General features: G+C 31.7%; 9 protein-coding genes and 1 pseudogene across 20 annotated transcripts in view; 5 read left to right on the plus strand and 5 right to left on the minus strand.

Annotated features, from left to right (window-relative positions):
- Positions 1-2,917, minus strand: part of LOC123202649 (phosphatidylinositol transfer protein 3-like) — a 4,119-nt gene extending 1,202 nt beyond the window's left edge. Inside the window, exons 1-5 of one of the 4 annotated variants that reach the window (XM_044618637.1) lie at positions 2,670-2,917; positions 1,236-1,328; positions 932-1,108; positions 616-714; positions 1-190 (exon numbers count right to left, since the gene is read on the minus strand). The exon at positions 1-190 is cut by the window's left edge and continues 53 nt beyond it. In XM_044618637.1, the coding sequence (XP_044474572.1) occupies positions 1-190; positions 616-714; positions 932-1,108; positions 1,236-1,310 (541 nt within the window). In that variant the 5' untranslated portion in view covers positions 1,311-1,328; positions 2,670-2,917. Of the gene's footprint in view, positions 191-615; positions 715-931; positions 1,109-1,235; positions 1,417-2,669 lie in introns of all 4 variants that reach the window. The other 3 variants (XM_044618639.1, XM_044618638.1, XM_044618636.1) reach the window with 3 other exon arrangements.
- Positions 2,918-4,819: 1,902 nt separating this feature from the next.
- On the minus strand, positions 4,820-13,984 carry LOC123202790 (probable helicase MAGATAMA 3). 5 transcript variants are annotated; one of them, XM_044618920.1, is made up of 12 exons: positions 13,831-13,984; positions 10,946-12,390; positions 9,768-9,956; positions 9,265-9,360; positions 9,014-9,179; positions 8,742-8,874; positions 6,907-8,667; positions 6,005-6,769; positions 5,853-5,906; positions 5,631-5,753; positions 5,192-5,326; positions 4,820-5,094 (listed from the first exon to the last, which is right to left on the minus strand). In XM_044618920.1, the coding sequence occupies exons 2-8, from the start codon at positions 12,288-12,290 to the stop codon at positions 6,347-6,349; spliced, it is 4,113 nt and encodes a 1,370-aa protein (XP_044474855.1). In that variant the 5' UTR covers positions 12,291-12,390; positions 13,831-13,984; the 3' UTR covers positions 4,820-5,094; positions 5,192-5,326; positions 5,631-5,753; positions 5,853-5,906; positions 6,005-6,346. The 5 variants fall into 5 exon arrangements, with proteins under 5 accessions (XP_044474855.1, XP_044474851.1, XP_044474856.1 ...); XM_044618916.1 differs by having other exon boundaries at positions 5,631-5,906; XM_044618921.1 differs by having other exon boundaries at positions 5,631-5,906; positions 9,014-9,176; positions 13,831-13,983.
- A 6,978-nt stretch (positions 13,985-20,962) lies between these two features.
- Positions 20,963-25,007, minus strand: LOC123203539 (probable beta-D-xylosidase 7). The gene is made up of 6 exons (XM_044619935.1): positions 24,579-25,007; positions 24,177-24,476; positions 23,595-23,764; positions 23,418-23,515; positions 21,827-22,591; positions 20,963-21,708 (listed from the first exon to the last, which is right to left on the minus strand). Exons 1-6 carry the CDS (start codon positions 24,969-24,971, stop codon positions 21,119-21,121), a joined length of 2,316 nt encoding a protein of 771 aa, XP_044475870.1. The 5' UTR covers positions 24,972-25,007; the 3' UTR covers positions 20,963-21,118.
- Positions 25,008-38,967: 13,960 nt separating this feature from the next.
- On the plus strand, positions 38,968-43,929 carry LOC123203651 (uncharacterized WD repeat-containing protein C2A9.03-like). Of its 4 annotated transcripts, none has more exons than XM_044620095.1 (10): positions 38,968-39,197; positions 39,452-39,617; positions 39,710-39,877; positions 40,055-40,141; positions 40,852-41,699; positions 42,312-42,446; positions 42,522-42,632; positions 42,732-42,823; positions 42,914-43,019; positions 43,113-43,929. In XM_044620095.1, the coding sequence occupies exons 5-10, from the start codon at positions 41,697-41,699 to the stop codon at positions 43,611-43,613; spliced, it is 948 nt and encodes a 315-aa protein (XP_044476030.1). In that variant the 5' UTR covers positions 38,968-39,197; positions 39,452-39,617; positions 39,710-39,877; positions 40,055-40,141; positions 40,852-41,696; the 3' UTR covers positions 43,614-43,929. The 4 variants fall into 4 exon arrangements, with proteins under 4 accessions (XP_044476030.1, XP_044476031.1, XP_044476029.1 ...); XM_044620096.1 differs by having other exon boundaries at positions 41,610-41,699; XM_044620094.1 differs by having other exon boundaries at positions 40,055-41,699.
- A 4,756-nt stretch (positions 43,930-48,685) lies between these two features.
- Positions 48,686-50,618, plus strand: LOC123203652 (ethylene-responsive transcription factor RAP2-13-like). The gene has a single exon (XM_044620097.1). It carries the CDS (start codon positions 49,233-49,235, stop codon positions 50,352-50,354), a length of 1,122 nt encoding a protein of 373 aa, XP_044476032.1. The 5' UTR covers positions 48,686-49,232; the 3' UTR covers positions 50,355-50,618.
- Positions 50,619-57,750: 7,132 nt separating this feature from the next.
- Positions 57,751-64,401, minus strand: LOC123203567 (endoplasmic reticulum-Golgi intermediate compartment protein 3-like). Its single transcript, XM_044619991.1, has 13 exons — positions 64,010-64,401; positions 62,776-62,849; positions 62,344-62,427; positions 62,175-62,255; positions 61,753-61,833; positions 61,300-61,392; positions 60,900-61,079; positions 60,703-60,770; positions 60,496-60,547; positions 58,959-59,012; positions 58,771-58,863; positions 58,544-58,610; positions 57,751-58,222 (listed from the first exon to the last, which is right to left on the minus strand). The coding sequence occupies exons 1-13, from the start codon at positions 64,149-64,151 to the stop codon at positions 58,131-58,133; spliced, it is 1,161 nt and encodes a 386-aa protein (XP_044475926.1). The 5' UTR covers positions 64,152-64,401; the 3' UTR covers positions 57,751-58,130.
- Positions 64,402-74,168: 9,767 nt separating this feature from the next.
- On the plus strand, positions 74,169-76,678 carry LOC123202828 (probable trehalose-phosphate phosphatase D). Its single transcript, XM_044618976.1, has 11 exons — positions 74,169-74,562; positions 74,663-74,803; positions 74,936-75,007; positions 75,089-75,181; positions 75,276-75,332; positions 75,432-75,533; positions 75,611-75,688; positions 75,778-75,847; positions 75,933-76,003; positions 76,094-76,186; positions 76,513-76,678. The coding sequence occupies exons 1-11, from the start codon at positions 74,299-74,301 to the stop codon at positions 76,558-76,560; spliced, it is 1,089 nt and encodes a 362-aa protein (XP_044474911.1). The 5' UTR covers positions 74,169-74,298; the 3' UTR covers positions 76,561-76,678.
- Positions 76,679-91,663: 14,985 nt separating this feature from the next.
- LOC123202969 lies at positions 91,664-93,270 on the plus strand. Its single transcript, XM_044619119.1, has one exon. The coding sequence runs from the start codon at positions 91,914-91,916 to the stop codon at positions 92,970-92,972; it is 1,059 nt and encodes a 352-aa protein (XP_044475054.1). The 5' UTR covers positions 91,664-91,913; the 3' UTR covers positions 92,973-93,270.
- A 2,277-nt stretch (positions 93,271-95,547) lies between these two features.
- LOC123203034 lies at positions 95,548-99,245 on the minus strand (annotated as a pseudogene).
- Positions 99,246-111,600: 12,355 nt separating this feature from the next.
- Positions 111,601-113,562, plus strand: LOC123203025. 2 transcript variants are annotated; one of them, XM_044619182.1, is made up of 2 exons: positions 111,601-112,993; positions 113,096-113,562. In XM_044619182.1, exons 1-2 carry the CDS (start codon positions 112,276-112,278, stop codon positions 113,485-113,487), a joined length of 1,110 nt encoding a protein of 369 aa, XP_044475117.1. In that variant the 5' UTR covers positions 111,601-112,275; the 3' UTR covers positions 113,488-113,562. The 2 variants fall into 2 exon arrangements, with proteins under 2 accessions (XP_044475117.1, XP_044475116.1); XM_044619181.1 differs by having other exon boundaries at positions 111,605-113,562.
- Positions 113,563-117,400: the final 3,838 nt, after the last annotated feature.

Here is a 117,400-nt window from a genome sequence, read left to right on the forward strand (position 1 = left end):
GGCGTTCTGGATAACGGTCTTGTAAAACATGGGCTGTTTCCCGTGTTACCTTCACTGAAATATGTGACAAATTGAAACCTTGGAAATCAATTAGCCAGACCATCTGTTCCTGGTCTGGTGGTAGATTTGAGATAGCATTCTCCATGCAGTACACCAAATACCTAATTTGTCCTTTAGTTGACTTTGAATTCTGCAGTTAAAAAAAACTTTATAAATTTAATAAATGATAAACAATATAAAATGAAGTAATCTTCTATAAAAAATTTAATCTCAATGCATGACAATCATGTATTACATGATGTCCTGCAAGACCAAATATCAGTGAATATTCAAACAAACCATTACACACATATACACTCAATGCTACAAACTTAATCATTCATAAGAAGAGAATCTTGTAATATTTATGCTTTCCAAATTAACTCACTAGAGAAAAACAAAATTAATTATGCAACAAGGATCTGCTCAATGATCTAATTATCTGTGGAAGATGGAACCTGTGTTTGAATATTTAGTAATTTTAGATGAACTGGACAGATGAAATTTTCTCCAACCATTAGGAAATAACAGCTTTACAAATAATCACAGACACAAAGGGGATTATCCAGAATAAACCTGGCAAGCAGGTCTCATGACAAGAACTGTTCTCCCATATTTGTCAACATAATTTGATCTGTAGATTTTCCCAGTCTCCGCTTCATGAGCAACCTCATCCTACATCATGAGCAAAAACAAGTGAAGTTAGAAAAACAAAAAATGTGTAAAAATAACATATCTTGATCTAAGTGGATTATTAAAGTGCATAGCAGGCAATCGGAAAATATAATCAGGCTTTATTTTATTGCTGAAAATACAACCAGATAACATATTTGGTCAGAGAATTCTGCCTTAAATTTAACACAAAAACTAGTTGAGATAAATGGTAGCATACCCAGTGAATCTCTTCTGGTTTGTATTCTGCTCTCCATTTTAATGTTTCTTTTAACATTTTAGTTGCCTTCTTGATATTCCAATTCCGTGCCATTAAATATCTTGAGATTGATGCATCAGAGCAATAAATAGATGACCTATCAGACAATGGTCCCAGCAACCTCCTCACCTCATGAATCTGCAAAAATAAAAGTGGCTTATGTGGTTCATAGCTTACTCTCTACACAGTAACTTTTGTATGCCTCAATTCTGCAAATTTATAACTTGTAAAAACTTATGATACAGAGCTCATTAGACAGTGATACCTTAGCTTGCTGCTCTTCAGATGGGAAGGGCTTCTCACACCCATTTGAATGAGATTGCTCTATACTGTCGCTCATAGCTTGCAAGAAGTCTCGCTGTAGAGTCAAGAACTGGATTTAGAACTTTGGTGCTGACTACCTAGGTGACAGTTCCATCTCAGCCCCTTTATTGGCTTCATCTTTACTATTATATAGAATGTAAAAATTAACATGTTTAACCAAAAAGTGATACTATACTTCTTTAGAAAAACCTAAAAAATAAACAAATATAGGAAAGATATACATATATCTTCACAAAATATGTATACAGTTGTTGTTAATGGTGAACATTTTTAAAATGTAAGTTCATTATTTTTAGACCATTAGATTAAAGTACTTTAGATGGTTGGCATTGCATCTAGTATGTGTGTTGATCCTAGCTCATAAATTAAAATACAAAAACTTATTACACTAATGCTCTATTTGGTTTGTGACAAAATGTAAGAAAGTAACCAATACATACCAAACAAAAAAGGGTATATATTAAATAAAAGCCAGCATAGACAGACTAATAACACATGCAAAAAGGCTCTAATTTTCATAAATGAGAAATAATTCCAAAATAAGAAGAGGCATTCACCGTAAAAGTGACACACTTTCACCCCAATATCAATTAGCTGTATTTATCAAGGAAGGTAAAAGCAAACAACTCAAACATGTACTAAGAGAAAAGTCTTTACAACAACTTGCAACCTGTTTTTGACATTGAGAATGTGAATAAATACATCCCAGAACTTTGAAATCTTTCTGACTTATTATCAAATTCACATCCTCTCCTTTTACTTTCCATTGTGTTCAACACATAATGACCTGTCTATGTACATTACAAAAAAAAAAACCCATAAAAAGAAAATACTCCTATGTATACAGAGTAAACAGACTCAGCACTAACTGAACCAAAAATATAAAATTTTGGCAAGGCTTTAACTCTGCTTAAGCACTGAATTTCAGTATAATTAGTTCATACTTAGCCTGAAAAATGTATATACGGCAATGCTTACATATTTAGAAACAACTTATGCGTCTCCTCAATTACAAACAACCACCAAAACATGCATTAAGGCAATTCGATAAGATTGGAGTATGATAAATCAAGTAATTTAATTATATTCTGTTCCAAGAGTTACATTTTACAATTCCACGTCAGATAGTATTTGTAATTAAGCTGCTCATAAGCTCTTCTGATAAAGAAGCTAAATGACTAAATCCAACAAGCTAAAAATACAATTTGATAAAAAATTAAATATAATCTAAGCTTCAGCCAGATGGATCAATCTGATCAAAACGAAAGATCCTTAAGACACGGAACCTCGGCAGCCATTAGCGAGTAATAATCGATAAGAAAACATATATATAGAGAATGAATGATTAAAAAATAACAAGATTTACAGCGCCAACCTGAGTGATCGACGAACTGAATCTTGAAATGAACGATTATATTGGGAGCTCGTTAATCGGTCAAAACCATGAAACCAGAGGAGGTCAACATATCAAAAGCTCATTTAAACCAAAAAAAAAAAAATTGCGGGAAGTGTTTTTTTTCTTTTGAATTTTCTCTACTTTGACGGAGTTTTTCACTGGGATCCACTCTCTAAAGAGACCGGGAAATGGCAAATGCCTGCTGCCGCGTAGTGAAAAATTTTGGATTATTTTTTGGTTAAAATTGGACTTCGGTACCATAAATGTCCTTTTCACGAAACAAAATGTCAGAAATATCCTCATTTTAACTCCAGTTAAATGGCAGTTTTGAGAATTGAGTGGGATGGTCCATGAAATCAGCCAAAGTTTGCAGGCAAGTGATGAGAATATACGCTGGTACCCTTGTTGATTCCAAATCTAAAGAGGGATTTTTCGTTCGACAAATAGTAACAAGAATTCTCCACGTTTTTCTTGGGATAATAACTTGAAAATTATTAATAAAGAAAGACTGGTATAATCTATTATAAAATATAATAATATAATAAATATATATCATTTTAAATTTTTTTAAAATATCCATAATAATTTTTAAAATAATAAAAATATATCAATTTATTTTTTATTATTTTATTATAATTCTTAATATATAATATATAAAATTAAATTTTCAATACACACGATTTCATTATAGCCACTGTCTACCAAAACCTAATGGACCTCACCATAACTGATTTCATTCAATTTTCAACCTGTTAACCACCTTTTCACTCTGCTTTTTCAGTGTTTCGCCAAAGAGATTGAAAGTGCACCGTTGCCGACAGTCTACAAAAGTTACCTCCAGTTTTCAACAATGCTTAGTTCAGTTAAAATTCATGGTCATGATCTTTGTTTGTTAGTAAAAGGGAATAGAAAAAAAGTACGGAAAGTATACGGATACGGTATTCCGTAGGTGAAAAATGCTTTTGTAAAATACAATTATAAAATTTGGATAAAAGAAATACAAAACGTATTAAGTACAAAGTAGTCAATTGACTGATAGAACATGAATAATTTATGTTTTTTTTGTACGTATAAACGATTCTAATTACGTAAATTTGAATTTTTTACCAGAAAAATAATTTCTTTTGCTACCAAAACAAATGCATCAACACACAAAAAAAATAAAAAATAAAATAAAATACCCGGTACATTTCTTCAAACTCTTCATTAAATATGTCAATTATATCAAAAACCCTTCGGATTCTGATTTGGAATAGACTGTTTCTTCAGGGATATGATGCTTCTATTTATTGGATGATGTTGAAGAAATTAACTTAGAGAAAGAGACTACTCCAAATCAGAATCTGAAGGGTTTTGATAAAATTGAGATAATCAAGGAAGAGATTGAAGAAATATACCCCAGTGTTTTCATGTGTTGATGCATTTGTTTCAGAAGCAAAAGAAATTGTTGTTCTGGTAAAAAATTTAAATTTATGAAATTAGACTCTCTATTGCATACAGATATAAAAAATATAAAATAATATTTAATTTTATGATAATATATTATTATTATTTTATATATAAAATTATACGTATTATTTATGTATATAATTTTATAGCATCTATAGATAAATTTCATTTATGCAGTTACTCATATCAAACATGGATTGATTATAAAACAATAACAAAAATACACACAAATAAAGATTTGAGAAAAAAAAAAAAAAACTAGATTAAACAATTAAATACCCTATTACAAATTCATCAAAAATCAAAATTATTGATTCAAGTAACCCAGATCAATAATCAATGAGAAGCAAAATCAAGTGGAAAAGAAAAACTCAGTCACGTCAATGAAACAGTCATGGAAAGCGAGGTGAAGCAAAGAAGGAGCTACCATATCAGGGTGGGCCTTTTAGACATGTCAAAAAATTACTCAAATGCGAATGATAGGAACTTTGGAAGAAAATATTGGTGATTGGGTTTTATATACTTATCACATAGTAATAATTAATTTAAAATGTTAAGAAAAAATTCAGAACTTTAGACTTGATGATGATTTTGTTAAGTAGCAAATCAAATTTATGTTACTATTATTATTATTATTATTATTATTATTATTATTTTACAAAGTATATACTATAATATGGTAGAACGATCAAAAATTAAAATTTTTATTAATTATATAATACATGATTTAACTACCATCATTTTGACATTAAAAAACTAGAAAAGGACCAACTCCACAAAAATACAAGTAATTAATCCACAACTTGGCGAATTACGATCAAATCACAGTTTAAATTGATGGTATGATTAAAGCAAGCACATGCAAAATTCTTTTTCAGTTGAAGGTTGGGCATTAGGGGTGGGATTTGACCTTACTTGATTGTATCAGTTGCCGTGGGGGTTTGACGAATCAAACCTGTCAAGTAATGCGGGAAAGGGAACTGCATCAATTATTAATAGGTGAATATAAACAGAAAAGATAACTGAACAGTGCGCCTAAGCAGAAAACAAACCATCTTCGACATATTCCCTGTGCTAATGTTATGGAAGTGATCATTTTTGTTTTTGTCTGCGTACTTGATAGCTGTCGTTGTATTAAGCCGTTCAAAATATTTGTTAAAAGCTCGTGCCAAAATTCAGATTCGTATCTACAAAAGCAGGAAGAGAAAAAAAAAAAAGAATTTTTACTTGTAATTTCGTATCTACAAAATTAAGATGAAACATTTAAAAGAATTTGTATTGAATCCGCAGCCGAAGATGTGTGTACAATTCAGTTGACACCAAAAAATGCCCTATGGTATTTTTTGAATATCTTAGATAGATGCAGTACTCTACCATTTTTTTTCCAATACAGAAATTTCCAATTTCCGCACTCGTTCCCGGCATACAAATTTACTTCCCTTGATAAAAACGGAAGAGAAAATTCAGTTAACCATCTAACAGCCTGCATACCTTTTCAGAAACCGATTTCTTGTGCCTCTGCGTGTCCAGAGAATGTCCAAAACATCTTCCGCATGTTAACTCTCTAGTGAGTACCGACTGTTAAACCAAGAGTCAGCAGCATATTGAGGTAAGCTACAAATTCACACACCGTTAGTACGAGAAGCCTGCCCCAGCTCCCACATCAATCACTGCATTGGCAAAATGGCCAAATTCAAGTTTGTTTAGAGTTACCATGTCACTGGTTCAAGTCAGCAGAAATCTTCTTGATGTGAAACCAATGGATTCCTGCATTGAATACACCCACAACATAAGCAGTGACATTGAAGATCAATCACAAAGCATCAAGTAACAGAACTATATGAGTACTTGAACCCAGTTCTTACCAACTAGGCCTGTAAACTGGTTGACTAAGGGTTGATATTCAACATCACAACCAAGAAAGTCCACCTTCTATGAAATCACAGGATCATTCTCAGGTCTTCAGCATCAAACCAAGCCTTTGTGCAGAAGTTAGACCCAAGTTACCGTCTCCCCTGAAGTAGCTGATAAAGAGCTCAGAACCTTTTTGTTTCAGATTACTTTCACTCATCAGATGATGCAAGCACAAAGAATCATTTTCTTCCGACAGCCCCTCTGTCTCTAAGAGCAGGCACCACACAATCAGTAAACCACATAATACTGTGATGCTCCCTGAACTGCAGATGGATTTTGCAAGCAATAAACAGCTAGGAATCTCTCTTTGTCACAATGCCACCAGAATTTGGCCTTTTCTGTATGCCATACTGCCAAGCATCCCTATATTTATTACCTGATTTGTCAAAGTCATCCAGGGAATTTTCCAATGGTGGCTTAAAGGGGTGGTGATTTCCATTCCAAGGTATTCTATCTTCATCTTCCGATGGTGTTCCAGACCGGGACTCCATTTGTGGATCTAACAATCTATGTCTTGGTCCAGCTGATCTCAAACCTCTTGGATTGTTGGAAATCTTACCCTGTGATGAACTGTAACCTGGACCTTTAGCGGATAATGATGCCAAAAATTCTTTAGGGAGGGAATCCATGTCCACGTAACAACCCCTTGTTTTTGCATCAGCAATTAATGCAGCCCAGTCATCAGATTGTGTTAGAGCATTCGCATTTCCCATAACCTGTTAAACAACGAACTTCTGTATTTAGACAAAAACCCAAATCAAGCGATTGAGTGTTTGTGGATGAATTTGAGTGTGTAGAAAACAAACAAAAGAGGAAAACGAAAAGGGGAAAAGCAGGAAAAAGAAAGCTATACCCAAAGAGCCCGTCTTGCACGAGTAAGAGCAACATTCATACGCCGAATATCTGCAACAAAGCCAACCCCATGACTTGAGGCTCGCACACAAGACATGATAATAACATCACGTTCCTGGCCTTGGAAGGCATCTACAGTATTGATATACAAATCCTTTCCTTCTGATGATGCTAAAACATTTCGGAATTCATGCTGAAGGCATTTTAATTGCAGCTTGTATGGTGTGATAATACCAATGGAGACTTTCCCCAAACCCAAAGATTTCAAAGTTTTTTGAAGATGCTCATACAAGCAAAAACCAAATTTTGCTTCATCAATGTTTTGATAAGAAACAGATCCACCTCTATGGGACTCCTTACCATGGATGACATCATAGAAAACATAAGGCCTAAGTAAGGGGTCTTTGTAGTAGACCTCATCAGGTAAATTAGCAACACTTTCACTGTCAGTGAGGCGTCCTTGGTAGAAGTGCCTTGAAGGAAAATCCCGAATATTAGGATGCATCCTATACTGTACAGATAGCAGCATTGTTGGGCATCCTGCTTGCTGAAACCTCTCAAACAGGCTCCTGCTGTACAGCAAGGTTCCAGCTGCCTTGCTGATAACCGTTGCAGGAAGCTGCTGAGGATCCCCAACAAGAACACATCGTGCTGCACCAAGGGCAAGGGGAGGCAGAACACCAACTTCACTGGCTTGGGCTGCCTCATCAATGACTACCATATCAAAACCATGAGTAAGGCGACTGAACAACTTGCGCCCACTGCTTGAGACAGTGGTGAACACAATCTCAGCCTCATTGGCAAAACTTGCCTCAAGACTAGATCGAGCGTCTTCCAAATCAAAGTTGCTACCAAGACGAAAACTACTTTCTAAAATATGAAAGCGAGACATCTCAACAAGAACTTTATCCCTGTCTTCGACCACAGCAGCAAGGTTCTGCAGCAACGCATCTCGACTCTGGTCCCGAGCCATAAGAACATCAGGGTCAACACCCACAGATCCTTGTGAACGAACAGCAACAGCAGTTGCATTAAGTTGCCCTTGGAGAGTAGCTATCTGCTTAGACAATGTAAATTCACGTGCTTTTAAATTCTGCACCCATCCCAAAACTTCATCACGGGTCTTAAGTAAAAGTTGTTCAGTCCTACGCTCAACAGAAACTGCCTGGGCGGCACGTGTTTGTGAATCTACCCCAACTCGTGCTACATCAGGTCGATAAACCCTCATCTCACCATCAATGAAACCACGGTCAAGAACACGTGCAAGAAGCTCATCAGTTGCAGCATTCGAAGGAGCACAAACTAACATTCTGGGTTTTGGGCAAAGTTTGGGAAGGGTGCGCAAAAGATTTTGGTCCATATTCTGAAGAACTTCATCGATTGACCCCACAGCAATATTGTCAGAATTGCTCTCATTAGCATTCTTATAGCTCTCAGGTGCAAGTTTCTTTAGCAAAGAATTGTAGTAGTGCTGATACTGAACCAGATGTATGACATTCAGCATTCCCCACACTGTGTGTGTCTTACCTGTTCCTGGAGGCCCTTGAACTAGAGTAAAAGGCCATGGACTCTTAGTCATCCCGCTGCTGGTGCCAGCAGCAGTGTGCATAGCCGCCCATTGGATTGCAGCAAGCTGTGGTCCATTAAAAGACCTATGCAAATGATCAATAAAATTCTGTGTGAAGCATTCAGGCATGGTAGGGGTCTGATGCTCATATTTTGGGAAATGCTCTGGGCTCGGCTTAAGGATTGCAGTTTGCATCTACAAAAAGAGAAATATAAATTTACATTAAAACATGCATCATAAACAAAAACAAGCAAAGATCCAGCAAACACCTGTGAATTGAGACGACAGAATGCATGCAAAGCTACATACTCCCGCTGGGTGGTTGCAAGAGAACCAAGCACAGTCAGATACCATATACCCTTAGGATGAAGTTTTCTCAGGATATGATCATCATCACCCATGCTGCAAAAAGCACAATTGTAATAAGAAAAGAAACTGAATTTATTTGAGAATCTAGCTTAAAACTGGAACATCTTTGTAGATAAAAGCACAGAATACCAATCAGACCACACAACACCAGGAAAATAGTCAGGATTTTTACCCATTAGGATCATACGAGTCCCCAACATAAAAATGTATAATCGCCCCAATAGGATCACGAGTATCAGCAGGTATGTGTCGTCTAACAGTGCCAGCCACTCGGCCAGTAACCTCAAGTTCCTCCCCATCTTCGATTGACAGCATTTGGTTCCTCTTGGTTCTGACTACTTGAGATAATAAGAGTTAAAATTATAAGATAAAAAGCTGAAGATAGTAATAACTCTGTCATTAAATAAAAAACAAACATCTTACCTGATCCAGGCCTGGGAGTTGAAAGAACTGCAACATCACCCTCCTTAAACACCCACTTGCAGTCACTTGTAGGAAGGACTACCACATCATACCATCCTATGCCAGCAAATGAAATTTTTCAGCAAGTTAACGAACTAGGACAAAGACCTAAGTAAATTCCAAAATGACTTTGGAGATCCATAGTTTACATGCGCACACACAAAAAGAGGAAGAAAAACGAAAAGTTCTCTTTATTTCCAAATTTCACCTAGCTCAGAACCAATGACATAAAAAATATAAACACAAAATAATAATTCAACTAATCCTGCAGCCAAAATTGACACAGATAACCTTCAACACATTTTCTGGCCTTTTTAAAAAGAACGTATCTTCAAAAGTAATTGAAAGAAGATCAAATCATTTTTTTTTATTTTTTTTAAATAAATAGAGATCAAAATCTACCACATTTTGGTCTCAAGTTAATTATTTTCGGTTTCAAAGTTAGCTAATATATATGTAGGTACCTCTCTCACGCCTTTCAATGCTCTTTATACGAACCATTATATGTGCATCTCTTGAACCTGTTTCAGTCAACTCTTCCCACGTGCTGTATAGTTGAGCTCGGCATTCCTCAAAAAGCAATGGCTCAAATACTCTAACATACTCTTCTACTGATTCAAACCGACCCGGAACACATTGAAGTTCACTCTCCTCTGAAGCATCATACATTCAATTAGTTCCATAGAGATAATACGAGGACCATATACAAAAATAAACTTTAAAAGGTGCAGGGGATGCCAAAAACAATTCAAACAAATCTGAGTCTGAAACAACCAAAGGGACCATAGAGATAATAGGGGAACCATATACAAAAATAAAGTTTAAAAGGTGCAAGGGACCCAAAAGACAATTCAAACAAAGCTGAGCCCGAAACTACCAAAAGGGTAATATAAAAAGATCACCACCTAAATATAAGCAGGATGACAACGAGCAAAGGAAAAACTCAAGTTTAAGGATACTAATTCATGCATATATATGAAAATAAAATATATACCTGTCAACAATCATAACTATATTAAAAAAACAAACTTCCAAACACAAAAAGAAATTGTAGCATTGCCTTGATAAGGTTAGATTTTCATTTATGATTACTAATTTCCACCCAATTGATCATTTGTAGGACTCCCAGGAATGCAGCACTGAGTATACCTTTTCTAGGCATGGGTCCAAACAATATAAAAACACTCAGATTTATTTTAAGAACTTTAAAAATCCCAAGTGATCCATAATTCCAAACTAGACTTTGATAGTGTTGAAAAATTTAAATGGCACATTCCATGAGAAAATACAATTAACACATAAAAACGTTGGTGTAGCTCTTCACTCCTCTCTCCAAAACGATAAGACTATGAGAATTGTAATCTGTAACACACTAGGATCATATAAGGGTGATAAGATACAGTGAGGAGTAAATAAGTTGTACTGGAATTTAAAATCTTGCTTACAGAACATAAAATCTCATGTCCTTTGAGTGTTATGATTCTCAATAGTCAATAGTGTTATGGTTGGAGGGAAATGGAGAACTGACATGAGAAAATCATGAAAGCCATAATGCATGTGGACAAAAAAATTCAAAAAATGCAAGGGAGAACTCCACATAATCAGTCAACAGTTACCCAAACATTTATCAATGTAAAAGTACCTGGGTGATGCCAAAACTTTTCATTGGTCACCTCCCGTATAAGACGTTCAACTGACGTGTCCTGATACAAGTTACCAACAACAGTTGGCTTCTTGGCAGGAGGCTGTTTCTTGTTTCCCAGCTTTGGCTCCATGGAGCTTTGGCTCAATGGAGCTGACTTTTTGTTGAACTGAGAATTTTTCTGCTGCCATGCATCTGCGGGTTGCTTCCATGAACTGTGTCTTGGGATGGGTGGTTGAGAAACCTCTGCAGAAAAATCAGTACCACTGTTAAGTCTCCTAGGCCTGCTTACTGGTCCAGGATTCATATCACCATTAAATTCAGGTTTTGGTTCATAAAATTCCAAAGGAGTGACTCCATTACTACATGACGATCCATCATATTGTTTCAGATCCTTATTTACAGGATGACTATGCTTTTCTCCACCATATTCAATAGGCGGAGGTATCGTACGAACTTCCTTAGTAGTGCGAGTGATAATGGGTGGGTTCTGCCTCCTTGGTGTTGAAGTTTTCAAAGAGCCAGCTTGCTTAACATCTTCCAAATTAAGAAAAACAGTCTGTCTATTGCGTTTCTTCCCTAGCATTGCTTCTTTTTGTTGATCTACCTTTCTCCTGCCTGGATTATTTGCAAACTTACATGCATGACTTCCTTCAACACCTTTACCTTCTCTTTGTTTTGGAGGCAAGCCAGCATCTTCTTGACCATCCATAGATTTCTCACCTTTAGTGCTGCCTTCAGAACGTCGGATATTGTTACTTTTTTGTTCACTTGGATCTTGATCCAAAAAGGCATATCTAGTATTTTCATCCTTACTGCTTTCGTGACTTTTAACATCTACATCAGCAGCAGTATAATCCATTGCTTCAGACGTCTCTTGCCCTCCCAATGCTTTATCCTGCTCATGCAAGCTAACACTCGGATATGCATCAGCAGAACCCTCGGCATCAGACCATTCCCCTTCTTCTCTTTCAACAGCTATAGCACTTTCAGAACTTGGTTCAAGAGATGGTGATGCTTTGATCTCCTCACCACTACTGGACTTCAATAAAGATGATGCAAGCTCAGGATTTGGATCCTCAACCTTCTGTACAGGATAAATTCCTTGGCCGTGGGCAGCTTTGGCTCGAATGAAAGGCTGAAAACCTGACACAGATGATGCATGTGAGAAAGCATGATTATTGGTTATTCTTTGAGGACCTGCTGATGCTACAGACAAGTCAGAAGTGTGGGGATTCACAGAGGGAAACGCTTTCTGGGGCTGGGAGCAGAAGACTCGACCATTTTCCTCATCATCGGCAGGAGGTTCATTAAGATCAAATAACAGCCTTCCTCGTGAACCCATTTCATATGCAAATGCATATAAACTAAACTGCGTATAGAGATAAGCCCAACAGCTACCCTTTGTGTTCTCTTTTCAGCATAAAAAGAACATGTCACACCAACTGCAAAGGAATGGGAAAGTTCTTGACAGTGTCCAAAGAATTCTATAAATCCACAGACTTGGCAAATCAAACTCTACAAAACTAAATGTTTACAGAAGAAAAGTATAAGAAACAGTTACAAAAAGCATAAATTAGAGTAAGCAATTGCCATTATCCTTTGTGGCCAACTTGAAAAGAAAAAGCAATTAAACCTAAAAATTGGCATATAACTTACATTGCAGACACAATGACTTAAAAGGAAAAGCCTCTAAATATTTCAAAAAACATAATCTAAAAAATTGCCAGAGTCACCTAACCATTCTCCCATATTTACGAATAGCTTAAAGCAAACCTCTAAGGCAATTTTTCCAATAGTCGATGTCCCACCCACATTCACCAAAGCATTAGACAATTTAAAATTTATCATCTTTTTATCTAACACCAGATCAAAGATTAAAGAGCCATAATACACAGATCACAAGGGACAATAACTCCTTGAATGATTATAAAAAGCCATTTCAGTCGCAGAAGTAAAAAACGTACGATACACCTAGTACCAAAGGCCCAGCATACAATAACATCAGTTTCACAGCACATAAAGTTAAGCAAGTCGACTTTTTTCACCTTCAATGTAGACATTACATCATTCTATACAATTCAACCAGAAATAAATAACGAATAACATCACGAAAAATTGTAAGATTTGTTTTAGACATGACAATTGAGCGACACCTGTAGCACTTGAACAGGGCATAGACTGCTTAAATCTAAACAAATATAATTTTTTTAAAAAAAGAAAAAGTGCATTTATGATTACACATTCAAAACCTAAACTTCTACCATGTCACCAACCATGAGGAACCATCTAAAAACAACTACTGAAAATTCATGGAGTGGGAAGAGAAAATTCAACACCAATAAAGTAAACATAAAAATAAAACAGAAAACACATTATCAGATAAAGGCAAACGACACAGCATAAGAGTTTCTTTCACCTAATCACACAGCATGACCTATTGTTCTCTAGCAAACCAGAAGCTGACCAAGATTATGATTAGCACGCACTAACATCACTAATTAAACCCCAAATCACTCCTAATAGAATTCCTTACAGACCTACTTTTGTTTTCTAGGGTTTGAGGAAAATCAAACTCTTTGTTCACGTTTTCAAACCGTGTTTCGACTAATCTCCCCAAGAATCATCAAATCCCGTCATAATCAGGCATTATGTACATCACAAACTGTCGTTCACAGATCATACCTAATTATCATTATCATTAATTCCAAGTGAAAACAGGTTAATGTCAAAGGCAAGATTCACTCCATCTCTTTTTCTTCCTTTCTTTCCGATCTTCGATAATATTATAACAAGGATATTTCCAGAACAAATTAAATAAATAAGATTTTAAATTCAAGAAAATAATAATTGCAGTGAAGAGAGGGGTTTTCTTTAGTTTTTACCTCTGAAGAGCTGCTTTGAATCTAGAGAGAAAGAATAGTAACAGAGAGAGAGAGAGAGAGAGAGAGCGGCTCTTTAGAGGATTGCAAAGAGAGCTAAGGCTTTGATGTGAGGGAAATAATAGGCTTGGAGACGGGTTTATATAGGAAATAACATGCCCATCTCGCCGCCCGTAATTTTCTCCGTCCACCGTTAAAATCCTCCCGGCGAGTTATTAATAAACCACACTTTTTAATTTTTGTTTATCCATCCAAGGAAATTGCAATTACAAAACGAGCCCCTGAAACCTCTGTATTTACATCATCTGCCTCCTCTGATTAGCTGTTCACTAAACTCCAACCACTGATCTAATGATTCAAATTAGGCAAGTGGACGGAAATCTAGAGATAAGATAAGGGTTAACATAGGTATTTCACATCCAAGGATAAAATAATTTTAGGGGATTTATTTATGTGTATAATACTCACACGTAAAAATCTTGTGCTTATATTGTAAATGGACGTTGATCTCGTTCACTAGTGGGACCGAAAGAAATGCCACGTCGGCTTGGAGCGTTGATGAGTTTAATTGGACTCGTATTATAGGGCTTCATGATGACACGTATTAAATGACGAAAATTTTGCCATTTGTGAGATTGTTAAGGGTAAATATGTCCATTAAAATAGGTACAGCAGGGTTTGCTTGAGTCACATCCCACGTGCGCTCAAAGCGGAGGAGATCACTTTCCTATCTTAGGATAATTTTTGGCCCTCGTTTCAGTTGCTACTTTAAGGACAATTTTTCAAATATTTTTTAATCCATCTCGTTAAAAAAAATACCTATTATAAAATTACAACATACACACACACACACACACACACACACACACACACACATATATATATATATATAATATAAAGAATAAATATCAAATCTGTTGGGTGTAATATATTTATTTAATTTAAATTTATGATGTGTATTATGTGTTAATTTAATTAATTTCATTTACTAGTATTTGAAATAATTGTTTGAAAAAGTGTATTTGATTTGAATAATATTTTATTATTAATAATTAATTAAAAATTATTAGATATAAATTATTATTATTATAATTAATAAAAATTGATAATTAGTTAGAAATAATAAAAAAATATTAATATATTATTTTACTTAAATATCTTTAGTTATAATTATTATAAAACATATTTTATATTATTTGTAATATTAATTGAAAATAAAAATATTTTTATCTTTAAAATTAAGAAATAAAGATATAATAATAATAATAATAAAATAAAATTATTTTAATAATTTTTAAATATTTAAAATAAAATATCATTATTAATAATAATAAATTATTAAAAATATATATTATCAAAATAATTTTATATGACAGCGAACCAAACCATGAGTCATGAACCAAAATAATTTATATCGAAATTCATGTATTTATATTTATTTTTTTTGGTTAATTAGGAAGTTTTTAATATTTGCTGTCTATTCTAAATCATGAATCCCTTGGAAAAACTTTGCAAGGTTTGTAATGCTCATCTCATGAATCATGACCAGGGGAGGGAAAAAGGTAATTAGAATTTAACGAGGTAGTTTTTATTTATATGTAAAAAGACAAATATAGCCTCACTCACGCCGCATGCATTCATAGCCTCTGACTATATTCCATGGCGTTTGGTGCGCCACGCTCGCCTACCTTTTGCCAAAATATATTTATTTATACATGAAATTACATACATACGTACATACATACCAAAACTAAGCATGCCCACCGTAGATTCCGTATAAACGAGTTGACTCAGTCAGCCCATGCCCATTTATGAGGAAGAATGAGGGCCATCCAGTGGCCGAGTCGACGGCCTAATCCATGGGAGATTCATTGTGAATTGTACGTGGTATTTCCCATTTTGGTAATGTGGGATATAAATAGAATTCAAAAAAGTACATTCTAGATTAAATTTATATAGAAATAAATAAACATTACTATAAATTTTATTGATGGGATTTGCCTTTTTTTTTTTTTTCTCCTGACATAATATTGAAAATCAAACAAGATGTACCAAATTTATCAACTTTAAATAAATACACAAATAAAAAATGTGATGAAATATTCGTTTGTTTTTAATTTAAAATTATCTAATTATATAAGGATGTATATCAAATATATACTTATTTATATATTGAAAATAAATATATATAATTTTATTATATATCTAATTTCTTGTATGTTATAAATCTAACATGTGCCCTAACATTTGTTATGGAGAAACAAATAGTCATATACACTGCAATGGTATTTATAAATTTCATTTTTCTTTTTGTACATAAAATTAAAGTAAAACTCTTAAGGCAATCCCTGATACAAAATTTCCATTTGGTTTGATTCTCCACCTGCCACAAAATTTTTCTATGCTATTTCCCATATATAATGGATATGGTTTGGTTTCTTTTTTTTTTGGGAAATTTTGTTATGTTTCAAATATATGCTCTAACTAATAACGCCTTAAGTGCAATTGTAGTATATTTTGAATAGAAGAATATAGTTGAGAGTAACTTGGGGTTGCCGATTCTTATTGCTAGCCTTTCCCCAAAAATTATAAAAAGCTAGTGCCAATCAAACTTAATATAATTGAATATTATCTAAGTCTGAATAGCCCTAAAAGGTCAGGGTTTAGGATTTAAAATTTAGAGTAATTTGGTTGGCAGCCAAAAGAATTATTCCCACCCAATATTTAATACATTCTCAAACTCTTACTCTCAATTTTTCGAAAATTCAAATACTTACCTGTCATCCAACTTCTGTTATATTTAGTTATTAGTTGTAAGAGAAAAAATATTATTTCATTAGTAATATTAAAAAATATATGATTTTATCTCATTCCTTTTTAGGTTTTAAAAATTGACAATTTCACCTTAATTTTAACTTTTTTTCAATTTTGAAAAATGATTTTTTTCTCTCCATCCTTAAGGCTTTTTTTTCCCCCTCTCTGACCATAGTCACTGTGTCCCCAGAGACTCTCTCTTCCCACCTTAAACCTTTGTCGATGCTTCCTCTCCGTCTTAGTGTTGAGCGATGCATTCTCTCTAGCAATTTGACCTAATCTAATAAATCTTGTTTTGTCAGCTTTGTCATTTGAAGTGAATACATCTCTATCTCTTCAGCTTCATCACACCAAAGCCTTCTTTAGAGAAGGATCTTCGACTAATCTTCATAAGTTTGACATGAACATATCTTCAACAGAAGGTTTCTACACACATCTTTATCAATGGGAGATTTTAACAACTTTAGTTCATGAATTGAAGATCTGTCTTTGATGTTTTCTCTCCATCAGCGAAGGTTTAGGATGAGAAGAAAGAGTTGTTGAGGACAATGACGGTGGCTCAAGATGAAGGGGAAAAAAAAAACTTAATTTGGGGTTGGAGAAGTAATTTTTCAAAAATAGAAAATTTGATATTGAAATAAAATTGTACGTTTTTTTAATTTTAGGGGATAAAAAAAATTATACTTTTTAATATTATTAATGGAATAACTTTTTTGTCCTTACAATTAATAGTTAAATGTTACTGATATTAAATGATAAGTGAAAGTTTTCAAAAAATTAAGAGTGGAATGCATCATATGATGGGTGGGAATAAGTCCTTTAGCCTTTAACTAACGAAGTAGTGAGATCAAACTAGTTTCTATTGAATGTTTTTTCAAGTTAACTTTGTTCAAGAATGCCTTGATATTCGTTATGCTTATTCATACATGTGATGCAGAAATCTGTTCACAGTGTGAACGCTGATATACTGCTGGGATTGGGAAATGTTTCGACCAAAGGGTCAGAATTGACGAGAAGTACTTGGTTTACCAGTGCTCAATCAGTTTGATCAAATGCTTGGGCCCTTTCCTGGCCTTCCTTTTCCACTCTGCGTGCTACTTTGGGTCACAAGGATATAGGAGAAAGCAGTGGGCTTAATCTAAAGTCTGTTAATTGGATAGCTGGGAATTTGCCCGGTTTGGATTCAGCCCGGTTATGGTGCGTTCGAAAAGTAATGCTAGCTTTGTTTCGCTGAATGCTCTAGCACTGCTCTGTGGTAACAATAAATTAAGGTTTAGTGCTGAAATGGTCATAGAGAGGGAGACCATAGATCTAAGAATGGGTGAAGCAGGCACTGCCGAAGCAATTAATTATACTTGTGACACATACAAATGTCATCCTGTTCTGATCCTATCCAATTATCTATTATATGTAGTTATGAGATCGATCATTGAATCTGAGATTTTATCTATTTGTTGTAGTTCATTCAATCTTAAAAAGATGGTTTGAATCAAGTGAATTCCTTATCAACGAAATAAAAATTAATACCATTATAAACTATGATTTCCTTGTAGCAAATAACCTTGTTTTCCAACATTTAATTTACAAAAGTTGACCATTTTTTCAGGGTTGGATCATCCAGGTCAAACAGATTTATTTCATCTTTTTTATACAGATTAAACTTGCTTGCTATTGGTCGCTGCTTGATTTTGGTACATCACTCCTGTCAAATTTGTCTATATTTTAGGTGGCTCTTAGGCCCTGGGCCTTGACATTATTGCACACAGTTCCTCCCAACACTGCCGAATACATTTTCCAATCTGTCAAGCCAAGGGAGTTCTTTCTTCTAAATCTGCAATGTGCTTTTCTTCTTAGTTTTGTTGGCATTGCCTATTTCCGATCTACCGTCTCGCCACTGATAAATTTCAGATAATCTTTTCTAGGAGATGCTGGCATTGTTTGCTGCTTAGACTATGAGTTTTCCACCTCATATATTGACAGCTCAAACTAAAGGCTAATTTCAAAAATGGATTTTAATTACTGGGTGGACCTTGAAGATGTAGTCTCTGATGCCTCTCTCTATTTTGATTGTAGCCTTTTCTTCACTTTGGAAACGAATATTTTTTGCCTGTTGAAGGACCTTTTCTTGTTCCATGCCATCCGTTCCATTGTTTTTACAAAAGCAGCCTTTATTTGTTCCCTGGTTGAAAACAAAGTTAGGTTCCATCTTAACTTCCTCTATACGCTCCCTAAAAGAAAAAAAGAAGTGTGAGAACTCAGATGAAAGATGTTAATTTACCATCAAATTGATGTTGAATGTTTTGTCTGTATTTCTGGAGTGCGCGTACTCATTGCATTTAGTACCGTTCAACACTTTTTACCTTTTTTTTTTTTAACTGATGCCCATATTTATTTGACGATAACTCGGGGGCTTATTAGATTTATAATCGGCGAATTAAGTGAGTGAAAATTTTACGATAAAAACTGAAGCTCAAACCTTCATCTTAAAAATTTTAATTTTCCACCACTTTTGCGAACCCTTTTTAACTTATACAAAGTATGTTCAATAAATTTTTATTTATAGTTTTTTTCAACGAGTAATAGTATATATATATATATATATATATTTATATAATTTAGATATACAAATAATATATTATCATATGATTAAGTGTTAGTATAATTTTAATTTAAAATCATCTAATCATATAATAACAAAAATATATATATATATAATCATATTATGTTTCTACTTACAAAATGGACAATATCAAGTAATCTTAATATGATCCTGCCAGCAAAACTGGGCTAGATCCGGCCCATTGGCAATAGTAAAAGCAACATCCAAGCCTTATTAGTTATCAAAAGATTTTTTTGTAGCCAACATCAATCTCATCAAAAGATTTTTAAGCCATTTTCAGAGATGAATATGATAGTGGAGTATGACTTGTTGGTGGAGTAGCTACCGGTGAGGGTGGAGGGGAATTCATTGGCAGAGTAGAAGCCAATGTCGGAGGCAATGAAGTTGATAATGAATTAAATGAATGGTTTTGTTAACAATGGAGATGAACTTGTTGATGGATTGGAATATAGATGGAAATGATGTTGACTTAGGTGAAATGGATTATTGAAGAGGGAGGAGAGTGTATCAATTGTTGAGTTATTTTTATAATTTTGAAAAAATAATAAATTAATAATTTAAGGGTATATTCAATTTAAAAAATATTTTATTATCCAGTATAAAATATTACTATAAAAATAAATTACTTCGAAAATTATTTCATATAAATTATTACTATATTTGATAAAAATTTGATAAATATAAAAAATTATTATATTTGATAGAAATTAATAAAAAATATTAAAATATTATTTTATTTAAATATCTTTACATATAGTTATTTTAAAATATATTTATATTACTTGTTATATTAATTAAAATTATAGATATTTTAATCACAAAAAATTAATAAATAAAAATAAAATTATAATAAAATCGAAATTATTTTAATAATATTTTAATATTTAAATAAAAATAGTAATCAGATTATTATTTATAATATTTATTAAATCATTATTAAGGTGGAATAAGATATCAGAAGAATTAAATGATAAATTATCAAAAGATAATCTTTATTTGCGGAGAATCTTTCTGCCCCTGAGGGTTTTTATTGTAAATAAATAAAGTTTTAAGACTAAAAGTATGGAAGTCCGTGAATGAGCATTGAAAGATGTAAAAGGTGAATTTGATAACATAAAAGTGCTCTGTAAATATTTAAATATTATAAAAAAGACTGAAAATGTAAATGTATTCCCAACAAAAGATTCCCACCAATCTGGTGAGTGAACTTTTTTCGTTTCTGATTTTACAAGGCCACATGGCACTGGGCCCAAAAAGGAAAAGGACTCTTTTCTCCCACTGCTAAAAGTTGTTGAGAAAGAAACAATCCAGAGTAGTTGTTGCGTTATCCATCAATTTGCTGGTGTGTCTTTTTCAGGGAGAGCATCATTTTGGACTTGCATGCCAACGCCCATCCAACTATAAGCCAAATTGCCAGAATTTTTGAATTTTCAACTGTCTCTTGCATTTGTTAGAACATTTTCAGCACCGACAAAATTACCCAAATTAGTTTTAAGTATTTATTTTGCTTTTGTAGAAAGTGTTTTGTTCTCAATCTAGTTTAGGCTCTAAGCCCCGATAGTATTTAATGATCCGGTGTAAACACAAAATCTATTGCTCAAATGGACAAACCTGAAATCCAGTTAAAGGGCCTCTTTTTCTTAAATAAGCTGTTGATTTAAGTAGCAATCTGCTTGTTTGTAATGAAATATAGGAGGGATGTATTATAAATCTGCTTGTTAAAACACAAGTAGAAATTGTTTATTTAGACATCCAAAGAAATCTTTACAGGAGAGCATCTTTTATCCCTTTTCTTAAATTGATTAACAAGATCAAACTAAGAATTGGCTTCATGTTTTGAAGAAGCAGTTCTGCTCATTAAACAACAATACTAATAGGGTATTCTTCATCTCCAACAACCAAGAGATGAGTTCCTTCTTCCATCACCATTAACCCATCCTCATTTGCCATGCTAAGGTGCTCACAAGGGTTCAGCTCAAAATCAATTTCAGCTTTTTCTTTGGCATTTAGAATCACGCTTTGGAAGTCAACTAACTGTTTCAAAGGCCTCCCATTTCCATTCTTTGCCTGTTTCACGAATAGCAAGACCGGATGCTTGCCTGCCATCTCTCCACAATTTTCCACTCCAACTGTGACTGTGAACTTCTGGGTGTCACAAAATTCAGTGCCCAACTCTGAAACTGACTGGTAAGAAGCAACATCTTGATTCTCTGCCATCTTCAAAGTTGATGTCACATTTAAATAAAGTCTGTTTTGACTGGCACGATGGAACTTATATGAATACTTTGAATAGCTGAGACCATAACCGAATTCAAAAATTTTTTCGCCTTTGTAGAATCGGTATGTGCGCCCTGGATAGCCTGAAGTTGAATCAGAACGCATTCTCATGTCCGTCATTGGCACTTTGACAAAATCTTGTGGATACCAAGTCATTGGTAATCTTCCTCCTACAAAGCAATAAATATGCATCTTTTTAATCACAATTATAATAGCTTTACATGGTTATGCTCAAATCATGCCAAATTCAGTATTGCTGCTTCTTTAATGCATTCTAAATAAATTCACCTGGGTTGTGGTCACCAAAGATGATTTCAGCAAGCGCTATGCCTCCAACCTCACCAGGATATCCAGCCCACAATATGCTTCCAATATTGTGGTCAGACTTGGCAAAAGATATGTCAACTGGGCCTCCACAAAGAAGCACCAGAACAACTGGTTTCTTTGCAGCTTTTGCAACACTGGTGATGAGCTCTTTTTGCTTCCCTGGGAGCAGCAAGTCCAGACGATCATGGTCCTCGCTCTCTTGTGTTTGGTCTAATCCCATAATCAACACCACATGATCCACTCCTTTTGCGATCTCCACAGCCTTATCAATTGAAGCTGAAGAACATGCCACTGTATCACAACCGGTGTGAAAAACTGTGTTTTTGACATAGCTTTGCAATCCTTGCAACAGTGTAATTGATCTACATGGAGGACCTGCATAGTTTCCTAGAAGTGTTTGAGCTGAATTGGCATTGGGGCCTATAACAGCAAGGGAGATGGACTTTGATTTTGGCAGTGGGAGGCACTTCCCAGAGTTCTTCAAAAGGACAATACCATCTTGAGCTGCTTGAAGGGCTAGAACCTGGTGAGCAGGAGAGCAGACATTGTCTGCACCAATATTGCCAAAAAGCTGCGTCAGAGGATTACCATTAAAAAGTCCTAACCTCATTCTAACTGAGAAGAGGTTGTGAAGGGCTCTATCTATTTCAGATTCAGGTAGTTTTTTCTGCTGTACAGCTGATTTGGTGTGTTTCAGCAGGTAGTCTCCACAATTGACATCCATGCCTGAAAGAATTGTTTAAGGCAGCAAAAAATGTCAATTAGTTCTACATCAACCAGTAATGTAATTAAGAAGGTCTATTGCAAAAATGTATAAGCTTTACCACTCTAATTTAATACGAAGTCTGGTGAACTAATTATAATTAGTTCATGGGAGAATCTCAATGGACTGGCCTTAATTTTATTCTAGTATTGCTATCTTACACTACCAATTAACACATATAGTGCGATCAATATTAGTTAATTAGAAAGGTAGGATCACAAACTCATTACTTACACTACCAAAAAAAATCTCATGCAGTCTCTCGTTTCTATCAAAAGCATATGAAAATTTCCTGTTTCAATAAAAATGCAATCAGGCATAACTGTTTTACCAGGCATTTTATATTGCAAATAGCAATAGTCAGTCTCAAAGAGTGATGGGCATGGCACGCCACGAATAGTTAAAAAGAGAAGCATTTCTCATCCAACTGATGACAAAAGTCACAAACATAGGTGGTAAATGGTGACATCATTACTCATTGATGAGAAAAAGGCAACAAAGCAATAGTCCAACCATGTAAAGGGAAGGTGACTTGAACAGGCAACTGGAGATCCCATCAATAAATTATAACCCCATAGCCATGACTCTCGCTATCAATGTGAGCTGTTGTCCCAAAATGGACCCTTAATAGGAGGGCCACATAGGATTATAATTGTCCAAATCCATGAGTGAATGAGTAATGATATGCAGAGCCAACAGAGAGACAACCAACATAGACACCAAAGTCTAAGCTACATAGGACATAATCACATGCAACTTTATATAAGATGGGATAAGGTCCCACCATACCAGCTTTAAGCACATCAACAACAGCATCCTCTGGTGATTTTGCATACCCTTGATCATCATGGATAATGGAGACTGCGTCACAGTCCGATGTGATGTACCTGATCATTTTTCAATATATAAGAAAAAGTGGATTACTTTTATAATACAGATTCCATTTTCCTATGTCACTTTCTTTACCCGTGAAAGCGCCATTGCTTTCTAGCAGTTTTGGACAAGAGATTGTAGTCTGCACAGCTTGGAACTCCATTAACTCTATTATAAGCACACATTATTCCACTGGCTCTACCTTGCTCTATACAGCTTTGGAATGGAGGTTGGTATGTGTCTGCTAAATCTTGAGAAGTCACCTAAACCCACAAAAAAGATTTCCAATTCAAAACGGACACCATTGTGTACAAAAAGGAAAAAAAATCAATCAACCACATTTTCATCTTCTAAAAGCAGTCAATATCCACAGGTATCATTACTCTATACTCAAATTATATCAAAATCAAAGTCCATGAAAATAAATGTAAAGCAGATTAAAGCTTTTCACTTCTTCATTATCCAATTTAGTATAAAGTTGGTTCATTCAAAAGAAAAAACAGAAATTAAACAATGTTCAGGAATCAAAAGGTAACATGATTAAGCTATCAACCAATCTTATCTTTGAAATTATGCCAAGGAAGAATATTTTAATCAAGTCCTAAAAAGGCACAAATTCGGGTACGAAGCAACTAAAAAAGAAAAGCCCAACCAAGAAACTTGGTTTTCACTTACACGAGCATCAAAGATGTAGCGAGTGGTGCCCTTCCATCTATCCAAATCATAAGCAGTAAAATGCTTACAACAAGCTGAAGCTTGAAGATGGCCTTTGAGCTTTCCTCCCTCGAATGTATCTCCTTGTAAGCCTCTCACATATGAGACTGCATACTTCCCAGTAACCAATGGATCCTCGCCAGGTGTCTCCTGCCCTCTCCCCCATCTTGGATCCCTAAATATATTAATATTTGGTGCCCAAAATGTCATCCCAATAGCTTGCCCAGCATTGTACATTGCTCTAGCTTCAGTTCCAATCGCCTGCATATAGTGTTAAGGACTAATTTTTAGGACAAAGTCGTATACTTTAGCCAAGTTGATTTACAAATTGAAGTAGATGAACTTAAATACTTATGACTTCACCTGACCAATGCGATACCATAAACGTTTATCAAATGAAGCGGCAGTGAGGATGACTTGAGGAAAACTAGTGGCACTCTTAATGCTTCCATTGAAGAGGACGCCCGCGCCTGCCTTTGTTACGCCGTGAAGTGCCTCGGACCACCATTGATAAGCTGGAATACCGAGTCTGGGAATGGCAGGAGCTGAGTTAACGAGTTGCGAGATCTTTTCATCTAATGTCAGCCTGGAGACCAAGTCTCGGGCTCTTTGGCTGACTGGGAGTGTGGTCTGGCAAAATGGGTACGATTGGGCTGCTGAGTCGCAAGAGAATGGAGGCTGAGTTGAATTAACTCGGATCAGAAATGAAATGAAGCAAAGAAAAGATACGAGAGAGAATTTTTGGAGGGTCATCATCCTTCCAACTGTGCTAAAGAATATAGAAGTGAAGTGAAAGTTTAAAGCGAAAAGTCACATTATTAGCAGCTTTGCCAGATTTAGTTTAATGACAGAATTAACCTTCTTAAAGATAATATATTTTTATATATATTTCAAGTAGGATGATAAATATTAAATAGCTAAAACATTATTCCCACCCAAAGTTTCACCTACTAAGTTTTACAAACTCAAATATTCATTTATCATTCAACTTTTATTAAAATTCTTTGTTTTGATTAAAGACAAAATTATTATTTTATTAATAATATTAAAAAATATATAATTTTATTTTCTTTTTCTTTTTTAGGTTTTGAAAACTAATAATTATTTTTCTAACCTATTTTCCAAGTTTAAAAAATGACATTTTCCTCCAATTTTAGAGTTTCATACTTTTCAAAATCTCTCTTTTGTAGTCATCCCCTTAGATTTTGTGAAATTTGGTTTCACCCCCATACACTTTATGGTTTGTTGTCCTTCTTCAAACATCATATCTCTGTCTTTGGTCACCTCTCTACCCAATATCTAAGTGATCGTCAACCCCTCCCTCTCTAGTGGTTTCTCGGCTCAAAAACCTTGCCAAAATTGAGCGAAAGATTCAATTCGATTTCAATGGATTTAATGTCGTTGGCGACCTCTCTTTCAATGGTCAACAATGGCGCAACCATATCCTTCCTTCGATTCATCAAATGGAAGCTGGAGGAGCACCGATTCATTGATGAATCAAAACCCTAAGGACACGGGAGGGAGTCAAACCACATGAATCTCTTAGTCAAAAGCCTTTATAGGCACCAACTCAGTCTTGGATTGGACAATTGGTTGGAAACGAAGGAGAAGATCAGTTGAAGACGAAAGTTATGATGCGCTAGAGTTAGTTCTACAAAACATAAAAGATAGGGTGTGAAATTATACAATTCAAAAATATATACAAAATATAAACCTTAGGGTAGGGGCAAATTTATTATTTTCTTAAATTTAAAAAAAAGATAAAATTATATAATTTTTAATATTATCAAAAAAAAATTTAACAAATTTTTTAAAAGTTAATACACAAAAGGTTAAAGAATGGGCCATATTAAATATTTTGTTTAGTGTGTCTTTTTCTGTTGGTGGTGGGTAGTTAGCTCAATCAATCATTCATGCAATGTTGTTTTCTTCATAAAGGGTTTCAGCCATACATGGGACTTACAATGTTAAAGTGGTAGTTAAATTTTGATGATAAATATTAAATAAAGTTGGTTTCTCAACCAACAAAGAAAGTGTTCAAACACTTAACAGTGATCAACGATATCAAATTATATACAAAGGGATGTCTCGAGTGATAAAAGATAAAATTTTATTTATAAAAAATTATAAATTAAAAAAATTTTGACAATATATTAAAATCAATTTTTTAACTTATATGATTAATAACGATCTGATTTAAATGAAATTTGTCGTTATCAACCAAAAAAAAAGATACCGAATTATTACAATATTGATAATATTTATCATTATCAACTAAAATAAGTAATTTAGAGACTTGATCAAGAGAAAAGTCAATAATAATAATAATAAAGTGAGAAAATGCATAAGATTAAATGCGCAGATATTGTGGATAAAAAATAAAGGATAAGTAGAAAATTAAAATTTCAAAATTAAAGAAGAAATTTGATATCTCACCAAACCTTTGGATGGGAAATGTCCATACCGCCAGTCGGACCTTGAATGATGGACTAAAACCCCAGATGGACTCAAAGATTACACCTTCGGGCAAATTTAAGCAACCTGCTTTTTTTCTAATATTTAGCCATGTTTGTGAAGGTGTTTTCAGTCTACACCACCTGGCAACAGCCTATATATTTAGTTTTGTGTGGCTCTTGTCATCAATTCAATAAGTAGTCAAATTTGTATTGTGTATTGGGTTGGTGACTGGAGAAATAAATTGGTCGTGAAGGAACTCTCTATTTTTAAGTTGAACAGAGTTGGGTTTGTTCAAGCTTTGCCTTGGTTGATATGGATCTGGGCTGAAACGTCTTGTTTTTGTTTAGACTTGGCTCGGGAGTAGGATCGCTTGCTAAATAAAAAAGGGTCAACACACTTATTCCCACCCCAGCTTTGTGAATAAGCCAATAAAAATGAATTTGGCAGAGAATAGCCAGCTAAGTTGGATGTAATTTCTAAAATTATCTTCATAAGATAGCTCAGCCTATCACTACAAGCCACCCGTTCCCTGTTTGTTGGCAATTTCAATACTATGAACGGTCGGTCAATATTTTTATTGCAATGGAGCCTCGTCAAGACCATGAATTTGAAAGATTTGTGGCAGACAATGGGTTTGGCCCAAATTAATTCACCGACACCGACCCCTCCAACTGCGAACACTTTTATATATTTATTTATTTAAGATTTTTTGAGCAAATAGGTGGATGTACCCATGTAAGCATCATTTTCCATTAATTAGAGCAGGCCAAAGGTTTGGTGCAAAGTCTATTTTGTATCCATTAATTATAAAAAATTTTAATATTTATTTATCTCATAAATTTTATTATTTATTATTATCAAAAATAAAATATTATTTAATAAAAAATATTTGAAAAAATTATAAATTCATTATATTTTCCCTTTAACTTTAAAAACTAACAATTCTCCCCTTCTCATCTTCCCCTCGCTCAAAATTTAAAAAATTATTATTTCTTTCATAAGGTTTGTATTTTATTTTTTATCGCATTTCTAGTGATCGAAGTTGGCCAACCTCCACCCTCTCATCTCCTCGATGAGACGAATCATCGGTCAATCTATGTGACACATATATCCTTGTCAACAAATCGTCGATCAACCTCCTATCGACCGATGTGCTCATTGACGAAGCGACAAGAGAGAAAATGTAAACTTTATAGGGAAATAGTCATTTTTTAAATTTTAGGATAGAAAAAAGTAGGAGAAAATTATTAGTTTTTAAATTTAGAGAAAAAATGTGATGAATTTATAATTTTTTAAATATTTTTATTAAATAACGATTTATCTTTAATACAAACAGTAAAATTTAACAAATAGATAAATATTTAGATTTTCTATAATTAATGGGTAGGAACTGAGTTTGCACCAAATCTTGGGTGGGAAATCTGCAATTGACCATAATAATGTTTCTAATTGAACTTGGATTTGGATAAGGTTAATAATTTGATTCAAAGAAACTCTGGTTTCTCCGAAAGCAGATATTATTATTATTTTATTTACCCAAGTAAATTAAATTAACGACGATACCGTTGCCATCAACCTTATCTTCTTTGTCTGATTTTTCAGCCATTCTTAATAATTTTTCTTTTCATAAGATATAATATTTTAAAAAATAGTCCATGAATCCAATAGTATGTTTTTTCCAAATCAACAACTCTGTTTCAGCAATTAAGTTTTTTGATTCCGGCCAACACTGGGCATCGACCCAGATAGAGACACGGACATTTTATTTACTAAACATTACAAATGTATACATTAATCGACAATTATTATTTCATTAGAATAAATCATTACCCTTTAAACTTCGTCAGCACCTAAATTAATTGAAGACTAAGAATTAGTAGCTAATCTAAATGCTCTTGTATACAGTATACACGTTGCGAATTTATTGATTTGCCGGGCAATACACTGTTGATATCATTAAATAAAGAGTTTAACCTTAAAATATGTCAAAAAAAAAAATAAACTATAGTTATTCACATTCTATAATGCATGGTATATATTTTATAATACTATATGGTATAGATAAAAAATATATATATTATAAAATATATCATAATTAATATGATACAGTTGATGTATTATACAATATGATACTTATTATAAATATGAACTGATACACTTTTTAGAGAAAATGATGATGTACTAGAAATATATATGAGAAATTTTAAAATTTTAAAAGTATTTGTGATATTTTCTAAAATGATAATGTGTCAATTGTATTTTTTTATTTTTTTAAAGTTGTATCATATAATACGATATGATACTTGATACATGATACGTAAAAATAGATTATTGATACACAATTTTAACTATCATGATTTAAACTTATCTGTTAGAAATTTTCTGATATAAGCTAATATTAATCATGTTTTTAGTTTAATAAAATAAGGTAATTACATACTCTAATGTCAGTTTATAGATGAGTTTAAGTATAAATAAAGATAAGTTTAATACATTTAAAAATTATGATCTAAGTAGACAGTTTAATGTGGGTCTTTGGGTTATTGGATGTTTGATGAAAGGATTTAAATAATCTTTTTTATAAATTAATTAGAGCTTTACTCCAAAAAACTAATTGTGACCACTTTTCCCATTAAATGGACGTTTGATTTGGGTAATATTTTATTACCAAAATAGAAAAATTACCTTAAAGATATATTACTTAGAAAATTACAAGATATAAATTATTGTTATATTCAATAAAATTTGATAGATATAAATAATTATTGTGTTTGGTTTAAGGTAATAAAAAAAAAACTAGTAAATTATTTCACTTAAATGCCTTTGAATATAATTATTTTTAAATATTTTTATATTATTTTTTATACTAATTAAAAATAAATTTATTTTTTCTCAAAAAAATTAATAAATAATAATATAATTATAATAAAATTAAGATTATCTTAGTAATATTTTAATACCTAAGATAAATGTGGTAATCAGATTACTAATTATATTATCTATTATGTCAATATTAATAATAGAAAATTATCATAATTTTTTATTACTGATAAAAAAATAAAGTAATATAAATAATAAAAAAGAAAGATTAAATTTTAGATAATGCTCTCCTGTTCCTTCCTGCAAAAAAAAAAAATCTTCCTGCGAATCTCTTTCGCAAATAAATATCCTGTTTCAACTACAAGCCGTTTGGTCATTGTCCGAATGCTGAGACCGAGTTCTTATGAAACTAATACCTGTAATAATGGATTCTAAATTTTAGATGGAGGAAGTAGTGTTAGAGAGATCATAATAAAGGGCAGAAAATCTTATCATGATTAAGGCCGATAATTATTCCAAAGTAAGGTAAGGAGATATTATTCCAATCGTCACATCACTCGGGGTTCCTTTCGTTTACTGTCATTTTGTGTTACCCACTTGCTTACATTATTATTTTTATAATATTATACGTATATATTTTTTAGTATATAAATAAATATATTATATGATTTTTAATTTAAAATTATTTAATAATACATATTAAATATAAATCTGGTTATATATTTAAGATAAATATGTATAATTTTATTATTTTTTTAATATGACATTATCACTACAACTGAATTCAAAACAAGTTTATTCGAGTTTAAAACAAATTTTGTTTAAATGAGTTCGAATACAAACATAAGATAAACAAACACGAATCTAAATGTGAGCTAGAGAGTAGTAGAAAAAACAAACTTATGTCCAAACCTGAACTGAGATCGTGCTCAGCTCACATTGTTAAAAAAATTAAAAAAATCACTATCGTTTAGGGGAGCCGAGTCGAAATATCTCATGTGAATCTGAGTTAAGTTCAACCCATCCACATAAACTTGAACCGAACACAAACTCTTAAATCGTGAAACGAACCAAATACGAATTAGTGTTTTTCCGTGTTTGGTGAGCCCAAACCAAAAACAAATTGAGCCCATCTAAAAATGAGTTTCACCTTATTTAAACTTAATTTAATTCGAATATAACCCTAGTTACCCCGCATGAGCCTTCAATTATTGGATCTGATTATCTTAAAAGTTTCTCAATAAGCATTATATATATGAAGATCATTGTATTGTTGATAGTCACAACCTTCCCAGCTGTAAAGAACCTCGTAAATTTCTACATCAAGGCATTCAATCAAGAAGACACCATGTGTCATGATTAAAATTTGTCATTGTTTAGTGGATTATGTGTACCTCAAGAGGAAATTCCAAAGCATGAAAAAGAACGACCCTTTTGTGCTGGTCTTTGGCAGGTAGGCCACTTGACAATATGCATTTCGTCCTCGCTGATGATGTCTCTCCCATGTCTCTTTGTTCTTACATTCTCAACGTAAAAATATCAACGTCTTTGTTTTGCTGTTATAATTCATCATGGTCAAAATAACGCCAACACTATTGAGGAAGCTCAATTACACAATTAACAACTAAAAAAGTAATCTATGCCCAAGTTGATCTTAAATACGGATAAAAAATATTTTATCCAGAAACAAGAAGAAGATAGAGACTTACCTTCAACCATTTCCCATGATCTCTTTAACATGTTGTCACTCCAGTCTTCACTTTTCATCTTCATCTTATATCATCAAGGTATACAAAATTATCTCATGTTATTGTCATTTAGATGTTTAGATTCAATGCGATAGAATCTAAACATATCCTTTTATGTAATTAATCAATCGTCCTTCTTTGTTGTCCTATAAATTTAGGATTATTAAAATGAAATGAGATGATAATTTGTGATCACTACAATTATTTTGTCAAATTTATACTAAAATAACAATAATATAATGATAGATGTAGATTTTTGAGTAATAGGTTGAACCATGCACATGATTGAATGATGTTATTATTGGTTTGATCAATGTCATCACCGCCTTGATATTATTGGCTAACAATGTATCGAGAAGTGGTTAGCTTTGTGCAAAGATGCAATAGGTTTCATGTAACACCTTTGTCCAAAAATACGGTCCTTTCAAGAAATGTGCTACTAAACTTGACCAAATAAACATGAAATCTCTAAACATAATTGCACATAGTAAAACTTAAGCAGAAATTATAGATTTACCATTAACATTAACATCGAAAGCGTTTAAAAGATGTCTTAATATATATGTGTAGCCAAATAAACATAACACGAAATAGAGTTCAAATAAATAAACTCATGAAATAACATCATCTGAAAATGACTCATATGCCCTCATGCTGACTACTCTTGCTAACTTATCCTATTGTAATTGTCATCCTCGCATGTTACTTGCAAAACATTAAAAAAAAAAAAAGAAATGAATGACAAGTCATTTAGTGAGTAAAACAGTTTAGTCATACATTTGTATAACTTTTCTTTTTGAGTATTTATATCTTTGTTCCACTTAAACTTTATTATCTAGAGTATACCGTTGAATTTTAAACATTGATGATGTATAATTCTTTACTTAGCTTAGTCATATATAAAACACCTTCAATCTCTTAATTATCTAGAATACACATTTATATCTAAAATTGTGATAACACTACATATGCAATGCAGATAAAATTGTTGCCAAAAACATTCTTCTTTTAAAAACATTTTTGAAAGCTTTTTCTTAATGTTGTCCAGTTTGGGTTAAAACAGGAATTAAATACATTGGCTATATGAGTTACATAATTGTGTTATCCCTTTTCCCTATATGCATCAATTAGACTGTTATATTATAACTATGCCCTACTGTAAACGTGTATAGAGAGAGTCTCGTATGCATTCTTTAATAACAATCCACACGAAAATATAAATTAAAAAACAATAAAACTATGTGTATCCACTTTGAGTACACAAATATATACACATTTATATATGTCATCATATGATTGGATGATTTTGAATTAAAAATAAAACAATAATCAATCATATAATAACATATATAAGTGTATATATATTTATATACCTAAAATAAATACACATAGTATCGCTCATAAAAAAAATTGGCAAGAAAAACAACTTCTCATAAGTGTTCCACTGAAACTACATAATAGGTCCCACACATAATTTGTGGATATCCTAGATTATCATGTGCTTAATAGGATCGAATCTTATACATATTGCGAATCCTTATTATATATTCTACACATCTTTATCTCATAATTTGGTGTATCCATTATTGGCGTGATTGTTCGCATGAATGTGCGTGGAATAATTTATCTTAAAACTATTGTTGATTGATTTGGTAGACTGTCCTTTCCTTTGAGATATCCAATAGAAATTTACCGATTGACAGGCATGCTTGAGCTCTATAAAATGATGTTATATCAATATTAATATAATTTTTCCTTTGACGTCCGTCAATTCTACCCAGCCCCCACTTCAAATGTAAATCTATAAAGAGATGATGCTATCTTTTTTTAGTCTAAACTTGTTTAATGTGGAATGAAAAGAGTGATAAGAAGAATTTTGAGTTTATGTATCGAATTTTATACATTGGTTGCAGGGTTTTTTTTAATCATGAATAATAGTTTGAGAGATGGGTTTTTATAAGAATATTTATTTATTTAATTCACTTATTATTATGAATTAATTCAAAATTTAATCTATTTAATATGATTAATTCTATCTCCAACAAATAATTAAAATTGGGTGAGATTTCTCTTTAAAAAATATATATTTTTATTTATTTATCAAAGTTAAATAATGGATTTAATAAAACAATATTTTTATAGTCTTTTTTTTTTTTTTACGTAGTTGCCATTATTATCTATGCAAGGAAAATGAAGAGCTTGAAAAAGCAGTATGCGTCAATGTACACATCCCAATCCCACTTTTCAATGTTTGTCCCATTGGGGGAAGCCACGGGGCGGGAATTTGATAGCCACAAGAGAGTGGCCAAAGAGAAAAAGCGGAAATAGCCAAGAACCATAATGATACTGGAGAACAGGACAAGAGATTAGTTGTCGCCAGCTACCATGGTCTGTTTTCTTGGCAAGCTTTGTGCTTCACCTGTCTTTTATTTAGGGCATCGATAATTGCAATAATGAAATCTCCAGAAGGTAGAGTAATTACAATTACGAAAAACTCGATGCAATTGTTGCTAATTTCAGTGTCTTTGAAAGGCTGAAGAGATTATTTTTCAGGCCATAGGGTTTTTTTTACTCCTATATTTAAGGGATATCTCGAAATCATACTTACAAGGTTTAAAAATTTTGAGGGCTTATTTGTGACATAATTTTTATTAAATTTTTTTGTTAAGAGTAAAGATAAAATTATTATTTTATTAATAATATTAAAAAATTATAAAATTTATTATATTTTCTCTCGTAACTTTAAAAAATTAATAACTTTACACCTAACTAAGTTTTTTAACTTTAAAAAATCATATTTTCTTTCAAATTTTTTCTTCGCCTCTTTGATTATCATCTCTGACATTGACAACCTCTCTTCTCTATCCTAAATGATTGATTCGTGTATGTATACAAATCTAGAACGGTGAAGAAAAAATGTAACTCCAACGAGATCTGGGAGAGATTCCAAATCTCTTTGTTATCAAAGAAGAGATCTAGTCTAGGTTTTAGATCTCATCGTCCCATATCTCTTCATTGACAAAAAGATTTGGATTTCAAATCTCTTTGTTGACAAAAAGATTTTGTCATCATTTTTTCTAGATCATCGAAGAAAGTAGTTGAAGGGGAAGAAGAAAATTATAAGGTTTTAGGGAAAAAATATAATTTTTTAAAGTTAAAAAACTTTAGGAATGATGAAATGTTAGCTTTTCAAACTTAAAAAATGTAATAAATTTTATTTTTTTAATATTATTAATAAAATAACGATTTTACCTCTGTTTCTAACAGAATATTTTTAATCTCAATTGGTCAACAAGTAAGACTTTAAGTTTTTCAAATTTCATGGGTATGACTTTAAGATCATACCTAAACTTGGGTGGAAAATAGTCCCTTTGGCCTTATTTTCACTTAAATTTTAATAAAAAATAAATAAATACATATTTATGAGATTTTAATCATTTAAATATTTTTTATGATATAATTTATATTAAAAATCTTAGCTAAAATTATAAATAAAATTGTTATTTATAAAAAAAAAATTAAAAATTAAAATTTTTTTCCCAAATGTAAAAATCTCACAAATTTTCTCATACCCAAAGTTTAAAAAATAGCAATTTCTCTCATAGAGTTTTTTCTCTTTTTCTTCGATGACAATTCACCATTGATGATCCTCTCCCTCACCGACCAATATACGACAAAGAGATCTCGATCTCTTTGTTGCACAACGAAGCGATAAAGAGATTTTGATATTAAATAACAGTTTTATTTTTAATCTTAATTGATATTTTAAAAGAAATTAGGTTGTAAATAGGTGTTTGAATTTTTAAAATATTATAGGTATGTATTTGTCTTTATACTAAAACTTGAGTAGAAAATAGTCCTTTGGCCTTTTTAAAATTAGATTGGACAGTCGATTTAATTGATTAATCTGCAAACAAATTTATGATTTAGTTTGATTTTATAATTCATTCTAATCTACGTATAAATATTAATTTATTTAAAATTCAGTCAAATTCAATAAATCTATTCAATCAAAAAAACTATTTAAAACTAATAATTTATAATTGATTTTTTTACCTATTTAATAAAATATCAATTATTTAATTAAAATATTTAAAATTATATCTCATACATTTTATATTTAAAAAATAGAATAAATATTTAAAATTATACAAAAAAATATATAATAATTTAATAATAATTATATTAATTAATTTTTTAATTGAATCAATTAAATTATAAATAAGTAAAATATTTGATTTAAATTTAAAAACATTAATAAATTATGAATAAACTATTTAAATTTGAAAGTTTGATTTCAGTCCTTTCACATGTTCATTTAATTATTAATTAAATCTCATTATCATGTGGTCAACAATACAAGACAAAGTAAAAAGACACGTGGAACTATTTTAAATCTCATTGGTTGAGTGGGTAGTACCAAAGTTTATTTATTAGTTTAATATAAAGTTGGATTAAGCGCTGTTACACAGATAAAAGAAGATGGGATTTATATGATTGGATCAAATATAAACCACATTTGTAACACTAAAATAATTAATTGCTTATGTATTTGATTTGAAATTAGACAAAGCTCACAGATGAGATTTTGAAGTTATGAACCGACAATATGGTTCCTGACCCATGGATCCACATCAGGGTAGCTTCAAGTGAGATGGGTCTGACAATAATTTATGCCCCCTGTCTTCAAATAATACAAAGTGCATATAGGAAAACCGTACTTAAATAATATGTACAACTAATAATGCATCACTTTTCTGTGACAGTAAGTTTGTGTGATCTAAGTTAAAGCGTAATCTTATATGTTATTATTGTTCCTATTGTTACTGTAGAAATCTAATGCCTGTGAGCTACAAGGCAGATTTTAGGATGAAAGCCTTAAAGATTAAGGAAGCTGCCTGATTGGCCCTTCAAACAATTTTTGAAATTCCAAACGCACCATTGTCAAATGTTTTCATTTCTACCTTGTTTAAAACTAATAAGACTGCATTTTGGTTGTTCGGAGTAAGAGATTACTCTAAAGAGTTGTTTAGTTTAGATAATATTTTATTATCAAAATAGAGAAATTACCATAAAAATAGATTACTTAAAAAATTACTGTGTATAAACAATTATTATATTTGATAAAATTTAATAGGAATAAATAATTATTGCATTTGGTTAAAAGTAATAAAAAATAAATTATTTTAAATATTTTCTATATTATTTATTATATTAATTAAAAATAAATTTATTTTTGTCTCAAAAAATTAATAAATAATAATATAATCATAATAAAATCAATATTATTTTGATAATCTCTTAATACCTAAGGTAAAGATAATAATCAGATTACCACATATATTACTTGGTATGTTAGTATTGATAATAGAAAATTACTGTAATATTTTATTATTAACAAATCAAACAAAATAATGTAAATAATAAAAGATAAATTAACAAGGTGATCTTTAAATCCCTAAAACCAAATGACTCCTAATAATATATTTTTTACTATTGATATTAATTTGTTTGTTTGGTTGTTAAAAAAAATAATATTATATATATATTTTATGTATACAAAATAAAGATACAGATTATGTATCATTATATGGTTAAATATTATTTTATTTTTAATTTAAATTCATCTAATTACATAATGATATATTATTTGTATAATTAAAATATACACAAATATTTTAATTGTAATAAAAAAATTATTATTATCTTTGTTATAAAATTGACATGATAAATAATATAAAAGATAATTTAATTAACGCATTTTTATTGAACACAAATAATATTAATTTTACCCTTTCATATTAAATTTTTATAATAAAAATTTCCTCACATTCAAATTAAATTACATATAACCGTAAATCTCATCGTAATTATTTTACCCTTATTCAAATATATATTAAGAAAAAAAATGCCTTTCAATTAAATTAAAATTACCCACATTACCATTGACCACAGGCAATCACCACTTGCCGACCATGACCAATTACCACCATATATAGAAGGCTAAGACAAGTAAATCTTGTCATCATTCAAAAAAGACGGCAGAGGGTTGGAGCTTATTGTTGTGATATGTATGGCTGTCCTAGAATTTTTCATTAACCATGGATAGTTTCATCCATTTTTCTATTGATGTCCGGACAATTGTCTAAAATTTTCAAACAATAATACATGGGTTTCGATCCAACCCTTAGGTTTTAATTCACTATAATTTTCTCCTACCATTTCTTTACAACCCTTTAATTTTAATTTGTTACCGTTTTTACTATAATCACGTATTTGATTTAATTCAACATATAAAAAAATATTATTACCCCGCAAAATTTTCAGTTAGACTCGCTAACTTACGAAGGAGAACCGTCAAAATAAAAAGCAGGCAGGTTGTACGAACCAGAACCTTGTGGTTGGCTCTTCTGGGTCCCAGTTAACCGACCCAAGACCCGAGCGTGGACCAAATTGGTAGATGATAACCATCCATCAACCCAACTAATATTAATATATCATTTAACTAACTATGGTTAAATGGACGGGAGATTTTTTTACTTTGACGCCGTCGAACGCAAGTACCCCGTAGCCACGTGGTGGAACCAGTAGCTGCCATCTCCTTAACTATATCTCTGAGCTAACCACGTGGATTCACCATATCGTAGCGGGTGGACCGTATTTATTTCTTAGAGCAGATGAGCTGCCCCACGTCCACTATTTCTTAATTAACTAATATTTAATGGTAATTTAAACGCTATAAAAATTTAAATCCAAACTTCCATTTTTGTTAATATTTAGAATCTATTTTTGACAATTCTCTGTATTTATTATTCAATTACAAAAGATATATACATTTTATTTATCTCATTCAACTTCAATAAAAATTAAACAAAATATTATTATACGCATTAAAATCATTCTTATTATAATAAAATAATACCTTGTCACTTATAAGTTATAATTAAAACAAATTGTAGGAAAATTTTATTTTAAATATATTTTATATAATAAACCAGCCTTTCACTTTCTAAAGGTTGTGTAAATAATCTTATTCATTTACCAGATTTATACCTTATTTTTAGGTAAAAAAAAGAAAATCTTGAATTAAATTATTTTTATTAAAAAAATAGTTTATGTATCAAATCAAGAAACATATACGATCTTATGTAATATTTTATTACTAAAAAAAGATAATTACCTTATTAATTATAAATTATTAATATTCATATTATTATATTTATTAAAATAAATTTATATAATTAATATATTTGATTAATAATAATAAAATTAGACTAAAATATTATTTTAAGATTATGAGCATAATTTATATCTAATTTAATATTTTATTTAGTATAATTTTCCGAAATATTTAATAAATTAATTAATTTTTAAAATTATCACTTTATTATTAATGTATGTATTTATATGATTTATTATTTTATTTAAATGATATTATTATTTTAAAATATAATATAATCAAAATTATATTTGCCTAAATAATAGCATGTGGTGGTCTCCACAATCGTTCACAATACTTCCTACGTTATACTGACTGACACTAACCCGTAATGTAACTAGAACCCGGTAAAAGTGAGGCGGTTGAGTGAACATCCCAAGGGCACACGAAAATGACTATGCTTCTTTTTTTATCCTTTTTAACGGACGTTTGTGGGACCCAATGACCTTGGTGGACCCCGCCTTTCTCGCTCTTTAAGGGAAACCTTTCCACCACCATAAGAAGAAGCTTAGTGGCTGGATGCCTAGATACTTCTCCCGTCTCTTTTTCCCTTCCCATTCACAGCGGAAACGTTTGTTTCAACAAATACGAACGTCCGTTAAAGTTTTTTGTAGTGGAATAGAAAAACAATTTTCTCATTGTCTTCCGGTGTATTGCTTAGAAATCGGTTTCTCTTGGCTTTCTGTTGTGGTTCACCGCTCTCGGCTCGGTGATCTGTCACTCTACCGAAATTAGGAGGTGATATTTCTATTCCCTGTGTTTGTTTTACGTTGCTCTGTAATTTCATCCTATTATCTACATGTGTAAATCAGAATGATGCAGTTATGTTAAATATAGTCTTCACTTATTTAAATTCGTTATTCTGTGTCTGTAGCGATGTAATTGTAAGTTCATTTGTTAACTGTGCATACTTAGTTCACTTTTAACTCTTTTGTTCATATATTTTAGGCTCTGTTTTTGTTTTGAATGATAAATATTAGTTTTAATTTTAGGATAATGGAACAATTTCATTTTGACAACGACGATCTCGACTACTTTGGCGATGATTACTATGACGCTGCTGATTTTGTTCATGACAATCCTTTTAGTGACGTCGAGTCGCTTGGACACAGTAATTCCGAGTCCTTGGACTCGGACTTCGAAGATGACTTTGAAATGGTATGATTTCATTGATGTCATGCAGCTTTATCATAATTTTGTGTAACGAAATCATTGTTAATGACATATATTTGTTCGTTGGGAATAAATAGAGTATTTCAAAGACAGATACGTCTGCTTTAGAAGCAAGAAACGGAAAAGATATACAAGGAATACCTTGGGAGAGGATGAATTATTCCAGAGATAGGTACCGTGAGGCTAGATTGAAGCAGTACAAGAATTACGAGAACCTCTCCCTTTCACGTGAAGAGCTTCAGAAGGTTAGTTTGTCTCTACCTTGCTAAATTATTTTTACTTTTTTTTTTGTAATTTTACTGTTTGTATTTTGGGTTGGTTCATGTTAAAAATTAGGTTTAAAAAAGATCCGAAAACTACTGTGATACCCTCGAAAACGAATCTCTTTTCAAAATTGTATGCTAAATATGTTATGTTGACAGGAGTGCTTGGTAGTTGAGAAGGGAAAGGCCTTCTATGACTTTCAGTTCAATACAAGAATTGTCAAGACAACAATTGTGCATTTTCAGGTAGTTACTGTGGTCATTTCTCTCAGTTATTTGATCATTCAACTTTCTTTGAACACAATCATTTCAGTTTAGGACACAGCATCTCATTACTTTGATTTCAATTTTTTATTTTATTTTTCTTGAGTCGCCACTTGCAGTGAAGTATAGAAATTCATGTTACTCTTGTGTTTTTGTTTTTCCTATTTGTTACAAATCCTTTGCATTGTTTGCCGTAGTAATTTTTGGTGTTGCCTTAAATAATTGATAAATCTTATCCATTCCAAAAATTGATAAATTGCATCCACTGTATCACTGCATTCGAACTTAGTTATATTGAGGAGTTTGGGTTATGGATTTATGGATTATGAGTAGTCTTTTAAAAACTTATTTTGAACTCTGGTTAAAAGCATGTCATACTAGTCTGTATAAGTTTTGCAGGTCTTTTGAATATTTTATCATTATTTTTCGAAATTATTATCTATGATGCTAGCTTTGTTCCTCGATCATTCATTAGAAGGTATGGAGCTTGCTTTTACACTAGGTTTCAATCAAATATCTTATTTACTGAGAGATGCAACTTGCATTACCTACAGCTAATTTAAGTTGTGAAGAAATGCTTCTAACTATTCTTATCCACCATTTTCTGGACCCATATTTTTTTATGCATGCAAAATCAAAGTGCCCTTCTGAATTAAGATCAGGTTTATATTCACTGGGTCCCTTTTTTGCAGATTTTGTGAAAGGACGCTTACTTTATACATGCATATTTGGTAATGGTTCATAATTGAAATAATGTTATTTCACCAAATATTTCCTATGGCATAATTTTCAATGGACAAATGATTTGATGCCAAGTTACAGGTATCAACACATCATTGCTGTGAATGGCTTGGCATCTTGGATGATGTTCTTATGTGATTCTATGAGACAGTTTAATTGTAATACAGCTTTTTTATAAAACAACCTTTTGCAACTTTTACAGGGTTAACACACCAAGATAATTATTGAAAATACCCACACATGCGCATGCATGCACATTAAATGCAATAAATTAAAATCTGGATTAAGCTTACTAGTCGTCTCTAGTTTTGTGTAAAGATCAGTTTGAAATCATGGTAACGTAATCCATTTATATAGCTATTATAAATTTTCTGTTATCTGTAAAATTTTATTCTTCAGAGTTAGAACGCTTAAAAATGATTAGGTTGGATAGATGGACGACTGCTTGACCATAGGTCTTTTTATTTATTGTCAATCTGATAACATCAGTATAAGACCAGCTAACAGAAGTCTTCTATTAACAGTGTGCTATTTGATGATGCGCTTATTGCCATCTTTGCTGTTGGTGTTTTATCATAAAATGTGAATATTTGGTCTATTCTGTATGATGTTATTTATCTTAGCTTTATGATGATGTGTAGTTTTGAACGTATTGCTTCTAATTGTCTGTTAACTATAATTATATGGATTTAACCCTTGTGGCATTTAGGACCGCAATCTTTCTCTTATTTCAGCCTGTAAAGCATGGTGGACTTAAATCTGAGCACAGCTGGCGCCATAAGGATACATTGTTTATATGGTATGATAGGAAAATGTTTTGAGTACTTGAGAGGCCTCTGTGGCAATTCCTGTAGTTTAGCTTAGATGTGTCTTGCTCATGAGAGGCCTAATTCATATGCAATTTGCATTCCTTTTCCATGCTTGATTTTTATTTATTTGATACGGTTGGAGCTACACCATTACATTTTCTTATATCTGTGATGCATGAGTGTTAAATTAGTTCATCAATATCATGTTATACATCTACGTACCTATCTTTTGTGTATTGCATACCTTACTGATATTAACAGTCTATGAATATTATTATTCTTATTTATGTACATTCTAGGGACCATAACCTAAAATGATATATATTCATTGATTTATTCAAAAGTTGGTGATCTGTTCCACTAATGATGCATAGTCTTTCTCTGTGCTGCAACGCAATCTACTCACCCCCCTCCTCCCCCTTTAAAAAAAAAAAAAATTCTATCCCAAAAGAAAGCCTTACAGGCACGCTGAAAATATTGATAGTAAAGCTTGTGTAGTTATCTTTAAGGAGGATTATACTTCGATTAATGTATTCTTTCTAGTGAAGTTTATCGCTGTTATTGATATGTCTGTCTACAATTGTTTGCCATCCCCTGTGCAGTTGAGGAATTTGTTATGGGCAACATCAAAGCATGATGTGTATCTTATGCAGAATTATTCTGCAATGCATTGGTCTCCATTGCGCCGAAAGGGCACAGAGGTGCTGAATGTGGCAAAGCCAATTGTTCCAACTTTGGTAAGTAGCTTCCTGGTTGATCAAGGTGAGGCTTTTTATTGTTCAGAATGATTGAAACTGATTTTTATTTTGCAGAAACGCCCTGGACTGCTGGCTCAGTCTCTAAACAGAGTGCAGATAAGTACAATGGCAGTTACAGAAAATTTGTTGGTAGCTGGTGGTTTTCAGGGGGAGCTTATTTGCAAGGTAAGCACGTCTTAAGTATTGGAAGTGTGAAAAGCCAATATGAACTGAAAAAATTGCTCTGTTTATTCATCTCACATGTACCTTACTGTTCTTGTGCAGTATCTTGATCAAACTGGGATAGCATTCTGTACAAAATTAACAACAGATGAAAATGCCATCACCAATGCAGTGGATGTTTACCGTAGCCCCAAGTAAGTAACTCTGAGCTATGCTTTACCTTTTAAGAAACCTTTTTATCTATTGGGTAAGAAATGAAGTTGACTTTTATTTTTTCTATGTAGTGGCTTATTGAGGGTTATGACTGCAAACAATGATGCTCAAGTTAGAGTATTTGATACTGAAAATTTTGCTTGCCTTAATTGCTTCTCATTTGATTGGTCTGTTAATGTAAGTCCGTTCATAAATGTTAATTAATTGTATCTCCTACTGTTCCATCATTTCTTACATGATAATGAAATTTTCTTGATGGTTCACTTCCAGAATACCTCTGTTAGTCCAGATGGCAAGTTGTTTGCTGTCCTAGGGGACAGCACGGTGTGCTTATTAGCTGATACCCAGTCTGGGAAAGTCACTGGGAACCTTGAAGGACACCTGGACTATTCATTTGCTTCAGCTTGGCACCCAGATGGAAGAATTTTGGCTACTGGTAATCAAGACACTACTTGCAGGCTTTGGGACATAAGAAACCTATCCCAATCATTGGCTGTGTTGAAGGGAAATATGGGGGCCATTAGAGCTCTGAAGTATACCTCTGATGGCCGGTTTCTGGCCATGGCAGAACCAGCAGACTTTGTTCATATCTTTGACACAGGGTCTGGATATACCAAGTGCCAGGAGATTGATTTGTTTGGGGAGATTGCTGGAATAGCCTTCAGCCCTGGTGCGGAAGCTCTATTTGTCGGCATTGCTGACCGTACTTATGGTAGCTTGTTGGAGTTCAACAGAAAGCACTACAACCAATATTTGGACTCCATATTCTAGTGGAGTGTGCTTTTAAGGCAACCACTCCTATGGAGGCATGTATATTGAGCGAAGTGTTGATATTTCATTTTTGAAGTGTGTTTAATGGCATAGTTTACTGTGTGTATAATGGGATTTATGGAATTTCCTCCCTTAAGACTGAAATTGTCGTCTACTTTGGCTTAAGGAAGCTATCTCTGGGAAGGTGATTTTCTGAGCCGACAGAAATGGAAATATCAGTTTTGCTCCATTGTATAGCACTTTTATGGAGCTGCGTTGTGTATATTTTGAAACATTATTTTCAATTCATTTATGAACAATTAGTAGCTTCGTCTAAGTCCGAAGAAAGAAAAAAGATCATACTCTGGAGCACTAGTACTGTTTTTGGTCTCTAGATCAATCAATTGAAATATTACTCGGCGTTTAAATTTCTTTGCCCTCTTTAAGGGAGTCAGTTGACATGGAGGTGTGCATATTCCAAGTCCACTTAGAAAATGTTTTGGTAATTGAATCAACGTGTATCACGAGCAAGTCGGCGTTGTTAATTGTTGAATTGTGAAATTTGAGAAGCCAAAGAAGTGGTACAAACCAACGATATTTAACAAAACAGGTGTCAGGGCATGGGCGCCTGCATGTGCATGTGCATGTGCATGTGCATGTGCATTAGTAAAACAGGTCAGTTTGAATCGACCGATAAGCATAACAGGTGTCAGGGTGTGGGCCCCTGCACGTGCATGTGCATATTAACGTTATTGGTTCAAATGAATTGATATTTTTTAGGGGCGTTGAACAAAAACAGTAAGTAGTCATAAGATCCTCCTCAAGTCACCCGGCCCAAGTGGGGTTTTTCATTAAATAAAGAATTTAACAAAGGCCCAAAAAAACTTATTCCAACCAAAATTTATTGTATTCTTAAATTAATATAGGATAAATATTACAAATTTAAATATTTATTTATATATAATTAAAACTAATCGAATTAATTAAATTTTAAAAATAAAATTGTTATTTTAAATAAAAATATAATAAAAAATAATAAAATTTCTAATTATATATATGTTTACAGTGCCGTGCAAAAACTGCATTGAGATCTTTGACTATGTAAGACGAGCATCGCATGGATTTGGATTTGAGACGTTGGATATCTGTTTCTTTCAAGACCATATAACGCATGGCAGGCTTCCTATAATGTCAATTCCCCAGCCCCACATAATTAATGAAAAATACTTTTGCATAGTAGGTTTGAAAATGAAGAGAGTGGCCTTAAATACATTTTATGGGAAAGAAGGTTAGCAGATTAAGACTCTCCCGGTACGAGAAGTAATAATACAGTTGAGTCAAGGCATGTGCAAAATGTAGAAATATCTAAATTCTCACCAGTGTCGGTCATTTCTGATCATCTGTATGAGAAGAAAATTTCAGTCGTGGTCCCCTCCTTGACCGTGAATTTTCTCTTATTACTTTGCTTCAGTCATAGTCCCACGTGGACGGTAAACATTTTTGTTAATTTATGAAACATAATTGATGGAATCTTTATGTTTCCATGTTGAAAATGGCATGCATCATTGGAGTGGCAAAAGTCATACTCTTCTGTAGGGTTAGATTCGAATTGAACTAATTTGAACTTGAAAATTGGCTTGGTTTGATTCGAATTAGTTTATTTTGAATATAAATCAAGTTCAAATTAAGAAAATTAATTTATTTTAAAACTGAATTGAACTTGAGCAATAAAAAATTAAATTCAATTTGGCTCAAGAGTTGGATAGGTGACTTAATTCGGTTTGAACTTGACTCACAGTTTGATTTGAATTATGTTAAATAATTGTTAAATAATATCATTTTTCGTCAATTAATCATGAATTCAAACTAAGAATTTGAGTCACATATCTGAACTGTGAATTTAAACTATAAATTCGAATTAAATTTGAATCATACTTAATATTGGCTTGATCAATTCAAATCAAACTCAAGTAAAGAATATTTAGATCCATGTCAATTCGTACCCACCCCTGTTCTTTTGGTGTTGAATTTTTGTTTATGAGTTTGGGCCCAAAATTAAATAAGAATGTGATTTTTCATGGACTTGGGCCCGGACTTGGACACATTTCCCTCTAGCCTACGGCGGAAAAGAATTGATTTCTCTGGAAATTCTTGAAGAAAAACACATCACCAAATTACAAGGTAGAAGAAAATTTTGCCGGAAATTACGAATAAACCTTCTTTTCATTTTGAACCTTTACAAATTTTCGAATCTTTCCCGCAGTCATTTGTTTGTGTAGGTAATTAAGACAAGGTTGAGTCGACTATCACGTGAAACACACGTGGCTCCATGACAAAATTTCATAAAATTTTCAAAAACCACTTTTTAAAGGGTAAAAAGGTCGGGATGATGTCATTTTTGCACAATTTTTAAGGCTAGTGGAATCCAGAGCAGAGGCAGAGGTTAAGTGACACGTGGCGAAGTTACAGAGGTTGCTAAACGGAAAGAAAAACGGCCGCGTGAATTGAATTCAGAGTGAAACCGCGTCCCGAAAGAAAAGCGTTGGTTTTGATTTCAAGGGTCGTCTCATTAATAATATGGGCCCCACCCCAACCATTTTAAAAATTCTAGACTTCTTCACTTGCCTTCCGCTATACGCATATGTTCTCTTCTCCACCACCACAATTTCTCCGGTTATGATATATTCTCAATTTATAGTTTTATTATTTTATATTTTAATTTGAACCTAATCAAAGTAAATTAAAAAAATATAATTTAATTTTATTTAGTAGAATTAGATTCAAACTGAATCTATTTAAGCTCGAATTTAAAACAAGTCAACCCTAAGCCAATTCGAGTGAGCTCTAGCTCAAGCTTGAGCTTAATTGTTAAAATTTGTAAATTAAAATTTTTGATACAAATGACTTCATTTTAATAACAAATATTCAATTTCGAAACGAGTCGAATCAAACTTGAACCGAATCAAACTCGAGCCGAATCAAACTCGAGCCAAGTTCGAGTTCAAGTATAATGAGCTCGACGAGCTTGAGCTCGAGCTATATTATTATTAAGTTGAGTCGAGCTCGAGTTTGATTTGACTCAAATCCAACCTATTATTTAGTTTACAATTTAACCATATTAAAATTATATAATTATAAATATATATTATTTAATAAATTAATTATATTATAATTTTTTAAAATATAATATAAATATATAAAATAAATATAAAATACAGATATAATATATATGTAAAAAAAAGTAATATTATATATATATATTTTTTAGTATATAAATATATATACATAATGTATCATTATATAATTGAATATTATTTTATTATTAATTTAAAATTATTTAATTATTTGATAACATATTTTTAAATGTATATTTATTTATATATTTAAAACAAATATATAATTTTATTATTTAAAAAAAAATATAATTTATATTAATAAATTAAAAATTGTTTTAATAAAATTTAATAATTTCAATTAAACTATTTAATAAAAAATAAATCAAATAATAATTTTTAAATAATTTAATTATATTTTATAATTTAAATTAAATTATATCAAGTGTCTATTCAAAATAAATTATTTTCTAGGTCTTGGCATCATCATCTAAATTAATTACCGACTTAATGCATTTGAAACTTCATATGACAATAATTAGCACCACGTAGCCATGAAAACGTAATCCCAATTTTTTTTTTTTCCAGCTTAGTGGATTATAATCAGTGGTCATCCGGCTGCCTTTGGTGGAGGTGCTGTCTGTAAATGATGTTGATGGAATTGACTTCAGAATTATTCACTTAATTCTCTTTCAAGCTGGCAAATTAATTCAATTTTCTTACTAATTTATTCTCTCTCTCTTTTTTTTTTTAATTTCAATTTACTAAAAAGTCCGCTACCTGATTCTACGTATATGTATTTATATATTTATATGTATTATTGAGTTAATGGGCCTTGGATTCCCGCCCGCCATGCCCCAAGAATCATTCCGGATCCTATTTAGCCAAATTTTGGTCAACTAAACTTAAACCAACGTTAACGCCGAAAATCGCACTCACGCGAGTTTCTAATGCGTGATTAATACAGCCACTTGTGGGAACATTGACGCGCTTAATGCGAGGGGGTCAAATAATTGAAGAGGTGGCCACATGAAAGTTGTAAGTCTTTCTCTAGCAACTGGCGCCGCAAATGAAGAGGTTGTCCCACTCGCACTACTCCTGCACGTGACTTGCTGAAAAGTGAACTATAGTTAAGGGAAGAATATAACCATGGTTAATTTGTTAGGTGATTGACCTCACGTTTTTTATTTATATATTTTAACTAAATTAATTTAATAGATAAATTTAAGATATAATAATTAAATTTATAATCATAATATTAAATAAATTAAAATTTTATAAATATAATAAATGTGTAAATTCAGACTAAATTTTAAAAATTTAAAAATTTTATTAACGCTTAAAGTATTGATAATATATATATGTAATGAAAAATTTTATTTAAATTAATTTTTTTAAAATCAAATTAATTATATTAAATAAGATAAATTTTAAATTTAATAATTAATTAAATTAAAATTTTAATCTAATATATTATAAAAAAAATTTAATTTATATTTTTTTATAAATAAATTTTCATCTTTTATCATCATAATTATCGGGTAGGATAGTCATAATATATGTGGGTATTCATATTTTATTATTATTAATTATTTTATAACAAGAAATTTTTTTGAATAAAATCATAATTTAATACTAAAATTAAAAAAAAAAGAATCAAGTTCAATGTGAACACACACGTGAATGGTCAACAAAGTTGCTTACAAATAATTAACTATTTCTTTGATCACAGCTCCACTCCCACTCGCATCTGACGGTTACTGATCATAGTCAACAACAGGTGTCAGTTGATGAGCGCTTCCCGTACATACGTGCCCAAATGTAACTGGGTGAAGCTAATTGGTTGACGAAGTCTGACGTATTCATATAGCTGGCTGGTTGAGAGAAAGACGCGTTTATTTAATTATGAGAAAATTAATACATTAATTATTAATTATAATTAAGGAGGCGAGGTGCTATATAATGGTGGTGAGGTAGATGAAGAAACCATCCACAGAGAGATAAGCACAATCAGTAAGAAAAGAGAGAGAGAGGGTTTGAGAGCTCAAAACTGAGAGTGATTTTGGTTTTTGTTTAATTTCTTTACAATTTCCCCCTCTGTAATTCCCCGCTTCTCTGAATCCCTTTCTGTTAATCATCTGTCTTTAAGAAAAATCTGATTTTTGGGTTTGTTTTCAAAAATAAATGGTTCAAAAGCAAACTTAGAAGGATTTCTCGAAAGCCAGGTATTTTCAGAATCGAGATCCAGGTTTTTTAAGTTATATTTTCTGCAAATTCTAAAGATCTGTTTTTTTTTATTTTCTTGCTTTTTGATTTCTTTTGTTAGCTGAATCAACTTGCAGGGTTGTTTTTTTTCCCTTGAGGTTGGTTTTTAGGTACTCGAAATTGAAGGGGTTGTGTATTTTAAACCTCTAGAATTTACCTGTTCTTAATTTTAACAAGAATCAGGTTGGTTTTTATTTTTCTGTTTTTGTTAACAGATTTATTTTAGTTTTGTGATCTTATTATCAGTTCTAGTGTTGAAGAAATGGCAGCTACAATGGATTTCCACAGTGGCAGACCTCTTCAATCAGACCACTTTGGGGGTGAATTAATGGAAGCACTTGAACCTTTTATGAAGAGTGCTTCTTCTTCTTCTTCGTCAGCAACACCTTCTCCTTCTCCCTCACCTTCTCCCTCTCCTTCTACTTCTTATTCTTCTTTCCCATCTGCATCTTATAACAATTTCCTCTCTTTTTCTCCTTTCCCCACAGTCGCCACATTACCAGAGGCTAATTTGTATCCTGATGCTTGCTCTTCATCGTCAGCCCTTCTCTTTTCTAACGGGTTGTCGATTCAAGATCCTTTGTTAGGTCTCCAGCAGCAACAAGGTCCCATTGGCCTCAACAACCTGACCCAGTTTCAAATCCAACAGATCCAAGCTCAGATGAACCTCCAAAACCAGATTTGCTGGCAACAACCACAACAACTGCAACAGAACCAACATCTTCACTTTCTTTCTCCAAAGCCAGTCCCAATGAAGCAAGTGGGCTCTCCATCAAAGCCCACAAAACTCTACAGAGGAGTGAGACAGCGACATTGGGGCAAATGGGTAGCTGAGATCAGACTTCCCAAGAACAGGACCCGTCTCTGGCTTGGAACTTTCGACACTGCTGAAGAAGCCGCATTAGCTTACGACAAAGCCGCCTATAAGCTTCGTGGCGACTTCGCAAGACTCAACTTTCCTAACCTCCGACATAACGGGTCTCACATCCGTGGCGAATTCGGCGAGTACAAGCCTCTCCATTCCTCAGTTGATGCGAAATTGACAGCTATCTGTGAAAACTTAGCTGAGTCGCAGAAACAGGGGAAAAGAGAGAAGCAAAGGAACTCCGCCGAGAAGAAACGACACCGTTTGGGAACAGCCGTATCGGTGGTGGAGGAATCAGAGAAAGTATCAAGTTCCGAGAATAAAACTATGGATGATGCTGAGGTGGAATCATGTGTTAAGGTTGAAATCAGCTCGAGTGATGGGTCGGCCGGCTCTTCTCCGTTGTCGGATCTGACGTTTCAGGATGGTCCAGAACCGTTCTGCGATGTCGTTTCAGAGAATTTTATGCTGCAAAAGTACCCATCTTATGAAATTGATTGGGCGTCAATTTTATCTTAGACCTCTTTATGTAATTTTATTTTTAATATTGTAAAGTAGATTCTAGGGTTCTTAGTGGCTTCTGCAATCAAGTTTTTGGCAGTTGCGGAGCCTAAGTCTAGTCTGTGTCATTTTGGTAGTATTAACTATTCTGTTCGTGTTAATATGATTTTCATGTAAATCTCCCAAGTGGTCAGCTGGTTTTAGTCATGTTGAACCACGGAGAATTTGTGCTTGTCCTGTAATTCAAGTCTTTTATGGTATTGATGTAGTATTTTTCCTGCCTGTTCTGTGATTTTCTTGCCCTTCTGGGTAGGATTTGTATGATCGAAATTGCTTCTGTATTTTGTTTAAAACATTCTGTGGTCCTTGGACACCTCGACAGTGGGCGGTGCTGCTGCTGCCCTAATTATTGCCTTATCTACTGGCTTGGAATTTTCAGGCCGTTCTTAAAGAAACTAGAATTAACCAATCTGCTTCTTCTGGATAAAATATTTGATAATGGTGGGCGCCATTTTTATGAACCGATAAGCTAGATTTTTTCTTTTAATAATTGGCAAGCGAGACTTACAATCCAAATCTTAACATTATCCGCCCAACAAACGTCCTGTCGACGGCATAGTGCTTGGATATTTGATTAAAATATTACTAACTTTGTTTTCTCTGATGAGCATGTTCAGTGAATTTACCCAGTCGACAAATTTTCAGAAGTTTTGTCCAATAGTTTGGCTTTCCTTTTATTGAAGCAAGTTTAATCATGTTAATAAAAGGAAGCAAAGATTTAAGCCATCAAAAACAGATGAGGGTTGATAAACAGGGATAAGTATGAATAATTATTATATTTGATTATAAAATCATTACATTCAGGCAGTAAAATTATGTTAATTTCTAATATTAAAATAATTGTGTATTGTCATGGTTGATTATTGCTAAATATATACATTATTATGATATGAACGACTGTTTAATTTGTACAATTTGTGCTATTTAAAGTTGGTAAATGATTTTTAGGGTTCACAAATGCTTAAACTCTGGAAAATAACAAAGACACCAAAGAGGTCACATATTTTTTTTAACATAATCTTCTGGGGGTCCAGGAATTTTTTATGAGAGCAGAGTAGTTTGATAAAATTTTTGCTCGAATTCTAGGGGGCTACATGCAATTTTTGTGCAATTAGGGGTCCACGTACGTTTTTATTAATATAATCAAGAGGTTTCAATGTATGATCTTATGAATTTTAAAAGAAATTCTTCTTATATTTTATCTATTATCACCATAAAATTTATCAAAATGATGTGAGATAGTTGAATACGAATAATAACAGATGATAATAGATAATAACACAATGAATTGTGTTAGAGGAAAATAAAAAGTGATTAAAATTTATCTTGATATGACATAAGACAAATTGGTTGAATTGTTAAGTTATCGTTTACTTTTTCATTGAGGATGACATACAATCCAGATAGCTATGAAACATAAGAATGCAATCCGGGAGATGTATTACAACATCTAGGGTAATATTGATGTTGTGTGTTATAATGACTTTTGCCGAAACAACTCCAATTCATTCGTTATTTTATTTGCGATGGTTACTCCAAATTTCAAAAGACCAACTCTAGTTCTTGGTTTCGGATCACAAAATTTAGGAAGTAATGTAACAATCCAATACATATGACTAATGAGCTGAGTCAATCTTACAAATTTAACAATACATGGGCAAATACAAAACTTATCTAGAATGCTAGTAAAAACCCATTAAACTGGACTTAATCACAAGGGGGCTTTGTTTTCTTATTTTTGCTATTGAAAAATCACTTTTTTAGAACTCGATTATTAGATTCTACACCCGATACCCCATAGGTACTGGTTAAACAAGGGCAAGTAATCCACTCTATAGTGGTACCTCTGTATTTACCACCTTGCGTAAAAATACCGATTGTAGACAAAATATAATAATGCTAGCTTTAGAACATCTATGTCACTGACCCTTTTATCGAACAAGCTCATATACAAAGATTAGATCATCGTTCACTGGATTTTTCAAATAAGTATCTCATAGTTTATATTTACACAACCAAGCCGGCCAACAATGGTGAGGAAAGGTCAAGTAAAGCCCATCAAAGAAGGAGGAAGCAAATAATGGTCTCATTGTTTCAAAAATTAGTTCATGGTACTTTCATAATTTTAATAAAAAGATGGGTTCGTGATTGACTTTTCCGTTAAGTGTTTATATGACAACTTTGTAACCTTATTAATAAAACAAAATTGTTATTTAAAGTGAAACTAAATCTATTTTTCATTATAAGAAATGAAATACAAATAAACTTTTCAAATTTAAAAAATAAGAATCTTCGTATAATCTAAAGTTCCGATAGAAAATAGTCATTCCACCAGAATAAAAACATATAAAAGGTGGAGCACCCACCACTTATATCATTAGAGGGTGGAGAATTGATGTGATTTTTATATTTGTTCATATGTTTGTAATGACAAAAAGGGAAATGAAATATGCTTGTTTGCTTCTTATTAGCTTGTGATGTTTTATATTTAACAGCTCCGATGAATTTTTTTAGAGTAAATAACAGCTTGGTTTACAAACATTTTTCCATCCTAAAAGGTATGAATACCATTTTCTTACACATAGTGTTAAGGAATGAAATTACCATTTTGTCTATATTATTTCATTTTTCAAAATTATCATATAATATAAAATCAACAAAAATTAAAATAAACTTTTTAAATACCTGGATTATATAAGAACACCCTCACCTTCTTTTTCTTCTCTTCTTAGTTTCATGCCAATGTCGATTTCAACCTCCTCTTCTCTATTTTCCCATTCCTTTTATTCTTTTTGATCGAATCATCAACGATAGCTTGAAATTTATAAAAGAATCGATAACATGAATTTGACAATTGATAATAGTGAGATAATGGCAGTGGAAGAAGCGATGCCAATGTTAGGGATTTAAAACATTCTGGGGACCGATTTGTAAGTTTTAAAACCATGGTTAAATTATTATATTTAAAACACTAGAGTTTAATCTATCAAAGAGTTTTTTGTTATATTTTTTTTTCAAAATTTTATGGATGGTGAAATTACTATTTTATCTTTACATAGTTCATTTTTTTTTTTATATATATAGGAGTTGATTTTGGATAAGAATGTTTTTGTTATACCAGTTAAGGGTGGAAAGGTGTATCTGGGCCAAACCTTGGGTGGGAAAATGTAATTTACTCAATTTCTTAATTTTATGTTCATACACTTTTTTGGGTAAAAGTCGAAGGATGATTACTCATCTAAACTTTGCTTAGGAGATAGAATATCTACACTTCTTCTACTACTAAACATGTGTTATTAGTGACACTAGTTGAAGTTTTGGATTAGATTGTATTCATACTAAGTATAAAAAAATAAATACACATACGTACAAAGGCTTGTACATTATAATATGCTTGGATTCCCCAATCAATGATTGACATGTAAGAGTGACTAAGACATACAAGTGGAAGAAAATAAATATTTAAAAAGATTGTCAAATTAAGAATTCATTATCTCGAAACAAAATGACACTCTTTGGAAGTACACATATAAAGACTTCCAAGGCAATTTTTTTAAACCTAAAAGGGAAGTTACAAAAAGAAGTGGTATGTTAAGGTTACAACTAGGGTTATTAGTATCTTATGATATATGATACGCATTTTTTTTTGGGTTTTTTTAATTATAGTTAAACCATATTTTAATTTGGCATTGAGAAGACACTACAATAAATTTTAAAAAATGTGACAAATTTTTGTTATATAAAGTTAAAAAATCATCTTTAAAAATAAAAAACGTCTTTAAATATTAAAAACAATATTCTTAAAAATAAAATATTTCAGTCTCTAAATTAAATATTTGTTATAATGAGATAGATAATTTCCAAATAGAAATTATACTTACTGATGACAAAGGGGGTAAAACATAATTTATTTGGGATAAAATAAGATTGTATTAAATGAAAGTGTGCCTAAAGGGTAAATAATAGTTTTAGTAAAAAGGTTAATTGATATTTTACTATATGCTAATGTCTAGCAGAGATCAAATAATATTTTAAAATAAATGTGATTTACCTTTTTTGATATTTTAATAGGCAATAACACATAGGGGTTATTTTTTTTTTAAATTTTTTTAGTAATTTTTGGTTATTGATGAATTTCATTTCAATTATGGGAAAATTCTCATTGTTTCAAAGATTAATAAACTAATGGAAAAGGAAAAGCAGTCTCTTTATGCAATGTGTTTGGAGTTAGGGGTTAAGCGGTTTAACTAACTCATCACATCACTTTAGAATTCAACTTACAATTCGTGGGCATAAGGATGCATGCGATAGAAAAGATTTGTGGGAAGCTCACGAATGGGCAGAAGGAGCTATTCAACAAGACATACTTAAAAGAGTTTTTTTGGATGTTGAGGAGTAGACGTTCAATGTTGTACTTATCCATTTGTGCTCTTGGAGCAAACAAATTGAGAGGACCCAACTTCATGAGAGGCTACGCAAGGGAAATATAAGGCCATAGCTCACATCACATCCGCTGTATACAAAGGTCTCTGTATTTGGTTTAGGGTGGTGATCATTTGACGTATCATCATGTATATGCATGAATTGACAAGCACAATCCTGATTTGCTTTGTCATTCGGCCAATTATTCCTGCCATTTCATCAATTCTGTTCAGACCAAAAGGGCCAAAAAGTAGCACCGGGAATTGTCTTGCAAAAAAGTGGCATCCTGATTTGCTTTAACGTGTATATATATATATATATATATATATATAAAAGTAATAACAATAAAATTTATCTACGAATAATGATGTGTTGAGTATTATGTTATCTTTAATTTTTAATTATCTAATTAAATAATGATATATTATTATTTGTGTATAAAAATTGTATACATAAAACTTGTCAAATAATAATATATATATTTTTGCATAAAGAACATATTCTAAAAGGGTGGAGTATCAAGAGATAAGAAAAAAGAATTGTATTGGGAAGATAAATCAAGAATCTGGACGTTAACAAATATGCTTGCTACTGCAAATCACCTCTTTTGTTGTCGACTTTTCTTCCTTGTTGTAGAATTTATTCCCTTTTAGTTGTTAACAACACTTTGGCAATTAATAATAAAAAATCAAGAAAATGACTGTGTTGAACATAAACGTTTAAACTCTTTTGCCAATCGTTTTATCTTTAAATTTTAACATTTGTCTTGATAAAAACAAGAAGCATGGAATTCCCCTTGGGCTATTGTTCAGCTTCTAGATTGGCCACAAAACTTATTCCCACCCAAGGGATGAGTGCATTTCTAAATTCTTATTCGTTAAATTTTAAAAATTTAGATGTTCACTTATTTATTAAATTTGATTATTATTATAAGAAGGTAAAAATATTATTTTTTTAATCTTAGTTTAATAAAATAATAATTTATCTTCTAATTTAATTTTAAAAAATTATTTTTTTATTCTATTAGATAAAGTTTTCATATTTTAAAGTTAATACCTATTTCGTTCAAAATTAAAAAACATTATTTCAATAACCATTCTTATCTCTAATTCACTCAAACTCATCATCCATCAGACCATCAACACTCTCTCTCCCACTCCGATGATTTTTCCCTGTAAAAACCATTCAAAATTCAGCCATAATGGTTAGACTGAGAGGTTGAGAGTCGACGGATCTTTTGAACGGGAATAAGTCTTTTGACCTTCTACATTACATAAACATAATTCCTATCACACACTGTTAATACTACCACAGAAAATGCTGTGCGGCTCTATTATCTGAGTGAGATTCCATTTACAACTTGGATGTATGCCCGCCCACATCTGCAGCTGCAGCTCCTGAAACGTATGGCGACAATTCAATGAGGAAACTCAAATTTCAAGCCGACATAAGATCCAAGATGGTCAACGAATCCATAAATGCCTTTCATCAGGAATCCGATGCTGCCGCCTCTTTTGACAAACATGGTAAAATAACTTAACAGAGACGCATAAATTGTGGAAAGTAATCGGGCATGACAGACTAAACAATCTTGTTTTCCATTATTTTATTTGTATTGTTGCCATTCTTCAACTCCAAGTTCCCAGACCCCAATAGAGGGAGCAACCCAGGGTTGTTGAGGCATCTTTCTAATATTGGATGCGTAAATTCAATCGTAAATAGGCCAAATGACTATGTCCCACCCATACTTTGATGAACTGATTCAATTACCCCCTATGTTGGAAAAGTCTATTTTTACATTTATCCGTCAAAGTTAATTTTAACAATCAAACCACATTTTCGACATTTTATGCAATATATAATAGGATTAATATTAATTACACCTTTAATGATATCAACAAATTATATATTCACCCAATATATTTTATTTTTTTGCCTTTCATCTTCTTTTCTAATTTCAAATCAATTAATGGAACTAACAAAACTCATTTTGAAGGCTTAGAGAAAAAGAACTTAGTATGAAAATAGATTGGATAACAAATACTTTGTTATAATACAAGATCACAATTGGTATGAGTGGGCTTATCTTTGTGAGGGAGAAGATAGGGATCATCCACTCGGTCATCAAGGTAAAAGCCTTGAAGGCCTTGAATTTCCCAAAAGCCTTGGTGTTGTGGCTGATTTGAATCTTGTACAAGACTTGCTATTGACTAATGTTGAAGGGTTGAAGAAAGCATGTATGATGTTGCAAGGGAGTTGTTTTACTTCTAAATCAACAAGAGAAAGTTGAAATGGGAATTAGCAATAAGATTTGGAGGGCAATCCATGTATACAAGAGAGAAGTGGTAAGGGAAGTAAAACAATAGAGGATTAAGAGGTGAAGTTCATGATGAGGGATAAACTCATATGACATGGGTGGTATTGACAAAGGTGATTTGAATTAGTTAGGATATGATGGTAAAATAAGGTGATAAGAGATGAAAAACGACGATCGATGGCAACAAATGCGAATGCATCTCATCATCCCTTTTCGTTAAATCTACTTAGGGTTTTTTATTTCTACTTTTACATTTTTTACATATGATAGTGAGAATGTGTTGGTGATAATAGTGAATAAGACAATGGGTGAAAAGAAACTATAATATGATATAATTATAATTTGTAAAATTAATTAAAAATATTTTCATAGTTTTAATAAAACATAAACACAAATTAATAATTGACTTTTTAAATAAGTATTCAACTTAATTTTGTGATTTTATTTAAAGAACAAACTAATAATTTGTAATAAAAGTTTATACTAACAAAATTGATGGATAAATGAGAAAATAAACCTTTCAAACTTAAATAGTAAAAAATTGTCTTTTCATAAGGTTTGGCTGGGAAAGAGTTTGACCTTATAAATAAAACAAAGAGAAAATGTAGAATTTAATGTAGCAAAGCATATTGCACTTGGTCATTTAAAAAAAAATAAAAAAGCATACAGCACTTTTTTGTTATATTACTATACCCGATAGCAAGTTCCCCATCAAAAAAATGAAACCCCCCCAGCAAGCATCCTTCAGAAAGATGCATGAATGGCTCAGTGGCAGAGGCAATTTTTCACATAATAAAAAAAAAAAAATGAACTAAGAAATTAGTCTAATTCAGCCACCAAACACAACATTTGTTGTAACTGAAAAAAGTCAATCAACCCATCAAGGAGAGAGTCCATTCCAGGGTTTTCCTGTTTTCTTCATTTGGAATTTCTCCTTCATCGCTAGCAATGGTGGACAAAACAAATACAGTACTGCAATATGGCCAACTCAATGATCAACTGAATTTACCAATTTCCATCTTCTTCTTGATTGCCTTTTGACCATGGTATATAAATGAATCTATGATTCCCGAAACTGTGAAAACACCTGAATACATTAACCATTCAAGACAATTATCAAGAAATTACAAAAATTTACTGGTAAATAAAAGCATAAAAAAGAATTCAATCGTAGCCTGATCTAAGTGCTGAAGTCAATTTCCAGGCAAAGATAGAGAAAACTCAATAATCTACAAGCAATAGAAACAATACAAGGGAAAAGAATGCAACTTCTTATCAGATCCTAAATCGACAACGGTAAAGTGGAATATATTTAAATCGTTCTTTCCATCCTTTTTCTTCTCTTATTTATTTTTCATGAAGGAAAAAATTAGGTTCTGGGTGTGGGAATGAAATAATTGGTGATTACCTCCAACAATAGCACAAACACTAGTTAGGAAGTGTAAGAATGACACATGTTCTTCTGTGAAAGTCACCTGCAACAAGCAAACTAGACATATAAAAATGGGCCAAGAGCAGGAAAAATTAAAAAGAAAAAAAAAATTAAAGTTTTAAGTTGCTCAACATCAGCAAGACCTAAACAACCAGACATCAAGACTAAAACTTGCTATTGTCAAGTTATAAGTGAAGCCACACCTTGATTGGAGAAAGGTCATAAAAAAAGAAGACCCCCGGAAGGGTCTGAAGACGACCTATTTCTGCACTCCTGAAATGTTCAGTTACAGAGAACTGCCAAGAAAGATCCCATGAAAAAATAACATCTAATTTCAGTAAAGCACAAAACATAAAGGAGAAACTGATTACTCAAATGAGTCTAAACACACCTGATTTGACTGGATAGTGTTCCCATGTAAGTCAGTGTACACAGTAGGTACAACCTGCAAAATAAGAATATTAATTGTTGAAAACGCTCAAATGAAACTTTCCATGACTCCTGTGCCAATTGCTTGGTCAAGAGTGTAATGTGAGAACCATGGAGGCTTATGTTAAAAGTTAATACTGGTAGGTTCAATAGAAATCTATAGCAATATAAGTTATTAGTTGTATGGATAAAGTTAAACAATTCTGAAACATTGCACAGAAGCTCAAGAAAAACCAACAATGTAGTTATGACTGTTTCACTATCATCAAAAAATTTACCATGCTTAAAGACGTAATAAGCACTATTAAAAAGGTGGATGATAAAAAATTAACCAAAGTCATCACATTCAGATAAGACAGAATTCATGCTTTGAGAACAAGTCACTCTCCGGCACATTGTTCAAAATGGTAAAAAAAAGGTCGAAGAAAACCAACTTGATAAAATTTTTCCTATCTTCTTTACCCAAATTATTCTCGTTGAAATGCTCAGCATAAATCTAAAACAAACACCAGAAATCAGTTGATCAGATGGTGTATGTGGATTTTTGACTTCAAAAATTAAGCTACTGCACATTTATTGGGACAGGGGAACAGGACTAGTGACATAATATAATATTTTTCTTACATGCACAAAACCAGAAATAGTAATAGAAAATCAAAATGATTTTCTTAAACCCTAAATAACATATTACCAAGTTTGAAACTTCCGAGAATGACATCTAAAGCAACCTTGACTTTAGTGAGCATTAAATACAGATTGTAAAAAGATTGTGAAAACACAGCCAAGAAGCATCACTGTACAGAATGATTTTATAATGATCTGTGGTGATATTTCTTTTACTTCTATACTCCTAAAAGCTTAATAAATACATATTTACAATGTATCAGTATTTTCCTTCAATCTTTAACATTCACACACAAATAAACCCAAATAAATAAAAGATTAGATATGCAAGTAGCATAACTTTGAGACACAGGCTTAAATAACCCAGGAAAGTAAATGACTATGCTTTTTGTCTTTCAGAACACAGTCAAATTCAATTAGAAAGTAAAATTGCCTTTAGAATAGCAGGGGAGTTGTATAAAGAAAATAATTAGATACTAGGGAAATTATCCTGCCTTTAGTTCCCAAGGCATAAGTAGGGTTAGATCCTAACCAAGCCGGCTTGGCTCGGTGTTTGGCTTGATTTGAGCTGAATTTGAGCTGGACATTCAGCTGGGCTCGAATCCCCCTCTGGCAACACTATTTATCTCGCTAGCTACATTGTTCATCCCCCCGACCATACTATTTATCCTGTTGGTGAAACTATCTATTTCACCGACGACCCTTTGATAACATTTTTGGCTAGCTCAAATGAGCTTGAAGTCAAGCTGGCCATTATGGATTCAAGCTGAGTTTGAGCCAACCTATATTCGGGCTTGGCTCACCTTAAATCCAAACCCAGGGCATGAGGAAAATGATATGTAGTAAATACAGAAACAATTATCCTGAGAATTTACCTTGATAAAATATTGATACATCCCATTTGGTGTTTCATGTGTCCAATGCACACTGAAATTCAAAAGGAGAAAAATTGCAGGATAAGCCAACAATATAACATATTTCAATATATAGAATGCCAGAAAAACCTAGGTAGGAGAATTGAAACTCCATAAAATTGGAATGCTAAACTTAAGAGGAGTGCAAGGAATGCAAGAAGAAATTACCCATCAAGAGGATTGACAACACCAGGAAAGTACTCTCCAAACGATAATTTATTGATCTGGTGACTTATCTGTACAACATATAAGAAATTAAGCATATGGATTATCTAACAGATTATTCTGGGAAGAATGGAAAGGAATATGATATTGAACCGATGTTTATTTTACAATTACTAACCAAAAGAAAGAAGTCATCTTACATTAAAACTATCCCTTTGAAATGCCAATATGTCATGTACATGAACACCTGATTGATGAAAGCTTTTCCCAGGAGCAAAATGAAAATTCCCGGCCACCTTATTGACTTCCAAGAACCCATGTATATTACATCCTTCACCTTCTTCTTCCTTAATTCTTTGCAAAAAGCCTTCTCTTTTGCACTGGATGATAAGAAACGAAACAGTGTTATGAGTCTATTTTTCTAACCAAACTTCACAATTTACAGCAAGTATCAATTGATTCAAGTAAAATGGACAATCAAATATATAGGACATCTGCAAAAATCCCAAAAAGAATATGCTTTTTGTCACTTCAGAAAAATGGCAGTACAACAATTACAATTTCAAGTGATTCATCATCTTAGTTCAAGTTATCACAGACCTGGTCAATTAAATCTGGATTTGACAATGCCCAACCTTTCTTCCGATATGCTTCCCGAACCTCCTCACAGGAATTACAACATTCTTCATCTGACTGCAAAAATTAAAAAAAAAAGAGAAATTATTCATAAGGAATAGAAAGGAATTCTCTTGGATTCATCACACAAATGTTATCTTCAATCATATGAAGAGAAATTCAAGCAGCATTCACCAAGACCCCCTGAAAGCCATGCATTACAAAAATTGCTGCAAATCATGCGCAAGTAATTAAAAATTCAATAGTACATCCAGATAACTGAATTAAGCTCTTTTAAGTGGGCATGGACATTGCATCAAATCCACAAATAACAAATCTTTTGTGCAGTTATAGAGGAAGTATTGGATTGGCATCCACAATAATAGAGTAAATCTAAACCAAGTACTAGCTTGCACATAACATAGAGAAAATGCTTACTGTTTCAGCACCAAAACAGGAACCACAATATGTCTCATTGTGTTCAAGCCTGCCACCATGTCTCTGCAAAGGCCTGTCAATCTGTTTATGCAAAGAACAGTAATGAGAATAAAAAATTGAGGAAAGGGTAGATCTAACATTGACTTGACAACAGAATATCTTAAACATAACGGCTGTGTGTGCAGCACAAAAAGAAAGAAACATCATAGTGAGTTGCTACACTGCTGAAGTAATTTGGATAATAGCATTTGTCAACTTGTGGAAATTTAGAGATGACCAACCCAGACTTGGGCAGTCTAAAGTCTCCCCACACATTCATAATTTAACATGATCAGGTAAATTTATTCTTAAAAACAATGCAATGCAGAGATAATTTGGAAATCTTGGTCTAAAGAAAATAATTTCAAGCAATGTCTTTTAACCTTAGGAGCACCAATCCCCTCCTGTCTAGCTTCAATAACATTGCCATGATTGTCTAATCGTTTCTTGAAAATGTCATGTTTCTGCAAGTTGCATGAAAAATAAAAATTAAAAGGTCTCAAGCAAACTTCATAAACAGCATAAAACACGATGACTCCTAGCAATACGTACTACATCAAGGTGTTGCTCCCCACTGATGTCCATGGCGTCAAGACTGAGTATAGAACATGGAAGTGCAGGGAAAGTGACATCAAACTGCACTTTCAAAAATAAAATATGGAACAATATCAATTATTTTCATCGAATGAATAGCAAAAGTTTATCACACTATACTAGAGAAATGACCAAACTACTATAATTCCACTAGGAGAAAATATCATTGAAAAGATACAATGGATCCAGAAATGACATGAATATAACTAATCTTGATATATACAAAACAAAATATTAATAGTATAAAGAACCAGCGGTTTGCATAACAGAAAACTTCCATTTTATTGGCTGAGATAGTTGTAATAGAAACTTGAATAAACTTCATGCAAAGAGGTTAAAATAGGAACATGTAATCCAGAAAGACAGAATCTAGAAGACAGATGACATTACATTGATACGCAGAGTTTCTCCTCTTGAAGTATCTACAACAAGCTTAGTTTCAGTCGTGGCATGGAGATATAATCCTGCAACATGAGAGACAGAGAGAGCAAGGTAAATTAAAATTAATTTTCAGCAGACAAGGAAAAATCCAAACCAGTAATCAAAGCACACAGACTAATCCCAAATCAATGCATCTGTCATTTTGCACACAAAAGGATGTATAATTTTTTACAGCTATTCCATCAATCTAGTAGGTGAAGTTTGAAACAAACCAGAAAACAGTCCTCTCAAGGTTATGAACTAGTACTACAATCAAGAAAGACAAGGAATAATGACATTTCTAAAAATTTTATGTCTGGCTAAAGTTGATATCACAAACAAACCAACTTTAAGGCTATATAAAAGGTCTTCCTAAAAAAGTGCACCACACCTTGGGATCTCAGACAAGTAACAACAATATCAATGAATGTGGGATCGCTCCTTCCAGGTCATGCAAATTGGAACTGTGAAATTCAATGAGTCCAAATCTAGATTTGAAGCATCTAACCCACACCTATAAAAAGAAAGATGCTTCCCACCCATCCAATTTCCCTTTACAACCATTTTTATGGGATAAAATGGAGCTGCAAATCAAAATCTTAAATAAAACTACAATAACCGTAAGAAACTATCTGTTAAGAGCTAATTGTCAATACATCCTTACAATCGTAGAAGTTAAAATAATCAAGCACTTTACACGTTTGCCAACAAATTATTAGAGCAACCTAGTTTGGTTTCTCACTTTTCCATCCTTACATGATTTTACAATTTTCCTAGTTTTCCAGATAGAATAAGGTTAAAAACTTGTAACTATAGCTACTAGGATTTAGGAAACAGACTTTTGATATTGAATAGACAAAGAAATTAAGAATTTGCACCACCGCAATTCAACAATCCCTAATATATTGCTAATTAATTTGTAACTATGAAGAATTCTAAAAAGCCTTAGCTCATAGTTGAAAGCATGAAATAAGACTTCAAATTAACGTTCGAGATATCTTCTTCCGGAAGATTAGTTCGCTAAAATGTCGATTTCCACTTGCATTCTACCAACAAAAAAGTCTTAAATTCTAAGCAAATTTAATTATTCTCACAATTAAACGAAGACAAAACTTATATATAAACAGAACAAACAAAATACAGATCCATATATAAACATAAAAAAATAGAGATGCAACAAAGAAGAGAAATCGAAATGACGTACGGAGCTCGGAGAAGAAGAGCAAAAACATGATGACGGAGGAAGCGAGAGTGATAACACCACCGGAGAGCGTACGGCTATAGAAATCCTCATTGATTTTCGGGTAGGCGTCCAGATTGCGTAGCCTATTCATTATGCCGTCCATAAGCTGAGAAATTGTGGCGATTGATCTGATAATACAAATCTAATCCAATTTATAATCTAATCACCAATAGCGCTGCTTTGAGATTAAATAATTTCTAAGATATGAAACGAAATGCCCCGTTTATGAATCAGAAATTTTGATTGGTTTCAACGAGGCGTCTTAAGGTTGGAAGACCTATAACTACAGTCTACGGCGTCAATTTGTTTTCTGTGCGAAAGAGCAGACTCATGGCTTGTGCCGGAGAGTCGCGTATTTGGGATATTTATTAAGTATACAGATACGTATTTTTTTATTATTGCGTATTTGTAATTACAGTCCTTGATTGTTAAGGCATTTACAGAATAATCTTGCTCTCCTGTTTTGACTGGATAAGTTATTAGTTATAAAATCTGAATGAATATGTTCAAAGTATCAAAATGAGAAAGTATCTTCGATTTATTAATGTCCCCCATAGGCTAAAAAGCCCATTCTCTATGTTAACCCGAGTTTGAAGCCCAAAAGAGAGAAATTTTTATACCTGGCATTGGATCCAATCATCATTCATGTACATCATTTCTATTTCCTACTTTTTCTCCAACCTTTTCAATCACACGATGACATATTATTTATATATCTATTTTTTAAACTTAAAGTATGTATATATAACATTATTCTAATTTGATTTAGAGTGTGAATAATTTATATTATAACTATCCACTAAAGCTATCTACATATACATAGTATCATATTGGGTGACTTTTAAGTAAAACAAAAAATAAATAATCACATAATTCAATCATAGACCACCTCAGGTTATACACAAAAATTTATACTATTTATTTGTATATATAAATTTATTTTTTAGTATTGATTGATTTATTCTCTTGCCACTTCGGTGGCTTGTAGAAATTCTTCAATGATCATGCATATTATAATAAAGGAAATTCCTCTTTAACTTTAAGATTTTTGGAATTTTAATTGCATTAATGAGTTGTTATTGGTATATATGTTATATTTTTATACAAAGTAACATTATGTGCGCATACAATGAGCACAATCTTATTTGTATATATAATAATATATTATTATTTATGTACAAAATTATGTTTATTATTTATACTCGTAATTTTTTTGGTTATATATTCGGAGTTGGTAATTGGGTTGCAATGAAACGTCCACCATTCATCAATTTTTAAGGATGGAATAAGGAAACTTCCAAGAATAAGAAAGTTGTCAAATGGGATGTTGAAAATGAAGAAATAGGCAAAGCAAATAATAAAGAATGAAGAAGCAAATGCTATTAGGAACCTATGCTTGTCATGGGGCCTTTGTTTTTCCTTCTCTATTTTATTACTTAGCTAGAAGAATACACCAATTAATAGATTCAAATAATTTCCTTCTAATTTAATATACAATCAAACGTATGAATCGATTCAATGACTGGTTTTTAAATTTCTAGATCCAAGTATATTAAGAAAAACCAACTAATTAAACAACCACTACTTAATCAAGATTTCTATATTTTGTCTCTATTGACAAAAAGATGAGATGACTTCATCGACGAAGATGCATTTTTTATCTTTATCAACATCGTTTGTCAAAGAGGGAGATAGTCGGATCTTTGAAAAAAGTGAAAATTGTGACAAAAAAGAAAGAAAACTCTAAGAATTTGGAGAGAGAGAGAGTCATTTTTCAAAGTTGAGATTAAAGTTAAAATATATTTTTCAAAATTTAGAGAAAAAATAGATAAAATTATATATATTTTAATATAAATAATAAAATAACGATTTTATTTTCTATTATAATAGAAAATTATAATAAAATTTAATTTATAAATAAGTATTTAAATTTTTAAAACTTTACAAATAAATTTTAAAAAATAGGCTAAACCTTCTTAAGTAATAATACAACTTTTGCTCTTTTTTTTTTTTTAATTCAATCAAGTCTTGGCTACTTTTATCATTACTATAGAAGTTACATACACTTTTATAACTCATTCGCGATACGTTGAAATAAAATTTCCCAGCTGGAACCGCAAAATTCTAAAGTTGCTTTAAGACAAGGTTCTTTCCTCCATGTTTCGCAATAATTAAGCACGTGAAATTTTGTTGAATCTTAATGTTGGAAACCAAATCACATTTCGACTTCCACTCATCTGTCTCAGTCACTATACATGGTGCCTAAAGATCTACTCTAATTATTAGCAAGCTTGCCTTCAAATCAAATTATTGTAATGAGTTTGTAGAATTCTTGCCCCACCCAAGATATTTTATATCTAAAATGAATAATATTTTAATAGTAAACTGAACTATCGAATAAAAGATATTTCCTCTTGGTCTAAATCCTAGTGGACTGGACTTAGGGTGATTGTCAATTTGGTCTTGTCCAATATTCTAATAATATATTTTGATTCAATACATCCCTTTTAATTTTGACAAGGACCTAATTTGGAGATTAATCCAGATTTTCGCTCAGTTGGCCGGAAAAGGGGAAGAAAAGTCCGATTTTAATTACTTTATCAAATATATTTAATTATACATTATCCATAAGTTCAATTTATTGTTTAAAAAAAAAAAACATATTAGAAGAAAAAGAGAAAAGCACGTAAGTAGGACGAATGAGACAAACTCCACCTTCCATCACGAGAAAAGTTGCAAGTCTCCAATCCAACTTGTTAAAAAAAAACAAAGTTATCTTTATTGAGTTCTTCATATATATATATATATATATATATAATTATAATTATATGATTTTAAATTAATAATAAAATAACATTTAATTATATGATAATTTATCATTTGTATATTCAAATTATGTGAAAAAAATATATACATATTAGCACTTTTATATATAGTTCAATAAAATTATGTCTATATATATTTTATATATAATTTCAGTATATAAATAATATATTATTATATAATTTGATAATTTTAAATTAAAAATAAAATAATACGTAATTATATAATGACACGTACTCTGTCGATTGAAATTATATATAAAAAAATATATAAACACAATATTGCTTTAAATGATTCTCTTTTACCGAAATGGCGTGCTAGATATTACTGAATGTGATCAGTACAACTTTGGACAATAACATTTGGTGCCGAGGGCACTAGCAAAAATATATGATAGAAATTAAAAGAGGGCAAGGGCAACTTTAGGATCTTGTAAATAATAAATGTAATGGATTCATTGTTGTTTATTATTATTATTATTTTATTCCTAAGTCACAAAGATAATGTTAAAGAATTGGTAATAATTATGTCCTAAGGATGTTTCCAACTTCATCTAAGTACATCAACCTTGATCTTTTCAAATTATAATAATATCGAAAGACCATGCGCAGTTAGATGAACTAGATCAGGTATGTATGATTATTAAAACTGAAATTGGCTATATAAAAAATTTACCGCATTGCCAGGTAAAGGTTACCAATATTTTAGACTAGTGTTGGTTTGAGTGAATGAGTTATTAAATCTCCAAGTAATGGGACTGGGTTGAAGACCCATAGATTACTACAAAAAAATAAAATAAAATATTAGTTTTAGTAAGATAAATAATAATAAAGGGATTATATCTCATTATTATCAATATTTTTTTTTATAATTTAGTAATTAATTATTTATATTTTTGTTAAAACTAAAGAAATCTATGATTTTAATGATGAAAAAATAGTTAAAAGTTTATTTTTTGTCGTTAAAAAACTTTAATAACAAGAAAAATTCTGTCATTAACCGTTGTTATAGCTTTCGTTGTTAAAAGTATTAACAATGTGAATAGAAAAAATTTCTCCCTCGTTAAAACTATTTTTTTTTAAATAGATGTCATGTCAAATCAAACTTAAATTATCTGATGCATTGATTTATGGATGCATCTTTTCTGTCCTCCTAAACGGGTAAAGTTCCCTAATCACTTAAAAAAGATACCCATGCTCTACTTTTTTAACTTTGAATCCATCATCCTTTAATTTTAAATAAAAGAGTGAACCAAAGCAGTTGTAGAGATGCATGGTGTCAAGAAAGTGTTGCCACCTTGAATAGATTATAAAATGAGATGCTCCGAGAGCATACAATAACAACATTTCACTTTTCATATCCGCCATTGTAAGTTTAATAAACATTTAAGTGCATAAAAATCTAGAAAAGAATAAAGAAGATAGGGGTGAGGCTGCTGGTGGGGCTAGAGAGATTAGGGTTTCAGTGGAGAAGTGAGGTGGTGGGCAATCGCAATGGAAATGGTACGAATGAACAAGCCAGTGGGGTAACCACCAGAGACAAAATTTGCGGGTCCTCATGAATCATTTCCATCGCTAAATGGCTCGTCATATCAAGAAAAGGCAAGATTGAGGGGCCATCTTGTAATTCTTCAGCGTCTGGTTTTTTGTATTTTTATTGGAAGATGGCCCCATGCATGCCTTCTTAAAACCAAAACCAGAACCAAAACCTGCCCATCGGATCTTCCCCTTCTCCCGGCAGTTTTTTCAGTGATAATGCAACGTAGAAATTGGCCGGTACTGAATGAACTCATGCACTTTTTTTTCCCTTTGTAGTTGTGCAGCACCTAAATGACTAAATCCCAGCATGAGAATGATGAATGAATGCCCATAAAATTAAGGAGTTCGTCCATTAAATTACTCTTTGGCAACTTGCCATACTGTCTGATGTGATCGATGTGTAATATTACACATCCACTTTCTAAATGTCATATCAAATTTGCTACATGTGGCGCTGTCTATGATAAAAAGCTTTAGGATTGACTTGGACGTCTGCCGACTAAATCTAACTTTCATTAATTTGCTTAATTATAGCAGTAATCACTCCAGTTTCTTCTACTACGAGATATGTTGGGATTCTTGGTAATAAATCAGAAAATATTTAATTTCACAGTAAATATAAATTAAAGTAAATCCCGTTTATAATATTAATTAATTAGCACATTCAATTTGGTGCCCTTTTTGACTAATGTAGATTCGTTTTCACATTTTGAAAATTATAACTGAGGTAAATATTTTTATACTATTCTCTTGTGTTGATTTCTCAAAATAGGATTTGAATGAGTCATAGTAGGATCATTATATGCACAAAAAAGAGTAAAGGCCAAATGTGATTATGTCCCTCATTTCTTTCTCACCCTCTTCAACATTACCATTTTCTCTCTCTTTCTCCTTCATCGCCTATTTCAACTACTCAATAGGTATTCTAGAGCTAGTCTTTTTTTATGTATAGACTTTTTATGCATGATGGTTTATTAATAATGAATGATTTGTTTATCTTATTTATGTATATATTAGAGATAAATGTGGCTAGAATAATAGACTTTTGACAAGGAGATTAAATGAATCTTGATAGTGAGGATAACATATCAAGTGATCATCCTGCAAATGCTTATAATCATAGTATTATCATAACTAATGACACTGATCATATAAATAGATTATCATAGGTTATGATTTTACAAAAAGTAATGACAAAGTTCACATGGGAATATTGTTTGTTAATAGTTTGATAAAATATATGAGTGCTTATAATGTATAAGTTCACCGAATTGAGTTAAAAGTAAGTTTAGAGACTCATTTTCACGCCACAATCAACACAAACCAAAAGGAAGCCCACGACAACACAAAGAAAACCCACGAGTTTTTGTATACACTCCTCACTCAAGCACCTTTACCAATTTCATCTAAGCTATATAGCTATTGGATCATAGTTCCTTTGTCTTCTTAGCATGTAAACTGTTGTTCTATCTTTGTGCGTATAAGTAGTGACTCTTCTACACTTGAAAAGTAAGAATGTATATGACTCAGTTTGATACTGTTTAAAAATTTTTTTAAATCAAACTAAAAAAAAAAAACAATTTAGAAAATTTTTAAATCAAACTAAATTATTTTTCACTAAACCATGATATAAACATGTAAAATATATTAAAATTAATTGAATACATATATTTTTCATTTATGAATATATATTATTTAATCAAACTAATTTAATTATAATTTCCTAAAACTATATACACACACACACACACCCCACTTCTTCATCCCCCAATTCTTTCCCACTTTGATTCCCTAAAGGAAATGTGGAGCTTTTGTGTATTATCTTTGTGTTTGATTGCCAAGAAAAGTTGGGAAAGAAAAATAAAACCTTTCAGTTCAATTTTTTTTTTTTTGTTTTCCTATCAACATAAATAAAGAAAAAACAATAATAACAACAACGTCAATAATAATATAATAAAGATGAAACAAACACCACCATCATAAGCATAAAAGCGTTCATTGAAGATCATCATCGTCGAAATCAATATTATCCAAAGGAGGATAGTAGCATCGATTTCCCACAAGAAGACAACACAAGTTCTTCCATCATCAATCACCGAGGAAGATGAATAACAGTTATTATCACTGACACTATTAGATTTATCAATCTCGATTGTTGTAATGGTTATGAACCACTAAATGATGTGACAATGTTGCTCATATTATTTGTCACCGGTCTCTACAAATTTACAATTTATTGATATTGAAAATCTTGGAATTCATTTAAAGTATCATATAATCTCTAATCCAAAAGCATATCATTACTAAGGTTAAATGAAGACATGTTTGTTAAAGTAATCAAAAAGTTTGTAGAGTATGCACCACTATGTCATAGGAGTGTCTTTAACATTTTTAGAACGACGACAACAACAATGAAGATCACCTATAAAAAGAAATTAAAAAAACTGATGAAACATTAAAATTTTTAAGAAAAAGTTCTAAATTCGATTCTCTATCACGTTTATGAAACTTTCTAATTATTTACCAAAAACAATTTTGGGTTGTTATATTTTGAGAAACGTGATTTATGCATCTTAAGGGAGTGAAAAAAACGTGGGTGGGAAAAGTTAATCCTTCATCATTCATGCCACTTGATGCAAAGTGAGAGCTACTTTGGCAAAATATTCATGTGTTCAATGTTGAGCTGTTGTGGTTTTCCAACAAATGTACCACAGATGAATTATTGAATGCTGACGTGGTGCCACATAAGATGCTTATGTCACTGCATATGCCATAACAAAGATTAACAAACTAATGCTTGTAATAATCTGACAATAATGCAAGGATTTGTTATAATATGGCAATTATGCATGTGTTAATTATATTTTTATATACGTAAAAATTGATTTTCTTTGAAGGTATCAACGTTTTTCGTGGAAGAAAATATCTTATATTGTTGCATGGGGAATCTTGGAATCGAGCCCAATCAAAATTAGAATCTCCAAGTATTTTAATCAAGTCTTTAATTAGCATTATGAAGTATCAATATTGTTTTATATACGTTCATACATGCAAACTTTATAAAATAAATAACTAATGAAAATATTTAATTGCCTCCCAAAGTAGCTTGGAAGATTCGTGCGAAACAGAGGTTCCTTAACTGGAAGGTTATTCTAAAAAGTAGGGCGTCCGTGTGTTTTCCAGCATGAATAAAAGATTTTGATGCCATTAAAATCAAACTTTCCTTTTGACAATGTTCGACCGCCCCAACTTTGGAATTCAATCCTTACATATCATATGGATCCAGTTTTTGCGTGAAGAATAAAATTATGTGTATAAAACCTTTAAAAGATGGTTTGAATGACAAAAGAAGAAATTTCATATATAAAATAATATGAATTCAAGTCTTTTTTGATGATATATCAAGATTAAATTTTTGACTTACCTGATTCAGTACTTATAGGGTTGGTCACTAAATCTAAAATTTATCTTATTCGTTGTGATTGATTTAATTCCAAAGAAGTGATCCAACTCAGGGGGGTTATTTATTAAAAAAAAAAACTATGCATGTAAACAAACTATATAAATTTGCATGTACACTCAATCAAATATTATTTTCTCAGTTTGTTCAGATAAATTTATATAATTTGTTTATATATATAGTATTATTATCACTTAAACGCATCTCACGAGCCATTTCCAAGCCCTCTAAGAAATTATATCCTCCATTTTACTAATTTGCATCCTTGTACTTTGAAGATTCACGTAGAATTGTTTGTACAGTAATTAAAAAAAAAAAGGGGTAAAATTGGGATCTCATTTTCTTTTTCCTGACTGACCGTGAGAATACTAACGAGACTTCACAGCAATGATTTGGAAACTTCCACCATTTTTAATTTCTTTGCTGTCCCTTTCATATTCAACATTATTCATTTATAAAAATAAAATCATGAAAGTCGAAAGGAAAGACGAACGAAAGTAAGCTGTAAAATGTCTCTTTTAAGACAGGAAAAGGTCTCTGTCCCCAGAGGTTCCATTAATCGTAGATTAATCGACTAATTTAGTTAATAAAGAGCAATTATGTGTAGTTCAGCCGACCAACTGAAAATAAAAGACAAGCACAAATAGTCAAATACCCAAATACCCAAATTACCTAACGTAGACTCCAACGCCCACGCTTCATGTCAAAATTGCGAGACAAAACAAGCTGCTGGTTTGGAGCTGCTTGTTTCACGTTCACCAACCTTTACAAGGGGCGGTATGATCCAATTAAAAGCTAACTTCTCTCTATTTAATTTGCCCAGCAATTAAGAAATCTGGTGAGTCTTTTATGATTGGGACCCTTTTTGATTTTGTTGGACAAATTAACCCATTACACACTAATCAAACCTATAATCATCGTTTCAAGTTATTTAAAATTTTGTCTTTTGTAATATTTTATTATTCGATTCTATGTTAATCAATTTAAGTTTTTCATATAAGGGACTATGTTACTCAAAACCTAATATTCTAGAGAAAATCTTTTGTTTTATCTTTCAAACTAACTTTTACGGTCTAATTTGATCGATGTTGACGTAATTAATTAAGATATACAGTGAAAAAGATGTGACAATAATTGATGTATGTATTTCTTATATAATAAATTTCCACTGGATCATAGTTAATTTTCTTATTTACACTGCCCTAGACAGGATCACACTTTTCCGTTTCCTGTGGGTTAATCTTCATTGGTCTAGGTTTGGAGGGTGGTTGATGAATACTAAGATGCCTATTGCATGCATGATGCATACATGATGTTTAGTTAATGATTAAAAAAAAAAAAAAATCAAGTTGGAACTAATTAAGTTTTCAACCACCCGGGAATAATATTATTTGGTCAAAACTTAGAACAAGCAAAATTATTGAGAGCCATCCTTCACGGTTTTCTCAACTCTTTATGATACTGGTCGATAGAGGGGTCTTTTCCTGATTCTCCCTCTCACGCATCTCCATGCGGATATGATAGAAAGGTAAACTTTCGATTCTTTTCATGGTAAGTTTTGTAGATTTACTGAAGGTGTTTCATTTAAGTTATTAAATATTATTTTAGTAATGTATTATTATTTTATTTTATTTAATTATTAACCAAACATAAAAATAATCTATATTTATAAATTTTTAAATATTTTATCTTTACAATAATCTTTTTACTTTTTAATAAAAGATTAATCAAACTAAATGTTTTATAATTTATGTTCAATGACCATGTTGAATGACCTAATTATAAACTAGTAATAATTTGGAAGAGAAAAGAATAATATAAGTAAGTTTGAAAGTAAATAATAATAAAGAGGCAACAATTATAAGTGCATTACCTTCATTTATTGTGAGTGATTAAATGAAAAAACTCGTTTATAAAAGACTAAAGTTAGATTAATATGATTTCATTTTTATGTGATTGATTAATTTGAGATCAAATAATGAAATATTATGATAAAATGTTGAATTATCCATACAATGGTTATAAGTATAATGCCCATGTTGAACCCAGTTGGGTAGGGTTACGATAAATTAAATAAGAAAACAAAGTTGTTGGCAAATATTCAAAGGAAGTTAGAAAAATAAAAATATTAGGAAGAGTGGGATCACAAAGAGGAGTGGTCCTGAGGTTGAGTGAGTCCATTAGAAAAGTATGGTATGTGGTCGAAAAGTACAGTATAGCAGCAGCCCAGAAAGACGGGTGGTTTTTTCGTCCGTTCGTGCCGTGAGAACGAAAGTTTATAAATTGATTAGACATCTCCCCAACTTGTCACTCGTTCACTTTGTGTTTATTGCGCGTCTGATTTTCAACTTTTTCAATTCTTCATTAAGCCCCTTCTTCTCCTTTCTTCTGCACCATCTCTCTGTAATCTTCCGCAGTTCTTCAAGAATATGACTAACCATAATGTGATGGTTTCTGAAGCCAAACCAACTATTGGCCTCAAGATTACACTCACCCCGTCCAACTCTTCTCTGTTTTCACAGCCATCGCCCGCTGGCTACATCACCATTTCTCGGAAGAAAGTCCAGAAAAAACGTGATTGTGAAGGAGGAACCAAAGCCAATGCTTGGATTGACTCCATGAGAGACTCTTCTCCTACTCGTGTCAAATCCACTGCTTCTCTATCTGACACTGAACGGCAAAGTTATTGGATTGTACGTTCATATATATAACTAGCTTTGACTTATTTTATATATATTGATTGATTTCATTTCTTGCACATTGCCGACCTCTGTTGTTTGTTTGTTGAATTAGGCTCATCATCCATCAGCTTTAAGCGAGTTTGAGGAGATTGTGAATGCTTCAAAAGGGAAGAAAATTGTCATGTTTCTTGATTATGACGGTACCCTGGCACCCATTGTTGAAGACCCAGATCGAGCTTTCATGACCAGCGAGGTTTGTTCTATTTTCTCTGTTCTCTTTCATTAGCATCCAAGTATCCCTCTCCCTGTATGCTATTTTCATAGTTTCATTTGAACAGTTTTTCTATTTTGTCAATTTCAAATAGTGGCGGTGTTTGATATACAGATGCGAGAAGCTGTAAGGGACGTCGCCAGATATTTTCCCACAGCCATAGTCACCGGAAGGTGCAGAGATAAGGTACATTTTTTTTCACTATTCACAAGTACCCATTAAAATTTCAACTTCTGATTTTCGATTGTATTGCCATAAATTTTGCAGGTTTTCAGCTTTGTAAAATTAGCCGGGCTTTACTACGCAGGAAGCCATGGCATGGACATCGAAGGTCCATCCAAAAGTCGTAAATACAAGAAGGTGAGTCAATGATCAAAACAAAAGCTGTGCAGTTTATGTAAAAATCTTATATTCTGTATTTTGAATGTTGTTTTTCTTGTTTTTGAACAATCAGGATAATCAAGGAGTTCTCTTTCAGCCTGCCAGTGAATTCTTGCCCATGATTGACGAGGTTTGTTTTGTTTTACCAACTTGTTAAAAAAGGAGAGAGAGAAAAAGTATGCCTGCATGAAAGATTTATCTAATTTTGTATCTTCTTTTTCCCATTCAGGTTTACAAAACCTTGAAAGAGAAAACAAAATCAATTCCAGGGGCTAAGGTTGAAAACAACAAGTTTTGTCTCTCCGTACACTTTCGATGTGTTGATGAAAAGGTACAAATCAAACCCATTTAAATGTTATTATTTTCCATATATTTTAGAGGCTAATATTTGTGTTCTTTGTTTGACAGAGTTGGGGTGCCTTAGCAGAGGAAGTAAGATTAGTTCTTAATGGGTATCCAAAGCTGAAGCTAACTCAAGGAAGAAAAGTATGCGTTCGTTTACTGATAATGATGTTTGCTGATCTCAGAAAATTATCTGTTTATCAATCTGACTTACTGTTAACTTGTTCCAATAGGTTTTGGAAATCCGCCCAACAATAAAATGGGACAAAGGCAGAGCCCTGGAATTCTTGCTAGAGGCACTAGGTGAGCATACATTACCATCTTTAATTAATATGCAGATGGACTAATTTTCATTGTACTGTTATGTAATATTCCTAGTGTTCTTCAGGATATGCCAACTCTAAAGATGTCGTACCGGTCTATATCGGCGATGATCGAACTGACGAGGATGCGTTCAAGGTATCCGATTGTTCTTTAATACATGCATTTTTTCCCCTTTTAGTTTGAGTTTTATTCATCGAAAAGTACTGAATATTGTATGGTTTTCAGGTTTTGCGAAACAGAGGACAGGGGCTTGGAATCCTGGTTTCTAAAGCTCCCAAGGATACATATGCTTCTTATTCTCTACAAGAACCATCCGAGGTAGAATTTTTTTCCCTTTGGCATCCCATTGTCAATTCAATAATAAAACTACATTTAATTATTTTAAATACATAAATAGGTACATATATGTCAGCGAATGATTTTAAATTAAAGATAAAAAAATATTCAATCACAAATATATTATTATGTGATTAAATGATTTTAAATTAAAGATAAAATAATATTCAATCAAGTAATGACATATATAAATACATATTTAAAATATGTATACACATAATTGCGCGTACCACTTTGTCTCTAGACAGACGAAAAACAAAAAAAAGTATGAAGCAAGTTAGACTAATATTTTTCTGCTGATTTTACAGGTCAATGAATTTTTGCGGCGTTTGGTGGATTGGAAACGGAAACAGTAATATGCTTGTGAACATAGAAATTGATCCCACCTACCGAAATTGGTTAGGGTGGATTGATGTATTTTTCTTGTTCAGGAATTTTAAATGGCAAATGTGAAAAAGAAACTTTTTCCGGAAACTGGAGAAATGCTTGTTCGCTTCTTCTCTCTCTCTCTCTCTCAAGGCATTTACTTTCTTGTTCAGTTGGGGACCATAAAAGTATTTTACTGTACATATATACCCATATATTTTTATTGAATAGAATAAAGGGAAAAGAACCGTTCAAAGTTCTCATTCTGGAAACATGTTTATTGATAATTTTTCTAACCGCGTCAGGAATCCGGTGTTGAAATTAAAGTGTGAATCTTTGAACTCGGATGTGTACATACCAGAACCCACATATTTTATTTAATGGAGAACCTCATAGAGAAGCCTAGAAGTCAGAAAGCGTGGCTTGTTTATTACTACATGTACAGACAAATTGTCGATAACAGATGAAGTTAATTATGAAGTATACCCAATTGCATAATCCATGACCCACTTCAGAACACTTGCATTTGCAGCTTTTTCTCAGAGGATAGAAATTCAGATTACAGTTGAAGTAAGGTTTGTTAACAGAGTGATTAAGAGATTAGACAGGCTTAGGTGGGATGGGACAATGGTGATATGATCGTAATAGAAGCAAGATTACCACAGTTTTATAAATCTAATCTTTATTATATTAAATTAAGACAGTTAGAAGCATAAAGTTGATACCAATCTCAAGAGACTCGTACTTCAAAAGTTAAATATTAAAATTAGAGAGTTGAAGACCATATAAATTTCATATTAGAAACCTATACTTTTTAAGACAGACTGACTATATATTAACTCTCTATCAATCCTAGGCAAATACTATTGTAATGTCAATGTCACCATTTACGTCGCATGATTACAATTGAAAGACGTGGTATTAACTCTTTAACCAAATTATACGAATTTTAAAAGAACTACACCTAAAAAACTAACATTGAGATTATAGAGCATATGTCTATATAAATCTCACATTAGAAACTCATACTTTTTAAAGTGGGATCGAGTTTTATATCTTGTACTTGAGATCCTAATAAGAGTTCATTGTTATACATAAAGAAATGCATAGATAGAAGGTTTAAAGAGAGACAAGTGAAAGTAGTGTTAAAAGTTGAAAAGGATATTGACAATAAAGCCACTGCTGTACAATCAGAAATATAGACCTAAACCATTGGGCACTTGGATTTGAGAGAGCCCACCTCAAAAGATTAAAGAAATCTAAAAGATGAATTTAAATGGATGAAAAAATGGTTATTTTCAGAGAGTTAGGTGGTTAAAGGGAAACCCACTTACAGATGAAGGGACTCCCATGGTTGAAGAGGAGTTGGAATCCACTGAAAGTGCTTGATTTGAAGAAGACAGATCAATATTTTTTCTACCGGGGACACCCAACATGCTTCCAAGCCATCAAACACATCTCCTTTCGTGCGTGTAAAGAACAATAAAAATATAAATATATACTTTTGATTACATAGTTAGATACACAGATAATCATATAATAACACATTATTTATATATCAAACTTAAAAAAATATGTACCTATAAATTGCTAGTAAAGACAGATGAATCTATTGTTATCTTAACCTCTGTATAATTAACTACTGCAAAATTCTATTTACTGGTGGAAAAGGGGATCACTTCCCCGTGACAACCAACTATACCACACTAGCTTATTTTTATTATTAATTAAACAGATTTTATTCACTAATCAAATCATTCATCAAATATTAACCTTGTTGGATCTTCTATAAAGTAGGTTCTCCAAAGTAATTTACTATTAGTTTTCTGTTGAACCCTCCAGTTCCCAATATACTTAAGAATATGAAATGATCTTGCTTCACCATTATTAAATCTTTCTACTCACTGTTTACAGCTTCAACCCATCATCTGAAACACTCCTGTTGAGACCCATGCATGCTTTGTTTATTAATTAATCTAATATTAAACATGCATAGATCTAGTTTCCATACATTTTTGCTTTCTAGAGATTCTCCTTGCAGCACGTTTTTGCTGTGGAGATACCCACCAATAATGGTTTCTTGTAAACGTGTCCCTCTAAGCTTCTGGTTAAAGGTCCCGGCATAGAGGGCAGTGTTCATTTTCACAGAAATAATCATAATTTCGTACCAAAGTTTGGTAAATGTTGGGGTCTTCTGGATAATTGATTGCCATGTGATCAAGGTGGTGAACTTGTTACAGGGAGCAAATTTGTAAGCTGTTTCGTTTTTCTGTATAAAAATATGGATTTGTTGTTACTATTGGAGGATAACTCTGACACAGATGACTGCGACAACCAACTGAACCTCCATTTTCTCCCTAGCAGCCTCGCCATTAATTTAATTTATATAATATTATTAGTGTATGTTGCTGGTTTTCAGCAACCGATCCTTTTAAATATTGCTAATCAGTACTGTTGCCATGTGTAATCTGTTGGTGAAGTAAATAGAGTATGGGACTCTTGTTCAGCTTCAGCCCTTGCTGAATCCCGATGCAGAAGCTGGTATGGCTTGTGCTTATATTTTACAGATGGATTATCATTTAATAAATTTTCTAGCTTTTCAAAACAAATGTTCTGTTACTTCAAAGTTTATCTGTTTTCATTTATTTTAACTTATTACTTGCAACTTTATCTAAAACCTGGTTCCCTAGAAGTTGTTTTCCTGTAGCTAAACTTACATTTGATTGGATTTTTGTAAGGTAATGATTTAGGCTATCTATGCCTTTTTCATTATATATATGATGCCCCAAGATGACAAGTTGATCTCTATCACCTAAGAAGCATAGGTTTCTGAAACGGTCCCGTTTCTGAAACGTTTCAAAATTGGTACAAAATTTTTCGGTGGCTTTTAAAAAATATAGAACTTTTGAATTATTTATCTTTTCCTTATTTTTTAATTGATTAAAAATTAATTTAATGTTTTACTTTCATTTACAATTTTAAACCCTAATTTTAATTTCATCTCCTCTCATCCCCAGTGTATTAAAATTCATCTCCTTTCCATGTTTGGTCTTCAACTATTAATGAATACTCGAAAAACAGATTTTATCAAGTTTGATATATACTATTTATTTTATTATCGGTAGATAAACTAAATTAATTGAGTATATATTTTATCATAGTGCAAAAATTGCTAAAGAAATACATATTGTTATATTTATTAATAAAATTTAGTATTTATAAAAAAAAAATTCTTATATTTTTCGTATTTTATATTTAAAAAATATATATGTTTTTGCGATTCCACGTTTCACATTTCTGTTACTGTATTAATTACAATAAGAATAGGAAATAACATAATATTCTTATATTAATTATGTGTCCAAGTAAGATGCCACTCTGGCATGATAGAGAATCAAATACTAGTTTCTTCCATTATCGTTTTGATTTCTTGTGCAAGATCTTGATAGTTGCTTAGTCATTCATGCCTGCACGCCCGTTGAGTTAAAGATATAATGCGATCAAAATGGACTGATAGCTGTGGATGTAGGACCCAGAGAATCATTCATGAGCAAGGCCATAATTCAGAGTCTTCCCTTTTAGCGTCATCTACCAAAACACTGATGGACTCCACGTAAGCCAGGCTCTCTTAGGCTGCGGAAATGGGAAACTGAAATCAGCTTGGGCCATATATTTGCCTTTTTTTTTTTTTTTTTAAATTATTAAGGATCATAGTAGATAAATCATATGTTATATTAAGTATAAAAAATTTAATTTTTAATATTATATATTAAATATTACGTCGAATTATATAATATAATTTTTAAACATAAAATAATAAAAAAATTAAATTAATATATCATCATTTTAAAAAATATCACAAATATTTTTAAAAATTTAAAATTTTTTATATACATTTTTGTTATATCATCATTTTTTTTAAAAAGTGTATCGATCTGTATTGATAAAATATATTATATCATAGAATATGTATTTTATCATACGATATATTATTATATTGAATTAATTCAATACACTTATGATATATATTATTTTTTATTTATATCGTATTAATTATAAAATATATATCATGTATTATAAAATACTAATAATAACAATATTAAGGACACATTGGTTTCTTTGCAATCCCAGTTAAGAAATGTTTCTCATAATATATGAAACCTTTCTTTCAGTTTCAGTCTCATTTAATGAATTTAGTGGCAGAATTTATCTTTTTCTTGTATGAGTTTACTTTACAATAATTAATTCGATGATATTTAGTTAACATTAAATGATTTTCATTTTTCCTTTCCCACTTATAGATTGAATGTTTATATTAATTAGATGATGCTTTGATGCATATATAACACCAGCATAGTATTTGAATTGTCTATGGTATCATATATCAAAAATCAAATTTTTTCTATTATATATTTGTATCATATTGTATCATAGAATAAGTCTAGAAAAATATAAAATAATAAAATAATCTAATTGAAACATCATTATTTTTAAAAAATCACAAATGCCCATGAAAAATTAAAATATCTCATATATACTCTGAAGACAAATAAATGTTTTTGTCGATCGGTTTTGTTGGTTGGTGATGGGTAGAAATAGAGTAGGATTGAGAGAGCAGCCGAGAGGGAGAGAGAATGTTATTGTCGTTGGCTACCGACAATGGTGGTTGGAAAAACTCTAAGGAGAAATGTTGATTTTTTAAACTTTGGGTAAGGAAAAATTTGTTAGATTTTTTAACTTAGCAGGGGGATGTAATAAATTTTTAATTTTTTTAAATATTTTGATAAATAACAATTTTATCTCTAATAATAATAATAAAATTTAATAGATGGGTAGATATTTAAATTTTTAATAATTAGCAGATGAAAAATTTGGTTTGCATAAAAACTTGAGTGGGAAATAGACATTTGGCCTATATATGACAACAAAATAAGAGAAATGCATGCCTTCTATGAGTTTAGAACCTTGTATAAAAATGCTATACCAGCTTCGAACGATTACACAAATAATATAAAAGCGCAGCCCAATGGATCAATTTCCTCAAACGTAAATGAAAAACTCATGAATTTACAAACACCGCCTTACTAGTGCTAAATCGGCACTCTTTTATCTGCAATTTCAACTCTTTTAACTCAATTTCTTACTCTTTCTCTTTCTTTTTCTTTTTTTTAATACAAATATTAACCAGAATCCACAAAGCGCCCGCTTAAGGTTTAAGAAAGATGAAGGCAATAGCTGCCATGACCCCAGCAGTAAGAACAGCAATAGCAATGAACATAGCACAGCACATGCGGCAAGAACAACAGGAATTTGGCTTTTTTTTATCATGGAGTTCAACGATCAACGCATTTTCGGGGGGTGGTACCCGATAAACTTGATCTTTTGGAAACTGAACCACGTACGTGCCGAACTTCATGGTGAGCTCATCAGGGTTAACATTTGGAACAGTGGCCGTCGGAAGCCGCTCCGCCATTATAAGATGCGGAGCGGTGGTGGAGGGGAGAGGTTATTATCTTCGAAAATGGAGAACGGAGATTGGTTTGAAATGCATGGGAGAGAAGAAAAACTGATAAGTGACATGCGAGGCTCTGAGATGGAACAAAAGTCGGTTGATTTTCTAGTGAAAAACCAAAAAGATGAGATTTAGTTTGAAATGAATGAACTATTTTTGGAACTTGTTAACCCTAATGTGGCATTTGCATGGTGTCCAATATACCGATATTACATTATTCGTGTTTGAGATTACTAATTATATCAAATAAAATTGTACTGAATAGAGCAGTTACTGCAACTTTTTGAATGGTTATGGGGGTTTGGTTTGGTTGGCATTCAAACAACCAGAAACAAGGGAAAACAGGAGCCAACTAAAACGTCATCATCTCAACTGAGGTGTACATAGGTTGAGTAACACGCACATATACAATCCAACCTTACTAGTTTATTTATACAATCTACCAAGAACACGTGATTTTATTATTTTGATGTGAGAGAAAAAATATATATTCATATTATTAAATAATATGTTTTTACATCATATTATATAAATAAGTTAATAAAATTTATTTGTATATGTAGATTTATTAATATGGATTTAATCATACATTAGAGTTTTAAAACAAAATAATGAACAATGACAATTAATTAAAAAAGAAAACCTTATTCAAAGGAGTGTGTATGAAACTAGCCAACTCTCTGAAGACTTTTTCTAATTAAAACTTATTCTTTGGGATTCTGGCTTGCTACTATATGGGCCAAAACCCAACACAATCTATAGGTACGGTGGGTTACATCAAAGTTGGCTTGGCCGATACGGTCTATTATTGTGTCTACTTTGTGATGTCACGTCAAATATGTTATCATATCATTCTTAGCTATCATGTTATCTATCTATTATCCTTGTCTTTGACTCGTTTCTTCAAAGTCTTTATTCATCTTTTTCATCCAACCTCCTTCTTCTCTTAGATATTATTTTATCTTTTTTTTATTTTTCATATTTTAGTCTTATTTTTTTTCTACAATTAAAATGTCTTGATTCCCCATCAAGATGACTGTCTATTCTACATACTGTAAAACATTTCTTGAATTTAAATTGTGAAATCAATTCTTTGGAGTGCTGTGGAAGAGAAAAACTGGAAGACACATGTAACAAACAAATTTTGAAAAACCAACATATGTACAACTCTAACTAACAAAAACCAATGTTTTTCACCTTCTACACCACAAAAATGTAATTATTGTTTGGCCGAATAACTATTTCCCACCAAAGGTTCGATGCAAACCCAATCTCCCATCCACTAACTATCAAAAATCTAAACTTCAACTAATAAATGGTTAAAATTAATAGAAATAGTTAATTTTAGGGGTAAAATTATTATTTAACTAATAATATATTAAAAATAATAAAACATTGTCCATTTTCTTCCTAGATTTAGAAAACTAGCATTTTCCCTCAGAATTAAACTTTTAAATTTTACATTTTCCTATTGAAACCAGTGGCTTTGCTCTCTCTCTTTTTTTTTTTGGCGCACCTCCGCCGTATTCCCCCTCATAGTGACTTGTTTTCGTCACTGAACAAAGACGTTGCCTTCGTCATCAGACGAAGACAAGTCACTATTGGGGGGAATATGTCGAAAATGGGAAGGGAAAGCGAAGCTGTCAAAAAAAGGAGGGAGAAACTCTAGGGGGAAAATGTAAGATTTGAAAGTTTAATTCTAGAAAAAATTATTAGTTTTCTAAACTTAGGGAGAAATGAAAATGTTTTATTATTTTAAATATATTACTAGTTAAATAATAATTTTACCCTTGGACTTAACTATTTTTGTTAATTTTGACTGCTTATGAGTGTGAGTTTGGATTTTTAATAGCTAGCGGATGAGAGGTTAACTTTGCATCAAACCTTGGGTGGGAAATAGTCATTAAGCCTTATCTTTTTATATTAAAGCTGCTTCACATTTCTTATGCTTTACAGGTGATATAAATACATACTCGGTCTCAAATCTGTGGCAGATAATATAATACAATCTTGGGGGCATATAATCTAGAATCTTGAATAGACAAACATTGCCAAGTGATCTCTGCATCCTAGGCGGAGGAGAGATTTTCAGTATCTTCTTTCCCGGTTATCCCAGTCTGCTTTGTGATATGAGAGGAATATTCGGGTATTCCATCATGCTTGCAAGCACCGCCGTGAAATTATTTCAGATATCTATGATATGATTCCCAGAAGGATTGTTGCCTTGGAGCTGAGATATGAGATATTCTTTCAGTATCGAGCTATTTGACAACTATCCAGTTAGTTTTTATCTTAAGCCTGTGTTCATCTATTGTCTTCTTGTGACTTAGTTTTTGAGAGTCTGCATGCTCATTTTCCTTTCATGAGTTTCCTGTGGCTTTGTGTGGGATGTGCCTCTGGTATTTTGTAACTTTTTTTTTCCTATCAAATTTCTTAATTACTCAGAGAAAATATATATTGCTAAGTGGTTTGGCAAATTTTTCACAAGCCAAAATATCAACTAATTTAGACAAAATAAAAAGAGCACAGAGAGGCAATTTCAAATTGAGGTACAAACCTGTATCAGTTTGAAGCATTCTTTCAGCAAAAAAATTTCCTTCATTCGCAACATTTAAGCTAGAGTACACAACACTTCTAATAAAGTTTCAGTGGCTTAAAAAGAACTCTAGAAAGAATGTAAGACAGTTTGTTCTTTGGATTCGTACATACAACAAAAGATGGCGGCTGCAAGTGCAGACATCGAATATTAAGATTGAAACTTTCATCCTTAATTTAACACCACAGAGGACACCAAATACATAGAAAGATAAGATCCATTGGGGAAATATGGTAACTACATGTCACTCAGCCCTCAACCATCCAAAATCAAAATTTGATCTGTATTACAACTTCAAACTTTGAGGACTTTTAACCAAAATTACATTTGTTCACCAAGTTCATCAAAATAAGGAAGCACAGATCTCTTTGTGATTTCACATGTCATAAAAATGGTAGCCAAACTGGTTTCCTTCTGAATTAAATTCTGGATCATATCTTTTTAATCTGCACTCAACGCTGTATAGGAGTACAGGGTTGTCAGTGAAAGTGAAATATCCACATTCCCTCTTCGAAGCAGCAGTTTGGTAGTCTTTTCAATCCTCTTCTCATATACGGAAAATACTTGGGATGTGCTCCTGAACAATGAAAGAATTTGATCATAACTGTACCCCAATCTTTTGAAAAGATCAAACTTTTGCTCCCACTGCTCCCAACTCATTGAACTTATTACTCTAATAGCAGGAAGATACATCTTATATTTCCTATCAATTCCAGTTTCATCAACTCTTTTCACAGACTTCCTAAAGGCAGTAAGGCATATGGAGCAAAAATCTTGAATCTTACAATCTGATTCTTCAAAATTTCTATATTAGGTAGCATAGTCTTCGCCAAATCGCATTTCAGAAAACCACTCACATCTCTTTAAATCATGATTGGATCTTAAAACACTCTTCAACATCAAAATTAATGGTAGAATTATATTATCCACACTTGTCCTTAAGGCCCAGGGATTAACACTTAATAAATGAACAATGTCCGTTGATGACAAACCCAAGTCTTGCAAAATCTTGATCTTGGGCTTAATAGTACAATCAAGATTGGATGAGAGGGTCCTAGGTGCTCTTCCAACCATTGTCTCAATATGGGGTATTGGATTAATCACTTTCTTTGAGAAATGATATTGCAGAATCGGATTTTCAGGAGTGAGTTCGGAAAGATGGGGCTTTTAAAGCGGCTTCGGGAGAGAAACTGTGCTGATTGATTAGGTTATAAGGCAAGGAAATTTTAGAATTTGAGCTACATGACTTAGAAGTAGAGAAGAAATGGGGAAAAATTTAGTATGTGATCTATATAATAAAATTATATATATTTATTTTAAATATATAAATATTTATATATATTATTATATGATTGAATGATTTTAAATTAAAAATAATATAATATTTATATATATAAAAAATATTACTCTCTTATCTGTATAACAAAGAAAAAAAATATATACGTAATTTTATTATTTAAAAATTAGGGTGTTTGAACTTTCTGCTGTCATTTCTGATGGGCTCTATGGTGATATATCTGAACCCAATATGATATAGGTTTGGATCAGTCTTCAGCCCAAAGCTTAATTGAAATGAATCCAAACCAAAGCAACAAAGCCCTTTATATTTTTTAAAAATTAAAAATTAAAGGTAAAAAAAATTTCTATCAATCATCCACCACAAATTACAGCAATCTATATTCCAAGGAAAATGAAGAATTGAAAATTCCAGATGCATAACAATGGGCAGCACAAGACTTTCACCACAAAATCCTCCATTCAACAATAGAATACCATCAAGTATAATAATCCACTATTTAATTTATGGATTCAAAACACTGACTGCAACTTCCTCTCTCCTGGAAATATGAAGAGGATGATGATATTATGAGTCCCTTTATTTTTAGCTTTTTTTTTTTTAACATAAAGTTTTTATTATAATTTGTATAATTAGTTATACAATTTATAATTTAGATTTGAAATATGGAGAAAGTTTATATTAGATTTTACTTTTAATAGTACTATTATCATGTAATCAAATTCTTTCTTTAGCCAATATTTTTTTTTAAGTCGAGGTGTACAAACAATATCTATTTTAGGTTATCAATGAATTTAAAATTTGATTTTCAAAGCAATGATTAGATGTAACTGGATTTGGGTGTCAGCCCAATCTCACTGTGGCTATGAATAGAGTGGTTGTAGTCATTAATTGAATTACAGTTTGAGATAGTTTTTTCGTTTATGAAAGTGAATCCTATTTTAGTCTATTATAGTCTTAATACATTTCTCAATATAGCTAGCAATTACTATATAGATATTCTAAATAAAAAGAAGAATGTTAGACTAGTATCAAATTAAATCAATCAGTGCATACAACACTTCGATTATTTCAAGTTTAAAGAATATATATAACATCATCCATTAGAAGATTTGTTTCATTAACATTAGAGTTATCATTTATGTGAAATCATTTGACAGGTTAGTCTAATGAATATACAACCAACATGCATTCATGTGTTACACTAAATTATCACAAACAGTCTTAACACATGAGGTCCATCACTAACTTTCAATAGGATCATTTAACACAATGATCTTATCAAATTATTTATGATCTTAGTCAGGATAAAGATGAGGTTACAAATGTTTATAAATATGTGTATATAGGATCATTACAATCAAGATTCATGGTGATCCTCTTGTCATGTTTTTATATTCTAAGAACATTTATCACATACACATTTTTACACATGTAAGATATAGGTGAAAAATGATATTTATTGATTAAAAAACGAAGCAATGTTATTGATTAGCTATAGAGTACATACTTTAACACGTGTCACATGTTATTATTTGTCCTCCAATTATCATGGCAAGTTGGTTTTTAACAACTAGTTTCAGTTGTTTCATGAGAGAAATACTCTGACTATCTTCAATAACTTGACCAATTAGAGTTTTCTTTGACCTTCTTCAAGTAGAAGCCATGGGAAGAATGTTTTGAGCGAGATTGACGGTAATAAAAATGTTTGTTGGAAAAAGAAGAACTTTTCAAGGGCCCTTCCTTTAGTACCCAATTATTGATGGTAAAAATCTTACTAATAAGAAGTACCTATAATCAATGTGTAATTTTATGTAAAAATAATGAATACAAATAATATTTTAAAAACATTCAACCTACCACTCAAAAGTCTACTTCAACTGTTATATTATTAAGTTCTTTGGTGGAATTCTGGCAAAGTAATAATATGAATTGTAAAATTATTACCTCTTTGCCTTAGTACAATTCTGTATTTATAGAATAAAAGAAAAAGATAATGTTATAATTACATAAAAAAAAAAGTATGTCTAAATGCTAGTATATTAAATCTATATATCTTAATAAAAGTTACTAATTAATTTATCTCGTTGAAATACGAAATAATTGTGTTATCTCATAATGATAAGAGATAAAGATAGAATGTGATACCGCAATAATAACAGATAAAAGTGGTGCATTGAGAAGATAGTGAAAACAACCGAAATTGCAAGAATAATTTTTTCTATTGTTTTTAGGTTCAATCATTGTATACTCCTTTATAGCTAGTCAATTTCTTATATAACTCTTTGAGTATAAATAACGTATCTAATCATTGTATCTTCTCAAACAACTAGTCATTTTTTTAGTACAACTCTTTCGTATTTTACTAAAAAAAGTCTACGCGTACAATACTTGGTCAATCAAATAAGCTCTTTTCTATTATAACTTCAATAATATCAATATCTTTGGTGGAAACTTTTATCATTATTAGGACTTGGTTGAATTGATTCAATTTCAGTAGGTTTAAGTCATATCATTTTATTAGTGATTCAAATTTAATCAATTAAGCCGCATAATAACAACTACCCTGAACCTTAATTTCCAAGATTGCAATTTCTCCCAAGTTAAGAAGAGATAACAAAATACAAATGCTCCCAAGTCCCACATATGAATAACTTGGAAAAACTTGCTGCCATGCCTTTTTCTCTCAGCTCTACATGTCAAACTAATATAAAGATTCAAGAACATAACATGAAATATTTAAAACTAAGTAAATCAAAATTTTGATGTCATCCTCTGGTATATAAAATTCTATCTTTTATTATTCTAACTATTTACATACTGTATTCATTTATTGTATCTGCCTAATTTTAGGCTTGGCTTCTTCACCCTGCGTGCTTTTTGAGTTTGTTTGTCCTTAAAAAGTTCAAAAGTGAAAACAGCTCACTCCGGCTTCTGTGTAAGTGTGATTGTAAAAGCTGCCTGCCCTATCTCTGCATTTGTCCTTCTGCATCCTCTGTACCAGTCTGTTTTCTTTGACCACCGCCCTCTTAAAAGCAACATTAACTACAAACAAATGCCCACTTCTTCAGGTTAAGTCCATAACTTGCGAATATAATTTAGGCTAAATAACTATGTCCCACATAAGGTTTGATGAAAGCAACTGATTCCCATTTAAGTTTGAAAAGTTTAATTTTATCCAATATCTATTTTTTAGTAGTAATTCTTATTACATGAAAGGTTAAAAAAGTCATTTTCACATAAACTAAAAAAATAGCAATTTAAAAAAATCAATCCAAAAATTTTACTCATTTATCTTTTTCAATTTTTTCATTTTCTTGTAGTTGTTTATTCCTTTTTTTTGGCCACTTAAAGCTTTAAAAAAAAATATCAATTTTTCTATCTTTCTATTCTTTCTCCCAATCATTTTATTTTTGCTCTTCTTCTCTCATTCATTTCTTTTTAATAAATAACAATTTGTTTCTTCTTCTTTTTTTTTTCTCTAACTCATTTCTTAAAAAAAATAAAAATCAATATCTCTCTTTATTTCCTTTTTCCAACTCATTTTCCAATTATTATCCCTTACCGTTACCTCTTTTTTTCTTATTCATTTCATGGTTATTAGTATCATATAATATGATACAAATAAAAATTGATATATATTATAAGGTGTATTGAGTTAATATAACACAATGAACATATTGTATGATACAATATATATAACTGATATGAACAAATACATTTTTTTAGAAAAAATAATGATGTAGTACGAGTGTATATAAGAAATTTTAAAATTTTAAAAGTATTTATGATATTTTCAAAAATAATAACATGCAGATTATAATTTTTTATTATCTTATTACCATTTGAATATTTTGTTTTTTAAAAATTGTATCACATAATATGATACATATTTAATACATGATACAAAAAATTAAATTTTTGATACATGATTCAACTATCATAGTTTATCTTTTTCAATATCTTTCCTTTCTTTCACTTATTTTTTTTTTTCAATTCAAGTAAATATAAATATAAGGTTATTGCAGATTTTCTTGGGAAATTAAAAAATATAAGAGTAGTGGTGAAGATGATTGGAAACAAAAGATGGTCAGTAGTGAAAATGACTAAAAGAGAAGGATGACTAATGGTGTTGGTGGTGAAAATGACTTAAGGAAAAAAATTATCAATAATGGTGTTATTGGTGAAGATGATGGAAGAAAAAAGAAAATAGTTGATAGTTGGTGGTGAAAATGAAAAGAGGAGAAAAATGACAGTTGATAGTGATATTGTTTGTTAAGATGAAGGGAGGAGAAAGATGATAGGCGATGATTAATGGTAAAGATGTCGAGAGAAAAAAGAGGATAGTTAACAATGATATTGTTGACGAAGATGAAAAAATTAAGAAACGGATAATTGACCACTAATTGTGAAGAACGAAAGACAACAAGAGAAAAGAAGAAGGAAAAAAAAGCCTTTTTACAAGAATAAAAGTAATAAATTATAATTATTTAAAGATAAATACGAATAGAGAATAAATTAGGCAATTAAATTTTTATAATTTAAGAAAATCAATGACAATTGATAATTGAGATTCGTTTTAAATGATAGAGACATGTTCATCATTATATCAACAAGTGAAAAAACAATAATTTACACAGAAATTAATCAAAATTCACAGATTTTCCGAGTTTAAAAGGTAAAAATTTGTTTATCACAAACCTTGGGTGGGAAATAGTCATTTGACCGATAAATTATTTTAGTTGGGCAAGCAAATCAAATTTTTACCAGTCAAACAAATCTTAAAATTTGAGTAACCCCTTTTATTACAAGATCATTGCGCATTGTGGGTATTATAGACCCTGGAAAAGGTTGAAACCATCAACCAGTATTATTGGGGAGGGGTTCCAGGGAACCCCACAGACTAATGAGCATCTTTCATATTAGTTATATAAAAAATATAACTAGAAATCATGAAGAAGAAGAAGAAGAGGACAGGAGAGAAGAGGTTGAGTCGTGGAAGGCCCAAAATAAAAGAAAAGGAAGTCTAAACCTAACGCAAGGTGGAGGGGGGCCAGCCTTTTCCTATACAATTCTCAAGTGCATTACTACTGCCATTATGACTATCTTATTTAAAATTGAATTCATCCCAACTAAATTTCCCCCTTAAAGCTTTGGTTTGCCTTTCATCTTACTTGATTTTATAATGATATCAATGTTTAACCTATCATTAAATTCCATCTAAAGGCTAATGCTCATATCCCTTTCCACATCTAAAGCCTTCGCTTTTATTAACCCATAATATTATTCCAAGATAGTTAGGCGGGTGTGGTTTGACATATATGTCGTTGAACAATAAAATTATGTATACTCATTTTAAATATATAATGAGTATACATTTGATAACACAAGTGATTGGATGATTTTAAATTAAGAATAAAATAATATTCAATCACATGATGATACATTATATATGTACTTATTTATGTATTAAAAATGAACACATATAATATTAATAGCAGGCAAATGGCATTGGTGATAGGATGTACATTAATGAGAGTAGTTTTTGCACCTGGCATGGGCTCACAAGTTGATGGTATGATTGGATCATGAAACAGAGGCCGTGGGCTTTAACTTTCCCATTCTACTTTCGTTAATATTTAAATGTGTTTGGCGAGGAGTAGAAATAAAGTAACGGCTAAGAAAGAAGCCCCTTGTGACCCCATTTCAAAGGGCAGCAAAAAGGAGTGTTTGTGTGTTAGAAAATTGAAGAAACAGATGATAAAGAGCAACACTAGAAAAGGAGAAAAGCAAAGAAAGCTGTAAATGCCTCTCTCCTTTCTTTAAAAATACCATCAACATTCCCAGCACACACAAACCATACAGTTCATAAAGCTTCACCAAGTTTTATATAAGGGCCAAGTAGAAGAAGAAACAAGTGAAATAAGATCAAACCACCATGAGAGGAAGAGAAGCCAAAGGAGCTCCGTCAGCAGATCTTTTAGTATGTTTCCCATCTCGAGCTCATTTAACTTTAATGCCAAAGCCGATTTGCAGCCCGGCTAGACTATCAGAGCCCAACAAACGCCACAAAAACACCCACCACCGTCGTCACCACAGCCATCACAGCCACCGTCCAAAAAAATCAACCACCGGAAGTAGTGTTGGCCAAGCTAGCCCTCTGTTATGGGCCAAGAACAAGCAAATGGGTGGCCCGGAGATCACAGAACCAACCTCTCCAAAAGTAACCTGCGCCGGACAGATCAAAGTCAGGCACAAGAGAAGTTCATGCAAGAGCTGGCAATCAGTGATGCAAGAGATTGAGAAAATTCACAACAACAAGAAGCATAAGAAAAAGCCCACATGGGTTGAGTCTATAGGGTTTAAAAAAGAGATCATGCAGTTTTTAACATGTTTAAGAAGAATAAGTTTCGATTTTCGGTGTTTTGGTGCTTTCCCACATACGGAAACTGTTTCAACTGATGATGATGATGATGAAGAGGAAGAAGAATGTCAAGAAATCCCTGAGGCTGTAGAGCTAAGTGATGGCAATGAAACACCAAGAACCGTTTTTTCTAAATGGTTTATGGTGTTACAAGAAAACCAAAGCAATAGTTTTTATAAAGAGGAGAGAAATAAAGAGAAAGAGCGTTCTCTTGATGATGAATCAATTGGTGCATCTGCAGCACCTCCACCAAATGCTCTCTTGCTTATGCGCTGCAGGTCAGCTCCTGCTAAGAGCTGGTTAGAGGAGAAAGAGCAAGAAGAACACAAAAAGGAAAAAGACGATAAAGAAGAAGAAGAAGAAGAAGACAGAAAAAAAGAAGAGAAAAAAACAAAAAGTACAAAGAATTTGAAGACGTTAATGGAAGAAGAAAAGAGAAATAATAAAGAGGACATGGTAGTGATGACATATGACACTGATTTCTACAAAATTTCATCTGATATAGCAAAAGAGACATGGGTTGTTGGTGGCATGAAAGATCTATTATCAAGGAGTCGAAGTTGGAAGAGATGATTCATCATGATCATCCCGGTGACCACTACTTTTCTCCATTTCAGTTTCAATTATCCGACTTGTTAAAATTTTATCTTACCTTTTTTTCACTTCTTTTTAAATACCTTTATGTGGATTGTTTCTCAAAATATATTCCCTATATAAGTTGTTTGGGAACTGGGAAAATTAACCAGTTTCCTCATCATCCATATTTGTACAGCTTAATTGTCTTTCCTTCCAATGGAAATGATTCTTTGCTGCCATGTACATTCTGTGTTAATGTTAATATATTTGCCTTATATATTGAGAGTTGCAAAAATTATCTCAATATTGAAAGATCCATATCTCCATTATTTTTCCTGCATATTCACAGTTCAAACAGTGAATCAATTTTTTTATCAGATTGCTAATAGTTATGTTAGGGGTCCAATCAGTAAGGAAAAAGGAATATATTGGAAGATTAAGTCGGTACAACCTAATTCACATGGCATTGATGCTGCAATAGATCTAATTCTGCCAAACTCTAGTGATGGCTGCAATGTCGTGTCTTATTTAGAGGATTTCGAGACTTTTCCGCATGGTGGGTTTAACTTTTCTCGGTAAACAAAAAAAGTAAATATAAAACCGGAATGAAATGTCCGTTGTTCTAATAATGGTTCATAATTATGTCCTCTGTCACGCCGGAAGTACCCACTAGGGATCTACAAATTCCATTTAAAATTTCATTGATATCCAAGAAATCAAGAACTTGATGGACCTCCAGACTCAGTGAAGTGTTAACTGTGGAGAGTAAGGGGAGGATTGAAAAAAGAAAAATGAATCAACGAATGTTATGAGAAGCATCAATTAAAGAGTTCTGGAAACTGTATAGGATGGAAGGTACTGGCAAAAGTTGATCCGAGGACTTCATGAGATTTGAAAATTGCCCATTCGTAGAATTTAGAAATAGACTTGAGAAGGTCCTGGGCCTACTGTGGACTTTGTGGATGGGCTTTGACGGCTGCCCGTTTGGGTCAATTATATTTATAGCCCTCTATGCAATAGCTAGCCAGGGTTACCTAACAAGGCATTCATTTTGTCAAAACTCAAAAGTCCTATTATTTATATACCTATTAGTTGAAGGGAAACAATTTAAGTAGTCATATTTAAAAGGGTGATACAAATATAATTTTTATCCATAGAGTTATACTTTTTATCATCAAAATGAATTGTAGCTCAAGTCTAATTTAAATGATAAATTGTTATAACTTAAGTTTAATTCAAATTTATAATCCAGATTAATGGTTTAAAGACTTGAATTCATGAGTTAATAATAAAACGATGACATTTTATTTAATAATAGATAAAACAATTCATTTTAATTAATTACTTAATATTATATGAGATTTTACATCGACAAATGATAAAAACAAAAGAGTTTTTAATGCGATTTGATCTGATACTCGATGCTTATCTCTACGATCATATTAATGATATCTAAAAAGGTATTTCGATAGAGTATATATATTTGTTATATACAAGTAATCTTTTTAGTCCTTTGAGAGATTTGTAGTCTACCCCATACTTATATATAATTGTCTATATAAGTAATGTTACATGAACCCATGAAATATACTAAAATTTATACGGATTAATGTGTCATTCATTTATTAACTATTATTTCATAAGCCAATTAAAATAATGTTACATGAAAACTAAGTTTTTATTTAAAAATATTCAACTAATACAAATTTTTGTATGAACTATCGGTTCATACAACGTTATCTCCTCTATATTTACATGATGAGGGGGTAGAGTTATACAATATTATTTATCATATACAAATTTAAATTCAAAATTATTTGTTTCACGTAGAGACAAAATTATTATCTAATCTAAATTTAATAAAAAAATATTTTTCTAGGTAGACACAAATAAAGATGGAACGAAATCTAAAAGGTGAGGGGGGAGAAAAATCTACTCGTATGCCAAAATGTGCCAAAAATGTTGCGGAGTTTCATAGGTGTGGTTTAAGGAGAGTCTTGCTCTATTTGGAAAATTGTTAGTAAAGTCCCAAAGTCCAAGCACTTGTTTGATAATTCAGGTTGCTCAAGATCTAATGTGATGGAAATGTGTCATGTGAGGGAAGCCTAATCCAACTGATGATTGGATCGATTGATTAATTATTGGATTGATTGATTAATAATTATATTGATTAACTATTTAAAAATAATATTTAGAATAATTTTATATAATTTATAGTTAAATATATAATTTAAAATATTTTAGTATTAAAATAAACTCAATTTAATGCTAAACATATTTAAAATTGATAGATGAGGTCTTGAGTTCAATTAATAATAAATTTTTTATCAAAAATTTTTATTTATGTTGATCTAGTTAAACCGGGGTTTTTATTGTATCTAATCAGATGGTTTGAAGGGTTTAAAACAATTTAAAATGGTTCAACTCTAAAAATAATTTTCAATTAAATCAAAATCGTTTTAGTTAGAAGGTTTTGATTCAATCAATCGAATAGGCCGATTTGATCCGGATTTCAAAACTATGTACAAAACAATCAAGTCCCACAAGTCTCTTATTGGTACTAAAATCAATATTTCTAATAAAATATTCTTTGCATTTTTCACCTAATAAACAAACCAGAGAAATCACAAGAATAAAGATCCGCATAAACATTGCTTAAGCATCCAGTCAAAGTCAGTAAAAAGAAAAAATAAAATAGAATTTTTCATCACAAAAAAATTCATCTCATTTGATGAATTTACTTTGTTTTGCTCCGAAAGATTTCATCTGATCTTCAGCTTCTTTGCCAAAGCCATTAAGGCCATCAGCCCACATTCTCTTTGCCCTGCTTCCTTGTCTTCCTCCTTTCTGTTTCAGTCTTCACAAATTATCTGTTTTTTTTTTTTGCCTAATTACAAATACATGTATCCTCAACTGCTGTACAATTTAACTGATTTTTCCAACAACTCACTGTTGCTTCCTGGAATTTCTTTGACTTTTGATCCGTTCTTGTATATCTTGAAGGCTGGAATACAGCTCACATCCTCTGCTTTTGCTAAGTAAGGACGGTCTTCCACCTCCACCTAATTAAAACACTGAAGTATTTAATAAACATTAAACATACTGATAAAATCTCAAGTCTTTGCATGAGATTTGATCCAATATTAATAAATTTTTAGTGTGGGATTTGGATGATTTAAGGCTTTTAATCTTAATAATTAGTTTTTAAGATATAATTCTCCTAAAATTGATAGAGCATTAAAGGATTAGGGGGAATAGTACTTTAAACTCCCCAATCTTGATAGATAATTTTTTAACTTATATAACCCTCTGTTATAATCATTGTGGTTAAGTGGGGATTTATAAAATGATTATCCCAAAGCAAACATATTGGTAGGCCCAGGGCCAAAATCCCAAAAATTCTAAACTTTGACTTTCACCTTGAGGAAGTTGACAGAGGGGAATCTCTTGCAGACTTGTTCCATAAGCTGCAATATTTGCTTGTGATTAGCCTGGTTACAGAATAACACCACTGCCATCCCTGTTATTCACACCAGAAGGTCAATTTTCCCATTAACTATTAATGCATTACAAGTCTTGATCAAAATATTAAACAAATTATAAGTTAGAAGGCTAACCAGGCAAGGTTACAAAATGTCTAAACTGTTCATTGCTAGAGATTGAGTACAGATTTGAACCAAATTTCATGTCCTTAACATCTTCGCCGCGTTGCTTTTTAAGCTGCACTTGTGCCTCGAACAATGCACGCCCCACCTCCTCATCTCCTGGAAACTCTCTAATCAACATCTCGTAGTCTTGAATTGAAGCTTCCCATCTTTCCAGCTAATGACATCAAAGTAAACATTAACCATTGAGTACAGGGTCAGCAAAATTGTTTAAAATAGCTTTAGCTCTCAAGTAACCTTCGCATTGCAGTCTGCCCTGCGTAGCCTGGCCTTACTATATGAAGGCTGCAAAATAAGCGCCATCGTGCAATCTTCCACAGCTTTTTCGTATTGGCCAAGCTTGGATCGACAAGCAGCTCGATTGCATAGTAAGATTGAGTTGCATGGCTCATGCTCTAGTCCCTCACTGTACATATTACAGGCCTCCAAATATTTTGATGCCTTGAATAACAAGTTACCGTTCAGTCTGGCTGATGCTATTGCTTTAGCACTCTTAACTACTGTGATAGTCTCTTGGTCGTTCGGAGCAAGCTGGGCTGCATGTTGAGCTACTTTCACAGCATCTTCAAGTCTATTCATCAATAGCCATGTATACTTGCGCCTTCATCAGTAAGATATAAGCGCTACCAGCAGGGCCGAACAATTTTGTACATGATTCAATGAAATATTTTGGTGCCTTTTTGTAGGTGGCATAGGCCTCTTGATGTCTTTGGAGCCTCAACAATGCTTCAGTTTGCAGAGCATACACCTGCATTAAGGGCACAACACTATTTAGCAGAAGCATATTAAAGGAACTAATCATGTTAAAACATATAAGCTTTTCATATATGAAGTTTACTTGTGGGGCTGAATCAGCACCAATTGATATTGCAAGTTGGGTCCCCTTTAATAAATTGCTCCACTGCTTTAAATTCCGAGCTTCGTTGCATCTGTTAAGTTGTTTTTGAAGAGCCTCAGCTTTGGCAATGTCTTCGCAGTCAACAAGGGAACCTGACTGCTTGTAATGGTGTATTGCTTTCCCTGCCTCTCCTAGTCTGCAGAGTATAATCCACAAAAATGTTAACAGGGAAACCGAAAATTCCAAATTTTCAGTCTTCCATAAGAGTGCCTTAGCAATCAACTGAGCTTACATGCAATTTTAATTAGATAGATACCTGAGATATATTGTTGCCAAACGGTGCTGAGCTCTGGAATAAGAAGGGTCAATCCTAATAGCCTCTTTGCATTCTGCAAGAGCCTCCATCAGGCGGCCTAGGCCTATCAAAGCAGCACTCTTATTGCTTCTGTAAGTGGCATTATTCGAATTAAGAGCAATTGCACCATCATATAAAGATAAGGCCTCTTCAAATCTACCCTTCTGGTATGCGTCATTTCCCATAGACTTCAATACCTCAGGATCCAATTTATTCGCCAAACCTTTGACCTTATATAATTCACCACTAGGCTGCCTCACAATATTTCCCATAACACCATCGCCACCAAGTCTACTCTGGCCATATTTGTGTTTAGACTTGGAGTTCCCCTCCTGAAGATTCCTGTAAAGGTAATCAACAGTCTTAATTGTTGCATTAGGACTGTTGTTCCCCAGAAAATTCCCAGCTCCAAGCTGCTTCAAGTTCCCCAATTGGCCTAAAAGCATTATATTACTCGAAGTAGCTCGAACAAGAGCTTTGTTAACACCGGATTGTTGGTAATTAGCAACGACCACTGTGCTAAGTTCAGTGGAGGTACGAGGGGGATCTTCACTCGGCTTTCTCTTATATTTTGAGTCCTCAATTTGTTTTGCCTTCGGTTTGCCTGAACTAAAGGAAGATGAAGTTGAGCTTCTGGGAGTATCCGAAGGTCTTCTACTATGACTTTTCTGCTGAGAAGTTGAAAACCTTGGAGGCACTGAATCAAGCCTCCTACTATGTTTTTTCTCTGGTTTTTGAGAAGGTTTCACCATACTGGCGGAGTCTACAAGATTACTAGGAGGTTTCTTTGAATTTTGGGAGATGAGTAGTTTCAACTTATTGTTGCTGGTGCCATTGGAGGATATTAAAGGTACTGATTTTTTCCCTGACCAGCAGCTCCGGCGTTGAAAAATTCTTCCCATCAGACCGCAACCCAATCCGTGCTCCATTGAATACTTGGTCATTTCAGCTATGAAGAATTCTCTGGCAGGTCTCTGATGCCTCCCCTGAAGCTGGAACTTATGGAAGAGATGAAAGAATGTTATTTCTAGTACAACGAATCAATCAATGAAGAATGTGAAGAAAAAATTAAGTTTGAACAATTGAAAGAATGTGAAAATAGCTAATAAAGAGAGGAAATGATCAAGAGAAGGCTTGAATGCGAAGGATTCAATGCAAAAGGCAAAGTCATTGGTTCCCAGGTGCTTAAATTGAAGTTAAAAGGCTCCTAGAGTGGCCTTGAAGAAACCAACTTTATCTCTTTTGGACAGTGAGAGAGGAAGAGAGGAGAGTCAAGACTTAAAAGTGGAAAAATGTATAGCGGTTTATATAAATTGGGGAAGCATTCTGTAGGATGAGGATTCTAAAATAATTGTGAAAAGATTTGCTTCCCTAAAAATCCTGCATTAAGGGGAAAGGCCACATGAAACAAAACGTACAAAAAGAAACAGTTCGTAATATCTATTCATACTCAAAATTTACAACTGTGTATGATTAATAAAAAGGTGAGGGGTCTATTCCCACCCCAAGGTTTGGAGTACTTTTAAACCTCTCATCCGTAACATTTTAAAAATCTAAATATCTATTTATTATTCAAATTTTGTTAAAAATCTTTACTAGAATTAAAGGTAAAATTATAAATATTTAAAAATTTCTTTCAATAGTTGACGAAAACATGAAATCAAATTGAATCTCTTGCTCGATTTTGACTAATTTTATCATAGTTTAGCTTGTATTTTTAATATTAATGATAAAATAACGATTTTATCATTAGCGCTAACAAAGATTTTTAACAAAAATTAGATAATGAATAAGTATTTTGGTTTTTAAAATATTACAGGTGGAAGTTTAGAAATATGCCAAACCTTTGGTGGGAATAAGTGTTTTGGCCTAATAAAAAACTCAGAGCACCCACATCCCTTCTGCTAATGGTGGCCCCATGAGTAGGAAAATTGGGATTTCAGTTCATCAATTATGTTATTTCTGTTGTGACCTGAAGTCTCACATCGCTCCCGTGTAGTCTATTAAGCTTGTATATAAACAGGGCCAGAAGCCCTTTACCCTAGAGACACGTTTTAGGAATAAAACCGTGCGGGTTTGAAGCCCAAAGTGGACAATATCTGTTGGGCTGTTTATAACACGTTATCAGCACGATTTGCGATGGGGGATGTGTTGTGACCTGAAGTCCCACATCGCTCCCGTGCAGTCTACTGAGCTTGTATATAAACAGGGGCTAGAAGCCCTTTACCCAAGAGACGCGTTTTAGGAACAAAACCGCGTGGGCTTGAAGCCAAAAACGGACAATATCTGTTGGGTTGTTTATAACACGTTATCAGCACGATTCGCGATGGGGGGTGTGTTGTGACCTGAAGTCCCACATCGCTCTCGTACAGTCTACTGAGCTTGTATATAAACAGGGGCCAGAAGCCCTTTACCCAAGAGACGCGTAATAAAACCGTGAGGATCCTAAAGATCCAAAACAGACAATATCTGTTGGGCTGTTTATAACAATTTCTAATTTTGTTTGTTCAGCTTAATACTTATAAGCACACTGGCCTAATTGGTCAAAATTAGTCTCCCCCAAATAGGGTTGGACTCGAGCCGAGCCAGCTCGAGCTCGTCTCGATCGAGCTGGCTCGATAGATTTTTTTTTTCAAAACGACGTCATTTTGATCAATATATATTAAAAACGATATCGTTTTGATAATAAAAAACGAATCGAACTGAAAATGAGCCGAACTCGAGCCGTCCATAAATAAACCGAGCCGAGCCCAAGCTGGCTGCGAGCCGAGCTTGGCTCGGCTCGAATCCAGCCCTACCCAAATGCCAAATGGATTGATAAACATCGTCTGTCTAATAATTATGCAGCTGGCAAAAATAGTAGCAACTGGGCCTACTGGTTTATTTGGTGATTATGCTTCTTTGCGAGTCAAGTTTTATACACTTGGCAAAAACAGAAGTGAGAGAACCGGAGGCACATTTAAGGAGTGTTTGGCATGGCAGCTGTTTGCCGTATTTTGACCGATTGTGGGTTGGTGGTGCAGTTATTCGTTGTCGTTTTATGTGGTAGGGATGGCTCTGAAAAGCATTCAAGCAAAAGGCAAAGCTGTTTGTCTATGACCAAGTGTGCACATTTATTTTGTACAGTTCACTATTTATCAGTCGGTGCCGGCTTCATAGTTGACTCATAACACTTCCTAATTAGTAATCACGACAGCTTCGGGGCGGCACCATGAAATCCAACACCATTCAGTGTAGTGTTTTTGGCCATTCATAATCAGTTGTGTTCAAATTTAGCTTTTATGTCCATATATAAATGTGTGTGTATGTTTTTTTTTTTTTTAAAATAAGAAATTTCATCCGAATTAAGTTATCTTTTCGATTATTCAACTTTTATGTGTCTATACATAAATGTGTGCATAGCTTTTTTTTTTTTTTTGCGTGTGTGTTATAAATAAAATTATACTAAGAAGGTCGGTCAAATTACAAGCCTCTCATGTTAGATGTAACTAATTATCCATATTGAAAAACAATAATGAGAGCATTTTTAAATTTATTGAGAAAAGAGTACGAATATTTGTTGTAAATAGTCGGGTGTCCCTTATGAGTATTAAAACTAAATGTTACAAAACCCAAAGTCTCTTTTTCAATAAAGTAGATTTTTGTTTATAAAGAAGTCTTTTATGAGTATTGAAGCTGAATGTTACAAAACCCAAAGTCTCTTTTCCAATGAGGTAGATTTTTGTTTATAAGAGAGTCTCTTATGAATATTGAAGTTAAATGTTACAATACCCAAAGTTTGGACCGGTAAATCACTGTATCAGTAAGTTAAGATTTTACAAGTGTAGTGAAGACTCGTACCTATACCTTATTCTTAGAAACATTAATACTCTACTAGTTTTATTAATCCTTGAACATATTATTAGAACTCTTTTGTTTAGTGTTTAATGTTTGATTGAACTTATAAGCGTTTTTTGTTTTTTTGTTTTGTGTTAGATACATTTCATCTTATAATATATTTAGTTTTAAGTCCATTTTCTTCAACATTTCATCTTATTTATACTATATAGTTTTCATCTTACTGAAACTATATATAAATTAATACATACCTAAACATGCTTGAATCCTGTGGCTGGGGATGGTTAAACTTGTTCTGTATTAGAACCATACAAGTGTGAAGAGCCAACACATGTTTCTTCTTCTTTTAAAGAGATTGGTTGTCATCACGTATGCTTTAAATGGAGCAATATGTCCTAAAAGTGGCAGAAGAATACAAAATGTAAAAGCTTAGTCAAAGTTTACAGCTTACAGAGAAAAGGAGGATCCATATTATAAATCTCTTATTTTCTATTTGTCTTTACATATTCATAATTTAGAGAAAAAAGAGTCCAATTGATGATCATTTTGCCAGATTTAATGCATTAACAAGGTGCCATTTGGACCTCTAGTAGTGGTGCCCGAAGCATCCACTTTAACCATCTTTGCTTCCAGATTCAGAAATCCAGCATTATCTAATTGCAGACATAAGAAGGCTTCTGTCCAACGTGTATTCTTAAGTATATTATCTATTTTGCACAGATAGTTTTGAGATTTACCATTCTAAATGTGTTCTTATATTATATCTTAATATTTTAGGCGATGTAAGACGTATATACAAATCTAACATCATTCTCATGTTTTACCTATGGAAGATTCGCTCAGGTGTCTGTACATCACTCTCATATAAGCTTCCATCCTCTTGCTGTCTGTGCATTTTCATGAAGAAGACGGATGAAACTAAGCTATCTGCTGATTTAGTTAGATCTACCAGCTTATGTCAAAACCCAGTTAATATAAATTTAATTAATATGTTGATTAAGGTACTAATTAATTAAATTACCAGGTAATTCAAAGTTGCTACGTCATCCATGTGTAATAATATTTTTGGGCCTTGGAATCTTAATAATATTTTATGCATTCTAATCACAGTCTTCATTAACTTCTGTAACACTTTGGCTCAAGCTTAATCACCCAATAATTTAACAAAATCCTAGTGTAAGAAAGAGAGCTTGACAGAGGAAAAAGAGAAGTCCCACCCTGAATTGCTGCCAGCCAACAATTACTTAAAATCAATGGTGGGGTTACTTAAAAGCAACATGAATATATATATATATATATATAGAGCAATGAGCCACCGGCACATCAGGACACAATATTGTAGTGCCGGGTTGCTCAGTGCTCACCCCAGTCGGCAACATTCATAAAGGTACGTTGATAAAGATAAAACGATCCTTTTTCTTTTCTTTTTTTTTTTTTGTCAAAATTTATTAGAGTAATATAATATAAATAAATAATTATAAATATAAAATATTAAACTTTAATATAAACGTATTAATTTTGTATAATATAAGTTTCAATATTCATATTTATAGGTCTAATATATATTCCGATATAGTATATCTTAAATACAAGTAACAATAATATGACATCTTTAGAATACAAATAACAATACATCTGTCTATTATAGGATACAAGTGATAATACATCTATTAAGAAATAGACTCAATTAAATGAGTTATGATGATTGTATTTGAAAAATGATGAATACAGTATAAATAAACGATATATAAATATAAAAGATTAAACTTAACAATAAATTAAGTAATTTTGTATAATATACATTTTGATCTCAATACTTATATTTTCAGTATATATTCTGGCAAAATTCATGAATTTGTTATCCAAAACAGCTTCTTCTGTACGTTGGAATCTTCAAATAAAAGCAAAACTTACGTCAAGAGAACATGCGATGCCATGATCCGAGGGTTTTGAAAACTACGCAAGCTTGGGTTATACGTAAGCATATATGTGGAGGCGGGATCACCCTTAGCAAGACATTCTGGCTGTGTATCACTCCCTTTAATGCACTTACTCTTACTGTAAAGAGGCTCAGAAATTTGTGGAGATCATACGTACATTATCTGTGACACGTAAAATATATAGCGTACAATAAAATCCTACTAAGTATTCATTAAATTGATTGTATGTATGATGGGATCATAGGCCACATGGCTCTGCATTCTTTCCGCAAGTATCGATCCTTGAAGAATGATGGAGCTGTGAGGTTGACCTCGTTAGATTCATTAGACACAATGTTTCATTGGCGATATCCTCAGGATAATATGATACGTTATATGGTGTAATGCGGCCCAATTCCAAGCTCATAGAAATTCAAAGAGCTACATCATAGGGATTTCAGGATTTATTAATAAACCTTTAATGTCAATATTATAATCTATCTTACACAAAATTTTGAATTATGTATATCAGTTAATGACGAAATCCTAACAAAATAGCCTATTAATTCTTTCTTCATATGCTAGGTTTAATATAAGTTTAGACTAGCTATGCTGCCAAGGGGGTGTATAGTATATATAACAATTTCGAAACAAATTTAGGGGTTCTGACCCTACTAGAGATGGGGATTCCTCATTAGAAACCAGAAAGAAGACGATAACAGGAATAAAAAAAATCCTTGCAATTAAAGACAATGATACATGTATCTTTATCTCTTTATATTAATATTATTACTTAAAACACTAACATATCTTTATAGTTTTAGATTATTTATATTTTTTAAATTTATTTAGGTTTTTATTATGCATAGTAAAATGATTAATATATGATATTTGTGATATCTGAAATAGTTAGTAATTGTAATTTTACTTAATTTTGTTATTTAATATATTTATATTGTGTTTAGAGAATAAAAGGAAAATATTTTTTTCTGTAAATACAGAGAAAGAGATTTTTTTCCTGCGATGATGGAAAATAAATTATTCTTTGTGGGGAGGAGACGAAAAATTCTTATTATCTTTGAAACAGAGATAAAAATGGAGATTGAAATTCACTCTCCACCCCTTCCCGTTGCTAACGGTAATGTATATGAGAAGATGCTGAAGTTTCACTTTGCCTTGTGGGGGACAAAAACATTATTGTCTACAGGGAAGATCGCCATGGGTTTGGTTTTTGTATGCGAACTGGAATCCTTAGATATGGCAAATGGAGTAAACTTTTGTTGTTGGAAAGGCCATGAATTTGCTTGAATTTGACAGGACAACAGGCCCACTTAGCATTCGGCAAAAATTCCTTTAGGCCCAAATAGCCTTTATTATCTTGAGATTCTGACATTACTTCAAAATAAAACACTAGATAAAATAGAATGAATATAATCAAGAGGTCTAACCCACAACAAATATAATAAAAGCGTAAGTGTAACAAATTGATTTTTTGGGATCCCAACAAATGTTTACTCTATATATCTTTTGTCACTGTATTTGCTTCAGGATAGCTCGCCAAACCTATTCACATTTGAGAGGACAAATAAATGTGTGTGCGGCGACCCAATTTTGTATTGGCACAGTCCACACTGTAGCGGACTGTGCTGAAGGCCTTGAGATAAGACCCATCAGAGGCTCATGAAAAATTATTAAAAATAAATATAATAAAAAAGTAATAAAATATTAATTAAAAATTACTAATTATTAAAATATTATATAAAGGGTAAAAGATATTTTTTCCCGTAAAGATTAGTATTTTTTCAAATTCTCACTTATTAATTTTAAAAATTTCAAATATTCATTCATTTATTAATTTTTGTAGATAATGTTAGAGGTAAAATTATTATTTAGTAAAAATATTTAAAAAACTAAAAATTTATCACATCCTCTTCTAAATTTAAAAATTTTAAGATTTCTTCTTACCCAAGATTTGAAAAATCATCATTTTCCCTTAAAAGTTTCAATCTCCTCTTCCTGACGACAATCTCTTCTCCGACCATTTGTGTTCTCCCTCTTAGTCTTTTTGTTGCTCTCCTCTAGCCATTTTCATCTCCAATGAAGATGGTAGAGAGACTATCGGGAGAGAGAAGTGGGAAAACACTAATATTCAGTTGAGAATAAGTCATTTGACCTCATATAAATTATATAATTCATCAAATCTCTTTGTAAAAGCACATAAGTCTCATTTAAAGGCTAAAATGACACAATCTAAAGGTTCTGAGTTATGTCACAACTCTTATAATTTTTAAAAGTTAACCTGATCTATTAGACACATATTATCATAAATCTTGATTTGATTCGATTCATAGACACAATAAATTGCACTATAATCAATCAAACACAATCCACTTCCACTTCTAAAATATTTCTCACATGATTTTATTACTAACAAATCCATGCAACAAGAACTTTGCATGCATATTCAAATATGATGCAAACTAATACTATAATCAAATTTTTCTTTTTTTATTCTCATTTTGCTTAGATTGAAACTTCGGGATTCCCTAATTATAATACCGAAGAACAACATCTGCAGAATCAACTAATTATTGCTTCGAATCTATTTCTGGCTTCGTCAAATAGTCTTAAAAGAATAAATGAAATTATAATTATAAAGAGCAAAAAGAACAATTCATGGGCTGTAATCACGGTTGTCGTAATTACCAAAGCTTGAGTTTTACGGCAGAAAATTTGGACTATGGTATACTTAGAAAATACTAATATTCTATTCTACATGCTCCACGAGGCAACTATCTTTTGTCTGTATTTAATACCTACTCCTCCTCACTTTTCTAATGCGCATGGCATGGAATACGATTTCTAACAAAGTACTAATTTTTCCACCCGGCCTAAAATCGATATTTTTATAATCAGATCAGGTGTCAATATGATAGAAGGATAGATAGGTTGATTGATTGATGATTAGATCAATTAATTATTAAAAATTAATATTTAAATATTTTTATATAATTTAATTTATTTAATATTAAAATATATTTAATTTGATAGTGTATATATATATATATACATATATATAGATTCAAATATGATAATTAAAGTCTTAAATTTAAAATTTCAAAATGAATTTTAGAAAAAAATTAATTTTTTATATTAATCAAGTCAAACTCAGTTTTATATAAATCGAAACTAGTTTGGCTAGCAGTTAATAATTAAACCGGTTGGATTAGATGATTTTATCCGGTTTTTAAAACCATACCTAAAACAACTTTACCATCCTTATTATATAAATAATAGTTTTTTAACCAATCTCAAATTTTGTTAAAAAAAAGGTGTAAAAGCAAAATTATAAAAGCAAAATTATAATTTGATTATTCATTAATTTTGAAAGAGTAATACTATATACACAAACGATGTCATGTCATCATATAATGGTGGCATACCAATATTTGCATATAAATTTGTGTTTCTTGTTTATGCACATAATTTTATTAATTTTAAAAATTAAAAAACAATAGCGTTCTATCATACCCAGATATTTGAAACGTGATAATTTAACCTTTAAAAAACTTTTGTTGTATTATGTTCAATTCTTTAGAGGTGTAATTATCATTTTTTTAATTATTAAGGGTAAACTGATAGTTCAAAAATTTTCAAAAGACTCCCAAATTTTTTTTCACTTTTAATAACCATTTAAAATTTCACAAAAACTCCTAATACTTTTAAAAATTACAATTTAACTCTGATGTACATTATATGACAAGATACCTGTATCTCTTAAAATAGAAGAAGAATAGGTACTAAAAGTGAAAGGAAAATGAAATAATAAATTTTTTTATATAATTATAATATTTAAAAAGTTATTTTTAACATTTTTTAATTTTGGGTTATAGATAATTTAAAAAATAAAATATTAGGGATAAAATTGTAATTTCATTTCTTAATATCGTTGTTTAATAAATAGAGTTTAATTTTGGGTGAAAATTTGTTATTTATAATTATTTTAAGTGAAAAATGTTATTTATGTCAATTAAGGGTTAAAAGTGTTGTAAGACTAACTTTGGGTGGAAAAATGTTATTCAGTCTTTCCAATCATATAAAGGAAACGAAATAAAAATTAAAAAATAGCTATACAATTCACATGTGTTCGATTTTAAACATAAACAAAATATATCATATGAAAGTGAAATAAAGCCATCACTTTGTTACGGTACAATTAATAGCGACCACAAATTTAATATTCCTTTAAATAGCCATGGAATTTGGTTATGTAGGGTAGGGCAGGCCAATGGCCTTTATACATAATAATATAAGACGATTTGGTGTGAAAGTCATGAAACTTGTAATCGGATCCAAGATTTTATCTGTTTAAGGGAAAAATAAGTCTTTTTTTATTGATTGTAACCTAAATACTTATCCGACGGTGTGGCTAGGGCTACCGAGCTCGAGCTCTCTTGAGTTTGAGTTCAACGTAGTTTCACATATAGTTGAGTTTAAATTCAAGTTCGAACTTGTAAAAGTCAAACTCGAATTAGGTTCGAATTTAGTTCGACTCATTTTTCGTTATTAAAACGATATTATTTTAATATATATTGATCAAAACGATGTCATTTTTAATCAAAATTTTTAATTAAAAAATTTAATGAATAGCTCGAGCTTGATTAAAGTCAGCTTATTTCAGATTCATCTGAATCAAAGTCAAAATCAAATTCAAACTGACTCAATTTAAGTCTAACTCTAAGTGTGACACGTTATTTAGTTCCCCGTTATCTTTTATTATTTGTGATTTAAACAAATTTAAGATTTTCGGCCGTCCTTGACCCTTTTCTTTGTTTATATGTATTTACTTAAAAAAAAAAAATTTACAGAGACGAATGTGGTAAAAGATTCTCTGATTTTGTTCAATTATAACTTGTATTTGTTTCTGAGTTTGAATTGGTCAAAGGCTGAAGTCTGAGGGCGGTTTGTTTTAGCTGCTCATAAGTTATGGTGGAGGAGAATCTGACGACAATTCTCTGCGCCAAATTAAATCATGAGAACTCGTGTATGTACAGTTTGTTCCAAAGCAATCATTAGCTACACAAATACCTTGTTTCAAAACAACTTCATTATTAATTAAAAATTTTTAATTAAAATAATCTAATTTTAAAAGAGCATGAGCTCAAATTAATTCACCTTTTAATTATTAAATTTTTTCACCTTAAGTAAAATCGTGGCACGCGAACACTCTTTTTATCCGTAATTTCATATAAAATTTAATTAAAAATTAACAAAATCTAATAATAAATTCATCTAAATCCAATTCCCCAAGTATTTTATTATATATTTTTTTTAAATAAAACAAAAATTTTAAGATTTTTTGGGATAAACGTTATTTTGCTTATAATATGATTAACTCTAATTTTATTTTTATTATTATTCAATATTTTAGTTAAAAGTATATTATCATATCTAGTTTTGTCTAAAATTTATATAAAAATGAATGAAATTATGGGTAAGTAAGAATAATGGTAGAAGCAATCACTTAACCATCTTTTTTACCCATTATTTGTCGTATTTACATTATATTTTTCACCCTTACCATATTTTTTCGTTAATTATTAATTGTTATTGTTAATATGAATAATAAGCATTGTTTATATGATTTAGAGTTAGATTTTGTAAAAAAAATATATAGAAATCTTAGGTGGAATGGAGGTAGGAGTGATCATTTCTATCCTATTATTTTGTTAATTCTAATTATTTAATTTTAAAAATAGCGTATTTACTTTAAATTTATATTAGTATGAAGGTCCGATGTGATTTCTAAGTTATAAATTTTGAAAAAGTGTAAGAAATTGAGTGTGAGAGTATTTTGGGTAAAGTATGTGGTGTAGGTGTAATAGGACTTAAATGTAATTTATAAATATTTGGGGTGATATGAAAATATATAAAAATATAGAGGTGTTTTAATATTTTACAATTATATTTTAATATACATGTGTAACATGTGAATTTTGCTAAATATTTATGTATGTTAATGAATTACGACAAATATTTATAACCAATTTTATTTTACTAATCACATGAATTTTCCTTTGCGAAAATGGGTAGCGAATATATAAAAATAACATAACAATGAGATATACTGGTAGGAATAAAAAGATAATAATATTATGTATATAATTTTATACATAAATAATAATATGTTATTATTTTATACATCGTTATTTGTGTATATAGTTTTATTAATTAAAAATACTGATAATTGAATTAGAAAATACATATATGAAGGATTGGTTGAGGTTTTGAATTATCATTTAAGAATCAATCTAAGGTGAAGATATATTTACATTATAATGAATACTGAAAACTCAATCAATAGATTATCTTATGAGAGTCAAAATGATTATAACGTTCGATGTAGATAGCGTATGTTGAAAAAATAAAACAAGCAACACTTTTTTATGAGAAATAGATATTCTAACAACACCCTGAGTCTAATGAATAACCGTATTTCATCAACTAACAACCCCATATTGATTACAAAAAATGGATATTCTTAATAGAAAAGAAAATAATCATAATAAGCATTAAAACAAATGAGTAAATAAGTCGATATTAACCTTCTAACCCATTTTAGAGATGAATTTAAGCAAAAAATAAATAAAAAAGGAGAAGATTTGAAACTAAAGTATTTTAATAGCTAATATGGATGATTTCAAATGAGTTGATAATGATTAAAACTTTTTTATATAATTAAATAATTTTGATTAAATCCCGTTTTATTTGCTTATAATATCATATAAACCCCTTATAATTAGATTATTTTAATTAATTTTTCCTATTTATATAACATTCAATTATCATCTAGTTAATTAATTTTAATGATTTTCTAGAAATTGCGTTAAGAGCTTGTTTACAACTATGAATACATGTTTCTCTCTCAACCTCATGGGTTTCAATTTTAAAACTCTTTCCACGTGCGCAATATTATGTGTTTCAAATTTTGACACGACAATATATCTTTTCATATATAGATATATATATATTTAAATAATTAAATTAATATAAACACTTAACTATATTATTTATATTAAATAATTAAATTAATACAAATAAAATCACTATTTTATTTATAAATTTATTTATTTTTTATAATGACAATAAAAAGGTTATATTCCTCTTTTTTTTTTTTTTTTTAAACCCTCCACTTGGTCCTTTACACACCATATATCTTTTTTCTTTAAGGAGAATAGCTATTTTACACTAGAATTATATCAACGGACACTTATCATTTTAAAATTGGAAAACAATAATTTTTTACTATTAATCTATTTCTTTTGTAAATTTTTTAGGAAAAGGGTATTAAAGTAAATTTGTATCTATCTAAAAATATCTAATTATAATTTTTAAAAAAATATTCTTCCTGCAGTCAAAATTTTCCTTTTGACACTTCTATTCCTTCATTCCTTCATACTTTTATTCCTCTCCCCCTTTTTCTCTTTTCCATTTCCAATTAATTTTTCCAGATCTGAAAAAAATTTCCTTGTTTTCTTATTTCCTTCTTTCGTCTTCTCATGTGTTTCTTAGCACTGAATTTTTTTTTTTTTCAATTTTTGTTATAATTTTGGATGTTTATAATGCTACTGTAGAAAGGGTTAAACAATTATAAATATTAAAAAAAATATAATATTATTTTTATATAATTGACAGTAAAAGATTGTCTTTTCTTTTAATAAGAATATATTTATTCTTTTATTGTTTTTACCCAAAATATATCATAAATTAGACAATATGAAGAAAAGTGAAATATGGGTGACCAATTTTTATATTAGTATAATTGAGTTGAAAATAGTAATTTTGCTTTTATTTAGCTGTTCATTTATTTCCAAAAACTTAAAATGCCCATAGTATCCCTCTTCCCTTTTTACATTCATGACATACATGCCAGCCATCCTGCCACATCCCCTCTCTCCCTCTCTCTCTCTCTCATTCACTTTGAGTTTGACCCGTTGCCAGCCACCGGTAACTCTTTTCTCTTCTCCAATGGCGACCCCACCCTGCACTCTCTAGAGGATCTTCTCAGTGGAAACATATGCTGAGACCTCTCCTCTTTCTTCTCCAAAAAAGCTTAAATAACTTTTCCTCTCCTTTCTTTTCTCTCTTTCATTTCCTCCTCCGAAACCCTAGCACCTTCCTCATCAGATCATACAGGGTAGCAACAAGAAGAGGAAGAATAGAAACCTCACTTATATAACTAGTCATCTCACCTTTACCTTTAATATAATTCTTCTATTTCTCTTCTCTTCAAGCTTCTGTGTGGGTGCTTCTATTTTTTTTAATACAAGATCCACATGATATCCTCCTTTTCTCAAAAACTTTTCTTCCAAGTGAAGTGAAAAGACAAGGAAGAGATTTGCCTCCATTTGCAGATCAAGGTTAAAAGATATGGCAACTTTCTCAAATCACCTGCTTTTCAAGATATGAATATACTTTTATCCATCCACTACTTGGGTTCTTTTGCAGTTTTCTCATTATTGCCTTTTCCACATATCTTTCTTCTCTTTTCTTTTCTTTTTTCATCTTCAACTTTGCTACTATCACAATCTCTTTGCAGGTTTCTTCAACTTTTTTTCTTTTTCTACTAGAATATATTTGTTTCTTTCCCAAGAACACTACTTTATACTTTCGATCAATCAAAGCTATGGAATCTGGGAATAGTAGTATGCAATCCTCAAGTGGTGGTGATGAAGAGTATGATTCACGTTCACAGTCAGCTCCATCTTTCTTCAACCCTTCAAGCAACAGCTTTGGTTCCTTATCAAATCCACACCCTTCACTCTTCTCTCACCACCATAGCCAACAACCCACTTTCTTTGACCCTTCATCAGATTATCTCCATGTCCTCTCTCAATCTCGATCTCATCCTAACTCAAACCAACCCACCTCCTTGCTAAATCTTGACTTAGTTGGTTCTAGCAGTAACCTACGAGGCTCATCCACAACAAGTCATTCTAGCTTAGCCGCTCAAGGGCTCGATCGTGGTTCATTTCCTGGCTCAACATCTATGCAATCAAGGTTACTCCATGATAATAATGCTACAAGATCTTTAGCCCCATCTGATCAGATTGCTGTTGTGAAGAATCCAAAGAAAAGAACGAGAGCTTCAAGAAGAGCGCCTACTACTGTTCTCACCACAGACACGTCCAATTTTAGAGCAATGGTGCAAGAATTTACTGGAATCCCGGCACAGCCATTTTCAGGCTCATCTTACACTCGGCGGCTCGATCTTTTTGGGTCAGGCTCGGCTATTAAGGCAGGGCATGTTGAACCAATGGGGCCTCTTTACCCTCTTCGTCCTATCACTCAGAAGTTTCAACCAAATCCCTTTGCGTCTTCTTCTTCTTCAGTTGTTGATGCTGGTACTAGTGCTAACAACAATGCTATAACCACCTCCATTTCAACTGCAAGGAACACTTTCAATTCGCCTTCTATGAATAACTTTCCGCTGCTTTCTGATTTAGGCCTCAATAAAGAGACTCATAATTTGCTCAACATGCATCAAAGTCCAGTTCTCTCATTCCAGTCTCTCATACAGCCTCCTCTTAACCCTTCAAATATCTCTCTGGCTGGCTTTAATGGAAAAAGTCAAGCAAGTTTTGGTATGCCTGGTTTCGAGGAGTTGGCTATGAGCGGCCATGGACAAGTTAATGCAAGCCTTGGGGGACTATCAAGCCATGTAGATTCTGTACAGCCTCACATGAGGCCTTTCGATGGGCATTCATCACAAAGGGCGACAAGTTGTAAGTTGAACTACTCGGCTTCTTCCTCAGATTTTCACCATGACAAGACTTTGGAGAATGTTTCTTCCCGGGGTGAAGGTACAGTTGATTCATGGATTTGTCCTTCAGATTAGCCTTAATACTTGTATGTATAAGAAATTAACAGTACCCAGAAGCCAGAAATTACTTTTAAAGAGAATTTTGCTGCAGTGATCATCTTCTTTTCTTAATTAGAAATAAATTTATAAAATTCAGTCAAAACATATATATTAATATGATCAGCTAGAATGTAGACACTTCTTTCTTCTTCCGATCGAAATTTCATCATTTTTAACATATAGCTACTTGGACATGCAACTGCAATAGATTAAAAGAAATTATTCAACAATTAGAAGCAAGATTTTCTTCCTCGTACTTTGTCTACTGGTAGAAATTAAATCCATATGGATCTGTTTAGCCTTGTGAAGAGGGTGGTCCAAAGGTTTTTTTTTTTTTTTTTTTTTTTACTTTTACTATAAATCCATTTGAGTCAAACCGTCCATTTGGCTTAAACCAATCACTATAAATAAGTTAAATTTTAAATATAATAACCGATCTCATAATTATAATAATTTAGATTTTGTTCTTAATAGTTATATGGCAAGGGACCATAAGCGCGGTGTGCTTCATCTTTATACATAATTAATCATATTACTATACAATTTTGTTTTATGTAAGTGGCTATTGAGTTAATAATTTCTACTGATTTATGTTATAATTAATCATATTGTTATGAATAAATTGTGTTATAATAATCATGGTTGTCACTTTTATTCTTTTGATGACAAGGATCATAGGCATTTATCCTCGTGTTATGTCTCTTGAATGATTTAACATTTATGTTTACTTTTGAACTAAGGGAGCGATTGGTGGCAAGATGAGGGGAATCCTTACCTGCCGCAATCATAAACTACATATTCACTTAATTAATCTTTTCATATATTATTAAATTTATAAACACGGTGGATGCCCTGCCGCCAAAGATGGTAATGGGACTGTTAGAGACCAAATGCCCTAATCTCAGCCTTTATTTTCGTAAGGAAAATCCTTTTTTGTCTTTCTTATCCCCGTATTATCTCCCTCCCCTCTTCACGGGTAAAATTTCTTTACATTTTCTCAAAAAATAATAAAATATTTATTATATGTTAAAATATACTTGTAATAATTTAAAATTTTTAAAATAATTCAATATGTAAAGGTTTATAAAATATGTAGAAGAAGAGATGGGTTTGAAATATATTTATCTTTGTAGTTATCTTATCTTCATTTTTGTTTTTATCGAGAATACTTTTTCCATTTGAAAAGAGACAGATTGAATTGTCATCTCTACCTATTGTTGGTCAACACTTAACAGTACCAACACCCCGTCGAAATTTAATGCATCTCTTGTGAGAGATGTCATTCTTAATTTATTATATAATTTTTAACCCAACCTTAATCCTGTTTACACATGTGCACAAGGTGTCTTATGCCCCCTTATACACAGACCATTTTATTACCATTCTAAGACAAATTAAGATCCTCTTTATCCCTCTCACATAATTTTTTCTCTAACCCACGTACGCCATTCTTTATTGTTCAAAATTTTGTTAGTATTATATAGTTATACTGAACAATACACAGGCATCATCAAGGCCAGAAAATCAGGCATCTTATTTTTAGGGGTGTTAGTAAATTATTATGATAAGCATGTGTTTCACACACATCGCTTATTCAATTAGACAATCAATTCAACAAATCTATTGCGTGAATGAATGCCTAATTTCAATTGTGAAGTTTGGAATGTAGATCTTCCCTCACTATTGCAATAAAGTGTCTATTTACAAATGTATTTCCTAACACCCTATTGTAGATCTTCCCTCACTTGCCTCCTATCTCAAAATTCTTAAAACAAGTTTCAACAATGTCGTAATGGTTATTCAAATCAATTGAACATTAGGGAGTGCTCGGTTAGTGGTAGTGAAAAATTACTCTGATAATCTATTTTTTATAATTGATATTATTTTATTTAATTTTTCAATAATAAAAGATTTCGATAATATTCTATTATCAATTGTGAGATAACAAATAATATAAATAATAATCTTATTATTAATTTCACTTTAACTATTAAAAGATTATCAATATAATTTTGATTTTATTATAATTATATCATTATTTATTATTTTTATGACGAAAATAACTTTATTTTTAATTAATATAACATATAACATAAAAAATATTTTAAAATAATTATATTCAAAGATATTTAAATAAAATAATATCTTAATTTTTTATTATTTCTAATCAAATACAATAATTATTTATATATATATATTATTTTTATCTAATTTTATAAAAAATGATAATAATATATACTTAATAATTTTTTAAATAATCTATTTTTAATATAATTTTTTTATTTTTTATAATAAAATATTATTTAAACTAGACACACCTTTAGAGCAAGAATTGGGAATTAGCCATTGCCGCAAGGGAGGGAAGAGAGGATGAAAATAAAATAATTGGGAAATATCGGGGAGAGATGATTAGCCATGGCAAATTGGAAGAAGAGGACATGTTGAGAGGATGTGGTGACATGTGACTCTTTCTCTTTTGGAATAATGGTGGCCCATGCCAGAGAATAATCTGGTTTTTAGCAATGATGATATATATAAATAAATATATATTTTTTTTCTTTCTCTCTATCCATCTACCTCTCACTCACTTTGTCCATCACCTCAGTCCTGAGGGACATGTGAGATGGAGATGCACATTTCTTGCATTTGGAGCCAACCCTCAATGCATAAAACTAGATTGGCATGTATAGTTATATAAACCAAATAAATGGTATATATATAATATATATTTCGGTAATTAACTTCTTAGTTAATACTGATAGAAAGAGACTTGAGACAATACGTGTTATCTAACATTTTTAACCCTTTACTGGAAGAAAACTCTCCTTTTCAATTAAACTGCCTTTAATTTGGTGTAACCTTGTATACGTAAGCAGTGATGAATGGCCAGAGGGTCTATTTTGAAGACTCTGAAACCATGAAGTTGTGGAATAATTAGAGTATGACTTCAGCTGCTCGCAATGTTAGACCATGAGCTTTGGATCCAGCAAGAAGAATTTGGATGCCTTTGACAATTCAATTCTTTGGCTTACACAAGGGTTTAGAAACACATTATTTCTGAGGGAAGAATATCAACGCATTAATAATCAAAAGTTATCACCCATGAGCAAATCCATGATTAATTCCAAGTGACTACAGTCCTCTTATATGACTATTAGAAGAACCACATATTTCAAAAGATACATGATGATTTTTATATCAAATTATATAAATCTGAATAGAACACACATTAAAAATATATATTGAGATTGAAGAATCTAAAACTAAGTAAAACTCATACTAAAAGTCTATATGTTTTAATGTAGGATTCGAATTTTATATCTTACATTTGAGATCTTAATATTTTCTCGGAATATTTTCATCAGCCGCACAAAACATGCCTTGGAAATCTTGACTTTATTATACTAAACATGCGTCCATGGCCCTTTTCACAAACATGTGACTTCAAGTTTTCTATGGCTATTATATACATACTTATAACCAAGATGTATATGAACACTATATATTGAAGATTAAATATGTAACAAGCTACTGTTATTTTTGTAGATAGGAAGGGGACTGCAACATCGACCACATGTATGATATATTGAAGCCAATGAATATTGACGAGGTTGGCAGCCCTAGTTGTCTCTTTCATAGTGCAGTTAGGTAGCCCACTAGAGAAAAGTCCTTCGTTGGCTAGATCGATTGCCTAAAACCAACAAACATTGCAAAACATTAAATAAATATATAATATATGATATTTATAAAGCAGGTCAAGTTGAACTGCCTAAGTCTTTATAGATTCTTTTGATCTTTTGGCTCAGGAAAGTTTGAAATCCTTGGCTGCCTAACAATTCTTCAACTGGTTTTGCTTTCACAATCCGAACTCTATTAACTTTCTTGACGA

This window comes from Mangifera indica, chromosome 19 (assembly GCF_011075055.1).
Source record: "Mangifera indica cultivar Alphonso chromosome 19, CATAS_Mindica_2.1, whole genome shotgun sequence".
Classification (NCBI taxonomy): domain Eukaryota; kingdom Viridiplantae; phylum Streptophyta; class Magnoliopsida; order Sapindales; family Anacardiaceae; genus Mangifera; species Mangifera indica.

Bases quoted from the DNA above. Each gene is read 5' to 3' on its own strand.
- LOC123203651 (XM_044620093.1), top strand. From the start codon at position 39,456: ATGGAACAATTTCATTTTGACAACGACGATCTCGACTACTTTGGCGAT. The intron at 39,618-39,709 runs GTATGATTTCAT...GGGAATAAATAG, and splicing joins TCGAAGATGACTTTGAAATG to AGTATTTCAAAGACAGATAC. The intron at 42,824-42,913 runs GTAAGTAACTCT...TTTTCTATGTAG, and splicing joins GATGTTTACCGTAGCCCCAA to TGGCTTATTGAGGGTTATGA.
- LOC123202790 (XM_044618920.1), bottom strand. From the start codon at position 12,290: ATGGGTTCACGAGGAAGGCTGTTATTTGATCTTAATGAACCTCCTGCC. The intron at 9,957-10,945 runs GTACTTTTACAT...ATGATGCTTCAG, and splicing joins AAAGTTTTGGCATCACCCAG to AGGAGAGTGAACTTCAATGT. The intron at 8,668-8,741 runs GTGTTTGCTGGA...CTCTTTTTGTAG, and splicing joins TCTGTCGTCTCAATTCACAG to ATGCAAACTGCAATCCTTAA.
- LOC123203567 (XM_044619991.1), bottom strand. From the start codon at position 64,151: ATGGACGGCATAATGAATAGGCTACGCAATCTGGACGCCTACCCGAAA. The intron at 62,850-64,009 runs GTACGTCATTTC...CTCATGTTGCAG, and splicing joins GCTCTTCTTCTCCGAGCTCC to GATTATATCTCCATGCCACG. The intron at 58,611-58,770 runs GTGTGGCTTCAC...TGCTTGTTGCAG, and splicing joins ATGACCTTTCTCCAATCAAG to GTGACTTTCACAGAAGAACA.
- LOC123203539 (XM_044619935.1), bottom strand. From the start codon at position 24,971: ATGATGACCCTCCAAAAATTCTCTCTCGTATCTTTTCTTTGCTTCATT. The intron at 23,516-23,594 runs GTAAAGAAAGTG...AAAAATGATCAG, and splicing joins AAGCAATGGCGCTTTCACGG to GTACATCACATCGGACTGTG. The intron at 22,592-23,417 runs GTATGGTGGGAC...CAATTCTTTCAG, and splicing joins TGTTGATGTGCTTAAAGCTG to GCATGGATGTCAATTGTGGA.
- LOC123202969 (XM_044619119.1), top strand. From the start codon at position 91,914: ATGAGAGGAAGAGAAGCCAAAGGAGCTCCGTCAGCAGATCTTTTAGTA.
- LOC123202828 (XM_044618976.1), top strand. From the start codon at position 74,299: ATGACTAACCATAATGTGATGGTTTCTGAAGCCAAACCAACTATTGGC. The intron at 75,008-75,088 runs GTACATTTTTTT...TAAATTTTGCAG, and splicing joins CCGGAAGGTGCAGAGATAAG to GTTTTCAGCTTTGTAAAATT. The intron at 75,182-75,275 runs GTGAGTCAATGA...TTGAACAATCAG, and splicing joins AAAGTCGTAAATACAAGAAG to GATAATCAAGGAGTTCTCTT.
- LOC123203652 (XM_044620097.1), top strand. From the start codon at position 49,233: ATGGCAGCTACAATGGATTTCCACAGTGGCAGACCTCTTCAATCAGAC.
- LOC123203025 (XM_044619181.1), top strand. From the start codon at position 112,276: ATGGAATCTGGGAATAGTAGTATGCAATCCTCAAGTGGTGGTGATGAA.